Source organism: Trichosurus vulpecula, chromosome 4, assembly GCF_011100635.1.
Source record: "Trichosurus vulpecula isolate mTriVul1 chromosome 4, mTriVul1.pri, whole genome shotgun sequence".
NCBI classification, from domain to species: Eukaryota; Metazoa; Chordata; class Mammalia; order Diprotodontia; family Phalangeridae; genus Trichosurus; species Trichosurus vulpecula.
The window spans coordinates 244,202,554-244,324,449 of record NC_050576.1 but is presented as its reverse complement, the minus strand read 5'-3'; the positions used below and the strand labels follow the sequence as shown (position 1 = coordinate 244,324,449).

Genomic DNA, 121,896 nt, shown 5'->3' with positions numbered 1-121,896 from the left:
CATCTGTAAAACGAGCTGGAGAAGGAAATGGCACAATTATAGTTCGGTGTCCGACCCTCTGTGACGCTGTTTGGGGTTTTCCTGGCAGACGCTGGACTGATTTGCTATTTCCTTCTCCCGCTCATTTTACAGGTGAGGAAACTGAGGCAAGCAGGGTTAAGTGACTTGCCTAGGGTCACACTGCTAGTGTCTGAGGTCAGATTTGAAGCCAGGAACATGAGTCTCCTGACTCCAGGCTTGGTCCTCTACCCACTGTGCCATCTAGCTACTCAATTGTCGGGGGGAAAAAACCCAAAACATTTTTTGGGGGGGATATTCTCTGAGGCAGATGGTCGGACAGACCTCAGCGCAGCATTCGAACCCAGGTCCTCTGGGCTCCTAGGCCCACTGCGCCCCATCCCCTTCCCTTTTAGACGCCTGCGCTCTTAGAGCTGGAGGGGACGGGCCGGGGCGGGGGCGGCGGGGAGAGGGGAGCAGGCTGGGGACCTCAGGGCACTCGCAGCTGGGCCCGGGACGAGGGGGATGGGGGAACCTGGGCGCTGCGGCGGAGGGCGGGGCAGGGGAGCGCGAGCCGCGCCGCCCCACGTGAGCCCGCCGGCACCGCCCCCGCGCCCTCTGCGCGCATGTGCAGGGCGGGTCAGTGATGGAGGAGAGAAGATGGCGGAAGCGGAGTGAGTGACTGGCTGGGAACGGCGGCCGCGGCCCGCTGGGCTAGGACGGCCGTGGGGCCGGACCGAGGGCGCGCGCGGGGCGGCCGGCTGGCGGGGGCGCGCTCCGCGGGGAACCCTGGCCCGGGCGGTCCTCGCGCGGCCTGGCGGGCGGGCTGCGGGCCGGGCCTCCTCGGGAGGCGCTTGGGCCGGGCCGGGCGGGCCGGGAAGGGGCGGGGCGGCGCGAGGGAGGGGAGGGGGAGAACCCGCCCTGCCCACGGCAGGCCGCGATCACGCGTGGCCCGGGCCCCCTCTAGGCCGCTGCACGCGCCCCGCCCTGCCTCAATTTCCCCATCAGCAAAGGCGGCATGCTAATGCTTCCCCTCTTCCCGGGCCCCTTAGAGGGGCCGGGAGAAGGCCGCCCACGTCGGTCCGGGGCCTGGGCCTGTGACTTCCTTGGGGACGTGCCGGGGGGTGGGGGCACTAACTGGCCGCACTCCCCCGGCCGGGACATCCCCGGGAAGCCCGTGGCACCCTTTGGGCATCCTGTTTGCACGGGTTACCAAGGAAACCGGCGATGACGGAAATCAATAACAGCCAAGTTACAGATTTTTAAACCAAGTTCACTGCCCCCCGCCCACGTGAGACGCTCACACGCAGGCCGGCTTCCTTGCAGTCAGCCGTTAACCTGAACTGATGCGGCGCCTACTGAATTCCCAGCATCGCGGGGCCTGCGCTCGAGCAGGTCACACTCCATTCCAGGAGAGACGTGCAAAAAAATGAAACCGTTGTTGGTTCTGTTGGGCAGGGACAGCCCGCCAAAGGGCGCAGTGGGTCAGCTTTTATTAGGCGCCTACGGTGGCCGGGCATTGCCTGGAGCTTGGAGAGGGCACAAAGTTAGCGTTGGGAGGCAGCTTGGCTGCCTTCTGGCCAAATCCCCTCCTTTGACAGGGAGAAACTGAGGCAGGGAAAGTGGACCGAATTGCAGGATGGAAATCCAGGTCTCCAAACTCACTGCACTTGTAATGCTGGGAAAGGCTTTGCAAACGTTAAAGAAGGACCTTTCCTAAAATGCTTGATCGTGCTCAGCACTCAACGCCCCCTAAAATGCCTCATTTCCTTAAAGTTTCGGCTAAATTGTCACACTTGTTTAGTGCTCACTGTGTGCTGGGAACCCTGGTTTCAAAGACTCTGGGAGCTTGGTGAGGAGGGGGCGGGGCCTGGAGCGGAGCAGAAACTGGGAGGAAATGGGTGAGCACAAAGATAGGGAGCAGGAGGTGATGGGGCTGAGGCCACCCACCGGTCCTGATTCTCTCCCCTGCAGGCCTCTTATGGGCAGAGGGGCCTGGACCACAGTGGGAGCTAAATAAATGCTTTTTGGAGGATTATGAAACTGGAATGAACCCTGCCTGACCCATTTGTGCTGATGAAGAAACGGATCCAGGGACCTTAGGTGATTGACAGGTGCTGTTAGAGGCACTGTTGGAAGCCAGGGGCTTTGACTCCGTTGGCTGCCCCTTCCACCGCACCAGGCTGGTGTGATGGATGAATTCAGAGCTCCCTGGTCAGCGTAGTCACATTTCGGCAAAGGTGGAGGTCTTTGGTGCTAGGTGAAGCAAATTTATGCCTGATATGGCAATGCTTAGTAAATGAATTCATCAGCTGTGGTGGGTAGTTAGAGTGAGACCCCATGGTTGATGGTACCAGCGTAGACACTGTGGTTTAGAGATTCAGGGGAGTTCGACAATTTACAGGAATGTTAGAAATAATTTGGAGTATATGTAGTATGTATTATTGTTGTCTAGTTCAAGGGCATTCAGCGTGAGGCATTTCACCGTTGTGTTTTACTTCTAATAAAGTGCAAAAAAATAATTTTTATCAGGGAGAATGATGCACATTTCTTGTCGGAGGACTTTGAAATACTTTTATCTTTAATCAAAGGTGCAAGAAGAATATAAAATGCATTTTATAAAATCATGTTTTAAGATTAGTAAAAAAAACTTAATCAGCATACATGGAATATTTTTGTTATCAAACCAAACTTTTTTTGCGTTTAATGCTTTTAGATTCGAACATGGTTAATGTATAAACTTTTGTATGTAATTATTTTATGGAAATCTCATTTTTACCATTGATAACATCTAGATTTGTACATAAAAGGAAGCAAATATGAGTAGTTTACAAAGGGTGTTCAAATCGTAATGCCACATTCTTTTCTATGAAATAGTAGAAAGAGCTCTTTTTGTCTTCTTACCATGCTGTTGATGTGTCGTAATTCAGATTTTGTTTATCTCTGAATCACAAAGAAGAGACCTACCGGTGGAGAAAGAATCTTACGTGGGTGATTGATTTCAGGTTTGCCTTCTGAAGTGGTGATTCTCTAGAAATCTGCAGGGTGTTCCTAAAGTCTGGACACATAGGCAAAAATGCATATTTTCAAGAAATGAAATGAATGGCATTTTCAACAACATTTTATTTAATTGGAATATTAACAGATAACATCTTCAAAATGATTTCCATCATTTGTGTGCAAAGGTTGATGTGCTTTGCAAAATTCACATGAATTCCATGTAGTAACTAACTCCTCATTGCTGTCAATTTTAACACATTCACTCTTTATGCGCTCAATCAAGGGTGTTGCATCTGTGATTTTCATTGAGTGCACCTTCTCCTTTAGCATACCCCAGAAAAAGAAGTCAAGGGGGCTAAGGTCTGTTAATATCCCAAATATTTCAAAATATGCATTCTTGCCTATTTGTCCGGACTTCAGGGACACCCTGTATAGCATACGGAAGCTCTGAAAGTTGGCTAGAAATAACATGTTTAGAGTTGTTTTTATTGTTGAAACCAGATTCTGTCAGTTATGAAGATCTTGACTTCAAAACAAATGAAGGGACTTTGCCACTTTGGGAAAAATTCAAAACTCTTGGTCCACAAATAAGGAAGATTCAATAAATGATACTATTTATAAAATTAGCTTGTGTTGATTCCGCAAGCAGTGCCTTGTAAAGATCATTTTTTAAAGGGATTTGGGGATATTGCCGACAGTAGTTTCTGTATTTTACAATTTCCCCCCAAAATTTGCTATATGTCATTATTGTTAATTACGATACAGTTAAATTTCATTATATACAATAAAGCCAATCTGAAATAGTGGAGAAGTAGGCAAATGTGAATTAACTCAAGGTGGGAATGCTTTGTCACTTAGGAACGCTGTTTTATCTTAATCCTCTCCTGGCTGCACTCCAGACTGTTGCAGCTATGTCTGACACCTCCGGATAAGATCATCTCTGAGTCCTTTTGATGTCCAAAATTCTGTGATTTTTATGAGGATTCTTAGAGATACCACTTTGCTTTAAAAAAAAAAACTTCATTGATAATGCAAAAATGAATGTGACAGTCTTTGAGTTACTGCAAATTCTGAATTATGGGAGTGTGACTTGAAGTAGAATTTTGTGTGCAGAGTCATCTTGGTGGATGTCTCTGTTCTCTTTGCGCCTTGCTACATTCGTAACAGCACACGTCATTTTTTTGGAGTAATTAGATTGTATTTAAAGAACATGGATGGCATCAGGCATTGGCCTAACATCTATTCTTTGTGTTCTTCGCTAGTTTTAAGGAGCATCATACAAGTATGGATAATGATGCAAACCCAGGAACGTCATCGGTGTCTACAGCGCCTAGCAGTACAGCCACCACCACTATTAGCACTTCCTCCTCAAGAACACCACAACCACAGATCTCTGTTTATAGCGGCTCTGACCGACATGCTGTACAGGTATGCCGGAAATGGGGAGGAGGAGGAGGAGACTGGGGTCTCTTGTTTTACTGTGAAGAGGGTTGGGGGGCAGGGAAGGCAAGGTATACTTTCCTTCTTCCCAAAGTTCTTCACTAGTCCCAATAGGTCTAAGTAGGACTAGGTTATCTTGCAGCAGTCAAGTGTAGATGATGCTTTCATATGTCCTGAGACTAGGAATACTTATAAATATGTAGTTTGTAGTGTCTGGGAAAGCTAGAAAAGTTAGGGCTTAAGAAGACCAACTGAGCTGTCAGATCATGGGGCATGCTCAGTCATTGCTGGGTGGTCTTAGGGGTGTAAGTTTAGTCCTAGAGAGTGAGAAATTCACACACCTTCATAGCTGCTTTGGGGTATTCTCTTTGTACCTAATCCTCTTTCTAAGTTCATGCTCTGAAAAAAGCCCTTGCTTTCAGGAATGATCTTTTCAGTCCCTAATAAGATATTCCAGGATTTTTTAGTGAGATTTCATAATCTCTAGGGAAATTCCTAGAGTTTTGACTGAATTAAGATTCTTTCTTCCCCATCTCAACACTAGCCTGTCCTTCATGGAATCTCCTTAATTCCATTGCAGTATGGAACCAAGTCATTTCTCCGGAAGAAGAGTGCTTAAGAGAGGCTGTCTGGGGTGGAGGTTTGAGGCTGCTTGTCCCTGCTCTGATTAACCACCAGAGATGCAGAAGCCTTGTTAGGGCACCTCGAAAGGCCAGTGGCTTTGGTGAATAAGTACTTAAAGCCTTGATTCTTCACCAAGGCACGTTTCTTCAGGGGAAAAAAATACTCCTATGTTGGAGCTGACTCTGGCCTGTGACATTTTGATTTGCTAGTTCTAGTTTTCATTTGACCCTAGGAGAGGACCCTGTTAGATGAGCTGCTGTCAGAGGGCCTATGAGTGTGGTAGGAACCCCATGATGTAAAGTGCATTTTCTTGACTGGCTGCTTCAGCCACCCTAATTGAATAAAGACGTTTTTAGGCTTTATGTGGAGGGAATGGGAGTAGGCATCCATCTCTTCCGTAAGAATTTGAGAATAAGGCTCCTCAGTTAAGGAAATTCTGTGTGGGCCTTGACTTTCTTAGTTCAGTTTCTTTTGCCACTGCAGGTTTTTGTTCGTTTGTCTGTTTTGTTTCTTTTCTGAGTCTGCCAGCATTCTGTGCTGCGACCTTGGCCGTCGCCTGCTTTGAGCAGAAAAGTGGGATTTTCTTTATTATTCTTTTCACGTGTGGCCTGTGTGATTGATCCACTCGTTATATAAGGTTCTTAGATTTTTTTTTTCTTTAGCAATGGACAGATATCGAAGGAATGAATTAAATGTGCATAGTCACAAATAAAGTAATTTCTAAAAGTTTCCTTTTAGTATGCCATATTGGTATGAGTCTTGGTGAAGATTTTTTTTAAAATAGTATTTTATTTTTTTCCAATTACATATAAAGATAATTCTTGGCATTCATTTTTTATAAGATTTTGAGTTCCAAATTTTTTCTCTCCCATTCCCCCCTCCCTAAGATGACAAGCAATCTGACATAGGCTATACATTGCAGTCATGTAAACATATTTCCACATTATTCATGTTGTGAAAAAAGAATCAGAACAAAAGGGAAGAACCACTTATAAGCAGAAAAAAATGAAAATAGTATGCTTTGATCTGCATTCAGACTCCATAGTTCTTTCTCTGAATGTGAATTTTCCATCATGAGTCATTATATTACGTTATAATACATCATGGATCATCATATTGCTGAGAAGAGCTAAGTCTATCAAAGTTAGTCATCTCACAATGTTGCTGTTACTGTGTGCGATATTCTGGTTCAGCTCCCTTCACTCCACAGCAGTTCATGGAAGTCTTTCCAGGTTTTTCTGACGTCTGCCTGCTCATCATTTCTTACAGCACAATAGTATTCGATTACATTCACATACCGCAATTTGTTCAGGCGTTCCCCAGTTGATGGACATCCCCTGCCACAAAAAGAGCTGCTATAAATATTTTTGTACATATGGGTCCTTTTCCCTTTTTTAATGATCTCTTTGGGATACAGACCTAGGAGTGGTATTGCTGGGTCAAAGGGTATGCACGGTTTGGTTGCCCTTTGGGTATAGTTCCAAATGGCTCTCCAGTATGATTGGATCTGTTCACAGCTCAACCAGCAATGCATTAGTGTCCCAATTTTCCCACATCTCCAGCATTATCATTTTCCTTTTCTGTCATATTAGCCAATCTGATAGGTGTGAGGTGGTACCTCAGAGTTGTTTTAATTTGCATTTCTCTAATCAATAATAATTTAGAGAATTTTTTATATGATTATAGATAGCTTTAATATCTTCATCTGAAAACTGCCTGTTCATATCTTTTAACCATATATCAATTAGGGGATGACTTGTATTCTTATAAATTTGAGAAACTATATTTGAGAAATGAGGCCTTTATCAGAAACACTTGCTGTAAAAATTGTTTCCTATCTTTCTCCGTTCCTTCTGATCTTGGTTGTGTTGGTTTTGTTTGTGCAAAAACTTTTTAATTTAACGTAATCAAAATTATCCATTTTGCATTTTATAATGTTCTCTATGTTGTTTGGTCATAAATTCTTCCCTTCTCCGTAGATCTGACAGGCAAACCATTCCTTGCTCTCCTAATTTGCTTACCTTGGTATCTTCGTGAAATATTTTGCTCTAAATTGGAGTAGCTGCAACAGAGTGAATGTTCAAGAACATGTTTTTAACAATAATAAATGCATATGCTGAGTAACTTTAAATTGTAGAAATTAGGGAGCCCTGTCACTGTGTAAGCACAGAGGAGGCTTTCTGAAGAAATCCATTGCAGTGAGCATTATCTGAGTACTGGGAAATTATTGGAAGTCTGCCCATCTAAACAGCCAAAATGAATTTCTTGACATATTACATCCTAGTTTAAGACCTCTCTTCTTTAGTTTGACATCTGTCCATTCCTTCCCAATTCCCAGGTCATTCAGCAGGCCTTGCACCGCCCCCCGAGCTCTGCAGCTCAGTACCTCCAGCAGATGTATGCAGCCCAGCAGCAGCACCTCATGCTGCACACGGCAGCTTTGCAGCAGCAGCACCTGAGCAGCTCCCAGCTTCAGAGCCTGGCGGCCGTGCAGGTGAGGCAGGTGCTAACTGAGAACACGCAGGGTTCTACAGGAATACTTAGTAGGATTTCGGAGTTTTCAAGTATCATGGGACTCTTTCTCCTAACAAAATTGATAGGTAGCAAATTGTGTGAAATTTTACAAATAGGATGGATACGTGTGTCATCTGTATATGTGAATTTTGCCTTGCTTTATATTTCTGTTTGAATGGCATGACTATATCAGTGCCACAGGGTCATGTAGCAGAGCTTGAGCTTCAGCAGGGTTGAGGTTAAGGGTTATCTAAGCTGTGTTTGCAGTCACAAGAACATAATTTCTCAGTTACACATTTTTGATAAGTGTGTTATTATTTTAGCCTAATGATCTGTTTTAACAAAAATAATTGTGCATAGAATCCTAAACCATCTCACTAGGTGCATGTGAAAGATCTCAGTTGCTAAAACATCTGTAAATGTATATACTTCACATATCCATAGATCCCCAGTTGCTATTGTTTCTTGGTAGGTTTTTTTAGATCACAAAGGTCCCGGGTATAAGTGAGGGAACTGAAACCTGCGATTGCTCCCACAGCTCTTGTTTCTGTGTCAAGTCAGTGGTGGATCTATAGAGTCAGCCTATCTAAGAGTGGAGCTGGCAGCCCAGATTGACAGTGTTGTGGCCAGCCCAGTGTAGATGAGAAAGACAGACCGTTCCTTCCGTCTTTTTGTTCTGTTAGTCAGAAGCTTGAACCATGCTAGCTTTAAAGGAAATTCATGTAGCTTAGATTATCATACTTTTTTTTTGCTTTGCAACATAAACTCAGTGCCAATAAGGGTTTAACTTCAGTTTATAAGAAACATTTTACTTGCTCTTTTAGGCAAGTCTGTCCAGTGGGAGACCATCTACATCCCCTACAGGGAGTGTCACACAACAGTCAAGCATGTCCCAGACATCTGTAAGTGTCCTTAATTATTTCCTGGCATTAAATATTTTAATTATTAAATTTTCCAAAAATAAAATTGTTTAACCCTTAAAGAACTTAGTGAAAGCTCTTTGAAGAATAGATACATAATAACAAATTTTTGAAGGAATAACTCCTTCCAGAAGTTGATAACTAATATTTTCAAAGACCTCAGTCTCAAAACTGCTTTGTTTTGGGGTTTTGTTTTGTTTTGTTTTGTTTTTTTTTGATTTTTCTGTAGGTGATTATTTCTCACATGACACAAAAATCTGCATTTTTGAACTGTTGTCCTTTTTTGCTTATTACTTCTCGATTCCATGTGTTAGTACTAATTAGACAGCATTTATGGAGAGCCCATTGTATACAGAGTGCTTTCTTAGGCAATAACATCCTTCTCTTGTTTATTAACTGTCATTATGTTCCGTGTAAGTAAGTACATATATCTAACTTTGTGTAATTGATATTTTTAAGGTGTACTTTTCATTTTTTAACCTAGTTAACTCATTTGACCCAGACTTGCAAATATCCTCCTATATAATGTGCCTGAGAAAGCTACAATTCATTCTTTAAATGAATTATAATTATGTAATTACAAGTGAATTAATGAAATGACAATAAACAAAAGAATTGATAGTAAAGAAAGCTGTTTTACTTTATTATTTAGATATGTAGCTTTGGGAGATGGAGCACAAAATTGTTTAGATAAAAAATTGTGGAGCTAGTAGCAGGTTTGTTTTTTTTTTGAGATTGACTTAAATAAGTTATAATAATAAGCTATAAGAGAATTCAGGATGTATTAGAGCTATAGTTGTGTAAGGATATGCCTTATGCTGACTAAACATTCTGCATTCACCAAGTGCTAAACTGGTACTGGCCATTAGTCTGACATTTTCTAGCTGAAAATTCCATGTAGTAAATGCTACTTTATGGTTTCTTTAGGGTAGCAGGAGATTTGCAATTACCATGCAATTATTACCTTATAGTATGAAAAAATTAGTTATGAATTAAAGATATATAGTCTTTCTAAGAAAATAAGAACTTTGAATAAAATGGAAAATTCAGCCCTGAGCACTACTGCAGTTTTGGTTATTGATTTATCTATAATGTGTCATTGGGAACTATACAAAGGGCTGGTCAACATTTCTTTGAACTAGTAAAAGGAAATTACTAGTTGATTGTCCTGTGAAACTGTATAATAGGATGCATTTGTAGGTATATGTGGAGGGATTTCTTCTTTGAGAGCTCAATCACTGTTTATATCCTTTGACCATTTTTATCTATTGGGGGTAACTCTTCCAGATCTGAATCTGTTCCTTATATATCTTGAAAATGAGGCATTTGTTAGTGAAACTTGCTTCAAAGGTTTTTTCCCAGGTACCTGTTTCATGTCTAATTTTAACTGCGTTAGATTTCTTTGTGCAAAACCTTTTAAATTTTATAATAATCAAAATTGTCCCTTTTGTCTTGTGTGATCCTCTCTTTCACTTATGTAGCCATGAACTCTTCCCCATCCAAAGCTCCAAAAGGTAATTTCTTCCTTGCTTCTGTGGTTTGTTTATGATGTGACCTTTTATATCCAGGTCACATATCCATTTGGAGCTTCTCTTGATATAAAGTGTGATGTATGTAGTATGAGAGTGTAGGCATTATTTTTGCCATACTACTGTCCAGTTTCTCAGCAATTTTTGTCATATAACCCTTTCCCAAGTAACTTTGGTCTTTAGGTTTATTTACTACCGTGCTGCTTAGTTATTTTTGTTTGCTTCTGTATGTTGTATACTAAATCTCCTCCACTGATTGACCTCTTGTTTTTAGCCAGCACCAAATCATCTTAGTGGTCACTGCTTTGTAGTACGGTTTGAGATCTGGTCCTGGTAGACTCCCCACTCCTCCACTTTTTTTATGGTTACCCTTGAGATCATTGACCTTTTCTTCCTCTGTATGAATTTTGTTATTGTTTTTCCTTTTCTATTTTTTCTTTATCATTTTTCTATAAAATACTCCTTTTGATTTGTTTGATTGTTATGGCACTGAACAAGTAAATTAATTTAGGTGAGGTTGTAATTTTTGTTCTGTTGGTTTGACCTATGTATGTATGTCTCCATTTATTTAGATCTGTCTTTATTTCTGTGAAGAGCATTTTACGGTTGCAATCACCTAGTTCTAAATTCCTCTTGGTAGATATACTCCCAAATATTTTGTATCTTACATAGTTATTTCAAATGGCATTTCTCTTTTTAGCTCTTATTGCTGGGTTTTGTTGGCACTTTACAGGAATGCTGATGATTTATAAGAATTTATTTTCTATCCTGCACCTTTGCTGAAGTTATCATCTCACTTTTTAGTTGGCTCTTAAGTTTCTCTAAATAAATCATATCATTTGCAAAAAGTGATAATTTTGTTTCCTCTTTCCCTATGTGTGTGTATTCCCTCAATTTCTTTTTCTTATCTTATTGTTGTAGTTACCATTTTTGGCAGTTTACTAAGCAGTGTTGATAATGGACATCCTCAGTCTTCTTAGAAAGGCCTCTGACTTTCTCCATTACTTATGTTGTTTGCTCTTACAATAGGTATTATTTACTATATAAAGAAAAATCTGTTTATTCTTATGCTTTCTAGGGTTTTGAATAGAAATGGCTCCAGTATTTTGGCAGAAGCTTTCCCAGCACCTTTTGATATAATCATTTACTTGTTATTGTTTATGTTATTAACGTGATTTGTTATATATATAATCTTCCTTAAGTTAAACCAGTCCTGCCATGCTTGATATAAACTCATTCTGGTCATAGTGTACAATCTTTCTAATAGTTGTTGTAGGTGCTTGCTGATATTTTGTTTACAGTGTTTGTGTCAGTATTCCTTAGGAATGTGGTTTATAGTTCTTTTTCTGTCTGTCTCTGGTTTAGGTGTCAAGACCGCACTTGTGTCGCAGGATGAAATTGAGAGGATGCCTTGTGTTCTTGTTTTTTGTGCAGTGGTTTTGAGCATCATCTTGGTTCTCCTGAAATGAAAGTGCATATTTTTGCTGTAAGGCTTTCAGTCATAGAGAACCACCCTCTTAGAAGAATTATAGTTGAAGGTTACCCAGAAGGCAATAAATAGTCACGTACTGGGCTTGATTAATTTTGAATAAACATTTCTGACCAAGAATTGCCCGATAAAACTGATGTAACGGTTGTCATCACAGAGAGATGACCAGGAAGAAAGGTAGGCTAGTCATGTGGCAAGAGCAGATGGCATATAAGCGTGACTCTTATCCATCTGATGTCAAGAGAATTAGAGAAGGCCCCTAGCCTGTAGGTGCTTTATGGGAACACATTGGATGAGAGTTTTACAGAATGCAAGGTGCTTGTGATCTGCATCCTGGAAGAGAATATCCACCTGGCTGAGAATATGGCTCCATTAAAGCCTGCCATCTAAGTGCTGCCCTGATGCCTTATCTTGGTATGGAGATAGAATCCTGGCTTCATGAGGGCTAAGTCGGTGGAGTTGAATCGCTAGCTGCTCCCAAGATAGAAAGACTGAGTTTGGGCCTGAAAACAGTTCCCATCATAAATTAATCAGACTTAGTTAGCATATAAAGCAAAGATCACTAGAAAAGCATAGCGTGCTTTTATTATTTCAAAAGACCTATGGTTTCATCAACTTTCTCTACCAATACATCTTGTAAGTCTTTCATAAATTAATGAGGCCCTCCAAAACTCATTGCTTAGCAGCCATTCTTCTTGTGGATAAGCTTCTCTGAGTTTAACTGGGAGGAGGGATCTAGCTGGTTTGATGCTGTTAGAAATGGTTGAAGGCCTTTCTTCACGATTCACGAAGGAAAACAGGATTCCTTCAGCTCATTATATGATTTGTGAGACCTGGTACACTTAATTTCATGATACTTATTTTTTGAGACCACATAGTTACTTAATTAGAAGCTAGTTAATAGCTGGATGTCTGACCTTGGGCAACTCATTGAGTATTTTTGGCTTTTGATGACCTCATTTGTAAAATGAGAAGGTTGAACTAAATTACCTCTAACATCCATTCCAGCTAAAAAAATTTGTGATTATTTGAGTGTTCATTGAACAGTACATGTGGAACAAACCGTATAATGATGAGTTATAGAGCCCATCAACTAGAAAATTCACTTACATAATTTCTTTTTCATCCTTTGTCCATAATCTTTGATTCGTAAGATCAGAGAATCATAGATTTAGAGCTTCTTATCTATGCATAATTTGAAAGGTGTTTTCTTATTGCCCAGAATGGAGTCATAGGGACTGCTTCTAGTAATGGTCTTTCTGGGATGCCTGGTGACCTTGCTGCCCCTAGAAATCATGCAGCATGTTTTGTCAGCTGTCTGTTATTGCCCAGCACTCTGTGAAAAGCTTTGAGGGACGTAAATATGGTAAGTACAGAGTCCCTGCCCTCCAGAAGCTGATGATCCATTTGAGGAGCCAATTAGAAGATAGTATCAGAAATGGCAGCAGCTTGCACAGCGCTGGTCACCTTGTAGGCCCTCCAAGGGTTACCCTATCCCCCTCATCATTTATGTTGTTGTGTATGTATTTTGTATTAGCTTATATGTCAAGTCAATAAGCATGAAGTACTTACTGTGGGCCAGGCACAAAGAAAGGTAAGAGACAGTCCGTGCTTTCAAGGAACTTGCAGCAGAACAGGGAGAGACAGCATGTAACCAGCTAGGTTCAAATGAGATCCTTACAAGATAGATTGGAAACAAGCAATAGAGGGAAGGCACTAAAATTCAGGGGGTGGGGAAGGCTTCCTATAGAAGGTAGGATTTTAGCTGAGACTTTGAGGAAGCCAGGAAAGCCAGAAGTTGAAGATGAGGAGGGGGAGTATTCCAGGCAAGAGAGACAGCTAGTTAAAAATAGCAACAGGCAGGAGGTGGAGTGTCTTATTCAGGTAACAGCCAGCAGTATCACAGAGTATGTGGGGTGATGGAAAGGATAGGAAGACTGGAAAAAGGGGGGCAGCACCAAGTTTTGAAGGGCTTTGAACATCAGACAGAATTTTCTACTTGACTCTGGTGGCAAAAGGGAGCCACTGATCTTGATGGAGTAGGGGTTAACATGATGCGTTAAGGAAATTACTGACAGCTGAGTGGAGAATGGAATGGTGTGGGGAGAGATTTGGGGCAGGCAGACCCACCAGCAGCTCTTTGGATAGTCCAGGCATGGTGGGGATGAGAGCCTGCTGCGCCAGTCTGGTGACAGTGTCAGGAGAAGAGGAGGTGTGTGCAAGAACTCTTAGAAAAGTAAAATCTTCAGACTTTAGCAACAGATTGACTGTTGGGGGCAGGGTGGGGCGGGACCAAGAGAGTGAAGATTCAAGGGTGACCAGGAGGATGGTGGTACCCTCCGTCAGGAAGAGGGGAGAGTTTTGGGGAAAAGATAATGAGTTTTGGATATGGTGAGTTTAAGGTGTTTACAGGATGTCTAATTCAAGATGTCCAGTAGGCAGTTGGAGATGAGACTAAAGGTCAGCGGTGAGGTTAGGGCTGGATCTATAGATTTCAGAGTCAGCTGCATAGAGAGGATTATTCCTTGGAGAGGGAGAAGAGAAAAGGGTCTGTGACAGAGCCCTGAGGGACACCAAGAGTCAGGTTGTGATCTGGAGGAGGATCCAGCAAAGGAGACAGAGAAGGAACAGGCAGATAAAAAGAGGGGGACCCCGGAGAGAGGTGTCCCAAAACCTAGAGAGAAGAGAAGATGGACAGGGAGGTCAGGGAGAATGAGGACTGAGAAAAGGCCCCAGGATTTGGCCACTTTGGAGAGAGCAGTTCGAGCTGAAAGAAGGCGGAGGCCAGACAGAGTTAAGCACAGAGAGGAATGGCTAGGATTTGAATAGGGGCATTCTGCCATGGGAATCGAGGCTGTCATCCTGATAGGCCCAGATGAAGAGACAGCATTAGGTGGGGTTTTCTCAAAAATCGATGCTGTCCTCACAGTCAGATAGGAAGAAGGACCTCATCAGTATGGCTCAGCTCATTTTAATGATTTAGATCTCTACATCTCATACCACCTAATTCTTTCTTCTAGCTCACAGGTCTGAGATGTCATTCAACCCCTCCCCTCCCTTTTTTAAATTTAACTGAAGAACATGTTTTTAAAATCATCATTATGCTCAGTGGTAGAATTCCTTACAATGCCCAGTGATGCTTCTTTTTACTGAAGCAGTTGACTTGATAACAAGCAGACTAACCTTTCTTTACTACATATTCTTAAATGGAGTGTCCTTTTAAAAAATTGCTCGGTGGAAGACATTAAAGACAGGGAAGATCTGTTAATACTCCATAGTAAATAGAGTTGCTGGGTCTGGGGTCATATCTAGCCTCAGTACCTGTGTGACCCTGGGCACGTCTCTTAACTTCTCTGTCTCAGTTTCCTTTTGTAAAATGAGGGTAATGATAGCACCTTCGAGGCAGGATTGTTGGGATAATGTTGAAAGCTCTGTACAAACCTGAAAGTGCCATACAGCTGTCATTATTCTTATTATTTGGCACAGTAGTTAGGTTATTTTTGATTTCTCTGTTTAACCTCATACGTTCCTTAACTTACGACATTTCAGATGTGTTCCAGTCATTTTCTTTCCCTAGCACATCATGCTATTTTTTTCCTAAACTTTCTCTTGCAGTATTTTTTCTAAAATAATTCTATTTAAGAGTATTTATCTAGAAAGAGGGCCACTATGTGGTACAGTGGATAAAGTACTGGGTTTGGAGTCAGGCAGACACATCTTCCTGAGCTCAAATCTGGCCTCAGACATTTAGTAGCTATGTGACCCTGGGCAAGTCACTTAACCCTGTTTGCCTCAGTTTCCTCATCTGTAAAATGAGCTGGAGAAGGAAATGGCAAACGTCTCTGTTATCTTTGCCAAGAAAGCCCCTAAATGAGGTCATGAAGAGTTGGACACAACTGTAATAGTCTTATTTACTCAGATCCTTAAAATGCCGTAACATTGATGAAGGTATCCCAGAAATCAGTTGCTTATTGAGGGGATCCCCCTTAGAAAATGAGTTTAGGAAACTAAAGCATCTTTTTCCAAATTTTACTAATACTTGATATTCGGAAGTTTCATTTCTCCTGTCTATGTCAACATCTTGATACCTGGATAATGTTTTATTTTTTTGCCAATACACAGACTTCTGTATGGAGTATAATATGTAGTGAAAAACTTATTTTTTCTTTTGCCATTGTTTTCGATATGACAAAGAAGTCATTTAGTACCTAGTTGATAAGCCACAGCATCAGTTTTTTTACTCTTTACCCTCTGTAGAGGATCACACATTTATAGTATACTTGAAATTTTCAGTTCCTAATTCTTTTCTTGCATCTGTGTTACTGTATTGTGAACTATTCATCAAATTTATTTAATCGACAACATAAAGTACTTGGAACTATTTTTCTTAAATGGCACTAGGCTGTTTTTTTTAAATCATAGTTAAAAACTGCCTTTGGACAGTAATCTGTTGGGGAATAATTAAATTTCTTGATGGTATTCAGTTTTATTTTTTCTCTCTGAAAAGTAGCAATTTTGTTTTCTGGTTTTTTTACTGATCACATGCATGTGTATATCTTTGTACATGAGTGGCTTTGAAAGTCATAGACTCTTAGTGTTGGAAAGGACCTTAGAAATCATAGAATTAAATTTTGAGCTAGGTGGGATCTTGGAGATGTTGAGTTCAGCCTCTTAATTTTATAGATAAGGAAATTGAGGCCAGAGAGATGAAGGGATTTGTGGCCAAATAGGGAGTGAGCTGCAGAGCCAGGATTTGAACTCAGTTCCTCTCACTCCAAATCCAGTGTTCTTTCTCCTATTTTGTGCTGATTCACCAGTCCTCCTTTCTCTAAGGCCCTAATGAGTGGTCACTAGCCTTTGCTTGATAACTTTGTGATGCCGACATTTATCTCAAGGTGATGCAGGCTATTTTGCCTAGATGAGGGTCTTTATCACCTTCCTAGCAAGGGGATGTGCTCTTGATTTTGGAGGCCCACAGAGTGAGTTTTATCCTCATTATCCCCAATCCTCTTTGCCACAGTCAGATATCTCTAGCCTCTTTCGTTTGGGCCTGTGTGACACACTTTTGAGTCTTGCCACCCTCCTGCTGACTTTGTGCATCCAGTTGAGTTTGTCTTTTGTAATCTAGAAGAAGGTTCAAGGTCTAGAAAGACAAGGTCCTCTCTCCTGAAAAGTGACCTGCCTCCAGGTCAAGGGTGGTCAGATACTGTGCTCTCAGTGAGTGGACTCTGAGTGCATGGCCAGACAGTTGATTCCATTCAATACTGCTCTGTTTGCCTTTGTCTACATTTTATCTTCTTTATTTCCTTGATCTGGCCAGTCTGGGATTCTCCCACAGCCACAGCCCGCTGGGGTTTTTGTGTGAATCTCTGCCCAGATGTTCTTTACTCTGCTTCCAGCTTCAGATTTGTATAATTTCATTCAGGTATACGTCCTTTTAAAAATAGATTCTTTTTGTTTCTGCATCACATTTATTTTTGGATGTCTCTCCTTCCCACTGCCCCTTCATAATTAGATTGACAAGCCTCTCTCCAGCTCTTGTGAGATGTGCTGCTTTTCTGGCCAAGATAACAACATTCTGGTCTCTTAAGCTGTCAGCCAAAACCAGAAACTTCATCTAGACCAGAAGGCCTTTCTCTGTGCCCTTCCCTTTTGGGTGCTGCTCCTCCCTGCCTCCCCCAGGCTTTCACTTTCTTACCCAGGGCTGCATTTTCTGTGGAGGTGCTTTGCAGATTTACCTTACTTTCCCACTCAGCCAGAATTGGTTGGTGGCTAGCAGGCTGGATGGGTTTTGACAGGCTCTCCATCATCCTGGACCAATATGCTTTCTGGTTTCTTGTGTCTCCTACAGTATGTAACTGCCTGGGTGCCTTCCTGAGGAAGGTGTCAGTGAGAGTTGACTCCTCCCTGTCAGTAGCTGTTTCCTCCTCTTCATAGTCTTCCTCCTCCTCCTCTTTCTTCTCCTCCTTCTTGTGCACATGTGCCAACAGGCACTTCAGGGATTCCTGTTTTTTTTCCTGTGGTAGTTGCCTCTTAACCATATCTTTAATCACTAATCACTTGATTATTTTTTGTTCTGAAATGGATTTCATTTTTTGTGGGGATTCCCTAATGCGGAGAGGGCGGCTAGGTGGTGCAGTGGATAGAGTGCTGGGCCGGTAATCAGGAAGACCTGAGTTAAAATCCAGCCTCAGACATTTATTAGCCGTGTGACCCCAGGTAAGTCACTTTGCCCTGTTTGCCTCAGTTTCCTTGTCTGTAAAATGAGCTGAAGAAGGAAACAGCAAACCACTCCAGTATCTTTGCCAAGAAAATCCCAAATGGGGTCACGAAAAGTCAGACATGACTGAACAGGCTAATGAGGATGCTCTTTCTCTCAGTGCAGGCTTTCAGTCATTTTACACCTTTGATTCTTCAGCATGTGCTGGGGATATTGGAGAGGTGAAGTGTGTTTAGACGTGGAACTTGAACCCCCGTCTTTCTCTGTACTGGTTTCAACTCAGTTCTCTCCCCTCAGGGTTTCTTATTCCCCAGTTCTGCTGTGAATCAGTTCTCTGACCCTGCAGAGATTTCCGCTTCCTCTAGAATGAGCTAGACCAGGGCTGTCCAAAATGGATTTATGCAGCTTGCCTACAAGCATAGAAATTTACATTAAAGTTTTAGTAAACGAAGCTGAGGTACCACAGAACTCTCACTAAAATGGCAAATCAAAGTATATTGTCTGTTGTTTCAATAAAAACCTAAGGTTGGACAGCCCTGAGCTAGACCGTCCAGAAGCTTTCTTTAGGATTTCGAAAGATCACTTAGACACCACGCGTAGTTGGCAGCTGCTTTGCAGAGACGTGTCCGAAGGCTTTTCCTCTCTCTGTGGGGTGAAAAGGCTGGGATTCTCAAGTGGTTCTAGAGCAGAATCCCCTCAATTGGATAGAATATGCAAAAGCAATATTAACTAAATTAGTAGGATGTCCTACTTACTAACTGGAATATTGAAATATTGATGTATCATCGTTTATAAAAGCAGGAGAAATGATATCTTAATGTTGAAGAGTAGACATTTTATTTAAACATGCTATTTTTTTCCTTAAAATCTGGCCTCGTTACTACCCAGTACAAGCTATTACTTGCTTTGGTGCAAGTATTACCTAATCTGGGGGCTACAGAAAGGATGGCACCCCCTTGCACTGCAAGTATTTTTATTTTGTATTTAGCAAGGGGTTAAGGGGGACCCTTTCTGAAATTTTGTTTTGGGGGCCCACAATTTAAACTTAATTCGTTGATTGCCTGGCTGTAGCTTGGTCTAGTTTTATCACTTTAAAGCAAAAGATTTGGCCTGTGACCAAATATTTTTTCTTCCTTAGATCAACCTCTCTACTTCTCCTACACCTGCACAGTTAATAAGCCGTTCCCAGGCTTCCAGTACTACCAGCAGCAGTATTACCCAACAGACTATGTTACTAGGGAGCACATCCCCTACCTTAACGGCAAGCCAAGCTCAAATGTACCTACGAGCTCAGATGGTAAGATATGAGCTGCCAGAATCTTCAGTATCCATTTTCTTAGATTAAAGACATTTCTGAAATGATCGGTGGGGGCAGTCGTCCTCTTCTGTTCTTGGTGATGACACGTTGTAATCAATAAAACACTGTGTGGACTTTTCAGATCTATTTTTTGTTTGTTAAGTATTAAGCTTGTAAAGTTATTGAAGGTAGAAAAGTTCCCCTTCAGGTAGAAATATGAATCTTTTTCAGGAAATAGAATTGCCACAAATTTGGTTGGAAGTTTGGTGCTGAAAACAAGGAGTCCAGTTTGGGGTTTGTCCCTTACTGTAAATCTCCGATCCAGGATGGGGTTTCCCTTGATAATTCTTGTAGTTGATGATTCCCCATTTTATATTCTGCCAGTTTGTTTGGGGACCTAAAGATTTTATTCAATAAACGTTTATTTAGCGGCTGTTGTTGCTTAAAGCATATGCAAGATACTGAGAGCGTGTTGACCCTTCTCAGTAAAGAGAGATTACTCGTGAAATACTGTCTTCCTTCCTTTGCCAAATTTTATAGTTTGATTGAGAAATTGACCTGGTGGGAAACTGCCTGAGGCTTCGTGGTATTTATGTTGTAGAAAGTGGGGCAAAAGACACGTAGGCTGAAAACCCCACTTGACCCTCATGCCTCAGCTCCAGAGGCCACAAGAAACTTCCAGTCAAATTTCTAACGGGAAGCAGTGTTATCTGTCTTTATTATTCATAGATTATCACCATGGATTTGTCAGATGTCTAGTTTTAGGGTTTTGACTACATTTTGTATATACATAATATTCTTTCTAGAAACATTAAGTTTATAGCCTTTATGCCGTTCATAGTCAGATTTGGTTTTCCTATGTGTCAAAGAATTTTAGTTTTACTTGTGAGGGTTATACTTTAATGTTAAAATTTCATTTAATTCAACATACTAAAGACATATTTTATTGACAATTTAACATAAACAATGTTTTTGAGGTATTATATGTTTATCTAAATATAAATTCCAAAGATATTGACATAAACCTTGAAATAACCTGTTATTTCAATGCATTGTATCTAATAATTATAAATAGGTTATAGTATGTTGTGAATATTAATGGGGACTAATGTAACATTGAATAAAGTTCCCTAGTAAAGAGGAATGGTGATGAGAAATTTACATTTGTCATTATCTTGTTACTTTTTTTTTTAAAGAAGCCTTCTCAGGCTGTGCTGTTGTATCATTTTAATGTTTCATTGTGGTACATAGTTCAGTAGTGACTTTTTCTGCATGTCTAGTCTTTAAAGTTAATTCATCCTAGATTGGTTCCGTCGTTCAAATCCTGGCCTAGCCTGGCCACTTTATAAGTTATGTGGCCTTGGGCCTATTACTTTTCCTCTCTGGCCCTCAGTTTCTCTTCTGCAAAATGGAAGGTTTGGACGATAAGAGTTCTAAATCTATGATCATAGGGAGAGCACTGCCTGTCTGCACCCCCAGAGACTTAGGCTAGGGTAGTGAGCAGTTGTCCTTTTTAGGAAAGCTGACTGCCAAAGGGATTTTTTTCTGGATTTCTTGCTCAGATTTACTTTGTACTCAGGATCAGTACATTGGCTCCTAGACATTTATTTTTAAGTATATAATAGGTAGTTTTTGGGAGCACTTGTTCTGAGGAATTCCTATCAACAAAGAACTTTTTTGAACTAGTCTGTTTTATATGAAATATATTTCTTATATAATGAAGATGTTAAGATTCTCCTTATTTATGATTATCAGAATCTTTTTGCACTTAAAAACCATTTAAAAGTTAGATTCAAATGTAAATTTTTTGATTAGGGAATGCTTCTAAACTATATTAATCTTTCTATCACAAACTTGAGTCTCTCTTACTTGCTTTACATGTGTGTGGGGCATGTTCTTTTGTCTTCAGGGTTGTTTTTTTGTTTTTTGTTTTTACTTTCTGTCTGTACAGCTGATTTTCACACCTGCTACTACTGTGGCTGCTGTACAGTCTGAAATTCCTGTTGTCTCGTCATCATCGTCATCTTCCTGTCAGTCGGCAGCTACTCAGGTGAGCTTGGTGAGATTCATTGGCGCTCTAGTCAGAGTAAATATGCATAGGAAGTTAAAATAGTGATGCTTTTGTTGCTAGTCATTTGGGATACATTTGGGGTCATTGATATTCATAAAATTAGTGAATACTTCAAGGAAGAGGCATAATACAGAGTTGCATGTTCTGCAGTGATAATTAAATAATTTATATCTATGAGGTCATTGAACACAGATCACATAAGCTTCTGTCTTCTGTGACCTAGGATATATATCTTTAGTAAATGTTCATAACAGTAGTTTAGTTTATTTAAGAGATTGAATACAAAAGCAAGTGTCTTTAGTGATGATTTTCCAGGCTTACATCTCATTTTCATTTTTTGTGCAGTAGACTCATTATTTGATTAGTGTGACATTTGTTCTTTTGGATAGATTCCTTTACACATGGTCTGTAATTCTAAGTAAAGGATGTAAAAAAAAAAGACGTGCATGAGTGAAAGATTCTATTTTAAGATACTAGCTATGTATTCTGCCTCAGCTAGTTATTTGAAAATAACTATGGTACAAACAGATATTTGGGTCAGTATTACTGCTGCATATGTGGACTGGATGGTCAGCGAGGACTCCTTAGGGCTGATTCCATAGTCTCCTATTGTGCTAAGAAAGAGAGGCCTCAGGAAACATAGCTGGCAAAAAAACATTATTCCATGATTGTATTTATTAGTCATTAAAGGTATTGACAATGTGGATACCACCCACTTTACATAAAATAACTGCTTTACAGAAAAGTTGGCCATAAAATGGGTCCTATTTTTCCAACAGCTTTTCTTATACATCTGAGCTGTTTTCTCAGGGAAAAACATCTGCCAGTAGACATAATTGGAAACTTTTGGCAAAAAGGGAATTTTAAGGATGGTGGTCAGATTAAACTTAAGCTAGCCCCAGCTCGCTGTGTGACCTTGTGCAATTTACTTGTCCTCTCTGGTTCTCATTTTCCTTTTGTATAAAACCAGATCACTCAATGAGATGATCTCTAGGTACACTTCTAGGAAAGCTGGGTGGTGCAGTGGATAGAGCATGGAGTCAGGAAGACCTGTGTCCAAATTTGACCAGACACTTACTAGCTGTGGGACGTTGAGAAAGTGACTTAAGCTCTGTTTGCCTCCATCTCCTCATCTGTAAAATGGGGATAATTAATAGCGCCTACCATCCAGCATGGTTGTGAGAATCAAATGAGAGAATCTGCAAAGCGCTTGCCCGGTGCCTGGCGTGTAGTAGACACTATGTCAATGCCTTCTATTAATATTACTACGACTACTACAAATTCTGTTACATCCATGTATTTTGTTTGGATTCCTCCTAGTCTGTGTATTTATGACACGTCGTAGTACTTGACAGCCATAGAGTGACTACATCCGTAGATGTTCCTGTCTGATACCTGATGGACTCTTAACTCAGACAGTCTTCAAGTTCTTTAACATGATTTAAAGCCTCACTTTATCAACACCTACCCAGATTTGATGAAGAATAACTTTATAATTTATATAATAGAATATAATACGTAATATATGTAATACATATATATAAAATACAATATAATTTATAATCCTAATTTATAGAAGTCATCACAGTAGCAAGAATAAACTTTCTGTACTTAAGAAATTATAGCATAATAATTCCATATATAGATTGTGTAACTACTTCAAGATATTGTGCTTAGCCAAAAGTTATGGAGCATTTGTAATAATTCAAGGAACATTCAGTGCTAAGTTGCTTAAATGAAGATTGTGTAGTATAAGATTTCATTAATAAAGTTTTTTTCCTTGTGATTCTCATTTTAAAACTAGCACACTGGTGTAAAATGATGAGAAATTTGGATTTGCCTAGCCTTGGTTGCTATTTTGGCAAAAAAAAAAATATAAGATAACTTTATTAAGAAGGAATGTTTGTAGGAGACAGGGGCCTAGGTGTTGAGGTGATGGTTTAGGGGTGAGCCAGTGTAATTAAAATTAGAGGTATTTCATTAGAAATGCAGAGACTTACAATCTAGTCCTGGCTACCTTTGCATGATTTTTGAGACCTTGGCAAGACAATACTATTTCATTAGGAGGAAAGAGTATTTCATTAAGAATCAGGAGACCTGAGATCTAGTCTAGGCTACCACTAATTATGTCAAGACAGCCACTCTCACAGTATATTTTTTTCTTCTCTTCTTTTTTTTAAAGGGGAAAGGATGCCATTACCTGTATCCTGTCTACTTTCAATAGTTTGTTAGAATCAAGCAAAGTAACAGATGTACAAGTGATTTTAAAAGTATTAAGTTAAAAAAAAAGTGTTATCATATAAGGAGGTATTATTAACTAATACAACTCCCTCCCCCCAAAAAATTTTTTTTGCAGAAATAAAGAGAATCTTACAATAATGTCGATTTGTGGAGGGAAAGAAGGGAAGATTTCTTCTTTATCTTAGAAATGCAGAATTTTTTCTCTAGAAATAAAGTTACGTGACTTTGATTGTCATAGTAGCATGATGAAATCTGTTTGTCACATAGTTTAGAAGCCATGCTTAAAATACATTTTATTTTTATATGCCTATTTTCCAAGCCAGAAGTAACACAGATGTTATATAAGCACATATGAATATAAATTCTGAAGACATTTAAAAATTAAAAATATAAATAAAATTAGAAAGCTAAATAGGGAAAAAAAGAAAATGTCTTACTGTCCTGTGGAAGGGGGCATGTGCAAATTATCCACAATTAGCATAATGTTATTTAGCATTCTAATTTAGTGATCTAGTTTGCCTGGAGTTTGGTGGGAATCATTTTCTTTCATTAATTTTTTTTCAGATACAGTCGTCTTTTGATTATCTGTTAATATCGTATCTAGTTTATAGAAAACTGAATTTCAGATTTTTTTCTCTTCCTTAGCTATTCCTCCCAAGTATATTTATGAGTGCTTCACCATATATTTATGTATACACACATACACATTTTTTGAAAAGGGGAAATATGAACTAATTTTGATGTTAAATTGAAGATACTATAATTAGACATGTAAGTCTGCTAGGGGAAATTAAAAGACAACTAAGCACATTCAATAGTCAAGACTGTTGATGCAGTTAACTATAGGTTTTTTCTTCTCTTCTTTTTTTAAAGGGGAAAGGATGCCATTACCTGTATCCTGTCTACTTTCACTAGTTTGTTAGGCATATAGAAAATAGGCATATAGAAAATATAGAAAATAGGCATATAAAAATAAAATGTATTTTAAGCATGGCTTCTAAACTATGTGACAAACAGATTTCATCATGCTACTATGACAATCAAAGTCACGTAACTTTATTGTCGAATCCTAAGATAAATTTTGAAAAATTTGTGAATTAGAAAAGAACGTTTGTAAGGGCTGACTTAAAGAGAAAAGCTTTGAAAACACCATGGTGTTGATTAGCTATGAAATTAGTCTTGTCAGTCAGCAGGTACTCCATGCCTTTTGTGTTGTGGGCGCCATGTAACACTTACACAGAATAGATGCTTTGGATTGATGCAAGGAATTAAAAGGTGAATTCCTTCCCCTTGAGCGTATGATCTCATTAAGAAGAAAGATCATACATAAGAAAAAAGAAGAGAACGTATCTGTAAAGCAGCTCGGTATCATTCACTGCCTTACTTTCCCTGAGGGCCAGTGCTACCAAAAATGCCATGGGGGACAGTTGTACCGAGGGGCAGCTTGGAGCAGTGCACAGAGTGCTGACCCAGAAGTAAAAATGACCTGGGTTCATATCTGACCTCAGACACTTCCTATCTGGGTGACTCTGGGTAAGACACTTAACCCTGTTTGCCTCGGTTCCTCATCTATAAAGTGAGCTGCAAAGGGAAACCATTCCAGTATCTTTGCCAAGAAAACCCCCATAGGGATCATGAACAACGACAACGAACAGCTGTATGAGGCAGGCCTGCCCAGGGAGGGTAGGGGGTCCTGGCGGGGAGGGGGTAGTGTTTGTGAGTGTGCATCTTTGTTTTTGCTGCTAGCAATCTCAGAGGCCTCAAGACTTGTCATCCAGCCTTTTGAAGGGTTGTTCAGCCTGCCCTGTCTTAGTGAGTTAAGGATGAGTGTAAGAACTGAGTTTCCCTACCATGGGAATGTCATCTGATCAGCTTATGAAAGTTACTTCCCAAAATCAAAGCATACCTCCAGGAGTTAAATTAATTCCTTCATTTAAAAAACATCTTAAAAGGGAGTTAGTTGAAAGTTCTTTTGATAAATTTAATTATATCTTTAACTTATTAAGGCATTCATTAGAAGAGGTAGGTAAGTGGTGCAGTAGGTAGAGCTCTGGACCTGGGGTCAGGAAGGTCTAAGTTCAAATCTGGCCTCAGATACTTAGTAGCTGTGTGACACTGGGCAAGTCACTTCTGTTTATCTCAGTTTCCTCATCTGTAAAATGGGGATACTAAATACATACATATACATATATATATACACACACACACACACACACACACATACACATACACACGCATACATACACACACACACATATATATATATATTATATAAATATAATATAATAGCCCTATTTCCCAGGGTTGTTGTGAGACTCAAATGAGATAATTATTATAAAGTGCTTAGCACAATGCCTGGCACGGAGTATTTAAACATTAGCTATCATTATTGTTATTGTTAGAAAATATAGAATGAAAGGCAGCTTTATCCTATAAACATTACAGGTGTTTGTGCTTGGTTATATTAAAGTACAACATATTGAGTTGTTAAACTCATTCGTTGCTAATTTAGAAATTATGCTATTTTCACCAAATTCATCTTGATAAGTTTTTTTTCTTTCACCTGTTTCCTAAAAACCATCCTTTTTATTTAAGACATAGCTGTTTTGTTATACTTCTTCCTTCATGGCTTTTCTAGTTTTTTAAACAAAACTATCTGGATGAAAAGCAGAGTTTTAATATTTAGTCGTTAACTGTTTTACTAGTAATTATTACTGTATGTCTGTTGGTATTCTTTTATCTGAACTTGCTGTTATGTGACTCTTAGGTTCAGAATTTAACGTTATGCAGCCAGAAGTTGGGTGTATTATCTAGTTCGCAGAATGGCCCACCAAAAAGCAGTAGTCAAGCTCAGTCATTGACCATTTGTCATAATAAAACGACAGTAACCAGTTCCAAAACCAGTCAACGAGATGCTTCTCCAGAAAGCAATAAGAAAGGAGAGAGCCCCAGTTTGGAATCTCGAAGTACAGCTGTTACACGGACATCGAGTATCCATCAGTTAATAGCTCCAGGTAGGATGAGACTTTTGGCTAAAGTAGATATTAATGTAAAATGAAGATGTTAATGGACTGTCAGAAACGATTTGAATGTTTTAAGTTTGATAAGGAATTGTTCCATTTAGCCTTTTCATTTGTAATTGGAACAAACACTCATGTTTTGCACAGAATTTCGCTGAATGCCAGTAAAGATAGAGTTTCTAAATCACTCCTTTTTTTTAATGGACATTGATCATAACTGAAACTTATATTCTGCAAATTCTATTTGTTAGTATTAAAGAAAAATCCCTCCATTTCCTGGCTTTAGCTTAAGTGTTTTCAGTTGTTGATGTACTTTTTGGTAGTTAGCAAAACAGTACATTCATTCTTTGAATAATAATGGTACTCTAAATCATCATCTCCTTTTAATATCAGTTTCGTAAACTGAAAACATCTTAATACTGCATTTTGAAAAAAGGGAATTTAGAAGTCCAACAATTAAAATCACAATACTGGCACAGTAAAGTTGATATTTTGAATCAATATTTTTCTAATAAATGTAATATTTGGTTGCCCCGTATTAGTAGGGCATCACTTCTCTAATATTCCTAACTTGTGGGAGGACATGGACAGGAGTTGCCAAGGGGTTGAGGAATGCCCCCATTGATGAGATCACAGGTGCGTCTAAGTAAGCTGACTTGTAGTGTAACTGGACCTGACTTCTGTTCAGAAATAGGTTTCAGTCTCTCCTCCTTATATAGACTGTTGTTCCTGCCTTCCTGCCCCCTCCTTTCTTGCTTCCCCCCAAAAAACAGTCTCAAGGACAGAAGAGTTTCCCCTGGTGAAGGCGGTCAAAAAACTGATGGGGAAAATGGCTTTGACCCAGACAAATGTTAAATACCAGCAGCCGGGAGACAGTGTGCTCTCAATGACTGCTTTGTAAACATTTCAAATAGGATCTTGGGGAGGGGGAATAGAATTCAGATTAATTGTATGTCACTCCCCTCCCCTATGTCATCATCAGTGAAAGCAGCAAAGATGGGGAGGGGGACATGGAGAAGTTATTTTCAAGAAAAGAAACCCATCTGATTTAGAATGTGAAAGAAGCAGTATCCCTTTGTCTCCCCTTCTCCTTTCATAAATGGATAATGCTGTCAGTTATAGGCCAATATCCCATTCGGGTGATAATATGGACTTGGAGGGAGAGGTAAGAACATCAGACAGGAGAATAAGGTAATAACTTGAAGGCATGCTCATTGGCAGCTGACGTTCAGATGTTCTTTATAGGAACCTCTCATTTCCTACCACAGTACATTGATAAATAAAAGAGCCAAAGCTACAACCATATATTCATTCAGAATGATAAAATTCTCTTTGAAGGGTTTACACCACTGTCATTCACAGCAAACTGAGTCACTGATGGGAGTTTCACTTCTACTTGGGCAGCATCTGTGTCCTTTTTATTTGGCTACTACCCATTACTGGTGGGAAACTGATTTGAGAGTGAGAATTTCTTTAGGAGCCCAAAATAAATGTTCCTCCTTTTACCCTGCATATGGCTTATTCTTAGAGACTATTTTTACATTAAAAGTTTAAGATATACTCCAGTATGGGATAGTCTTAACTAATGGTCCCATGGGAAAAGCTTTGATGAAGAGAAAAAATTTTTATTGATCTAGAAATAGTTTCTGTGTAAATATTTGCTTGAAACGATTTGTTTTCCTAAGTACTTCCATTCTTGTTTATATTAACTTTAAAAAGTAAGTTATAATGCCTGTTGGTATTCTTAAGTAGTGGAAATTTGGATTTTCGTAATGGATCTTTTGTGTGTATTTATGATAGTGGTCACGTTGAATTGGTTGTTCTCAAAGAAATTCTTCAAGGTGTAAATCCAGAACCATTGATAATGATGGTTTCTGAGATCTATTCCAACTCTGACCTACTGTGATTTTCTATGTAAAAAAAAAAAATACACTTTTTAAAAGCTTAGTTTAAATCGAGACATTGTAGCCTCGTGAGCAGAGAGTAGGCCTGAGTCAGGAAAAGCTGCAGTCCAAGTCCTGATCTTTGACATAGATGAGCTGTGACCCCAGGCAGCTTTCTGGGACAAGATCTTAAGAGGTAGACAAGATACTGACCTGCGTTGGTAGAGGGAGTTTTCTCATTTGGGGCTTCCTCTTATTAATGAAATCACAGGTCTAGACCCTGTCTCTCATTTAGCTTTAAATCCTGGTTTGGTAGCTGTATGGAAGTTTTTATTCAGTGGTAGGTGTCAGATTTTTTTTTAATATAATTAGATTTTTGTTGGACCTTCTAAATGCCTCTTTTTCAAGATGTTAATTTCTTCAGAAACTATCAAAAGATTTAAATTATACCAAATACAAAATGAAATAAATTATACATATGAAAATGTTTGGAACTTTCATTCATCTATTATCATCAATGTAATTGAATATGAAAATAATATTCATAGAGTTGTATCAATTATATATTAAAATTTTAGATAAGTTTGGAATATCTATAGTCTGTATAATCTATAGTTAAGATAGCATTTAAATTTCTTTTCCATTGAGAGCTACATATCACTTCTTCAGTGTTTAGATGGGGGAGAATTGCACTTAAAATCCATTTTGTGTGACAGGTACTTTGTCTGCCAAAGAGTCAGAATGGGAGGTCAGTCCTCAGTCATCAGTTAGATTGTGGGTGGTTTGTTTTTTGGGAAAAAGCCACATAAAAACAGATTCTAATTTTTCCCAGTGGCAGGAATCTGTGCTAAAATTCACATCGAGCCAGCAAATATTTATTAAATGCCTACTATATGCCAGGCCCTGTGCTGTGTTGGGTTAAAAAAAACAAACCATGGGGTTCTACTTCATTATCTCTCCTGGTGCCTTCCTGGACCTGAAATAAGAGATCATGAAGCTCTTTAAAAGCTTACATTTATTTCAGTTGTATTGCTGATCTTTCCCCTAGTATTCATACTAGGTTCATAATTGTTTTTGAAAGATTTTTTTTTTCTTTAATTGGATTCCCTTTCATGGCCTAGAGAATAGGGACGTTGGTCCCAAACTGAAAAATTTGCAAATTGGAAAGTCACGTATTAGGTACTTACTTACTTTGAATAATAGATATCTATTCAGACACGAATTAGGAAATATCATGATGATTTCTTAAGATGTATATGGAAGGACAGTATCTTGGCTGACTTTGAAACTTTTATGTATCTTGCATTGGTTCAATGGTAGCAAGAAATAGTATTCTAAAACTTGCCCAAATTTAGTGTAACAATTCCAGAGACCTTGTGTAAGATTTGACAAGTGTAAGCCCAGTCTTTCTGTTGGTTTGCATTTTGAAGCGTTTGTTTTTTTAAATTTTACTTTGAAATTTACTGAAATGGAGCTCTCTGCATTGGAGTCTTCATTGTTATTAGTGTTTTTAAATGATATTTCCATGTCACTCTTATCTGGGAGTCTGACTTGGTCGTGTGAAAACTAGGAGGATTTCTTTAGACTTTTTGTAGCATTCTGAGATAGTTTGGAGAGCAGTACTAATTGTCATTTCTTTTTCTCACAGCTTCATATTCTCCAATTCAGCCTCATTCTCTAATAAAACATCAGCAGATTCCTCTTCATTCACCACCTTCCAAGGTGTCCCATCACCAGCTGATTTTGCAACAGCAGCAGCAGCAGCAGCAGCAAGTTCAGCCACTTCCCCTTCAGAGTCCGAGTCAGGACCCCCCTGCCTCCCAGCACTGTGTCCCCATGCCGAGCCATGGCCTCCCTGCTGCACCAAGCGGTGCCCAGGCCCAGCACTGTTCACCACTTCAGAGCCACCCACCTCCTCTCCCAGTGTCCCCCCCCCAGCCACAGGCAGCGCAGCAGTCGGTCGTGGTGTCCCCCCCACCGCCCCATTCTCCCAGCCCGTCTCCAGCGATCATTATTCATCCACAAACACTTATTCAGTCCCATCCTCTTGTGTCCTCAGCTCTCCAGCCAGGGCCAAGCTTGCAGCAGCCCCCCACTAATCAGGTGCAGCCAACCGCCCAGCCGCTGAATCTTCCATCTCATCTCCCACTTCCAGCTTCCCCTGTGGTGCACTTGGGGGCCGTCCAGCAGTCCTCTTTGGTGTCCCCAGGGCCGCAGATTGTCTCTCCCACAGCACATCAGCCATACTCTGCACTGCAGTCTCCTCCGATCCCACTCGCGACACCCCCCCAGCTGTCGACATCTCCTACAGCCCAGGTCCCAGCACTACCCTTGCAGTCTGTGCAGCCTGAAATTCTATCCCAGGGCCAGGTCTTGGTGCAGAACGCTTTGGTGTCAGAAGAGGAGCTTCCCGCAGCAGAAGCTTTGGTCCAGCTGCCCTTTCAGACTCTTCCACCACCACAGACTGTCGCAGTCAACCTGCAAGTGCAGCCACCTGCCTCTGTTGAGCCGCCAGTGGTAAGCCCTCGGGAGTGCTTTCACTTTCTCACAGAACTTAAAAGTAGAAATGACTTCTTCTGCCTCCTCTTGTGTCCAAAGAGCTAAAACGCCCAAGTTCAAAACCAAACCAAAACAGCTTGCAATCTCTAGATGTCACTGACTGTCCACAAACATACTGTAAGGACACAATGTTTTGTTTGTTGTAGAACAGTTGCATGCTTAATAATTTGTGGTGGTTATTAAAGTCCATCATTCATTTTATTACTATTTAAACAAATCCATCTGCTATCTTTACAGAATTGATTTTTTTTCCCCAAGGGAATGCATTTGAACCAGTGTCATCTGCACAAAGTTTTTTCTCTTAAGGTGATTATCCTTCATAGATCCCTTCTGTTGGCTTGTGTGTTCTTAAACGTCTGATTCATAGAGCTAACTCTTAGTTATACAAGTTCTATAGTCTCACATTTTAGGAGCACCTGTTTTGGGAGTAGAGTCAGTACATTTGTGTCTGTGGCATAATTTTGTAAAGTAGATATTGTAAGGCAGGGTTTGTGAAGGTCTGGAAACTATCCCAACTTTGTCATGACCCATGTAACTTTTTTTTTCTACTCGTTAAAAGTAAACACAGTATTAAAAATCTCGTAAATTTTGTAAAACAGTAAAGATTGGGGAGACCGCCCCTCACTGTGATGCACGAACTTTTAATTCAAACAAAACTTTAAAATTTCAAAATTTTTTGAAATTTGTGTTTAACAAGAAGGAAGTTGACTTTAGACATTGATTTCTTTAGATAATTTTCTGTAAGAGGTTTTTTTTCATTTCATAACAATTTGCACGTTACAAGGCCTCTGGATTCATATACAAAGTCATTAAAAAAATTACATTCCAACACTAGAAAAAAACAAGCTTCTTAGATTAAACTGAATTTTAAAAATAGATCTTTTTTTTCTGGAAACGTAAAAACATTCATCAGAAAACAAAGGAGTTACAGACTCAAAGTCTTTTAGAGGAAAACATCCTGCTTCTGGTTTCTGGGAATAAAAGTGAGAGACACTAGGGTCACTTGCACTGATCTTAGTTGGCTTGAGCAGATAACTGGCAATTTTCTCCCCTTCCTTTACACACAGCTCTTCACTTTAAAAAAATTTAAGTTGAAGTACAATTTAATATGAGAAAAATCTAGAAATAAACCAAAAGATATATGTTATCACAAAAATGTGAATAAATTTTAATTTAACCGTATTTTCCCTTGTCATATCTAATTAGTTTTTTCAATTTAAAAATAAAATTTCCTTGTATTTTCTATCATCATTTGTTTTTGTCATGGTAAATCCCAAGGGAGTAAATTTAGGGTAGAAATATCAAGTCTTAGTAGTTCAAGAGTAATGATGAGGCAAAGAATTTGTCCTTATTGGTTCTAAAAAATGGACCTCCAGCAAAAAAAAAAAAATTCAGGTCCGTCTCAAAAAACAAACAAACCTTCCTTCTGGCATTATTATTCCTAATAGTTTTTTACTTTAAAAAAAATTCCTCACCCAACCATTGTTTTGCCTATTTTTCATCACCTCATTTTCTGGTGGGATCTAGTTATTTTTTTCCATGAAAATAATAGATAGGCCTTTCTATTATCTTTGTTCTACTCATCATGTTGTTCATGGAGTATCTTTTTAATTGTCCATTTCTCTCGAGTCCCATAATTTGTTTTTTTTTATTCCTTTACTTATTTCTCTCTTATCTTCTACCACCTCTACTCCCTTCTCACCCTAAAATGCACTTATCTGCCTGGAGTACGTTTTTCTGATTGTTTCAAAATATTTAACCGGAGAGGTACATTTACATCATACAGGGTATGAAAAATTTAAAAGGTAAGAAGTATTTAATAAAAATAAACGCAGTATGCTTGTTGAAAGGGTTTATCTAGAAAATAAGTAAAGGTTTTCTTTTTCTTTGGGTAGAATGAGATGTGGGAAGGTACACAATTTAGATTTAATAAACAAATATTTCTAGTTCATCTAGAAGGACAGATGGGGAGAGTCCATTAAAATATTGGAGAATGTTAGTAGTCCTCAATGTCTTCATAAGAGAAACATTTAAATTGCTGGCCTACCAGAAATCTAGCTTTTCCTTCATTAATTTAGGAGGAAAACCACCATTTATTTTCTTTTGGATAGCTCTGTAAGCTTTCCACAGATAGTGTACCTCACAGTTCTCTTTGCTTTGGTTTTTGAAATTGTGCCCAGCGTTTGTGCCATTCCCGGCACTCCTTCGTTCTGATCGGCCAGTAACTTACCTTACCTTTGTATAGAGGTTCAGAAGAAAGTGCAGGTAGCTCAGTTGTCATGAATGCAAAGGCAGTGTAAGTGCTCATTTTGTGGGGTTCGTTCACAATGTGGTATTGGGGATTTCCTCAGTTTGGCTCCTTCCCTTTCAACGTGTTAAAGTGAGACGTGCATGACTCGACTTCTACATTTCTAACTCTTGAATAAAAAGCCCACCCAGCAGCCGCTCTGAATAGCACGCCAAGGAATCGAAGAAGTGGCTTCACAGTTTAGAAAAGATGGCGGTCATGGGAGAGACAACTAAATCAATACCAAAGTGTGAGATTAGCGAGTTGAAATAGATTAAATTCAGTAAATGCTTTACTACCAATGCTAATCTAATTACTATTAACTCAGCAAATTTTTCAGATTTTTTTTTTGGTAGTGGGTGCGGATTGAGCTTGTGGCTCACGGTGGATTAACTGCCATCCATTGGCGTGTGTTGCCTTACTCCCTTTTGTGGAGGATGTTCTTTTTTTACATTAAATTGTTAGGTTAATTCTAAGCTCCCTGTCCCTCCTCACTTGGCCACCTCGTGACCATCCCCTCCAGGGCATAGTTTGGAATCTGAAATTGGAGGTCTGTGCAGTCGTAGATTCAGTTCACAAAATAGGGCCCTAATTACAGGCTTGTATATAACCAGATACATGAAAGTTTTTCACATAGAAAGACATTTACATTTATGGACCCAATGTCTAATTTGGAGACAGTGTATTAGATGATGTTTGGTTCTACTTTGATTTCAGAAGTATTTGAAAGTAACTGAGTTTTCATCTTAATTCTGGATTATTGTATACAAATTGATCTTATCAATTGATTATTTTAATTTGTCTAGAAAAAAGCTAAACATGAGATCTTGAATCTTAGGTCAGCTTGACTATTTGAAGATTTTTTTAATCCATCAAAGTTACAGTTAACTCTGTCATTATAAATTAAATTTAATAACCTCTATCACACTAAGTACATCTAAGTTATACTTAAGCTTTGGAATATCACGGGGCATTTTTACACTTAATTTGATGTTTTACTTGACAGAACATTTTAGCAAGATGATTTGAAGGTGTCCGTAAGTTGCTTATCTTTTGTGATTTTCACAAAACTTTATGTGTGGTTTAATTAAAAAAAAATTGGGAGAAAGTTTTGAAAGTTTTAAGGGACTGAGTGCTATTCAGAAAACCTCGCTATATACGCTTGTAAGCCAAATTAAGAAAAGTTCTCTGGACAAAAGAAGGGAGAGAATTGCTTTAGGATCGGAGGCCATATAGTTCAGCTGCCGGCAATTTTATAGATAAGGAAACTGAGACCCAAAGGAGAAAGTGACTTGTCCAAGGTCACCTGTGTCACAAGCAGCAGGGCTGGAATCTGAACCCGTGCTCTTGATTCCACATTCATTGCTCTTTTTGTTTCATTGATACAATCAGGCAGTGTCTTATAACTTAAAAAAAAATTTCAATACTTCAGTGTTAAACAGGTAAAATAAAATTTTATTTCAAATGAAGGAACTAAAGCCTATGGAAGTTCTCTCTGAAAATAAAGATTATCAAAAATTTCACTTTTCTTCATTCTCAGTGATTCTGATTCATTCCCATCCCTTATCAGTAAGCTTTTTATAATATGATAACATAATAGTTTAATTCTTTAAAGCTTTTTTCTGTGTCTGTAATAAAGTATTTAAAAATGTAAATGTGATAAACTATATAGATTAGATATTTCCCTATGACTTCAAGAACAGCTGTTTTCTTCTTGACAGATGCAATAAGTTTTGTTAATTGGACCCTTGAGGACATGAAAGAATAAAAGGGAATGGAAGCATCTTTTCAGATATGAATGACTTTCTAGCAACACTGACATGTTTTTAGAATTTGTGAGATGTCTTACATTGGTTTATGCTTTAGCTCACATAATCATTAGGAAGAGGAGATGCTGGAATGGTTCTTAGCTTAAGCCCTATCCTCCTGGTTGTCCCCTACTTGGGAGTACAGGTGTTCTTTGTTTTCCCACACAATCTGTATCATGTGGGCCAGCTTATGTTGACATTTAAAAAAAAATCTGGAAACTATTTTGAGACATAATAACTGTCCATTAGTCCACAATATTTATTAAGCACTTTATATATGCCAAGCACAAACTTAAATTCTCAGTTAAACAAGTTAAAAGTAGAAAAATTGCTGAAAATAGTCTAGATTTCAAATGTGGATTCCAGAGGCAGTGTATCTTTAGCAGGTAACCATCTATAGATGTCTTGAGTGTTGGGTTTGGGAATGGGAGGGTGTTTTTTCCCCTTTTTTTCCCAAGGATTCCAAAATATTTCACTTCTTATTAGGAAAAAAATGATTTTCAAAATAAAAAAATTATCTGCTGCCTTGACCATCGTCTTTTCTGAAACCACAATGCCTTTTAGCATGGCTATCAGTCCAACCACCTGCTTTTAGTGAATTATGCAGTATTTCAAGTAATTCCATTCAATTATTTTCACAATTTTTTGGTCAACCTTTGAAAATAGCAAATCAGATTTTATATTTATGTAGCTTTGTTTTAATAAAGTTAATCTATCAGATTATATGATAGAAATATAAGCTAGAAGTCAGGCTAAAACAGTGTTCTGCCTTCCATAGGTTTACCAAGTAGAGGATGTGTGTGAGGAGGAAATGGCTGAAGAACCAGATGAATGTGTCCGCATGGACAGAACTCCACCACCACCTACTCTGTCTCCAGCAGCCATAACTGTGGGCAGAGGAGAGGATTTGTCTTCTGAGCATCCTTTGCTAGGTAAGAAGACAAACAAAGTTTCCTGAAGTTGTCAGCTTGATATCTATGTGCATTGGTTCTGATGGGAAAAACAATTTTATTTTTCCCCTCAAGCAAGTCTTAACTGATTATTATTAAATTATTAAAAATTATTAGTTTGCAAATTGTAGCAAAAACAAAAACTCACAGGATTAGAAGCACAAATCATAACCTCTTTGGAGAACACGTTCAATAATTTTTACCCAAAAAATGCTTTCTTGCAACATAACGTTCTTCAGTAAGGTGTAAACCAATCTCATCATAATTATTAAAAGCAATTTTAAGTTGGCCATGATAAAATTTTCTTGGTTTTGAGAGAGTTCATTTATGTAGACTTGTAGGTTATTAGAGTTAAAAGAGATTGTAGAAATCTAGTCCAACATTCACTCATTTTATAGATGAAGACCCTGAACCTCAGACAAGTGAAGTCAGACAGCCAGAGGGTGACCTGGGACACATATCCAAGTCTTCTGGCACACAAGCCAGTGTATTTTCTACTCTACCATGCTCTTTGAAATCACTACAGTGATAGAATGTACAATCAGATTCTTTGTAGAAATGTCATGTGTTCATTACTGTGAGATTAATCTCAGCTTTTTGTGTTTTCCTTCATCTCATGGGCCCCACAACACTTCCAGGTGGGGCCTGAACCAGATTAAAATATAATTGGGAATATTTAACAAAGTAAATAAAAATACAGTAAAACATAGATAACATGACATTTTAAAACTAAGTATGCAGCCCATAGAGAGCCTTTTTACAAATTAGTGGCCCTCATTTCTGTTTGAGTTTGATATGACTGTTCTCCATGACTCTTTTTCGACGGGTCATAGCAATCATAGCACTCTTGGAAATAAATCATAAAGATATATTGACATAATTTCCTACCAAAAAAGTTGCTCTTTATCAGAGCTGTAACCAGCAGTTTAAGTGCCTGGGACAAGTAAGATGAGAGGGGGAAGGACTCTTGAGGAAAAAGACCTTGGAATACTGACCCATGGGATGAAGGGGAGACAGTGCTCAGAACACTGAGCATAGTGGGGGAGGTGAGGAGGGGGAGCTTTTACTATTGTGGAAGAAAACAAGGCTGGGCTTGGCCAAGTTGGAACTCATCTGTGATGTGTGGGAAGGCCTTAGGATGCCAGCTTGGTTGGCACATACCTGTATTACCCCATGGATAATTTTGTGAGTTCCTCTGGTTTTGGTACCATTCTCCTAGGGAAGGAGACTATCCCATAGGGAGTCTGGGCCTGTACCTCAGGACAATTGCTGACCCTCAGACCTCCCAGCCTCCCCGAGGGAGTGGTGATGGGGTGCTTCAGTGGGGAAGGCTCTGTGTTTGAGTCTGGCATTAACATTCCTGTGTGGAGGGGTGCAGTGGTAACAGGACCATTGAGGGTTGGAGAATGTTAGTCTGTAGCCACCTTAGCAAATGGAGGCGGCGTAAGGCAAGAACTTTGGCCGAGGGGCTCCCTTGTGAGGCCCTTGACTCAGATTGTACAAGGGGGCATTCACCAGGAGCTCTGTTTTCTCCCCGCTTCCATGTCTCACATCACTCAGACATATTCACCTGCTGTCTTTTCACTCCTGATAGAAGAGCCTCTTCTTGCCAAGGCTGACCCCTTTCTATGTGCCTTTAATCATTTCCTCCCTCCCTCCTTCTCTTCCCTCCCTTTCCCACTCAATATTCCTTGGTAGGCTTCCCTCACTATAACCCCTACTCCCTAATTTTCAGTTTCTCCCTATTGGCTCCTTCCCTGCTGCTTACAGACAGGACCATGTCTCCTTACTTGGTCCACCTCACCCCACTAGCCATCACCTCTGCCGCTCCTTCCCTTCTGAGCCAAACTCCCCCAAAAGCTCTCTGCACTAGAAAGGCACACCTACAGTCCCTCTTCTCTCCCTGTCTTCTAAAACTTTGGACTGCCTGCATGTTGGCCTCAGCTTCTCCTACCAAACCCTGGCCTGTGCACCTCTTCAGCCTCTCAGATGCCCATTCTCTTTCTCCATTCCCACAGCCACCAGTGCAGTTCAGACCCGTGTTTCCTCTCACCTAGAACATTGCAGTAGCTGCCTAATTGTTCTTGCCTCACGTCTCTCCCAGCTCCAAGCCCTCCTCCACTCACCTGCCAAGGGATCTTCCTGCAGTGTGGGTCTGTTCCCTTTTACCTGCAGGTAAACTCCACATTCTTTGGAATTTAAAGCTTTGGTCTCTTCCTGCATTTTCAGTCTTGTAACATCTTACTCCCTTCTCCATACTCTGTGGTCAGACTAGCTACACTGGCCTGCTTGTTACTGCTTGAAGGATGTTTTATGTTGTGATTCATGTATTTCTGGTTTTTACTCTGCTTGCCTGGCCCTCCATGATAAAGTGTTTTTTAAAACCATTGAGTCAGGAGATTTTTATGTAAAGCTATGTACAGGGTCAAATTTAATACTGAAGAATAGATACTTCAGCAAATCTCTTGGCTCCAAACTTCACAAATAAGAATTTAATTTGGTTGTTTAGCTGATTAGTAGCTTGGTGGTTCAGTGGATGGAGTGCCAGGGCTGGAGTCAGAAAGACCTGAGTTCAAGTCCAGCTTCAGACACTTTATTAGCTGTGTGACCCTGGCCAAGTGACTTCACCCTGTTTGCCTCTGTTTCCTCATCTGCAAAATAAGCTAGGGAAGGGAGTGGCAAACTACTCTACTATCTCTGCCAAAAAAACCCCAAATGGGATCACAGAGAGTGAGACATGGTTGAAAAAGACCAAACAGTAACACCAAAGCACTGCTATGTGGGACTGAACCAGGAGCAGGCGGGGCTTTAACATGAGAAGGCTCAGAGAGTTAGAATCAGCAGAGACCTTGGAGACGCCGGTTCTGGCCTTTTCATTTGATAGCTAAGGAAGGCAGTTGTCCAGTTGGGGCTTGGGAGGCTGAACCCCCTAAAATGTGGTGGAAGAAGAAGAGCGGACGAATTGGAACCATTTCAGAAGTTGCTCAACGTCTGCCAAGGAGAGATTGGGCTTATTCCATGGCCCTGAAAGCAGAAGTAGAACTGGGAGTGGAAGTTTCAGGAAAATTTCTGAGATCACAGCTGTCTCTCAAGTAGTGAGTTCAGTGATTCCCCAATAGTAGAAAGGAAAATTACTTTGAATGACGTCAGAAATGGATTCAGTGCTGTGGGGCTAGTCACACCATCAAAGGATGGAGAGTTACATTTACTTTCCTTTCTTGGCAGAGGTGGTGGATTTTAGGTGAGGAGGGAGGCAAATGTCAGATGCTGGTAATGTGGAGATTGATTTTGCTTGTCTGGATGTCATTATCATCTGTCGGTGAACCAATGTTTATTAATCACCTTCCATGTGCCAGGCCCTGTACTGGGTACAAAGATCCCCCACAAGGAAACAATCCCAGCTCTCAAATGCTTACATTGCAGGGAGTGGGGTCAGGAGCCAAAGAATGTACCTGTGTAGGTAAATACAGACTGAGTGTTTACAGAATAAATGTAAACAAATAGAGGAGTTCTAGTTAGGAAAGGCATCGTGGAGAAGTTGGTGTCCAGTTGTGTCTTGAAAGGGGTGGATTCTGTGAGGCAGAGGTGAGGGGGGCGTGCAGCCAGTCCAAATGCCCCGAGGTAAGGATACAGGATTTGTAGGGGGCAAACTATTTTGCCAGCCACGCCAGTTGTAAGGGGGATGATCTGTTCTGCCCTGATGTGCCAATTGTAGAGACACAGACCCTCAGATAATACCAAGATGCCAAAGAGGGGCCCGAGGCACCTTGGTAGGATAATGGGTTAATTAGAATTTACTAGGTTTTTAAGGAGTTTACTCACAAGACCCAGTCCTTGGTGGCAGGAGGACACAATGGCATAATGGATTTCCACACCAGCCTCAGTCCAGGTTAAGTATTACATAGGAAAAGAATAAGGCTGAGGGCCACGAGATCTCGTGCAAGTGTTTCCAAGGGATCATGGGAATCTCTTTTGCTGTTTACATTGTCTCAGGCAGTCTGTGTCACATTCTGACTCTGGCCTACCCTGTACCCCAGGGATGGGAGATGCAAGGCCATCTGAGGAACAGAGAGTTGGGGAAAGGGGCTGAAAGATAGGTTGGGACCATGTTCTGTTGGAGGGCATCTGCCCTTTGTAGGCACCTCCACTGTCTCTGCTCTCACCTTCTTAGCCCTTACGGCCATTCTGTCAAAAGTTAACCAGCGATCTTTGAGCTGCCAGATCTAGTAGCCTTTTCTCAGTCCTCCTCCTCTCTGCAGTTTCTGACACTGTTGAGCACTCTCTCCTCTTCTGAGTTTCAGGATATCACTTTTTCCTAATTTTCCTCCTACCTAGATGACTATTCCTTCTTTGTCTCCTTTGCTGGAGCCTCTTCCAGGTCTTGCCCTCCAAACTTAGTGTCCCCCAGGACTCTGTCCTGAGCCCTCTCTTCCTCTAATACTACTTCATTGGTGATCTCATCAGCTCCCATGGATTTAATTACCATCTCTATGCTCAGATTTACCTTTCCTGTGCCAAACTCTGCCAAACTCCTATTTACATCTCTCACTGCCTTTCAGACATCTCACTTGGATGTCCAGTGGACACTTTAACCTCGATGTGTCCAGGACGTGATCTTCCAGTCCCTTAGGCTCTCAAACTAGGAGCCATCCTGGATCCCTCACTGTCTTCCATCCTCCATATCCAAGCTGTGGTAAACACCTGTTGATTTCACCTCTGCACCCTCTCTCTCCTATGACACTGCCCCCACTCTGATGCCTTCATCACCCCTCACCTGGGCTATTGCAATAGCTGCTAGTGAGTCTGCTTTCCTCAAGTCTCTCCCCGCTTCAGTCCATCCTCTGTTCATGTCCCCTGCTCCCCCATTAGTAAACTCCAGTGGCTCCCTATCACTTCTAGGAACAAATACAAAATGCTCTCCTTGGCATTCAAAGCCCTGTGTAATCTAGCCCTCTCCTACCTTTCCAGTCTTCTCACACCTGACTTCCCAACATGTACTCTTTGACGCATTGACACTGTTCCATGAACTCCTCACTGTTCCGTGAACAAGATACTCCATTTCTTTTTTTTTTCTGGTCTTTTAAAAAATTAATTAATTTATTTTTAGTTTTAGTTTACAATATTCATTTCCTTGAGGTTTTGAGTTTCAGATTTTCTCCCCTTCCCCACCCAAGATGGCATGCAGTCCAATTTAGGTTCTGTATACCTTCACACTAAACATATTTTCACAATAGTCAGGTTGTAAAGAACCATGACTGATGGAATGAACCACGATAAAGAAGAAACAAAACAGAAACAAAAACTACAAAAAAAAAAAAAAGAGAGCAAACAGATTGCTTCAGTCTGCATCCAGACTCCATTGTTCTTTCTCTGGATGTGAATCGCTTTTTCCATCATGAGTCCTTTGGAGCTGTCTTTGAGTCTTGCATTGCTGAGAAGAGCCAAGTCTATCAAAGTTAGTCATCACAGATTTCATGTGTCTGTAACCGTGTATAATGTTCTCCTGGTTCTGCTCCCCTCACTCAGCATCAGATCATATAAGTCTTTCCAGGTTATTATGAAGTGTATCTGATCCTCATTTCTTATAGCACAATAGTATTCCATCATATTCATATACCACAACTTGTTTAGCCATTCCCCAATTGATGGGCATCTCCTTGATTTCCAATTCTTTGCTACCACAAAAAGAGCTGCTATAAATATTTTTGAACATATGGGTCCTTTTCCCCGTTGTATGGTCTCTTTGGGATACAGCCCTAGAAGTGGTATTGCTGGGTCAAAGGGTATGCACATTTTTATAGCCCTTTGGGCAAAGTTCCAAATTGCTCTCCAGAAAGGTTGGATCAGTTCACAACTCCACCAGCAGTGTATTAGTGTTCCAATTTTCCCACATCCTTTCCAGCATTTATCATTTTCCTGTTTTGTTATGTTAACCAATCTGACAGGAGAGATGTGGTACCTAAGAGTTGTTTTGATTTGCATTTCTTTAATCAATAGTGATTTAGAGCATTTTTTCATATGACCATAAATATCTTTAATTTCTTCCTCTGAAAACTGCCTGTTCATATCCTTTGACCATTTCTTAATTGGGGAATGACTTCTGTTCTTATAATTTGACTCAGTTCTTTGTATATTTTAGAAATGAGGCCTTTCTCAGAGACACTGGTTGTAAAAATTCTTTCACAATTTTCTGTTTCCCTCCTAATCTTGGTTGCATTGGCTTTGTTTGTACAAACACTTTGCAATTTAATATAATTAAAATTATCCATTTTGCATTTCATAACGCTCTCTATCTCTTATTTGGTCATAAATTCTTCCCTTCTCCATAAATCTGACAGGTAAACTATTCCTTGCTCTCCCAGATTGCTTATAGTATCAGCCTTTATATCTACATCGTGAACCATTTTGACTTTATTTTGGTATATGGTGTGAGATATTGGTCTATGTCCAGTTTCTGCCATACTATTTTCCAGTTTTCCCAGCAGTTTTTGTCAAATTAGCGAGTTTTTATCCCAGGAGATGGACTCTTTGGGTTTATCAAACTGTAGATTAGTGTAGTCATTGACTACTGTGCCTTGTGTACCTAACCCATTCCACTGATCCACCGCTCTGTTTCTTAGCCAGTACCAAGTAGTTTTAATGACTGTTGCTTTTATAATACCTGGTATGGCTAGGCCACCTTCCCTAGCATTTCTGTTCATTAATTCCCTTGATATTCTGGACCTTTTGTTCTTCCAGATGAATTTGGTTATTATTTTTTCTAGCTTTATAATTTTTGGTTTAGTTTAATTGGTATGGCACTAAACAAATAAATTAATTTAGGTAACACTGTCATTTTTATTATATTAGCTCAGCCCAGTCATGAGCAACTGATGTTTTTCCAGTTATTTAGATCTGACTTTATTTGTGTGGAACGTGTTTTGTAATTGTGTTCATAGAGTTCCTGGGTTTGTTTTGGCGGATAGACTCCCAAGTATTTTATAAGGTCTACAGTAACTTTAAATGGAATTTCTCTATCTCTTGCTGTTGGGCTAAGGCACTCCATTTTTGACCGGGCATTTTTCCTGGTTGTGTTCCATGCCTGGACCACTCTCCCTCCCCTGCTCTGACTCCTGACCTCCCTGGCTTCCTTCAAGTTGCAACTAAAATCCCACCTTCTACAGGAAGCCTTCCCTAACCCCCTCTTAATTCCAATGCTTCCCCTCTTTTAATTATTTCCTATCTGTCATGTGTGTGCGTGTGTGTGCGCGCACGCGCGTGCGCTCACCAAGGGCAGGAACTACTACTACTTTTTGTATCTCCCAGTGCTTAAAATAGTGCGTGGCACATAGTAGGTACTTAAATGTTTATTGAATTGAATTGAATTTAAAAGTAGGGTGAGTCATCAAGATTGAAAACTCCTTGATTAATGCCTTAGTCTTTGAATCCCCAGCTTCTGGCACATAATAGGTGCTTAATAAATACTTATTAATTCATAAACCCAGCTAGTTCATCACATACCAGACAAAGAATTCCCTCTATGACAAGACCCCCATCAAATGTTCACTTAAACTGTGCTTGGAGACCTTGAGTAAGGGAGAACCTACTGCATTTGAAGCATTCTGTTCTACTTTGTAATAGCTTTTATTGTCAAAAAATTTTTCCATACGTGGAATTAAAATCATGCCTGATTCCCCAGGAGGCATTTAATAAATGTTCTTGTTGACTTACTGACTAGAATACTAGAACTAGAAGTAACCTTACGAATTATCTAATCCAACTCACCCATTTAATACATGAAGAAACAGGCCTAAAGAAGGTGTGAGTTTTGTGAGTTCACTCAACACAAAGCATAAGTTTTTGTTTCTGTTTTCGAAGTACCCTACTGCCTACTCAGTGACAAAAAGTGTTAGTGATTTGGGGGGGACTCTTTGCTCTCCTTTATTTCTTCTTTGGTTCCTTTTCTTGAATGTTCTTTATGTACTTAATACTGGGAAGGACAGCACGAGAGAATAGATAACTGAACTTAACTATAGTTGTTGGTTTCTTCTATTCTTAAAATTTGCCTGCTAGGTCCCTGAAAGGTCAATAGCCAAGGTATACATAATACAAAATTATTTGAGGTCTTTTTAAGGCTTTTTTTTTAAATCTATTCATTTTCTAATCTATATCTATATCTATCTATCTATATTTTTTTTTCTACCTTAGGAGAAAAAGGAGAAAACTTCTGTTTTCCTTCACAGCTTTAATAGTTAGAGACATTTTACATCTGTCTCTCCTTAAAGAAAAAATTGGGATGGGAAAGAATACATTTATAATTCCCCCCTTACTATGTTGTATGAATGGGTAAGTAGAAGAAGATTTTATGGCGTGCCAGGACTCATAATTTTCAGGAAATACTAGAATGAATCAATGCTCTTGGAAATGGAGGAATCGAGCACGTTCTTTCTGTTGGTGTTTTCCAGCGTATTTTCCTTACTCTTTAGCTAGTTGGTTTGGGAGTCTGCAGAGATAATTTCTGGACTTTTTCAGTTCAGCAAACAGTCACTGATCACCCAACATGTACTTGTCATTTTGCCAGGAAGAGATCCAAAGAGCAAATAGGAAAATGCCGTTCCCTTCCTGACCTGCTGGGTGCGGATCCCCATTCTCACTTGGTACCCTCTGATGGGCTCCTTCCCCTTTCAGTTTCCCTTTGAATACCATCTTCCCCGATTTCAACTTCAAGCTCCTGGAGGGCAGGGACTGGCTTTAGTTCTTCTTACTTGTATCCCTAGCTCTTAGTACAGCCCCTAGCACATAATGGTGTAGCACAGTTCTTGGCACATAGTTGGTGTTTATATAACTGTTTATAGTATTGTATCATTTAAAGCTTGCATTATGGAAGGATGATGTAACACATACATAGATAATTATAATGTAAAATCATATAGAATCATGAGATCATAGGCAAGGTACCTTAAAGGCCAACTAGTCCAGCCCTCTCCTTTCATAGCTGAAAAAACAAACATAGCTGGTCAGTCTCTGAGGCAGGATTTGGCCATGTTTTAAAATAACATATGATAAGTGCACCCAACAATGGATAAACATCAGGCAGAAGGGCTGGGAGGAAGGGCCCAGAGCAGCAGAGCATAGGGTACATTGGAAGGACAGGACTGGAGGAATGGGACAAGATGAAGCTGGAAGGTGTCACCGCTGCCGCATTGTACATGGCTTTGAATGTCAGGAAAGGGGAGTTTGCAGTTTAATTGATAGGTATAGTGGGCTAGTGGAGATCTTTAAAAAGGTGGATGATATGACCGGATCTAGGGATGAGGAAATTTATTTTAGCAACAAGGTAAAGGATAAATTGGGGAGTGGGAAGTTGAGACCTGGAAAGAAGACCTGTTAGATTATTGTTGTAGTCTGAGCTCTTGGTGGTGAAGGCCTGCATGAGGGTGGGGTAGATATCAGAGATAGTGGAGAGGTGGGATCTCTAGGACTTGGTAATCAGTTGAATTTGAGTGTTGAAGGAGATGATAGAAGCAACTATGATGCCAGGGTTTTGATCTTGCGAGACCGGGTGAATAAGAGGGACAGTCTTGTTGAAACACAGTCAGAAGGAGGAACCAGGTTTAGGGAAAATGAGGGGTTTTTGAGCATGTTTAGTTGGAGGTGCCAGTATCATCTGGGTAGAGATGGTCTTTAAGGCAGCTGGATACTTACATTTGGGTTATGGATTTTGTAGTCATCTGCGTGGAGATTAATTGTGGAAGCTGTGGGAATGAAGGTGGCCTCAGACAGAATCTTGATGAACAGTGACAGTATAGGGCTAGGAAGAAGAGAAGAAAAGGGAGTTGGTAAAGGAGTAAGAGAAAGAACTATTATCAGAATAAAGGAAGAAGCCAAAGAGTGGGATTTCTCTGAGCCTGCAGGAGGAGAGAGACTATGAGAGGCGGTCAGGATTACTTCATATTGCAGCAAGGGAAAGGCTGCGTGAGGCCTGCAGCCTAGACGTTGGAGTGGTTCTCGTTGGGAGGACACTGCACAGCCCATTGCTCTTTGGAGGTGCCTCTTTGCTGTATCCCTGTGTTGCATGATCGCTTGCCTTCTGCCCAGATTCTCCACACCGCATCCGTGCAGACCTCATCTTGCTCCTTTCTTTTTCGTTGTCTAATGCCCCAGCTTGTGTACAGCCATGAGACAAGAATGAAAGACTGGCATTCCTGGGGAGGAGGAGATGGGTGCTCCTGGGTCTAAGAGGGTCTGCACTTAGATCAGTAGCACCAAACTCAAACAGAAACAGATGTGGCTTCTCCCTCCCCGTGCTTTACACCATGGGGAACTATGGAATGTTTCCCAAGTGCCTTCACCTGCTGGTGGCTCCTTGTAAGTGTGCAGCATAGGCAGGCTTCACATCTCCTGCAGCTTGGCAGAGCAGGCACTTTAGGAAGACCCTCTGGACTTGTGGTAGAGCCATGGGGCTGAATGTTGTAACTGATGCTTGGTTCCTTCTGTTGTCTTTCAAAATGGTCTGACCATAAAACACAGAAACAACTGACCTCTCTTTTTTCAGACCAAGTGGATCTCCCTGCAGTGGCATCAGTCAGTGCATCAGTGATTAAGTCTCCGACAGACCCTCCCCATGCCTCAGTGCCCCCGCCTCCACTTCTGCTTCCAGCAGCTGCCACTCGGAGCCACAGCACATCTCTGCCCAGCAGCGTTCCTAATGTTGAAAACAAACCTCCACAGGCTATTGTGAAACCACAGATCTTGACCCACGTTATTGAGGGCTTTGTGATTCAAGAGGGCTTGGAGCCATTCCCTGTAAGTGCCGGAGAAGTTTATATTTTTGGTCATGTGTATTTGAAAAGGTCAAATCTAATGATAATTTCATAGATTTAAGCAAACCTGTTTATTACCGCTCTTTAAGAAGAATTCTGAAATTAACTTTTTTTCAAGCATTTATGTAGGATTATTTTTTATGCCAATAAAAGTATGTTCATTAAGTTGTTTTGTTGAACTGAACCAATACAGAAACAAATTCAGAAAATTTCTGTTTTAATGAAACTTCCTTTACTTTTCCTAATTTTTAGGGAGAAATAACCAGAAATTTACCCAAACTAACTGGACTTTTTTTTTCTTGATATACCTTAAGGTACCTGAAATGATGGTTAAAGAGTGTTCACATTATGAACAATCCAGTTTCCTAAACACTCTGCATTCATTTTTGTAAAATTTTGAGATCCAAATTTTTCTCCCGCCTTCCCTTTCTCTCCTCCCCCTTCCCAGGGGGAGCAGGCAGTCTGATATAAGTTATACATGTACAGTCATGGTAAACACATTTCCACACCTAAATACTCTGGAACTTTGAGAAAGGCCTTTGTGTGAATTATTCCTGCCCTGTGCTAACCCACTAGTGACTCTGAAAAGGTGAATGCTTTTGATTTCTGGTTCCTATCTAACAAGTCATTTTCTCAGGATTCCTGTCCTTTTAAAATCTCAACTTCAGGTGAAGAGAAGCTCTTAAAGAAAACTAGTTTAAAAGGATTGTCCCATATGCTTGTCATGTGGTTTCTGAAGCTGCCTTGGCCTTAAGCCTGGCTGAAGTCTGACTGTGTTTTCTTGCTTAGAATCTGGGGAAGGCAGGGCTAGAGCCCTTTCTGGAATCACAACTGAAGGAAATGCTCACTGTTAATTAGAGGTTAGTGAAAGTAAAGGTCTAATTTTTTTCCCATCCAAGTTCACAGACCACTTCCTCCCTTCCTAGATCTATCCAAGACCCCCTTGGTAGTTCACAGCCCTAGACTTAGAGGGTAAAATACAAACTTGCATAGAAGCAGAGTCAGGAGGGACTTAACAGACTGTCTAGTCCAAACCTCATTTTGCAAATGAGGAAACAGACCCAGAGAAAGGAAGAGACAGAGGCGAGATTTGAACCTGTGTTCAATCCCTGGCTCCCAGGATTCTCACTAGTGAACATCTTCAGCCATGATAGTTGTCTCTTTAACTGTTTTCTAAAAAGAAATTTTCTTACTCTTGGTTCTATCTGTCAGAATTCTTGAAGAACAGAATAGATCCATCTGTTTTTTTGGTTTGCATCTATCTACATTGACAGAAATGAAAGTCAGGGCTCTCTGCACCACCTCTGTTGGGGACCCTGCTTCTTTGTATTGACTCGCCTTTGTTTTGGTCTCAGCTACATTAGAGTATTCAACTTAGGGTATTCCATTCATCGTGGAGCATTTGGATTATGCTGGGTTTTAGCCAGATCACTCGTGCCCCCAGTACTGAGAGTGGCCTTCCACTTGTGACCTTCGTTTCACGCTGCCAGCCTGCTTTCCAAACAGTCACACTTGCTTACAGTACATGGCCTACGTTACTAGACTTGTTTTTCCACAGCACGGTTTTGGGCTCTATTTGCCAATTTGATTGGCGTGAGATAAAAGGGGTCATAGATAAATTCTAGTCCTGCCTCAGACACTTAGTGCTAGCTTTGTGAGCCTGGGCAGGTCATTAACTGTTTCCTGCCTCAGTTTCCTCATCTGCAAAATGGGGATAACAATAGCACCTCCGTCTGGAGGTGGTTATGAGGATAAAATGATGATACTTGTGAAGTGCTTTGGAAACATTACAGCCATGTGTAAATGCTAGCGATTACTGTTGTAATTATAGTGTCTGATCATTTGTGATGTTGAGCACTTTTTCAAGTGATTATAGACAATTGACAGTTCTTTTGAAAATTATCTATTTTATGTCTTTTGACATTTCCTCTTTGTGGACTGGTATTTACTTTTGTAAATTTTGAGTAGTTTCCTTTCGTATCTTAAATGTCATATTTTATTTTTCCTCTTAGTACTTTCAGAAGTCACTTCTTTTTTTTTTTTTTCCTTTATTTATTTTTAGTTTACCACACACGGTTCTACATAGTTTTGAGTTCCAGTTTTTCTCCCCTCCCTCCCCCCTCCCTCCCCAAGACGGCATGAAGTCTCATATAACTGTCATGTATAACTTCGCATTGAATTAGAAGTCACTTCTAATTTGACTTTTTAAGAAACATTATGTATTTGAGTAGACTGCCAAACATATCACAGCTATAAGGCTGTTGGGTTTTCTTTAAATCCTTTCTAGGATTAAACGTGCAAATTTCATATCCTTCGAGTGGATGTTATCTGTAGACCTGTCACATTTTCGTGTTTGTTCTCTGTGTTGGATTTTTCAGAAATTTAAAACAAACAACTAATTGACTTATTTGAAAATGAAATGTTTTAATTAACTTCATTTTCTAAGCAAGTGATGATTAGGTGGAAAATCCTTTTTATCTGAACTTTTGTTGAAAATCGACAAGATGTTAATTCAGTTTTCTGACTTTTTTAATGTGTGGTAGACACATTAGAAACTTTTGGCGATTGAAGATTTTGTAGTGTGTCATCATTCTATACTTCATTATTTTTCTTTTCCTTCTTTTTCTTTCCTTCCTCCAAAACCAAATTTATTTTTCTTTTTTATGTTTTCTTCATTTTGAAATGTTGGCAGTTTGATAGTTTAATAGTCAGTTACTAATTACAGTCTTGTTACTTTTAAAGTTAATGCACAATTCTTTCAAGAATTTTTTATGTATTTCTCTTAGCTAGTTTAATGATCTGTAAGTAAATTTAACACTAGAGTAGTACAATTTTCCTCTGAATTGAAAGTAGAAATTAATTTTTTAAAAATTAGAATTTTTTCATAAGTTTAATTAGAAGAGATTAAGAGTATATTACATCATTAAGTGGAAAAGTTGCAGTGAGACATTTATATGAATGAATGAAATCTTTAATGTAGATTGGATAAAGGATCCTCTCTTAAATATCCAGTGTATTGAGGTATTGGACTTATTCTTCCAACCTACATGAGCACAAACAAGTTGAGTTCCTAGAGCAAGGCTACACACTCTCTCTTAAGGTTCTAGGGGTACTCCTAAAGAATGCTGGGGGATGTCTTTCTCCCCAGTCTTCAGCTTGAACTCCCGTTCTGGACTGTTTTCCCCAGTATCAGCCACTAGTTATGGTGCCCTATTTTGATTTAACCAGCCCAAATCAATTACTTTTTCAGAGAAATCTTTACTGTGAAGATGTAACGGGGACAGTAGTAGAAACATTCCCAAACCTTGAGAGCAGACGGCCCCCATGTCTCTTCAGTCCTTGGAGAGAGTGGGCTCCAGCATATAGTAGTTTGTACTCCTTTTCTAAGTTCACTTCCAAATACAGTGTAGTCAGTGGGTGCATGGGGCCTCATCTGTGCTAGTGCTGGTGTGTCTCAAGCAGATTGTTCTTCAGGGACTCATCTGCTGCCTTCCCTGGGCTGGATCTCCCGCAAAGCTTGGACTTAGAGTGATCGCTCTTCTGACCTTTCAAAGGTCAAAGGTCCCTAGCCATCTTGAACACTCACAACGGAGACCAAAATGTGAGCAGGGCTGTATACTCTCGGCTTCAGGTCAGCCCCGGGTGGGGTGAGTGGGGCCTACGGCTTCTTCACACCGAAAGCCCTCAGCACTTCGCCGTCCTTCTTGAATACTCGCCAGGCAAGACAGAGGCATTCCCTGCTTCATTATACCGTAGAATAGATGGTGAAACTGCAGGATACGGTGATGATTGTTGCTTAATAAACCTCACTAAAGTGCTCTATAAATGTCGGGTGAGATTAAAAAATAGATGCTGACCCCAGGATAGTTTCTGGAAATTTTGGTGGGCTTTCCACTTTACCTTGTTTTCTAGTCATTTCTCTCTTCTGAAAGATTATGATAGAAAAAAGAATTAATTGAAGGCACTGGTTAATCAGTTTTGTTGTAAATAGTTTTATGTCTATTATGTTCATAAAGTAGTAAATTGTTAAGTTTTAGAAGAATTATTTTATTAAAGGATAAGGTAAAATCATTAAAATACCGAATCATTTTAAAGTTCTGAAATAAATACTAAGCATTAAAATAATTGCTATCCTTTTATTCCCAAGTTGCGCTTCAAGATTAGAAGCTTTCTTTGCATGTACTGCTTGGTGAAGAGTGCTAAATTGGAATATTAGGAAGTGCAGAATTGTATAGTCTTGATATTTTGACAGGATTACCCAAGAAAATTCTCAAATTCTCTTCAGAGCAAATCAAGCAAGAGAGGTGATAATTTATCTTGATACATTGCAGCAATCATTTAATATTGCTAGTGACCCTGACAGAGTTTCCAAATGACCCATCTTCCCAAGAAATAAATTATTTAATGACTACTTCTGGCCAGTTATAACAAATTATAAGACTACAAATCAGTTTCTAAACGTGAAAAGAGTAAATTGATGCATTTTTGTTTTGCTAGAGTGTTTGTTCGCCAGTACACAGCCCCACCCTCTCCTTTCCTCCTTGAACAGGGCACGAAGTCTGAGCTCTTACAGTTTTCTCCCCATAAAGGAAGGTGTGTGGCTCACAGGTGTCATGTAGAGCCCACACTCACCTGACCACACAATTTGATCTGACTTCCATTGTCCTAGTGCTTTCATCCTTGTTAATAATATTGTGGTAGTATGCTGTATACTATCCTTTTAGTTCTGTTTTCTTTACTATTTATCAGTTCATACAAATCTTCTCATGTTTCTCTTAATTCATGTTTGTCCTTCCTTGGGACCATAATTTTCCAGTCTGTCCATATACCACCATTTGTTCTGCCATTATCCACTTTGTGAGCATGTACTACTGTTTCTATCTTTTTGCTATTACAGATAATTGTGCTATAAATATTTTCATACCTATTGGACCTTTTTGTTCTGTCCTTAACCTTCTCAGGGTGTAAAGGTAGTTGTGGGATCTCTGGATCGAAGGGTAGGAACAGTTAAATAACTTTTCTTACATAATTCAAAATTTGGGGAAATTATTTATTTGACCAAAAGATATTTTTTTTCTTCCCTTATGTTAGGTAAGTCGTTCATCTTTGCTAGTAGAACAGCCTGTGAAAAAAAGGCCCCTTTTGGACAGCCCAGTCATGAGTGGCATGTGTGTCCAGGCAGAGCTCCAGAATAATACAAAGCATGCTGATAATTCATCGGACACCGAGATGGAAGACATGGCTGCTGAAGGTTTGTAGCTTGAATTTCGAATAAGTTTTTTGTGGGTTTTTTTTTTCCTTTTGACCTTTTATGTTTGGGATTTGACACTTGTCCATTCCACCTCAGATTTTTACTTTGCCCTCTGTGTTGTTGCTTTGAAGAATCTGTGCTTTCTTTGGTGGGGGCACTTCATCCATCATTGTACATGAACATGTTCCTTCCTTCTTCATTCTGCCCATGTGCTCCCATAGATCCTCAATGGAGGGCTTTCCTTTGGTTATTTTAGAAACTCTGGGCTATTTGTGTCTCTTTCTTTTTTTCTTTTTTCCTTTTTAAATTTATTTTTAATTTTCAGCATTCACTTCCATAAGATGAGTTTTAAATTTTCTCTCCCTCCCTCTCCTCAATACATCATGCAATCTGATATACATTCCACTTATACAATTCATATGAAACATACTTTCACATTAGTCATGATGTAAAGAAGAATTAGAACTAATGGGAAGAACCACAAAGAAACAAAACAAAATGAGAACCAATAGTCTGCTTCCATCTGCAGTCAGACTCCAAAGTTTTTTCTCTGGATATGGATGGCATTTTCCATCCTGAGTCTTTTGGAGCTGTCTTAGGTCCTTGCATTGCTGAGAAGAGCTAAGTCTATCAAAGTCAGTCATCTCACACTGTGGCAGTTACTGTGTACGATGTTCTTCTGGTTCTGCTCTCTTCACTCAGCATAAGTTCATATAAGTCTTTCCATGCTTTTCTCAAACTTGTGTCTCTCTCTAAATAAATGCTGCACGCCTGGGGAGCACAAATAGATCACAGCATGTGACTAAGGTGGCGCAAGGGATCAACGGCATTTTACCTTAATGGTTGAAATTGCTCACTCTTTTCAGTTTCACCCCTACCATTATCAGTTTGTTGTTATGCATCTGTATGTGAATGGCTAGCTTCTAAAAATGTTCATTTTATTCAAATCTTAGAAAAATGAAATTGCCCCTCCAAAAAAAATGTGTTCCTTTGTTTCTTACTAATACTGTGCTAGTTTGGTTTCCTACATGAGCATTAGAAACCTTGATTTATAAATTTTTCTTATGGGCATAGTTTAAATATTTTTATTTCAATCACTAGAATGCCCTTTTTGGGTCAAGCACAATACTTTAGCTAAGGAAGTTTTTATTTTGAATTAAAAATAGGAAAAATAAATGTGCTGAAACAGTTTAAAATCCCACATACTTTATGTGTCCTTAATATGCCTGCAGTAACTACTGTATGTACACAAACATTTTCCTGCTACATTGTGTTTCTGATGTGCTCTCTTGTGTACACAAGAAGGAAAAACATGGAAATTGTTCGTTTTTTATTATTATTATTTTTGCTCAACATATTTGTGAAATAATTCATGGCAGATATAGGATTATGGCAGGTGTGCAGGAGTGTCCCTGAGAAAGAAGAGCCTCTTAGTCAGGAAGCATGAAGTATGGGTAGAAATGTTCAAACACGAACAAGCTGATAATGGAGAAATGTTGACTTAGAAACATACATAACATGTAAGTCAATTCCAAGTCAGTTTTATAAACAGTGATCAATTCCATATTTCTGTGACCCTACTCCTTGTGTATCACGCACCTTTATCACTTGAGAGAAATGAGAAATAGGTACTTACCACAAAATGATTGGGAACCCCTTATCTACAGTGGGGCAGATCTTAGGCCTGTAAGGTCATTTGGTTTTTCTTAGCAAGTAGCACATCAGATTGGTCAGTGCCATTCAGGTGCTAGAAAAGGGATTTTAGAACTCGTCTCTTCTCATTACTTTTAGAAGAGACATTAAACCATGGGTCCTTTTTTGTGTTTGGGCGCTCCACTCATGGACCTTCCTTGCCCCACCCGTGTGTCTCTAAGGCCTTTCCCAGCTTTAGAGCCGTGATGCCCTGATCGTGACCTCACACCTCCGCTCCCACTACCAAAGAAACAACAGTATTATCTCTGTAGTTTAGTTGGGGAGGTTTTCTTCTAGATTAGTGCAATGCTTTCTTCAGCCAGAGGCTTGTGTTCTCTGTGAGACATTTTCCTTCGCATGGGTGAACTATCTAGCGCACTTGGCTCGATGCCGGTGCTCAGACTGTTGAACAGATTTGTCTCTGAAGCTGCATCTTGCTGTGATCTCGACCATTTTGATGTACGGTATGTACATGTGACAACTTGTCTGAGCAAGTCTAAAGATCTTCATTTTGCTTTTCTTTCTCAGAAAGAAAAAAATATCACGTAAACACTGATATGTTGGCTAGTATGATGGGAGATGTGCTGCCTAATATCCAAATAGGAGAAACATCCACTGTGTTATCAGTAAGGTTCCCCCAATTCCATGTTAATTTGTGGCTTTGAGGCTCACAGCATGCTTTCAACACAACATCTTGAGAGAGAGGCAGGATGAGTGGTCCGTAGTTACAAGGCATGGACCTGAAGTTCCACTACTCAGCTACACCCTGTTGACTTACTGTATTAATTACATTCAGCCTCTGTTACAGGGACAAAGCCTTGGTGAAATCCACTATAATGCCAATGAATCTGGTTTAACTCTCCATTGTGGATCAGAGCAGATAAAAACATGCATGGCCTGGAGTCTGTGCACCTGAGAAGGGGCAGCCTGTTGAGTTCACCTTCATAAGTATATTTTGGAGAGGCCCTGCCAGTGGGCCATGAACTATGTTTGTAGGGAAGTTGGGGGAGGAGCAAAAGGAGATTGGAATGGAAAACTGTGGGACAGGGCACACTGTTGTCAAACCACTCATTCCTTCAGAAGCTTGTCTCTTGGGGATGCTGTAGTGAAGGCCATGACCTCCAAAGAGCTAAAATACACAGTATCTATAGCGTGTCACGAGTATGGCCTGAAGTATAGAAGGTAGAATAGAGCTCCTCAGCCTTAAATCTGAAAGGGGCCTTAGAGGCCTTTTAGTCCAAATATCTCACTCTACAGGAGAGCCAATGGAGGCCCCAGCAGGTTAAGTGACTTGCCCAGGCTCACACAAGTGGAAAGTGGCAGAGCCGGGACTCACCTAGAACACACAGTCTCCAATTTCAAACCCAGTTTTCTTTCTATTTTGCCACGTAGGACAATACCACAGTGGAAAAGGAGATGGACAGTCTGAGAGGTTGCTGTACCCCATGATATGAAGGAGCAAGGAAGGGCTTTAGCATGTCAAGTAGAACATTTATGGAGGATTTATTAGGAAACATGGACAAAAATAATATTGGATCAGGTAAAGAAGACTTATGATCCATAAGCAAGGGAGTACCCTCACTAATGAGATCTCTGGTTCACTCAGCTGTCCAAACAGTTCTTGTCAAAATCTAGAGATCTGCTGGTCTTGTCTTAGGTTTCAGCCATGGTTGTAACTAGGCATGAGGGGTGGAGGGGGGAGATGTATGTCTCAAGTTCAGACTCTCATCCTTCTTCCCTTGACTTGATTGCGAAATGCCTCTTACATCTTCTCTCTCAACACCTTTTTTCTGTGGTCAGCAGGCTCCTTCAGTGGTCAGGCTTGTTGTTGATGTGATGTGTTGTGTCTTGTATTTTTCAAGTTTAACTTCTTTTGTTTATTTTACCCAGTATTCCTAGTTAACCATTATGAGCTGTAAAATGACATTATCTTTACCTGTTTTCTTTGACTCTTAAGGTAATTTGAAGTATGTTATTTTTAAAATGCCAAAACTATCAGCTGGGGGCAGCTAGGTGGCACAGTGAATAGAGCACTGGCCCAGGAGTCAGGAGGACCGAGTTCAAATCCGGCCTCAGACACTTGACACTTACTAGCTGTGTGACCTTGGGTAAGTCATGTAACCCCAATTGCCCTGCCTTCCCCTCAAAAAAATAAAAGGAAAAAACGATCAGCTGATTTTCCTCTCCTCATCCCCCATTATTTTTTTTTTTATTAGAGTTTGGCAGTCATGAATTCTATTCTAAATTGTTGTCTGGGTAGTGATGCTGTGGTGAACCAATATTCTGGGAACAAAGGGCCTTTGATAGCAGCCACTTGGTCACAGGGAAGGTTAGAGAAAGTTCATTTGCCCTTGACATTACCCTAGGTCAATGGTAGTTGTTGCTGAGAGGTATACAGTGGGGGTTGACTTTCAGGTACAAGTCTCAGGGCTACCTCTCATCACCCCAGCTGAGGGGGGAGCCCTGAGGCCTACCCAGCCTGGTCACCTGGGAGCAGGACCAAGGACAAAGACCTGCTCTGGACTGCTGGCCCTCTGTAGGTAGCCCTGGCCAAAGCTTTCTCAGATTTACTAATTAAAGAAAGATCGTTTTCTCATTACTGTTAGAGCAGTAAGTTTTGCAGATATCTTAAAATACTTTTTAGTCTAATTTAATTTTGGTTTGTTCATAATAAAGTGTTTCTTGGAACTGCATGTTGTTGCACAATAATCTTTTAGCCATTCTTGCTATCTTTCACTTGCATTAATATTTTGCCATCTGTCTCACCAGTGACACCATGATGTAAGTGCCTGGCAAGCTTCTTAATGAGTACATATCATCCCTAGCTCTACATTTCAGGCTCCTTAATATCATCTTAAAATAGCTGAATGAGACTCTGTCTTTATATAAAGCTTTGTTAAAATGGACAATACAGAAAGAGCCCATTGGGCATTCACAACAAAAAACCTGTTAGCCATCTTACTGCAGATTTGTGTGGTTTATGAATATGAACATGCGAGAAAAGAGGAAAACACTTTTTTGAATTCTATACTTTATTATTTAATATTTTTTAGTTTTCGGCGTTGATTTCCACAAGATTTTGAGTTACAAATTTTCTCTCCATTTCTATCCTACCCCCCTCTCCAACATGGCATATATTCTGATTGCCCTGTTCCCCAAGGAAAACATTTTTTAAACTGGACTATTTGTGATTGACCAGTTTACTAAACAATGCCCATTGAATGCCTAAGTGTGTTCCTGCCGTAGTGTTAAATATATTGTAGAACACACAAAAAAAGTCTCATTCATTGGATTAAGGCAAATAGGACATAAGGAACTATGGATTTCAGTTCAATTCATCAAACATTTATTAAGTACCTACTGTATGTGTAGTACAGCATGGTATTAACTGCTCATACAAAGACAAAAATGGAAGATAGTTTCTTTCCTCAAGAGGCAGTGAACACATTGCAGGACCTGGAGGCAGGAAGCCCTGAGTTCAGATACTGCCTTTAGTACTTAATAGGGCTCTTTTGAAGCTCAAATGAGATGATGCATGTAAAACACTTTATAAACCTTCAAATGCCATATAAAGGAGAGCTAATGTTACTCTTGCTGGAAGAGTTGTTTGAATGAATATCAGCAGAGTGAATAACCCAGCTGGAACAAAATGGTCTTGACTGGGTTGGGCTTCGTGGAGACAGTGAGTCTGGGGTGAGGTCTTCAAGGAGGAGATCATTGGATTGGTTTGGGGAGAGTGGGTTAAAGGAAAGTCACAGTTATTTTATGATCTTTGTTAATATCTTTCATTTTTTAAACTTAAGATATCTAAGTAAAGAAAGCTGTGTACTCTTGAGTGCTTCTCTAAGAGTGGTCCATGGTGCTTATCCTTGAGGGATGGTCTATGGGCTAAGTCTAAAATCCAAGTTATACAAAAATGTGTGTAAAAAGAAATCTTACGTTGTCATGTAAATGAACATTACATTGCAAATGTAATGGTTACTTATCTAGACAGACTCCTGTGCATTGGCAAGAGGGATAGAATGGTGTGGTTGGTTTATGAAGCCATTTGTCCTTCCAAGGGGGCTGTTGACTGAAAAGTTCAGGGGCCACTAAGCTACAGTCAAGGCAGCCTACCCTTGAAGTCTCATAAAACACAGTTACGTATTTGGAATTTTTCTTTTTTTTTTTTTTTAGAGGGATTAGAGGAAATGGACAGTGAGTTGCTCAAGTGTGAATTTTGTGGGAAGATGGGATATGCTAATGAGTTCCTACGTTCAAAACGATTCTGCACTATGTCATGTGCCAAAAGGTATATTTTTTTGGTCTTAATATTTACCGAAATATAAAATAAAAATCTACAAAAATATTGGTTTCATAACTAAACTTATGTATAATGATGCACGTGTAGAGTAGGAGAGTATAGAGGGACAATCATAATTTAGACATTTTCTAGAGCTCCTTTAAACATTCAAACATCAGATTTGCTCCTTAAAAATGCCATATTCATAGTAGGAGTATTTATTGTAACTTCTTTTGGAGTAGCAGCAGATGAAATGCCCTATTGTCATAGCTTGGCAGTAAGGTTAGTGCCTTAAAGGGCCATCTTCTGTCATGATGCTGAAGGGTGATCTCTCTCCTTCCCCAGCCCCACCCCCCCCCCAATTCCTGTAATCCAGACAGTGTCTATGAAGTCCACTGAGACGCTGAAATGAAACCTGGCTTAACTTTATTTTTCCAATATTTGCTGGAAGCCTGCTTTATTCCCCCATTTTGACATTCTGAAATTAATCTTACTAAGATCAAAATATCCTTCTTATTTTTGTGGTATCTTCAAATTAAGAACATTGTAACTTAAAACATCTAACAACCAGAAATATGAAAAAAATAGATTTAGATTATTTGAGAACTGATCATATTCACTGAACATTTTAAAATTTAAATCCTCTTATCACTTTTTTTTGAAGATGGAACACAATCCATATTAACTTGCTTTTATCATTTCAGATTTAAATTTGGTCAAACACACTTCAGTGGTCTAATACAGAGTAAAATACTCAAACAGGAAATACCCTAGATAAATTATATAGTAAATGCCTTACATTTGTTGGCATTTAGAAAAATTGGCATTGCAGAAAAATTATTTTGGAGCCACCTTGCCCCCCCCATAATGAAATATACATCTGTTTATATTTTCATTATTAAATGCTAATGCCATTCACATTTATACATAGGTGAAACCAAAGTTTTTCAATAAGGACTACCTAAAATTACCTTTATCTTAGTCATGCTGGAGGGATTGAAAATTGCTGTGTTTATTATTAAGAATAACGGTATGCGAAACAAATCCTCTGGCTCCTTCATGATACAATGAAGTATGATGAACTGCCATAGCAGCCTCACCTAATGTACTTATCATTTACCAAAAACTATTGAAAACAAACATTAAATGGCACAGAGGCTAAAACAAATACTAGAAAAATAAGGCTAAGCTACAACCATATAATGTCTTTTTATTTTTTTATAAATGATATTTGAGGTATAAGATATTCACCCTTCCCATTCTTTCTCTACCTTCCTCCCCAAAACTGCTGAGCTATCGGGGTTATCCAGAACATAATTTCATCCCTCTTATTCCTTAGCCCTCTAGTGGGGCGAGACATCGGGGGGAAATGTTGCCAAGTAGGAATTAAAGGTGAGGGAAGTTTGTTTAGGTCTCTGTGTTTATTCTAGTGACTTCAGAGGCTAATGGGCTAACATCAAAGGTAGCTAATACAGCCAGGAGGTTGGATATTTTCCCCTTTTTTCTCTGTGTCCCTCATGGGAAAGGTAAGCATCTTTGGATACATATGATAGAAATTAGAACATTTTATAGTGGTCTCTTCAGAGATGAGTAGAATTAGCAACAAGTGATCTATAAATATTTGAGGATGGACAGATTTACAATCAAAGTGCCAGGCCTAGGGCATATTTTTCTTTTGGGGAAAAATGCGTGTTCTGCTTATTTCCATAATTTAGTATATTTTATTTCTCACTCAAAAACATCGGTGAGGAAAATTATTTTTGTCTACTTACATACTAATCTGGTGAAATCTTTAGTGACTTCTAATGATTATGAGCTTTTTGCTTCTGTATATTAAAGGACATCATAAGGAATGCAATTTTAATTGGAATTGAGATCTAACGGTTCTCTCTTCCTTTCTTCACATCACATTCCTTCTTTAAGCTCCTTCCCCCTTTAAAAAAAAAAGGAGATTGTTAATATGTTCATACACTTGGAAGAATCTGATGGATTTGGCAGGCAGGGCACTTGAGTAGCTCTACCCAGGCTGATCCTGCTACCACTGGTCCCTGCTAGAGATGCTGCTTTTGTCTCCTTGTACTGGAAAACAAACAAACCAAAAATATCTAGGGACCTTTTAAATTTTCATGATTCTGATATCCTCTATATGTTTATATATCTTTTGGTAAAATGCAATTGAAACTTTTAATTCTGTCAATGGCTGAAAAATACACTTTGTCATAAAAAATGATTTCTCTTTGCTTTTTTCAGAAGCTCATCACACCAGCCCTGGAGTAGGGAGTGATGAAACACACTTTTGAGGGCTTTAGTTTATATTTTCACTTCCTAATTTGAGTCATATTTTGAAAAGTGTAAGATTTATTTTGTATGTTTCTGCCCCAGTTATTTAACATTTTAAAGGAAATTATCTCTCCTAATAATTATCTTGATATCCTCCCTAAAACTTTTTTGCAATTTCCGGCTGAGGAAAACAAGATTTAATATCAGTTAAACCATTACATACACAGTAGGAGTTTTGTTTTAATGGTGTTAGGGAAAACAAGAATTACCCTATTGTTAAAAGCTTTATCTATTAGAGTGAGAGGTATCATGATTTTACCAAGACCACACGCAAGTTTGTTTAATGGAGAGGTCATTTATAGTGAGGTCTCAGTATTTATTGAAAGTATATTTAGTAATAACATTTATTTAATTTCCAAACAGTGTTTGGCAACAAAAATCTGCTCTTATTTTGAATTGCTGAATGTACCTTGCTTGCTTGGGTTTCTTAGGTACAATGTTAGCTGTTCCAAGAAGTTTGCACTTAGTCGTTGGAATCGTAAGCCTGATAATCAAAGCCTTGTGCATAGTGGCCGTCGTCCAAGTGGCCCTGACGGGGCAGTGCGAGAACATTTTCCTAGGCAGGTCTGTAGAAAATTTGCTTCCCTCTACAATACCCTTTTCAGACATGCAAGGAAAGCACAATGCTGTATTTTACTTGTACTGCATTTTCCAGCTTCCAATTACTTATCCATCTGCAGAAGAAGGCTTGGCTCCTCATGAAGAGCCTGTGCCAACCGCTATGATCACTCGTCTGCGAAGGCAGAGCGAGAGGGAGCGAGAGCGCGAGCTCCGGGAGGGCCGACTGCGGAAGATGCCCGACAACAGTGACTTGCTCCCGGTGGCGCAAACAGAACCATCGATATGGACGGTCGATGAGGTGTGGGCCTTCATTCATTCTCTGCCGGGTATGTGGTTCAGTCTTTTGTTGGGCATTTATATTTTTTTCTTATGCAGATCACCCAGGACTGACATTAGATTTCCACACTGGTTGCACAAGACATCTGTTGAAGTGCTTTGTGTTTGTGTTAATTGGCAGTTGCTATTTAAATGTGATTTGTTTCCTCCTGCTTATTCCCTCAGCACAACTGGGTATTTTCTCATACCCTCCCAAGCTGATAGAAACTGACTAGTCCTGCTCCTGCTGTGACACCCCTACCCCCACCCCACCCCAGCTGATGAAGACAGGAAAGGGGCTCTCCTCTCTTCAGTCTGATTTCTCTCGAGAGGTCAGTAGAGAGATTGAATCAGACACTCCTTTCCTTCTACTCTTCTTTTTTTCTATTTCACCTCTTCTTATTTTCTTCCCTTCTCTCCATCCTTTTTTGGGGGAAAATCATTAAAAAAACAGGTTCCTTTCTTTTATATTTTTGAAGCTTAATCAAGATCTTTAGACTATAAGATGATTTTTCTTTCTTTGAAAGAAAAACCAAATGTGTTTTTTTTTCAAAGAAGCTAACTTCTTCCAATTTTTTTCAAATAAAATATGCTTCTGAAATTTTAAAACAGAAGATACAAAGGTGAAATTCCATTTCACTTGTTAGAGTGAGTATGTGCTGTTCTTTCTTGTTTACATTTTTTGTACTTACTGTCATCTGGGGTAGTACTCTTTTCATCAACTTGTTTATTTTGCTCTTTCTCGTTTTCATTGCAACAATAATCTTCCCATATCTGCTTTTTCCAGGGGGGGCTGGCTAGCTTATGTCACTGCAGAAGCCTGTGCCTTTGCTGATGATAAGACCAAGAGTTTTTCATCTATTCCTGTCATTTATCCTGGCCCAGGGCATATTGCTCACAAAAATAGCTCATTTCTTCCTGATGTATATTCTCTCTTGGGATTTATAATAACATCATGTAAGTTTCTCTTGACACAATCATTTTAGAAGACAAGGCCTCTTTGGCAAATGTGTTTGCCAGAACCATTGAAACACGTCCAACAGTTAATTATTCTTTATGAAAGGCAACCAAGGTATCTTGGTATCTTGAAGATCACATTTAAAATATATAGAAAGTGGTAAGAAAAAAAGCAGTGGATACTTTTTGAAAAATACTTATTGTTTCATATCTACCAGCTTGATAACATTTTCCTAGAAAGAACACTTTTCTTGTCAAATTGAACTGACCAGCTTGTTCTAGAAATTCTTTTTTTTTTCATATTCTACCACTCTCAAGTAGGCCACTCTACAAGGAGAATGATTTAAAAAATAAATCCTTTACAAGGAAGTTGACATGTTTTTGAACACAATCCCAAAAGAATCTCAGTGCCAATATGTGATGCCGAGCACGCAGCTTGTAGATACTTAGACCAAGATTTATAGAGGAGTATTGTCTCTTCGTTGGCTGATATTTTTGTATTCATTGGAATGTATTTCCAATTTTAGATGAGAGTAGATGTTTTGTTGTTGCTCTTGGTGCCAGTAATGGAATCTGCTCCCCGTGAATACATTTGAAATCATCCAGGATTGGGGTTTGGCTTTTGTTCTCCTCAGGTGTGACCTCACCCTGCTGAATTAGGTCTAGGAACTGCTCGTTTGAGGGACAGCTTGAAGTTTTTCCTTCCAAATACTAAGGGAGTTGGTGTTTTTTAATGTCCAAAATGGTAGTTGCTCCAACACCACCTAAGACACACCTCGTGAATTCTTCTCTCTGTCTTTCATGGTTGTGCTCAGAAACTGGTGTTTGGAAGGCTTCAGTTTGAGCTGTGTGTTCTAGAGTGGGAGGCTCGTTGCCCTGATTTCCTGGGGGCCTGTCTAGGAGCCCCGTGACTGAGGACTGGCAGGTGACACCTTGAGGTGGAAATTGTCCAGCTGGCTTCACAATGGAGGGAAATAAAATTTCTTTTTGCTAATAATCCTCAGTAGTAGTTTAATTATTTTGTTGTCAGGCACTGGGAATTAATATTAGACCTTTGATAACTCAGAATTATTTCTCACATTGATCAGATAGCCCACTTTGGCTCTTTACTGCCTTCTCTGAGGGGGTTGCTTATAAGGGACTCTGACTTGTTCAGGTAAATAACTCTCCACTTACGCTGTGTCTTAGGGGATTAGTTAGAGCCTCTTTCTCCAAATTTTGCCCTCAAAGAGCAGCTTACAAAGTAAGGGGTCTTGTCAGAACAATACATTTTCTTCATGTGCTTTGTGACTCCACCAGAGCTCGCTTTAGGACTTCTTTCTGAACAGCGTAGCTTTCTTTCTAAGGAAAGGATATTCCCCTATGAGTTTGTCTTGAAGGAAGAATTTTTTGTGACCAGTAGTAATTTATTCTCAGAATTGAGAATATTATGCCTTCTTTCTCCAGGCCCCCTTATTCTTCATATAAATGAGAGTGTATTACAGCTTATGTGAGCCTGACCTCTTTACTCAGAGGAAAAGCCAGAGGTCTTAAGTGACACATTCTATAGAGCTGATTTAGGATATCTCCTCAAAGCCTCCATGTAATGAACTTCTTGGGATTTGCCAAATGGTCTTAAGTTTGTCCTCACTGAGCCAGCAGGTGAAAAACACACCGCTCCTTTTGTAGCTGTGACTGACTAGATTGGTGACCATGGTTATACTCAAGAAGTTCCTATTAGAATAGTACAGATGGGCAAGGAATCTCTTTTTTTCTTCCTCCCTAATTGATGATGGGATTTTGGAGAGGTGAGGAATGGGATTTTATTGTTGTTCTCCACCCCCACCCCCCCCAATTCCCCCAAAGTGGCAAAATAGCTTCCAGCACATAGAAAAGTTCAGTTTCACTAGTAGGAATCCACGTCAAGAAACATCATTGTTTTATTACTAACTTGAAGGTTCTTTTACCAGCTTCTAGGGAGACAGAAGGCTGTGTATATACTGATGTGGTCTGTATTGTGTATACACCACAGAAATCACGTAGGCATCAGCAGTGTTTATTTTAACAGTGAACATAGTGGATGTCGTGTCCAAGTTGTACTAAATACCATTTGTCTGGAGAAAAACTTGTGAAATCCATTTTTTCTCTAATTAGTTTCTAGATGCAAATTATCATAATTCTAAGAAAAATAACCGTCTATTCTCTCTGGCTTGTCCCACATTAATATATAGCTACAATCGTATTAATCTTATTCTGTGGTTAGTATAAGAAAGTTGTAGCCTAGATATTGAAGATTACACGGCCCTTTGAGATCGCACTGCTTCCCAGAAATTTGCTTTCCTTGACTTTCACCCTTTTATTATTTGGGGAATATATTTACCATCCACTTGGAAAAACATGTTTTTTATTAGGTTCCTGTTTTACACTAAGCAGTAAGAACCCATAATGAGGCATTTCTCATCATGGAGAATTCCTTGCTTCTCTTCCCAAACATGGCTCCTAGGATCTGGGTTCCCTTGTCTTCTTTTGTTTCCTGTGCCCTTGTAAATAAGACTTTAGAGAGAAGAATCTTACATTTCCCCCCATAAAAAGAAGGCCGAGTTACAAAAAGATGCAAGATTAGTCACTTTTCTCTCTGCCCAGTTTTGTTGAGAGCTCTGTCTGGGAACGGAAGAGGGACTTCTCCAGGGTGAGTAATCCCATTTTAACTCCATAATTTCTCTATGTGAGAAGTTGAGGAAATCAATAAAACGTTTGCGAAGGGGACTAATGAGTCAATTGAGAAAAGACCAAGAAGTTATTGAAACAAAGATTTATAAGGGAAGGAAAAAAATCCAATTAGAAAATGAAATTAAAAACCAGAAACAGAAAGGAATGGTAACTTGGTGAATGCAAGGGAAACGTTCTAATAACTGGCCAGGATTGATGGTCTTAGTGGGAGTTAAAGCATTGATCTAGTAAGGCTGTTTTGTGGGAAGAAGCTTATGTTAGGAAAAAAATGACTCTTTTGACTGTATGGGGTGCAAAGATTCAGTTTAACAGCTTCACTTAACCTTTTTTCTCTATGTAGTTTCCCTTGTAAAGGTGGCTGGAATTTAAAAGTGGTTAAGTACCCTATTACTTTGTATCTTTAATCATAATAGCACAATTAATGATGGTGTTAGAATCTCATAATTGCCTTGCCATGCAGAGAATTCTTCTCTTGCCCCGCTCTTCTGGCTTCTCAGTTTATCACTCTTGGATTCTCCCTTTGTGGAGAATGAAAGGCATTTGTCAGAATTGCTACTGCCTCTGACTGTGATCATACTTAGATTTGATCATTAAGTCTAGTAATTAAGCTGTGGGACAATTGATCCAGACTGACTTAAAAGTGCTGAATATGTTTCAAATGATACCATCAGCTAGGATGGGTTCTTATTGGTCTAGAGCAGGGCTGTCCAACCTTAGGTTTTTATTGAAACAACAGACCATATACTTTGATTTGCCATTTTAGTGAGAGCTCTGCGGTAGCTCGGCTTCGTTTAATAAAGCATTTATGTAAGTTTCTATACTTGTAGGCGGGCCGCATAAATCGCACTGTGTGCCGCATTTTGGACGACCCTGGTCTAGGGGAAAGATGAAATCTGATACTGAGAGATGTTTTAATATTTTAGTCCTCTTTTAAATAAAATGGTTATTATCAAAAAATAAGCTCATTCATTATTGCTAACATCTTGTGGCATGCTGCATTAGGGAGATGTATAGTCCTAAAAACAATGTTACGTTCCACTCAGCTTTCTGCCTTGTGTCTGAACTCCACTAATGGAGTTGTTAAACCAACAGAATTATGCTGTATTATAGCAAGGTTGCTGTGCACAATGTTTAAAAGTAATTTTAAGCCTAGCCACTTAGGGAAAAAAAAATTAAAAGTTGCCTCGTTTTATAAGTACCTGGAATTAATTATTCTCTTTACAATGACATCATCACATGATCCCTTTTTTCCTTCCGGAGCCCAAGAGTGTTGTACATGCATTTCATTAGTTTTCCAGCAGATACCTATTGAAGGGTGCCTGGCAATATCTTAGTCCCTGTTAAGAGTGAAATGTTGACTCTGATCTACATGTTATTTCTAACGTGCTGCTTCTGCTCTTAATTACAGGTTGTCAAGATATTGCAGATGAATTTAGAGCACAGGAGATTGACGGACAAGCTCTTCTTTTATTAAAAGAGGACCACCTTATGAGTGCAATGAATATCAAGCTAGGCCCTGCCTTGAAAATCTGTGCACGGATCAATTCATTGAAAGAATCCTAACAAGAATGCGAGGTTTTTGAGACGACATTTTTGCTTTTATCAGATTTGTAGTTGTAAGCTAATGTCTTCTCTCACAGCATTCACACCCTCTCCTCCAGATCCAGGAACCTACCAAGGCTTCCAAGAAGCCAGCATTCCTGAAAGAAATCTTATAGGTTGATAAAGTGCAGATACCCCTGAAGGCACGGTAAGCTAGAGGGTGGCCCCAGGAAGAGTATACACAGACACTCTCTGCGTAGTATAGAATGTGTGGGGAAGATGCTTGTTACATGATGATGTAAATAGATCCTCCTTAAATTCCCCTTCGGCCTGATTTAGGGTTACCTCAAAGGCAGGTTTCAGGTTCTAGAAGAACATGCCAGGAGAGGTGATAGAAGTATCAAAAGTTATGTCATAGACATTCGTGGTGAGTTTTCCAGACTTGGTGAACATATCCTTGAGAAGGTTGTTGTCTTCACGGGGACTAGAAGTCAGGAGACCTGATTTCTTTTCTTGACTTCACCATTGATATATTGTTTGACTGAGGAAAAAAAATCACCTTTCCCTGCCGTTTCTCTAAGCAAAATGGGGTTATAATACTTGCCCCCAACAATGAGATGTTTTAAAAAACATAGGAAAGGTAAGATGTAGAATGTGTTTTCAATTGTTCAGGAAAAAAAAAGCTGCCAACTAAATTCAAGACGGTAATATTAGTTGTGTAATATAAAAGCTCTGTATAGTATTTTTGCAAATTTCATGCATAGCAGAAAATGGAAATTTCTCATTCTGTTCTTCAAAATGTAGCAGTACTGACACAACAGTGTTAACAACAGCCAGACTGCACTGGACCCCATGCATCTCTTTGATATTCATGGGCTTCTGTGCCCCAATGAAGGCTGAAGCACGATGTCCTTGAGCCTTAATGGACTGGTGCCCAAGCACTGCCAGGCAGGCAGGGAGGAGGAGCAGGGGAGGCTTCTCTTACTGCTTTTGGGGTGGTTTAGTGGACCAACATGTTGGTACTAGGAAGAATGGAACTTCTCCTTTTCCTTTAGTAGTTGACATAGCATTTGCCAGGTGATAGCTCCTGGATGTTCCTGCCTTTTCAGAGCTATGAACTGCTCTTGTGTGCCACAAGGAGAAAATGTATTTTAAAAATTCAAATGTCCCAATTCAGAAAGTTAGGGTTCTGCAGTGTTACAGAAAGCAGTGCAAATTCTGTTGAATAATAATGATAAATTGCTAGCATTTATATAGGTCAGTAAGGGATGGACACACACACACACAGGCGGAGGGAGGGGGAAGTACCATTTATTGATTTTCTTATTCTCTCTCATTGTGAGTAAATAGCCCAATCCTCATCGCTTGTGACTAATTTATATGGCTCTTTTGAGGGAGCACATGCAGGTATCTGGCATATGTTCAGCTGAGTAGAGAAAATGAATCCAAGGGTTTCAGTTGGTTCCATTGCTCTTTTCAGAAAGATTACTTTAAGCTAGTATAAGACTAAAGATATCACAGATATTTATCTTTTGGCTTTGTGTACCTTAGAGGTTATTTTTATACAAAAATACAGAGGGTAATTTTTTTAATCTTTTAGATGTTCTTGTTCAAATGAATGATTTGTTGGGATTCTTTTGTGTTGTAATGTTTCAAAAAATGCATATTGATAGTTATCTTTGTCTAGGAATAGCAAGCCTCATCTTTCAGGCCTATAGTAGTTTATGGAGACTTTTGTGTCTTATCAAACGTAGGGGAAAGTTTGAAGGAAAACACTTATGTAATCTCATTATGCTTAGTGGTAAGGAACCAGCAGCCCAGAAGAAAACTTAAGAAAAAATTATAGAAAAGTTGTATATTTGGCTTTGAAATGCCTCCTCCCCCCATTCCTTTCTTCTCATCCCCCTAGATTTACTTTTTAATCATTCCCTGAGTGCACAGAAGAGGAGATGCGTGGGTAGCGTGTCCTGGGTGTCACAAATTTACCTCTGGTAACCCAGATACCAATAGGAGAAGACCAACTACTTCCTCCCATAGTCGTCCTCTGTTCCTGCTTGAGATAATTGAGGCATCAGCTGGTTGGTCACTCAGTATTAGTTACCTAAGATTTAGTCTTGTAACAATGGAAAATGCCTCTTGGGACATATTGCTAATCAATGTTGAAATTACAAGGTGGTTAAGCTGTATAGTGCGTTGATCATTCTGTAGTCAGGTGTTTTTCTTCAGTAACCATCAACAAGTATTACCCACTGGCCATGTTTAGCACTTTGCTACGAGAGCACCTGAGCTACTTATTAACTCCTCTTACAAATCTTCCTTTTTCTCACGAAACAAAACAAATAACTTCAACATAAACCACACATTTGCTTCTTTAAACAAACTTTAACGAGAATTGGCTCATTTGCTTTCAACAAATACTGTTTCTTCCTGAATGATTTAGCTGTTTTAACTTCCACAGTTTTGGACCTACATAATATATAGAAAACATAAAACAAAAGATATTTTATCTTCTTCCACGTCCTAAAGTGAGTATAGCATTTAATTCTAAAGTGGCTTTGTAGGTAAATTATTTTAATATCATCTTAGAGTTCTATTGTCTCTGGGTTTTTAATGATACAGATGAGCACCATCAAAGGACATTTTTTTCAATTCGCACCCACCTCTCCCCTAAAAAGTAATGTGAGCTCTTGCCTGATTTAAGCTGTGAATTGTTCTAGAGGAAGAAATGATAAAGTGGGAGAGAAAATTCGTTTAAACATCTATTTCCTCTATGAAATGAATTAAATTTACATTGAAGATGTGTATATGCAGATCTCATGGTGTGGTGCAGCCTGAGGGAGAGCACCATCTTGAAACGTTCTTACGGCTGCCAGTCTGGCGTCATCAGATGGTGCTTTTAAATTGATCCAGCCCCAGCGGGCCTGCCTCAGAGTGGTGGGTGATGCCGGGGTCAGGGGAGTTAGAGCAAGAGGAGGGCAGAGAAGGGAAAGTGGGAATGCCACATGGAACACAGGGACCCAGAACAGACTCCTCCCTGTCAAATGGAGTGGCTGGGTAGCACCTGTTTCTTAAATGCAAAGGGTGTTTTTCATGTATCTCAGTGTTTATTTTCAGCTTCTCATGTAGATTGAAACAGAAAAACAGATTGAAATGTGTTGTTGCAAGCACACGCTTGAACAGCTTCTGATACATCAATTCCCTGAAATTGTTGTAGCCTCCTATTCCAAAACATGTCTTAGGAAGAAATCTGACACTATGCACTCTCTCTCATTTAATGAAGTATAGTAAAGTCTTTAAGCAACATAGGGATAATTGTGGTGGAGGATAGCGATGCTTACACAGCTACAAACCAGTTCTGGACTAAACCAGGGTAGATAGATGGCAGCATCTTCCTAGAATCCTATCTAGCTCACGAAATGACAAGATGAATGAACTTGCTGTTTTTTGCTGCTTGAAAGGGAGATGGGGGCCAGAAGCAGCATGTTAGTGGGCTTTCCTCATACAGGCTTTAGTGACTGACTTAGGATCGGTAATTGTGAGAACAAATCCTATCTACTGGCCACTGTCATTGAGCTCATAGAACGGACTGAGAAGTTCTTACTCCCCTATCACATTCTGGAAACTCACCTCCTAGTGTCCTTGGCGTAAGAAACTTCAGACTTTAGCAATGAGTAATCTCCAGTAAAATATTTGGGCAAATGTAGGCAAGCCCACTTATGCAAACTGTTTGCTAACTGTATTTCTAGAGTACAATGCACAGGATTATAGATTGGCAAGGGCCTCGGGTCACCTAGACACACCCACATCTACTCTTCAGGAACCAGCAGTAATCAGCAAGGACACTTTCAAGTCCTTCAGGGATCTCTTTTCCTCAAGGTGGATGTTGCCTCCATTGGCACCATATATACTGCCCTTCAAGCTTTTGGACTTGGTAGGAACTGCCAAATGTGGGTCCCAGTCACCCCCATGCCTCAATGAGGCTTCATAGTAGTAGGAATTGAATGACAGCAAAGCAACCATTCCTAACGTAATTTGCCAGGAGTTATTGACTTGAACATCAATTGGAAAAAGATGACAGCCACTACAGCAGAAAAATTCTGACACTCAAAGATTAATTTTCTCTGTCATACTTTCAAAAAGTAGTTTAAGTCAACTTACACAAAGAGAAAGGCATCATTTCAAGTTCTAGAATGGCATTTTTGATGCCAAGTTGTGGCTGTATCCTCTGAAGTGATGGGCTGAAAACCTCAGTTCTCTCTGTATTTTGCTAAACAACTTGATTTTTCAGAGTAAAACCTATTAAATTCAAGAAATGTATAGTCAGACTTATAGCATTCAATGATAAAAGTATTTGGCAAGTATTTGCCTTTGAGGTCCTCTGAATAAATACGATTTTTAAAAATCAGTAAACATACAGTATTTTAGGCCTTTTAGGATTGCTCAGAGATGCCCAATTTATAAAAAATGTGAGTTCGATGTGATCCTCCCCTTTCCCTGAATGAGTATGTGGATAAAATTAGCTCCCCAGTTTCTTCTTACTGCTTCAAGGCACTTAGCAGTAAAATTGTCATAGTTGCACTATCCTGTGTTATGGTTTTTCATTGTAGTTTCTGTGTGACTTATTAAAAATGTCATCCCACCCTAGAAAATAGGTTTGTAAATTCTCATGTGGTCCTTCCTAGGCTTTGAGAGCTACAAATCTCCCCTCCCTCCTCCTCCTTAACGCACAACGTCCCTTTTTTAGCACTGAAAGTCCCGTTTCCTTCCTGAAAATGCCCTTGTGTTTGGATACTGTGCAAAATCTACTTTCACATGAAGGTAGAGATTTGTCTTTAACTGTCTCCTCTTATTATCTCCTAAAATTTTTCTATAAGATAATGATGACATGGCGGTGGCTGGCCACAGGGTGGGGAAGTAGGGTGCAGAGGGTAGTGTATGATAAAGAAGGCGAAAATGGAGATTCTGCCTAGGGGCTTTTACTTTTCCCTCACTATCATCCTATTCTTTTGGAATACCTTTCAAAGGTATAGTTATTACTTTTCCAGGCAATGGTACACCATTTTTGTAAACAGAGCCATAAGTGTTTGTGCAGGGGAATTTAAAATGTTAAAAAGTAGCAGGCTAGAAACATTAAATTTTTAAAAATAGGTTAAAGGAAAATGGGTTTAAATGTATAGCATTATATGGGTACCATATAGTTTTAAACTATGATGTTTCTAAATATATATCTATATATATGTGTGTATGTATGTATACACACACAGTGTATTAAGGTTCATAACGGCCTCGTGTTAAAGATGGTTTGAGTAATCATCTTAGAGGTTAATGCGTATGATGTATAGTTAAAATAGTTTATTGGCTTAAAAACTACTTTACAATCATTGAATCCATAGGTTTTTATCATAGATTTTTAAATTAAATTAACTGAAAACATCAAGGCTTTTACTAAAGATGTGTGGAATTAATTAACTCCCAGTTTTCATGTTTACATCAGGAGGAAGAATGTTTCAGCTTAAGTCTTGTAGTTAAGGGAACTAGTGTCCACTTTTCAAACTTTTAAAAAAATTAACTTTTCCTTTTTTCTTGTTAATATTTTTAGCTGTTCTAAATTGTAGCCAAGTAATTTCTTTAAATCTGTTCATGCTGATAACAGTGATGAACAGAAATAGTCTTAGACTGGTTATGGGTCATAAAATGGCATATTTTGTAAATTGATCAATTTCCTTTTTTTAAATGGTTCTTTTTGTGAGTAGGAGGGTTTTTTTTTTCCAAACACCATTGCTATTTTGAGCTGAATACACTTTGCCGTGAATACATTGTTTATCATGGCAGATGATAATTTATGGGCATTTGCTCTACAGGGAGAGAAGATGGTTCAAGAAGTACAAGAAATCTGGTCTCCAGGTAGCCTCAAGATGAGATAGGTTTGAGAGCTGTGGGAGATAAATGGCAGGACATTGCCATGTTCTCAGTTGGGCAGCCACTTATAGGTCATTGGCCCATAACCTGCCAGATGAACTTTGAGTCAAGAAGAAAAAGTCAGAATTTAGGCTTTTTTGGACTGATTTTGTTCTTGTGAGAGTTTTTCTTTTTGTTTTGTTTTCTGAGCTTGTTTTTTCCTGCTTCCACTCCATTTTTGTTCCATCAGTTGGTATTTTCAGGCTTTAATTAGTCTTGCTTTTGGTGGATCTCTCTGCCTGAGGTATTTTCTTTGGAGCATCATGCAGTTCAGTTCTCCTACAGGGTATTGGGTCCCTCTTTTTAGCATAGTAATTTTCTAATTTTAATTCTCTTGCTAATTTTAACTCCTCTATTAATTATTTGAATGAATGTGGAATGATTCATTTGAACAAATACGAGTATTTTTTAGGTTGTTGCTACTATATGCATTTATCCTTTTATTTCATCATCTTTTTGGTAAGCTTTAATTTTATTTTGAGATTTTTCTAAAGGTTTTATTCTTTTTTCAATTTATGTTAATTTTGAGGGGTGTTGTGAGAAGCCAGACTCCCTGAAACATTTTGCTCTGCCATCTTCTAATAATCTGTCTTAAAAAATATTAGGCAGCAATGCAGACGAGTCCTTTGGTTGGCACTTCTCATGTACCATCTTGGTATGGTCTTGTGGGGGAAAGCTACGTAAAGCTACTCTACTGAGTGTGCCATGGTGTAGGTGAAGATCTTTGCCAAGTATCCAGCAGGGTGACGGGGTCTGCTACTGGACACTGAGATGGTTACAAGAGATGGTGCCAGGAGTGAAACACGGGGCATGGCTGGGCTGGGGCTGGCAGACACCACTGAGCTTTTCCTAGGTCACCATTCAAGTCCGGACATTCTCGTGGTAAAGGCTTATGTGAAATGACAAAATCAGGGGGCTTGAATTTGAGAAACAAAATTGAATTAAAAGTATTCATTACTCAGGCAGAATTATTTTTAGCACTTAACCCTGGGCTACAAGTCCCACTATGTACACACTGCCATTTGGGCATAAGAGCTTCATGCTGGCCAACTGTACACAGAACTTGTATTAGACTAGAATTTAAGCTAAATTTATTTAAGGTATAAAATACAAACCCAAGTTTTATGGTATAACCTTTTCCTTTTCGCCCTTACTTGGTGTGATATATGACATTATCTTCAAAAGCTTCAATTTATTTATGAATCTTCATTGTAATCTAATTTTTTAGACTACCTAGTGCGTCAGAATATACTGGGCAAGATCATTTTGAGCTTTTTAGAAGTCTGCTAAATTATATAGATCCAACATAGTATTTAAAATATCTAATTTTCAGCATAGATGAATTAGGGTTAGAATAGATTTTCAAACTCCTTGTACAAATATTTGATCCACTTTCTCACAAGCAAGGAAAAAAAATCTGTAAAGTGAGGTTCATCATTATGGCAATCACTGTAAAGGGATGGACACAGATGGTTGGTGCCAAACATTTCAAGCTTCAGTGTATCGCCTCATTCTGTTGAATCAGCACATTTTACAACTCCACTTAAAACTATTTTTAAGGAAGCTTCAAGCACATTCTGAGCTCGTTCCTCCCCTGGTTCTAAAATAGGATCCTTATATTGTAAAAGCCTCCGTAGTGGGATGTGTGATCACCAAGGATGAGCAAAGCATCACGAGATGTAAAATTATCTATAAAAACGTCATTTTAATATATTTGCAAAAAGCAAATGTTATAATTATATATGTGTATTCTTTACCATGTATTGTATTGGAATATTCTTTACCAGGAAACGAAACAATAGTTTTAGCTTTCAATAGGATAATTAGATTAGTGTCTATAGCTCAACTTTTAAAATGTATAGCCTGAAAATGAAGTTAAAATAATTTTACAGTATAAGAGCACACCATGATCTATGTAAAACAGATTATGTTCATTTGATGTATTTTTTTAAAGAAAAGGAAAAAAAGCACTTTCATATTAACAAGTAGCATGTGAATGAACTTTAGGATTTCATATTTGTTGTGGGTTGTAGCGAAAGTGAAGTAAAAATTTAGCCTCATTCATGTGTCTGTTGGTGGCAACACAACTATTGAACTGAAGCACCTTATACTCTGCTGCTTAAACTTGCTTGTAATTGCACCTTTGGCACCTGCACATTTTCACATAGAACATTATTGTAACATTTCCTCACATGGGTTTGGGTAGAGATTTAGTAGGCCTACAAAATCACTTATTTATATTGTTTATATTGCAATAATATATTGTAGACCAGTTGTAAGTTCATTGCTTCAGAAATAAATGCTTCTTTCCCTTTGGCTGGTGTGTTGAATTTCATCCTTGTATTGTGTCTGTGCATTATGTTCAGTTGTTTTTCAGTCATATCCGACTCTTCATGATCCTATTGGGGTTTTCTTGGCAAGGATACTGGACTGGTTTGCCATTTCCTTCTCCAGCATATTTTACAGATGAGCAAACAGAGGCAAGCACGGTTAAGTGACTTGGCCAGGGTCACACGGCTTACAAGTATCTGAGGCCAGATTTGAACCTCAGGAAGATGAGTCTTCCCTGACTCCAAGCCCGGCACCCAGCCTGCCACCCAGCTGTCCGTCTTGGCGGTATCCTTTTCTATCTAAAGGGCCATACAGAAGTAAAAAGCAGCTTTTTTAAGAGACAGGTATAAGATAACCTCATCTGTTTTAAACGGAGAGGGGGGAAGAGGCACCTCCTTAAAGCTTCATTACAGATGGCAGAATCTCCCTCTGTTCCCAACTGTGACTGGTCAGGGCCCCACAGAGGAGTTGAGGGCAGGGAGGAAGGTTGGTGGTGTCCCTCTGTCACTGGGTCTGGGACTTCATTACTTACTGTTGCTCATCGTTGGCAGTCCTTTCAGGGGTTGTCTGTCAGACACCTTTTGTCAATGGATCCACGCTGCTGCCCACAACAGGAAAATCACTGTTTCACACGTCCAAAGCATTGGTAGCAGGGCTAGCTTCCTCTCGCTTGGGCCTATACTCCCTCCCATCATTGGACCGTATAGCACAGAGTCTGTGCTCCTCTTCAGACACTACTTTTAAATGCATAAAATTCATGGGGTTACAAAGGAAACCGATTACGTTGAAATAGGCAGCAGGATTGAAGAACCTCTGGTCCAGAGCTGCTCTGTTTAAAGGGAGTCAGGGGAGGGCCTTTGATGTAGAGATAAGAGTCGGGAAGATCTGGGTTCAACTCCTTCTCAAACACTAAGCAGTTGTGTGACCATGAACCAGTATTGTAACCTCTCTGGGCTTCAGTTTCCTTCTGGAGTTCCTTCTGACTTGACATGGATGATGCTAATGTGGTTCTCTTTGTAGAGTTTGGGTGATGCTTTCTCTAGGTAATACTCCTAATGTGCACTCAGCCTTCAGTTGAACAATGTCCAGTGTGATACACAAACAGTGGTTAATAAGTTCTTGATCATTTTAGGTGCCTGTTACCAGATTAAAGGATCACTGCAAATTGAGTTCTTGGGTAGATTACAGGTGCTCTGTGGACTTGGGGTTGCTCTCCAGTATGGATCCAATCTGCTTGTCTAGTCTTTCATCCTGTCCCTCTCACAGATTTCAGCCGTTTTGGACTGCTGGTCACTCTGTCCAGTCTAAAGCCTTTGCTCTCCCACCACTCCCTCTGATCCCTCCAAGGCTGCCTCCTGACAGCCCCATCTCAGGTGGGCATGCTCACACTCTCCCTCCTTTCCTCCCAGCGCTTGGCCCAGATCTTTTCCTGGACACTGTGAACTTCTCCTTGTATCAGGGTTGACTGTCTTCCACCTTAGATTAGGTCATATACTCTCTGAGAGTAGGGACTGTGTCCCGCCTTTTTGTACTCCTGGAACTTGGCCCCAGGACCTCTGATGAATGGAAATGAATATCACATCGTTTATTCAGCAGGATTATGACATGCCATGCTTCTCTCATCACAAGGACTGGTGTGCCACAAGGGATGTCCTGGCTTTCATTACCAAGGAGAGAGGAGACCTCAGCTTTTTCTCTAACTGCTCCAGTTCGTTTCAAGACGAGTCGATGGGAGCAGCTGCTATGGAAAGCTAGACCACAAGAATGACTACGTCTTGTTCCTCCCTGCTCCCCGCCCCCACCTTGGGTGGCTGTGGAGCCGAGTCACAGGGTGTAGCACAGAACAGTCCCCAGCTCAGGGAGTTCAATATTTTTATCTGAAACATCACCACTTCATTTTCAGTTTTTTCAAAGGGTCTTTATTATTTTGTCACAATTTAAAAATTTTCATATGGAGATATATCTATGTAAAATGTAAGGAAATGAGAAAATAAATTAGCCAGGATAAAATTCACTCTGAATACATTTCCTATCTCAAGGAATTCCTCTATAATCTAGAAAGAGAAACCCTTTTAAAAAATCACTGCATGAATAACTTGGAGACATTTTTTAAGTTACGATTATTAAATCAATTCAAATATATTTTAAAAAATATAAAACATAGCTGTGTGCCTTCAGATCTGTAATTGGCATTAAAAAATCCAAGAAATAGGGCAGCTAGGTGGCGCAGTGAGTAGAGCACCAGCCCTGGAGTCAGGGGGACCTGAGTTCAAATGCGGCCTCAGACACTTGACACATGTACTAGCTGTGTGACCTTGGGCAAGTCACTCAACCCCAACTGCCCTACCAAAAACCAAGAAAAACAAAAAAAACAAGAAATCCAAGAAAGGAAACCTCTACCACTACGGGTGAACACCTATCCTATAATTTATAGTCTTAGTTTCCTGGGAGCACAGACGGTAAAGTGAGCTAGACAGTCACACAGCCAGTGTGTGTCAGAGGAAGCACTTGAATCCTGGTCGTTCTGACTGTGGTTGGCCATGCTATTGCTCAAAATAAAGCTTGTGTGTTTTTATTATAATACTGAAACTAACCCTTTCCATCTCCCCACAAACACAAGCAAATAAGAGAACATGATTTTTAAAAATCCTTTTAAAAATGTTTAATAAAGACCATATACCTGCAGAGTTGTCAGTAATTCTCTGATTTACATAAGGATTTGGTACCTGGGTAATACAAACATTAATACACTCAATCTCTCCAAAATTACCTCCACTTTGGAGCTCTGAAACAAATTTCCATCTGAAGTACAAAACTTCCTAGAATGAAATGAAGGTAGTTGTCCCAAATTCTAAAAAGGTTACTGACTTATTGGAATATTGGGGGCAAATCTCTTTACATTTTCAAGATCCAAATTCTAGCCATGCATCTCAGCTTGTGGCCCCAAACATCAATGTGACCAGTAACCCTGAGTGGTTTCTATAACATCCTTGGATGGCCACCCTCATCTTTCCTCGTCTGAGCCATTTACAAAGATGATCACACAATGAAATGAGCTCTGGGCTCTAATTACCCAACACAGCAACAAATTAACAGACCATCACTGCTGCAGTTTTTTCTGTTTGCTCCATATGATGAATTGTGAAAGGAATAAAGCAGAATTTCCAGCTGACAAATGGGTCCATGCATAAAATTGTTTCTGTTACCTTAAGCTCATGACTCCTAAACCAGTAAACAGCAGCAATGAGAAAACTGTTAACAAAATACAACCAGGGGACATTCATCTCCACATAGGCTGGAATCCGCATGTCCAGAAACAGAATGATTATCTGAAGGCAAACAAATGGGAGCCAAGTTCCAAGGAAACAGATGAAAAGTTTGGTCAAAAGCTGCTTTTTACAGACGACTGTGTGATCCCACTCTGGTGCAAGAGGAAAGTACAGGGCGGTCTCCTTCATATAGGAAGTGATGTGAAGAGACTGAATCAGTGTCAGGACTTCAGACCAACAAGTTGCGAAAACCACCAGGAGGACCCCCACCATGAAAACTGATAGCCAGTAGCTCTGAATGCTGATGTAGAAAGGGCACTGGTAGGAAGAAAGACCGTGTTTACTCAGGCTTACATAGATGACGGGGTCTCCCAAAACATACGCAAGGGCTGCGATCCAAATAAAAATGACTGAAAAGAAATAAAGGATGTTTTGACAGAAGTGTGAGACCTTTGACGTCTGAGAGATGTTCAGGTAGTGATCCAGACCGGCTAGAAGAAAAACTGGGCCATGCAGGAAGCCGTAGGCAAAGGACAGAATTTGAGGTAATAGACAGATGTGGTATTTTGTAAACCTAATGCCCCAAAGGGCAAAGTCTTGGAAATAGGCTATAAAAGAGAGGGCCACCAAAAGGAAGAAGTCGATGAGCACTACAGACATGCAAAAACATTCCAGAAAACTTTGGTGGGTGTCTTTTCTTCCAATGGCTATCATCAGGATATTGAGGAATGTTTTCACAAGAATAACTAAGAGTACCATGCAGCTGGGATCTAGAGATGGGTGCCCAGGATATGACTGGAACTGAAACGTGTGATTATCCAGAGAAATGAACATTTTTTTTCTTCAGTCAAGTTTCAGAAGGCCTGGTAGAACATGTAACATATGACAAAAAGGATGTGTGTTTCTTATACCTAGAGAGAAAATTATTTTAGGCTTTAATATTCTATGTATATAAAAAATTTAAGTTTCCTAGATTATATTTTACAAAGAATCTCACTATTAGTATGCCCCAATTTAATCACTTCATTAACATAACCAAACCCGGTTTTGGAAATAAGAGTCTAAAGTACTCTTTCAATTCGTTAAGCACCTACTATGTGCCAGGCACAATACTAGGTGCTGGGATACAAAGACAAAAAAACATAACTTCCTATCCATTAGGAACTTATATTTTCATAGGGGAAAGCAAAACATACACACAGACTGGTCTCTATAAACTAAATACAATGTAATTTCAGTGTGAGAGCAGTAACAGCTGAAAGAATGAAGAAGAAAAGCCAGTTGAAGGAGGTATGACAGTTGAGCCTTTGAGGGAGTTAAACACTCATAATACTTGTATGGTGACCTCAGGAGATGACAAAAGCCAAAGGACAAGTTTTTGTTTTAAGGCAGCAAAGTATGGTGGGAAGCACTGAACAGACACTATGTTGGACAGAGTGTGCTTGGGATCTTCTGATGGTGACTTTGGATGAGGCACGTACCCTCTGTTGGCCTCAATTTCTTCAGTATAAAATGAGGGTCTGAATCCAGCTGATCTAAAATTTAAAGTCTTTTCCAGCTCTAAAAATCCCATGGCACAAGTGGAAATGAATTGGGGGGGTGGGGTGGTGGTGCAGTTACCCATATCTGAAGAACACGGTTAGATTTGACCTCACTTTCTCTCTAAAATAGATTTGTCACTTAATCTTTCTTGTTACCCTCACTCTCTGGACAACCCTGTATTTGTTCTGAAACTATTTACATTCAATAGAATGAAAGCTCCCTAAGGGCAGCAACAACTTCATTTTTGAATTCGTACACAGTAGGCACTTAATACTTGTTCACTGGATGGATTGACATTTTTACAACACTTGAAAATTTGCAACATCCTTTACAAACATCTCATTTCAGCTTCATGACAACCCTGTGAGATAGGGTGCCTAGGAAACAGAGATTAAGTGACTTTGGCCATGATCCCAAAGTTAGTTGACAGGTGGAGTCTGAACCCACAACTTCTTTAACTCCAATTCTCAACCTACTGTGCCATGACATTTTCCCAAAAGGTCAAGCCAGCACATATAACTTAGGAAAATCACAAGATTATGACTATAGAAATCTGAGCACACGTCTGAAAAAGCCCTTTCGGGGGACTTGTGGCCAAAATAAAGCAGCTACCTGAATGGACACAGGCAGATCAGCTCCCCACATCTAATAGAGCAAAAACCTAGAAATTACAGCAGGCCAAATAGTGATCAAAACATACAACGAGAAACCACTAAATGACTTCTTCCATCCCAGAACCACACGAAAAAAACACTCAAGCCAGCAAGCAAGATGATGTGAAGCCACTGGAGCTGGCTGATTGAAGGAGTTACATGTTTAGATCTGTGATAAAGGAAATTTCAGCATTGTTGGACTTGAGTAGTGAGAAGCTTGGGGCAGGGAAGCTTCCATTGTGATAATCTAGGCGACAGGTGAACCAGGCTAGCAGCTGTTTGAGCGGAGAGAAGAGGAGAGGTCAGATCCAAGGGATGTTGTAAAAGCAGAAATCACATGACTGGACAACTGGTTGCACCTATGAGGTGAGGGAGAGAGTGGGAGATGATACCAAGACTATGAACTGGAAGGATGGTAATGACTTTGATAGGACAAGAGAAGTTTAGAAGATGAAGTTTGGGGGAAAGATGGGTTCAATATGACAACAATTTTATTAAAGAGAATAACAACAATGAGACAAGCTGTGGGATGCAGCAAAAGCAGTAATCAGAGGAAAACTGATGATAAAATAGAGAAAGAATAGACCAACAAATTGGGTATAAAACTAAGAAAAACAGAACAAGAACTAATTGGAAGTCCCCAGTTAAACACCAAATTGGAAATCCTAAAAATTAAAAGATAAAGTTGAATGTAAGAAAACCACTGAATCAATAAAACTAGGAGTTGGTTTTATGGGGGGGAAAAAAGACCAGTAAAATAAACCACTGGTTAATGTGATTTTAAAAAGAAGAAAACCAAATAGTATCAAAAATTAAAAGGGTGAATATATCACCAATGAAGGTGAAATCAAAGCAACTGTTAGGAGTTATTTTGCCCAATTATAAGCCAACTTAACAATTTAAGTGAAATGGAAGAATACTTACAAAAAAATATAAACTGTCTAGATTAAAGAAGAGGAAATAGAATATCTAAATAAACCCATTTCAGAAAAAGAAATTGAACAGGTCTTAAATGAGCTTCCTAAGAAAAAAGCATTAGGACCAAATGGATTTACAAGTGAATTCTACCAAACATTTAAAGATCAACTAACTGCAATATTAAATAAGTTATTTGGAATAACAGGCAAAGGACTCCTGCCAAGCTCCTTTATAAATATGGTTCTGATACCTAAACCAGAAAGAGCAAAAACAAAAAGAATTCTAGAACAATTTCATTAATGAATATGGATGCAAAAATCCTAAGTAAAACAGTAGCTAAGAGACTCCAGTATATCAAGAAGATTATGCATGGTGATCAAATGAGATTTATACCAGGAATGCAGGATGGTTTAACATAATTATGTCAATAACAAAAAAAAAATAAAATCATATGATTATATCAGAAGATGCAGAAAAACTTTTAACAAAATACAACACTTATTCCTAATTTAAAAAAAAAACCACTTGACAGCATAGGTAGAAATGGATTTTTCCTTAAAATGACAAGTATCTACCTAAAACCATCAGCAAGTATTATTTGTAATAGGGATAAGCTAAATGCCTTTTCAATAAGATCAAGAGTGAAACAAGGATTCCCATTATCACTGATATTATTCAATATTTTATTAGAAATGTTAGCAATAGCAATAAAAGAGAAAGAAATTGAAGGAATCAGAATGGGCAGTGAGGTAACAAAACTATCTCTCTTTGCAGTTGAAATGAAATGATATAGTTGGAAAATTCTAGAGATTCAACTAAAAAGTTAGTTGAAACAATGAACAATTTTAGCAAGTAGCAGAATATAAAATTAACCCACATAAATCATCGGCATTTCTATGTCTTATCACCAATAAAACCCTGAGAAGAGATAATAAGATCCCATTTAAAATGACTACAGACAATATAAAATACCTGAGAGTATACTTGCCAAGACAAACTTAGGAACTACATGAAGATAATTATAAAAACCCTTTTTATACAAAAAATCATTTGAATAATTGAAGAAATATTAATTCTTCATGGGTAGGCAGAGCCAATATAAAGAAAATTACAATTCTACCTAAACTAGTCTTATTCAATGCCATGCCATCCAAATTAAATTACCAAAAATTTATTTTATTGAGCTTGAAAAAATAATTCATTTCAAAGAACAAAAAGGTCAAGAATATCAAAGAAATTAATAAAAAAATGTAAATGAAGGAGGTTTAGCAGTACCAATAATTATAGTAAGCTTGTGGTTAACAAATGTAAAGATTTAAGCTTTTGGGATAAGAATTCACTAGTTAAAAAAAAGTTGGGAAAAACTGGAAAGCAGTCTGGCAGAAATTGGGTATAGCCCCAGTATCTTACACCATTTACCAAAATAAGGTCAAAATGGATACATGACCTAGATATAGAGGGAGATAAAAGAAAATTAGAAGAATGTAGAACATGTTACTTATTAACTATGGATAGGAGAAGAATTTATGAATAAACAAGAGATAGAAAGCATTGTCAGATGTAAAATAAATAAATTTAATTACATTAAATTAAAAAAGGTTTTGTACAAATAAAACCAATGTAGCCAAGATTAGAAGGAAAGCAGAAAAGGGGAAAATCTTTATAGACAGATAAAGGTCTCCTATCTCAAATATTTAGAGAACTTCATTATTGATTAGAGAAATGCAAATTAAAAGAGCTTTGCAATATCTCACATCTATGAGACTGGCTAAAACGATAGAAGAGGAAAACCACACATGTTGGAGGGTACGTAGAAAAACCGGGACACGAATACCCTGTTGGTGAAATTGTGAACTGATCCAGTTGTTCTGGAGAGCAATCTGAAATTATGCTCAAAGAGTTACAAAACTGTGTGTAACCTTCTGACCCAGGAAAAGCATTAGTAGGTCTTTTGTAAAATATTTATAACAGCTCTCTTTGTGTTGGCAAAGAACTGGAAATTGAGGGGACGCCCATCAATTGTGGACTGGATGAACAAGTTGTGGTATGTGATTGTGCTGTAAGAAATGATGAGCTGGTTGATTTTAGAAAAACATGGCAAGACTTGTATGAAATAAGGAAAAGTGGAGCGACCAGAACCAAGAGAGTATCATATACAGTAACAGCAACGCTGTTCAAAGAACAATGGTGAATGACTAACCTATTCTGAGTATTATAAATACTCAAATCAACTACAAAGGACTTATGAAGGAAGATACGCTTCACATCCAGAGAAAGAACTGCCAAATAGGAGTATGGGGGTATGCGTGTGTGTGTGTGTGTGTGTGTGAGTGTGAAATGGTGGCCTTCTCTAGTGTGGGGTGGGAAGGCAGTGAAGGAAACAATTTGAAACTTAATGTAACAAAATTAAATTTTAAAAAACGAAAAAACAGCGGAACTTTAAAAGCTCTCTTGCTGAGAGATGGAATTTTTTCTTTAGCCACTTAAACAATCAATGAAAATGAATAGCTAGTTACAATTTAAAAATTTACTTTTCTTCTGGCTAATGAAAGGCAATGACTATTAAATAATAAATGTGCTTTAAAAAAAGACATGAGGAAACTGAGGCCCAGAGAGGGAAGCGGTCATCCCAAGGTTACAGAGTTAGTGTGTGTTACAGCTGGGATCTAAACTAAACTCCATAGGCCGCCATTTTAACTCTGCATATGGCTCTGGTCTGGCTTCCTTTTTAGGAACTTTTATGTTACAGCTAAAGCAACCAGTGTTCTGGTCCCTAAATTTAGTACATCAGTACACCATCACCCTGCCTGGTTGTGCACAGACCAGGAATGCCTTCTCTTTGCCATGAGTGGGGGGTGGGGAGGAGAGAGGGAGAGGGAGAGAAAGAGGAGGAGAGGAGAGAAGGAGAAAAAGGAAGGAGGGAGAAAGGAGAGAAGGGGGAGACCAATCAGCTACAACCAGCTATAATCTAGGAGGAAAACCAGGAGTACCCAGTACAGGGCAAGTAGAAGGAAGAGAGAATTTATCAAGGGAAGTGTGACTCATAGGAAAGAGATTTAGAAAGAGAAGGGAGAGAAGACAAAGGGGCCTGGGGTCCCTTGTACTCCGTTTCCCAGGCAATGGGAGTGGGCCGGCTTGCAGGGAGCTGCTAATAGGCCTGAAGGACCCTGGGCTGGCTCTGAGCTCACTCCCCAGGCCACCTAAACTCAGACGTGCCCACAAAGCAGCAGCATCCTCCCCTGTAGGCAAGAGTAAAGAAGTGATTCTTGAGGTGCACTTTTCCATGACCAAGGGGAAGAAAGAACTGGTTCAACAACTTTAGAGGGTGATTTGTTCCACCCACCCAGGGTGATGCTACCAGGAAGGGGGGCCCCACAAATGCCCATGGGACAAATGTCAAGGCTCAAACCACACAGAAAATACACAGTGAATACCCCCCCCCCACACACACACCTCATTCACTCATATACCCACACACTCACACACATCCTGACTGACCCCTAAAGTTGTATGAAAAATTGATGGCCCCTTTGGCATAGGGACCTGCAATCCTGGATGTCCAGTCTGCTACAAACCTTCCTAGAGGGCATGGTACCAGCACCATCACTGAAGTGGCTGCCATCCTGACCCACGCCCTGGTCTCATAGAGTCATGTTCCATTAGTCTCCTGGGGGTATCAATAAATACAAAGTGTTGATAGAAAAGACAAGCTGCCCCTAAGTTTCATGGGCCAGAATTTTTGGTTGGAACTAGGGATGTCTCTCTGGGAAAAAATGCTGATAAAAATCCATTGTTCTTACTACTTTCCCCCACCCTCCCACGCTTGAAATTACTATTCATTTAATTGTATTTACACGTATAGTATGGTGGAATGGAGGCTCCTTGAGAACAAGGCTTGTTTCATTTTTGTCTTTGTATCCCCAACACAACGGCTGGCACACAGTAGGTGCTTAATAAATGTTTATCCCTCTTCCTCCAGCTTTATCACACACCTGCTAGGGACAGACCGCTGGGCTAGGCAGGTGGGCAACAGGGAAATGTGTTGGACTCCAACCTGTGCAGCTTTCAGAGAATCTCGGATCAAGCTATCTTTAGAGTCAATCAATCCACAAGGATTTTTTACTGTTAATTTAATAAATTCTTAGACTGAGAGAAAGAGGAGCAGGAAGTGGAGGTCAGGATTCCAATGGCCTGACGATGATACCACCAAAGCTCTTGGGAGTTTTTTGGAAACCCAGAGGTCAGCAGGGTGGGGGAAGGAGATGATGGTTTCTTTCCACTGGCTGGGCCAAAGTGTTCTATTTATAAACCTGATTACTCTTCATAACCTAATACCTTTCCCCCCTCCAAACATTCATCCAAATGCTGGCCCCACAGGGTTATAGAGGATCGGGATCAGTAATGTGCTTACCCTGCCTCCTCCAGGGGATACTTCTCAGTCCAGATGGTCTTTCTAAGTGGATTAGATCCGTCCCTGGTTCCTCTCCATCCTGAGCCCGCCACAGCCTCCAGCTCTACCTCTCACTGCTCCGGGATGCCGTGAGGCCGATAAGATCTGAAGGGTCAGAAAAGAGTGTCCTGAGCGGCGAGTTCTCTCTTTAAACTGGGGGTCATGGGCTCCAGTTCCCTGCTTAGTTAGGATCCAGTGTCTCTTTTCGGTCAAAGAGAATAATGGTAGCTGGCCCTTCAGGAGGTCTACTCCCATCAGAGGGGTCTGGAAGCATGAGCCCCTGGTTTGTGTGGGTGTGGAGGGAGAAGGAGTTTGGGTGGGATGGCTAGATGACCCCTGAGAGTCTAGGCAGTTAGGTATCCTCATTCATTTACATTTCAGATTCTCACACACTCCCCCTCCCCCACAAAGTTCAATTCTTCATTTATGAAGCACCTCCTATGTGCTTGTGAGAGACAGCAAGGTGTGGGGATAGAGGGACAGCTGATCAGAAAGATCTGGGTTCAAGTGCTGTTTCTGACATGTGATGGCTCAAGTGAACCTGCAGGAAAGGCTTAATCTCTCAGTTCTCCCACAGGGGTGGAAGTTTCCACCAGAGTCCAAAATCAGGATTAAAACAAACAGTCCCTGCCCTGGAGAATTCATTTTCATTCTTCTTAAAGTTGGTCCCCAAATACACAGAGACCCCAACCACACAAACAACCAGGAGCAGATTCAGACCAGTGCACAGTGGCTGGAAGCAAGGAAGAAAGACCCCAGGGCCTTTTCTCTCTGAACTTAATTCCTGGGCCTTCTGGGGCTAGCCAGCCAGTCTTGGCACTTATGCAGAGCCCCACCCGCTTCTGCCCCATAACACCATTGCCCCGCTATGGCTTCTGTATCACACAGGATCACAGATTGACTGCTGGAAGCTGCCTGGGGGGGCCATCCCTCAGGGTTTACAGATGAAGAAGGATAAGAAATCTATCCAAGGTCATAGAAGCAGTAAAATCTCTGAGGCAGCATGTGAAGCCAGCTCCTTTGGCTCCAGAGCCAGGGCTCTTTCCATCAGATCACACAGATGTTTTCCTTTCATTCTATACTTAAGTCAACAAGCCTTTGTTAAGCTCCAGGCACTTGGGAGAAGGGCTGGGTCTACACAGAAAAAGGTAAAAGCCAGTTCTGCTTTAGAGGGGCTTTGCAGTGTAATGGAGAAGAGAACATGCAAACAGCTATGTACAATGAGGATACGGGAAGGATAAAAGGGAAATGATCGACCAAGAGAGGAAAGCAGCTCAGGGGGATCGGGAAAGGCTTCCTGCAGAAGGCAGGGTTTTAGCTGAGATTTGAAGGAAGCCAGGAAGGCCAGGAAGAGGAGAGATGATGGGAGAAGGTTCCCAGCCTGGGGGACATCCAGAGACAATGCAGGGAGGCTGGAGATGGAGTGCCTTGTTGCGCTAATGGGCAGGAGGCCAGTGCCTCTGGACTGAAGAGTATGGGGGGGGGAAGGGAAGGAGAGGCTAAAATGGTGGGGGCAAGGGGGGCAGGTTATGAAGGACTTTAACAAGGAAGTTAGGAAGAGGGGAAAGGTCATCTTGGACATAGTCTTCAGGACGTCTAGTTCAAGCTGTCCAATAGGCAGCTGGAGACAAGAGATTCTGGGTCAGTAGGGAGGTAGATGTGAGGATCATCGATCATCGAATCCATAGGGGCTGATGAGGTCAACAAATGAATAGTATGGAGGGAGGACAGACGGGGGCCCAGGACAGAATGAGGACCGAGAAAAGGCCATTGGATCTGGCAATTGGATCACTGGAACTTTGGTCAAGGGAGTTTTGGCTGAATGAGCTCAGCACACATCTTATGATTTATAAATAACTTCTGTCATGATAATGCTCTGAGGTAGGCAGTACAGGTGGCCCCCCCTTTACAGAGGAGGAAGGCACAGGGGAGTTAAATGACCACAACAGCTTCCAATCACACAGCCAGTAAGTAAGCCTTGATTGGTCTCCTGATTCAAAGGTCTAGGGGATTCTTTTCACAAATATAACACCCCAATAGATCTGGGACCTTAGACTAGGATGAGTCTCTTGTTCCTAGCTTATAAGATTCCCTGTCATGTCTTTTATCTAGATCCAACACAAAGGATTTACCCAACATATTAGAGGACCTATCGCTGGTTCTCTCAATGTTTCACGGATACCAATGGCTCTCCCAGGGGGTACAGCTGGTTGCTATCCTTTTCTCTTTGATTAAGAACCCATTCCCATCTTTGCCAGCGATGGATGTCAAGGTTAACTCCCTGTCATGTAGGTTAACTTTAATGAGGCCTGTACCAATGTTTTCTCTCTGACACTCAGCCGGGGTCTTTAGCCCACTGAATCATATTAACGATGAATGGTAGTTTCCAAGCCCAGAGAAAGGGAAAAGGAGGCAGAATTCTTGCAGTTACCTTAGACATCAGACTTTGATCAGCAATGTCTGAGGCAAAGATTCTTTTTTCCAATCAGCAGCTTTCTTTTTTTATCTTAGTTGCATTGATTTTGTTAGAAAATAAAAAGGCTTTCCAATTTTATATACTCAGGTATATAGGAGGAAGCTGAGACCCAGAGAAATAATGTGAGTTGCTCCGAGTCTCACAGGTGATGTGGGTCAGAGGCAGGTTTTAAACCAAGGTCCTCTGACTCCAAGCCTGGGAACCAAAGCCACCTCACCACAGGTGAAGGGAGGTCCAAGAAAGAAATCAACGGTATCTTCACCTGTGGTTTGGACATCAGTGGTATAGGGAGCATAGATTCATCCCAAAGAACAAAAAAGCAAGCAGGCTTCTTCAGTGCTTGGGGCCCTCTCTAAGATCCCTCCCAGCCCTAGACCAAGGACTCTGTGATCCTTTGGGGACCCTTTCCAGGGACCTCCCAGATCTCTTCAGTAGATTCTCTGTCACTGGATTTCCATAGAGGCCATTCTAGAGACACCTTGTGTTTCCTCCCTGGTTACTGTTTCCCTTAAAACATCCATTATTTTGTCTAGCTTCCCTCAAAAGCTCAGAACCAACCTGAAGTCTCTGTGGTCTACGTTACTCAAATAACATGTGACTTCTTTGGGAGGATAAACTTTGTTTTGCCTTCTAAAGACATATGTGTGTGTGTGTGTGTGTGTGTGTGTGTGTGTGTGTGTGTGTGTGTGTGTTGGATGTGTGTATGCTTTCAAACACAAAAGATAATAAACTCAGAGCTGGGAAAGGCTTACAGATAGTCTAATCTAACCTGATCCTTTTATGGGTGAGGAAACAGACCTAGACAGTGGAGTTACTCGTACAAAATCACACAGGTAAGAAGCAGGACGGCCAGAGACCCAGGACTTGAACCTGGATCCTCTGACTTTAAATCCAAAGTGATTTTCACTGCAACATATTACCACCCTGAACTTTTCTTTTAGAAAGATTTTCCTTTTGAATGAAGACAAGGCAAAACCAAAACCAAAAGACTAAGTAAAACTTTAACTAAATAAAATACAAAAAATCCAGAACAACAAAACCTAGGCTGTAGATGCCACCTGTTACTTACCAGCTTTTAAAAGAAACTCTGGCAGTGTGCGCTCACTTTAACAAGGGAATGCCAAGGTGGTAAGTCTGGCGGCTGTTAAAGGGAGTCTGAAGAAGGCTTGGGCAGGGAGCACAGTCATCCCAAGGGTGATGATGGATAAAACTGGAAGAAGGAAAACAAGAGATCTGATGACCAATTGTTTTGACCATCCTCACTGCTGCCGATGACAAAGATGAAAAAGGAAAACAGGGCCCTGGGCTCCCCCATTCTGCACCCTTGCCATGCAGGGCCAGCCACTTTCTGCCCCCAGTCTCCGTCTCCCCACTCTGTAGAATGAGGGCGTTGGGCCAGGTGGCCTTCTAGGTCCACTCCAGGTCCAGCGCTAAGAACCTCAGCTCCTATGACCCACAGAGGGCAGCTAGGAGCCCCCGGTAACTCCTACGATGGAATATAAGCAGGATGGATCATGAGAAGGGCCTTCTTTCCTCTGGGGTCTTGTCAAGGGACTCACTGAAAGATGGGTGAATCTGAATCCTCACCGTCCTTACTGACTACCCAAAAAAGGCAAGTTTTTGTGGGAAGCAACGCCCCCTTGAGGGTCATTTCTGACAAGATGTCTTCCATACGCCTCAACTAGATGGTGTATCACAGTCCAAAGACCCCAGTTCAAATCTCTCACCATCAAAATGATGCAGACTTCTACTCCAGAGGCTGGCAGCTGCCCTGCCTGGAACACACCCCCACCAATGTTCACTCCTGTCTTCAGGAGTCAGATAAGCCCAGGGAACTCTCACCACTTTAAAGCCATACCATGTAGAGAAGAGATCTCCCCACATGTTCACTCATATATACCCGGCATTTAATAAAACCTGGACTCAGGAAATTTATTCATTCCTCACTCATCTATTCATTCAGTATTTAAGTGCCTACTACAAGGGTGACGCAGCGGATAGAGCACCAGGCCTGGATTCAGGAAGACCTGAATTCAAATCTGACCTCAGACACCTCCTAGGCGTGCGACCTTAGGGAAGCATTTTACCCTGTTTGCCTCAGTTTCCTCATCTGTAAAATGAGTTGGAGAAGGAAGCGGCAAACTGCTCCAGTATCTCTGCCAAGAAAACCCCAGATGGGGTCTTGAAGAGTCGGACATGACTAAAATAACTGAACGATTTTGTGTGCGGTCTTGTACTTACTGACTGATACAAATAAAACAATGAAAATTGGTCAGGGCCCTCAAAGACTTTGCTTTCTGCTGGGGGAGAGTTAGTTAGAGGTAAGTAGTTAGAGGTAAATTATGACAAGATAACTGCAGGAAGAAGGGAGGATTTCGGCTCTCCATTCAGTTGTGGGACCAAAAACAAAGCACATTTCTGCTCAATAGAATGGCTTCCTCCCCCTGCACCTCACACTCCAGAGATCAGAGCTTTCCCTACCTGCTGGGTGCCTCTTCCATCAGGACTGGGATTGCTGAATGCCTTAGCCCACCTAAACAGCACATCTCTTCAAGGAGATCTTTAAGGTGTGATGTGAGTGCTGAGTGCAAGTTCCAGGGACTGAGGAGCTATCCGAGGGTGAGGAGGAACCTCAAGCACCTCCACACAGGGAGACCAGTACTGTGGCCTCATCCACTCACTAGCTCTGCCAAATAGTTAAGAGAACTGGCTGGCCAGGAGTTTAATCCTGAAGGATTTCCTCTTTAAGAACATAAGTACAAATCCTGACTGTCTCAGCTGTGATAGTGTCTTTTTTTTTTTAATTTGAAAACCCGAAAGTACTTTGAAAATGTAAAGATAAACCCCACAAGTTTTTGGATGTGAAAATAAGGTTTGTAGTTTCCACTTGGGGAAGAGGATGCCTGAGTGGTCTCAGTCACAATAAGGAAAAAGTCCCTCTACAAAGTCTACAGGAATTAGCGGCAACCTCAGTTAGACATCCCAGGTCCCACCATGCCAGGCCCATCCTCCCTCCTGATCTCCATCCCTTAGAATCCCCCTTCACTTTCAAGGCTTAGCTGCCTCCTCCAGGAAGCTGCCTCTGATCACCCCCCAAAGTTAGTGCTGCCTTCCTCTTCCGGCAGAGGCCTGAAAAGTTACACAACTTAGGATGGGCAGGAAAGCAGCCCCAAGACACAGCCAAGCACAAACCCCCCTCCATCTTCTTTCCTGGCCTCTCCTCTTGCTAACTGCAGTCCATTTGATCAGTGGCTCCAAAATGGGGGTGCTGAGCCCCCACAGGTCTGTTCATTCAGCATTTACTAACAGCCTGCTATGCACCAAGTACTATGGAACCCAGAGAGGAAGAAAGGAAAGCCCCTGAACTCAAGGTTTTACTACCTAGAAGAGAGATTATAAAAAGTGGAGTGAGATAAATCTATGATGGGTCCAACCGTGGAGCGAATCACTTCGAGAGCTGATGGGGGGGGGAGGGAAGAAACCAAGGCAGACTTCCCGAAGGAGGTGGCGTTTGATCTGGGCCTGAAGGACTGTATAAGATCACAGAGATGAATTTCAAAGTCCCGAAGATCAGCTCTCAAAGATGGGAAAGACCTAAATGGCCTCGGCTGGGAATACCTGTTCCCATCCCAGCTAACACCCACCTGTTCAGATGAAACGGAAGATGAAAACAGATCTTTCCCTTCTTTGACAAAAGGAAACACGCCGTATTTCCCCATGTTCTAATTCCTGTCTTCTCTGGCCCAAGGATGGGGCAGTCTGCTTTCACCTCTGACCCTGAATCCAGAACTTACTGGGGAAAGTAGGGAAACGAGATGTTTCAAGTCTTGTTGAAAATGCACAGCTGGGAAAAGCAGAAGAGAAGAGGGTGCAGGGAAAGACGCAACTAACGAGGTGAATTCACCTACAGAAAGCCTAAACTATACATAACACCCTTATCAGTCACTCATTTTTCAGTCGTGTCTGACTCTTTGTGACCCTATTTGGGTCTTCTTGGCAGAGACACCGGAGTGGTTTGCCATTTCCCTCTCCAGCTCATTTTACAGATGGGGAAACTGAGACAAACAAGGTTAAGTGACTTGTCCAGGGTCACACGGCTAGTAAGTGTCTGGAGCCAGGTTTGAACTCAGGAAGATGAATCTTCTGGACTCCAGGCTGGGAGCTGTGTGCACTATGACGCCACCTAGCTGCCTTTATGGTATAATAATGTTTCCTTACATTCGGGATCTGTTCAGCCAGTCTTTAACAGATGGGCCTCCAGTTTTTTTGCTATCACTTTTAAAGTTCCAAAGTGTTTTTACATCTATTATCTCATTAGTCTTTTCTTTAACTTGGCTTACCAATACTAAAGCCTTTAATATATGCTTGTAGACTGATTAACCTAACCCAATGCTTCTACATACAGTAGGTACCTAATAATAAATGGTGTTTGAATAAAATTTAACATAGCCTGATGACATGACTCTGTCTCCCTCCTTTATTAGTACCACAGAGCAGGGGTTCTCAAAGTGTGGTCTGGGGCCCCCAGAGAGGGGGCATTTGTGGCCCCAATGCTTCTACATGCAGTAGGTGCCTAATAATAAATGGTAATTGAATTTATCTATTTATGTATTACATATTTTATTTATTGTTTGATTACATGACTGTCTCCCTTCTTTATTAATGCCACAGAGCAGAGGTTCTCAAAGTGTGGTGTGGGGCCTGCCAGAGGTCCTCAAAACCCCTTCAGGACATTTCTGAAGTCAAAACTATTTTAATAATAATAATACAAAGATGTTACTTGCCCTTTTTACTTGTGTTCTCTGCCAACGTGAAAGACCGAATTAACATCTTATCCACAGAATTGCAATTTTGCTTTACAAATGAATGAATCTACAGACATAGCTGGACTTGTTACTTTGCTTTTATTTTTCCATATCGGCATCAAAAGGAGACCTTTTATGTGCATGCTTGGCAACGGAAACAAGAAGTGATGAAATATTCAGTGCTGAATGACTTTTTGAATCTTGTGGTTTATCCCGGAACAAGTGTGCTGACACTTGCACCGATAGCGCAAAAACAATTTGCAATTTACATGTGCAAAAATGAAAACCAAATGCCACTCTTCTCACTACATTTTGTTTTTCATAAAAATATGTTAGTTATGTTTTTGATGGCTTTTATTACTATTATTTTTAGAAGAGTAAAATATTTTTTTAAAAAATGATTAGTCGGCCTCAATAGATAAGTGGCCAAAGGACATGAACAAACAATTCTCAAAAGCAGAATTGTAAAGTATTTGCAGCCATATGAAAGAACACTCCAAATCATTAATAATAAGAGAAATACAAATCAAAACAACCCCAAAGTGAGGTTTCACCTCACACCCAACAGATTGGCAAAGATGACAAAAAATGACAGTCAACAGTCATTTTTTCATAGTCAATATGTCAACATGGAGAGTTGGAGGATGATAGGCGCACTGATACATTGTTAGTGGATCTGTGAAATGGTATAACCATTTGGGAAAGTGATTTAAAATTATGTGAAGTGACTAAAATGTGCATGCCCTTTGATCCAAAAACTCCTGTTACTGGGTTCCTAGGAAACCAATGATAAAAAGAATGTCCTCATAAACTCCAAAATATTTAGAGCAACACTTTTTGTGATAGCCAAGAACTGGAAACAGTCAATGCCCATTGATTAGAGAATGGATAAAAAACTGTGATAGGTGGACATCATGGAATATTACTGTGCTCTAAGTGATGTGTGTGATGGACACAGAGAAGCATGGAAAGATCTCTATGGATTGATGCAGAGTGAAGTCGGCAGAACCAAGAAAACAAGTTACAAAGTAATTACCACAATGTGAATGGAAAGCATAACTATAAACCAAAATACTGAAAGTAAATGTAACGGGATAATAAGGATCAAACAGGACTTGAATGGAGAAATATGAGAAGACACTCCCAACCCACCCCTGCGTGAAGGCGAGAGGTCCACAGGGGTTACAGATTGCACCTTTCAATGTACTGATTGGTTTGTGCTGATACTTCCCCCCTTATCTTTAAAAACTACTAATTTTTAACGGAATGGCTCTGTGAGAGGGGGAAAACTATGATGACATCAAAAAAAAAACCCTCAAAAGATAGCAATAAAAACTTATTTTAAAAAATGATCACTTTTAATTTCTAATACAGTATAACCCACCTAAACAAAAGCTCTTTGGGTTCCTTAATAATGCTGAAGAATGTCAAGGGGTCCTGAAGACTAAAAAGGTTGAGGACAGAACAAGGAGAAATGGATAGAACTAAACTCAATGTTAGAAAAAGAATCCCAGCTCTCCAAAAGTGGAATGAGTGGCCTCAGTGGGGAGGGAGGAGGGATGGAGGAAGGGAAGCTCTCCTTCCCTGGGAACCTTAAAGCAAAGGCTGCGTGACAGACCACTTGTAGGGCAGGCTGAAGAGATGTTTATTCCTGGTTTCTCTTGTAACAGATGGTCACGGAGGTCACTTCCAACTCAAACCATGACTACTCTCATCCACCCAGCCCTGGGTCAATCTCCCAACTTCCTCAGTCATTTTGGTTCCTTATTCCCAAGCTGGATCCATCCTAGTAAATGCAGCTGTAGTGCTGGTGGGAGGGGGTGAGGGGGGAATGTACAAACTCAGGACATACTTTGACATTATGAACATTTTTCTCCATCACTTTGTTTACTCAGTTTCCTCATCTGTAAATTGGGGATAATAATAAGCCCTACTTCCCAGAGTCATTGTGAGGATAAAATGAAATAATATTTGTAAAGCTCTTTGCAAACCATAAAGATGCCAACTATTATTATTATTAATTAATTAATAATTCTGAGACCTGACTGCGCAGTTCTTCAGTATCATCAGCTCCAGTCATCTCGATCTCCACCCTGACTGGAGCCACACACTGGTCCACTTCAGACTAAGCCCTAATTCTGTACTAGACTGTTCCAAAGAGGTTCCACTCTGAAATACCCCCTCCCTTGGACTGCCCACACTTCCTTGATCCCTCCCAACTCCCACCACTTGGGCTTCGTTGAAATCCTAAGTCAATCATTACGGCAGCAGACAACAGGGAGGGCTTGACCCCACTGTCCGCCATTGGCCGGAATCCCTCGTCCCCCATCTGTTGCTGGTCCTAGGTGGCCCCAGGGATTTCTCCAGCTCCTCCCAAGCTGATGAGCAAAACTGAAAGGTCATGAAGCCATGACCCACCCACTACAAATAGCGGTGGCCTGCCTGGCCCCTCTCTGAAACCTTTCTGTCCATTGCTTCTCTTCCAGCCATGATGGCCTCTTCCAAAGCTTTTCTTCTCTCGAGCCCCACGTTTTGCAGCCTCTTCCTTCACTCATTTCAAGCCTCCATTTTCTCTACACCATTTCTTAAACGTTTTCCGGTTTTCACCCCCTCCTTCCTCTCCTCCTGTGTAGGGATGAAGCATCCTCAGGTCCTGGCAAGGATAATGCCTCTATTTTTGTTTGCCCTTGTTCCCTTCCCCTCCTGCCTCCTTCCTGGTTAAGTCTGGCTTTTCCCTAAGGTCAGCTCTCGAGGACAGGGCCTTTTTTATTCTTGCCTTAACAAGCTGCTTGGCACATAGTAGGCATTTTATGGATGTCTGTCGATGAAGAGATCATTAAGTCACTCCAAATCAAAAGGACTTTTTTCTGCTTAAATCTTCCTTGACTTCTCAGAAACTTTCCATACTGCTTGGCCCACTCCACTCACTCCACCCTCCAGTTTTTGAGGCACTAGAATTGAGGGTGCGAGTTCCCCCCAGGCTCTGCTCCTGCCGCTCTAATTCTGCCTCCCCCCCCCTTCTTTATCTTCGTTTTCCGAGGCCCTGCCCTCCTCTTTGTTAATACCCTCTCTCTCTGGTTCAGTTCCACAGCTTCACCAAACAGTTTATCTCTAGCTCTTACCTTTGGCCCCAAGCCCCAAAATGCCTACTTCTGAGCCTATTCCTCTAACTTCCCGGACCCAAAGCCAAACTCAACCATCCCTCTATTAAACCATGATCTTCCTTAACGGGGTCATTCACCTCACTGGCACCACCCTGAGCCCAGGCCTGTCTTCAAAACCAAGGAACTCTGATTTTCCTTTTTCCTTCTTCCTCATAACACGAACATACAGATACTTATAATTAGTATGTGCATATATCACTTATGTAAATATATTTTATGTTATATAGATGAACCAAATATACCGTATACATTGTATAACTGTACATAATACATAACATATGTAACACATATTCTATTATACACATAACATATATTGTGTAATATATACATTATTCAATATACAGTATACATCACAAATAGAATATATACATTCTATATATTACACACATACATTGCATAATATATTCAACATGTGATATATGTGTATCATATAATGTATAATAGATTATATTTAGTATATGTGTACATAGAAGTATATACACACACACACATAAATAGATATATATTCATTCATTCTAGTCCAGGCCCTGGGGCTGTCATTGAGGGAAGAAATCATCGTGCTGAAGAGGCCCCCCTTCCTCAGCACCAAGTACCACCAACTGCTGACCAACTGCCACAAACAGAGTCCTGGGCCCAGCAGCCCCCTCCAGGCTAAGCAATTCCTATGGAGAAGGGGCTGGCCATCCCCACCAAATGTCAACCAACCGTCGTCCACCTGGGCAGCCTTGATGTTGCATTAAGGGCCCCTGAGGAGAGACAGGAAGCAGCGTGCACCACAACCCCCTCCCCCCCATCACGTTAACCATTATCTCCCTTCAGACCCTGACAGAGACGGCCCAGGACCCTGAGCCCAAGCTCTGGGGATGCAAGCCTTCCAGCCCAGTGCCCTCTGCCACCCTCCTGGGGAGCAGCCCCTGGGGACAACTCCTTCCTACAAGGGCTTACAGACCCAGCGACTGCATGAAGACCCAAAAAAGAAAGCTCTTGTCCTCAGTCCTTAGCCCAATCAAATGGTCCAACATCACAAGCGGACAGGATTTTATCATTGTGAATGACATCACAGCAGAGGGGTGACCCTGTGCTCTGCTGCTGCCCCCAAGGACCACAGGACCCTGCCGGTGGACTTCCAGCAGAGGCTTTCCATGTCATCTCTCCCATCAGATCTGGGAGAGCAGGAGTGGTCTGACTTTTCTGTCTGTACCCCCACACTGTACATGCTTAAAACTCTTTACATGTAACACTACAACCCTGGGAGGCAGGTGCTATTATGTTCCCTGCTTTACAGATGAAGAAACTGAGGCAACCTTGACCAGGATCATACTGTAAGTGTCTGAGGTATGGGCTGAACTTGGGCATTGACACCAAGTTCAAAGATCTATAGAAAGGCAGCTAGGCGGCACCAGAGTGTGCAGACCACTGGGCCTGGAGTCAGGGAGACCCCGAGTTCAAATCTAGCCTGAGGACCCTGGGCAAGTCACAAGCTCTGTGTTCCTTCGTTTCCTCAACTGCAAAATGGATATGATAATGATAGCACCCACCTGGCAAAGCTTTTGTGAGGATCAAATGAGACGACATCTGTAGAGTTTATCAGAGTCCCTGGCACGCAGGAAATGCTATGCAAATGGTTATTACCATTATTCTGTCTCATAGAATAAGTTATATTATAAATATGTAAGATATATTCATTCCTCTCCTCTGATTAGTTACCAAACTCTGTCGATGCTCCCTCTGCAACAGCCTCCCTCCTCTGGTCTGTGTTACAACCTGACGGCCTAGCTCGAGAGCTTCCTGACTGGGCCCCCTGCTTCCCAGTGGAGCCGGCTTTCAAACTGAGGCCGTTTGGCTGGATCGTGGAGCGCCAGAAGTGGTGCTCTCTACGATGGGAGCTGGAAAGCTAAGTCGGGCCAAGTTACAAAGGGTTTTAAAAGTCAGAATTGATATTTTATCCAAGAGGTCATAGACTGCCAGTCTCTGACTTTACATTGAGAAGGGGAGACCTGAAATGGTGACCGCTGCCACTAATGAGAAAGCATTCAAGACCTTCTTCTCTCCATGTTTTAAAGCTTAGCTCAAATATCATCAATGCGCATCGATTCAGTGCTTTCTATGTGCCAGGCACCAAGTTGGATGCTAGGGACCCAAAGATAAAAGGGAAGCGCTCCTGCCCTCAAAGACCTTACATTCTGGCGGAGGAAACACGTGTACAAGCATATAGGTGACATGTACAAAGTGAATACAAGGTCGTTTGGGGAGGGGTTGCGCCAGCAACTGGGGAGTCCAGAAAAGGCTTAATGAAAAAGGTGGGACTTGAGCAGAGCCTGGAAGGAAACCAGAGTTTCCAAGAAGCAAAGGGGAGGAGAGAGGGCATTCCAGGCATTGCACTCTGCCATTGCAAAGCCTGGGAACTGGAGTGTTACGTAAGTGGAACGATGATGGCAGCCAAGTATGAAAAAAATTTAAAAGTCAAACAAAGGAGGTCATGTTTTATTAGCATTAATAAAGAAAGTCAGATTTTATTGAGAGGGAATTTGACGTGATCAGACCTGTGCTTCAGAAAAAGCAGGGGTTGAAAGAGTTAGGTAAGTGGTGACTAAGGCTTGAACTAATTAATGGTGGGTACGTGAGGGGAGAAGAGGACAGATGCAAGAAACAGAGATAGAAAAGGCAAGATCTGGCAACTGGAAACACAAGGGGAGACGGAGCGTGGCGTCACGGATGACAGCAAAGCCTCCAGCCTGCACGACTATAATGGTACATTCAAAGGTAATTGGAAGAGGACTGGGTTTGAGGGCTGGGGAGGGGAAGGATGGCGAGTTCTGCTGTGGACATGCTGAATTTGAGATGTCTATGGAACATCCGGTTGGAAATGTTGGGAGAGGAACAAAGACTGGAAAGCCAGCTCTGGGAACCATGTCTAGAGAAGGTCACTGAACCTATGGGAGTAGAGAGGGTGATGAGGTCACTGACGGAGAGGACGTAGGAGTGTGTTGGAAGCAGCTCAAGTGTGAGCGCTTACACCTCGAATATCTGCAAACACCCCAAGTCAGGACCCGACTTATTGTTTTGTTGACTATCTAACCTTGAAAGCGATAGAGAAAATGTTAATAATGCCATTTAAACTGGAAAGTATGCACACAACCCCTCCCCCCTCAGCCAGTTGTTAAACAATTCCCAGCATACCCCTAGAGAAAGAAAGGGGGCCCAAAGGAGAGCTTTGGGGGACGGCCACACTTGGTGAGCACGATGAAAATGGAGCATCAGCAGGAAACAGGATCAGGAAAACCCAGGGAAGAGAGAGTCCCCAGGAGGGAGGAGTGAAGGCAGCAGAGGATGATGATTATCACTGCTAAATTACCCATGCGCCAGACACTGTGCTAATCACTTTATAATTATCCCACTTGACCCTCACCGAGACAGCAGCTAAGGGACTTGCCCAGGGTCACTCAGTGTTCAGACAGGCTGTGCTTAGCCTGTCCCTGTGGGCTCTCAAGTAATCAGAATTAAGGAGAGGCTGCGTAGGATCTGAGGAAGAGGAGGAGGAGGAGGTGAAGGCAGCTGATAAATGTTCCCAGGTCAGACTTCCTGTCCCGCTAGGTTTGCATTCCTCCACCTACAACAGTCACACATTATTCTGTATTTGTCCCTTGTGTTTCAGCCTTATTAATACCTAGCATTGCCCTCTGATCCAGCCAAATGAGCCTTCTGTTCCTCAGGTACAAGGAACGGTCGATTCATTTCCCACCTCTGGGCATTTGCACAGAATGTCCCCAGGCCTGAAATGTTCTCTTTTTCATTTCCCAACTCTTACAACCCCCGACCAAGGCTCCTATCAAATCTACCTCCCGCCTGGAGCCTATTCTGACCCCCACCCCAGCCCCAAATTACTATGTATTTATTTAGTCTATATATGTGCATGTTGTCTCTACCATAGAACACAGGTTCCGTGAGGGCAGGCCTTGCTTGCTTAGAGACAGCAGAGAGTGCTGGGCCTAGAGTCGGGAAGACCTGACTCCAAATCTAGCCTCAGACACTTACTGGCTGTTTGCTTCTTGACAAGTCACTAACCTGTTTGCCTCAATTTCCTTTACGATAAAATGAGGGGTCCAGGGAAGAGAAGGAAATAAACACTTATTAAGCACCTACTATGTGCCAGTCACTGTGCTAAACGCTTTTTTTTTTTACAATTATTATTTCATTTGGTCCTCGAAACAACCCGGGGAGCTCAGGCAAACAGAGAAAGCCAATAATACCTTGCTTTTTTCATCCAGCTGACCGTTCTGACTGGCCAATTAACAAGCCAACCTGGTTATCTTCTTTAACCGTTTTTAAACAGCCTTCAACGGACCATTCACTGGACTTACCTCAATGGCCGGCTGTATTTTGCACAGTGCGGCCTACAGATGCTGGCTCAATCTAGTCTATGGGGGAGCTCCATACTCTCAGTAGGTTCAGAATTTCTGGGCCAAAGGAAGGCAACCAATGGTTGCGTTTCGTCCACCCTCGTTGGCCCAGGCAAAATGACGTTACAGAGGTAGATTGACGTGAAAGGGTAAAAATGGAAAAAGCCACATCTGGCTTGCTGAGGCTGACCAGCTGTGTGAGACATTTAAGCTGCTTGGCCTCAATTTCCAGCCCTGTGAGATGGGAATACTAGCGATGATGATCATGACGCCTACAATTCTCATCAGGGAGAAAGGGATGATAACTTCGACTTGGTTCAATGAAGACTTCTTAAGGGCCACAGTACGCAGGCTCTGGGAACGGAAACAGGAATTGGACATACTATCCGGATTATAAGGAACCCTCCCTCTACCGACTCAGGTCAGCACCTTCTCTAATACGGTTAACAATTAAAGTCTCGGTAATGAGAACAGGAGAAAACGTAACATCCCTAGTCTCTAGGTGGAGGCACGTTTATTTTAATTGTGTAAAAACAGCTATTAGCCACCAAAGCCCCAGAGAGCCTAATTCTACCATCCCCAGGCTGATGATGGTAAACATCAATGCATCTCCTCTTGAAATAACACCTTAGGATATAAATGAGAAAAAAGGTAGGGCAGGAAACAAAGACAACTCCATCCTGACCTATTCAAATGTCCTATTCTGGATGAAAAATGGAATATGGACTAACAGATATGGCCACCGACCATTGTGATTCTGATTGGAATCAATCCTCATAACAAGGAAACCAAGAGAAACCAAGCAGTGCTACCTCATAGAACAGAGAAGCCGAGGAAGGTGGAACACAGTTTAAAGAAAGCTCGGCAGTGTCACACTTTTTCAATTCATTAATGAGTTCTGCTGAACTGCTTCTCCTCTCCCCATTCAAAAGGGTGAGTCTCCAGGAGAGGGAGGAAGATTGGTAAATACAGCGCATGTAAGAAATAAGTTATTAATAAACTTTTTTTTAAAGTTCGATGAGAGACTCAAGAGCCATCTTAACATTAAAAAAGTAAAAATGGAAGGATTACTGTCTTATGAGAATAATCTATACATGCACTGAGGAGCCTTCGGCAGGACTGTTAAAACAGAATGAAGCGTTCCCACAGAAAGGGCAGAAAAACAAAAATGAATGAAAAAGTGGGAGAGCTTTTTTGATGAGGGACTACCAAGTAAAACTAAAATCGAGGCCACCGCACAGCTGCATACTTTTCTTAATATAAAGAAAACTTAATCTGCTTCTTTCCACTAAGGCTATGACTTGAACACAGAGGCAGAGAGTCTGAGAAACCCGAGCTCTGGGTTCAAATTCTACCTCTGAGGTCACTCCATCGGTCAGGGCTTCTCAATGGACTCACTATGATTAATCTGCTAGGTGACAGACAGATACCCCCTCTGCGGTGCTGAAGGGGGAGTCTCCACACTGAGACATCTTCAGAGCTGAACAATGAACGTGTGAATGGTCACACACCATCCTCTAGCTTCTCCTCAGACTGACCATCGCGGTTTCCTCCCCATTCTTGTACAAGCAAAGCACCATTTAAGGACGTGATTGCAGTCAAGCGGGACCGTGTTTTGGAGTTTATCAGTCAAATCTCTCCTTCCTGCGTCCGTACTTGTGAACATACACCCTGCCCCCGTGACAGAAGGTCAGCTCCCGGGGCGCCCCAGCCTCGTTTTGTCTGCATTCCCAGCAAGCACTTACATAGTAGGCACATAATACTTGGTGCCCGCCCGATTATAAAAAGAGTAACACGACCTGGCCACCATTACCCGTCCAAACCAATCAGCCCAGGGCAGGCGCTCACAGCGGCCGGTAGCATTACAAGGCGTGGTTCTCTCTTTATTTCGAGGAGACAATCGATTCGTAAACATTTGCTAAGCCATACTGCAAGGGGCAAACGACGGTTCCAGCCCCTCAAGGAGCTTACAGGCTAAGGGGGCAGGGGAAGAACATGCAAACAGACATACACAAAGCAAGCTACGCACAAAATAGGAAATAATTAACGGCTGGAGGCCCAGCTCCCGGCGCCCGGGTCCCCTCTGGGGGTCGGCCACACCGGAGGCGCCTCTCCTGCACGCATCCCTGATAAACCTTTCCTGCCCGGCTGGTCTTCCCAAGCTCTTCAGCCGGGACAGTGGAACAAGCAGGAAGCTAGACTTGCAAAACGTGCTCCAAAGGAAAAAAAAAAAGAAAGGAAAGGAAAGGGGGAACCTTTAGCAGAAAAACTGCGCTGGGAGCCCCCAGCTGCGCCGTTAAAACCTAGAACAACGGCTGGGTTAACCAGAAAGTGCAGATAACGAAAAGAATGAAGGGGGCGGGGTTTTCAAATTCTGCTTCCTGGCCCCTCCGTATGTACCTACGCCCCGACCCGAGAAGCGCCGGGAGCTGACCCAAGGAGAACAGATTAGATCCTTCTGCCCGGGGGCACAGGGCTGCGCTTCTCTCCACCGTTAAAATGTAGAACTAAAGAACTTGGACGCCTCCAAGGGAAAGGAGTTTTTGGTTCAGTGACCCAGGTGAACTCAGTGGGTGAGCGCGGAGTGAGCGGCGAACCCCCCCGGCGGTGGAGAAGCGCATCCAGGAGCGCGGTGGCAGGAGTCTCACAGCCGTGCATGGGGGAGGGGGGGGGGGAATCTTTCACGACCACAATTCCAGGAGCTCCGAGCTGGAAGGGGCCCCAAGGGCTAGACTCCCGGCCCCTGGACGATGCCCTCCCTCCACGCCCCGAAAGTCAGAGCTGGGAGGGACCTCGAGGCAGGGGCGACCTCTAGTCTCCCCGGAGAGTCTACGACACCCCGAGGACCGTCCGGATTCGGAGCTCTGTCTAAGCACCAATAAAGCCATCTAACCCGCACGGGCTCTCAGGGTGACCCTACCCTTGAGAGCCAGGAGGAAGGGAAAGCGGGGGAAGGGTGACGGCTCGGGGCTCCCCTCCCCCACAGCCCGCGGCTCCCCCACCTCATTTGCAAAACCCTGAAACGCGAAGCCCCGGCCGGATAGCCTCCACCCTCGCCGGCAGACAGCGGAGTCAGGGCAGGCTCCCGGGAAAAGGTGCGGCCAGCCCCCCGACCTGCCCCGAGAGAACCGAAAGGGGCGGCGGTTCCCCTCTTTGGGCCGGCCGGACCGCTCCCCTCCGGGGAAGGGGCTTCCGGGAGGGAGCTGCCCGGTCTGCCGGGGAAGGGGATGGGAGCCGGGGGACTGCCCAGACCGCCGGGGATGGGAGCCGGGCGGACGCGGAGTTCTCAGAGGGGCCTCTAAAACAAAGCAGCAGCCGAGATCCCCCGGCCACAGGGGTGGACGCCACAGGTGTGGACGCCCCGGGCGCACGCGTGGAGTCTCTCGAGCCCGCAGGAACCTCGGAGAGCGCGCAGACGAGCCTGGTGCGGCTCAGGGGCGCCTCCCACCCCACCCAGGGCCCCTCGCCGCTGCCCCCCAACCCCTGCACCCCCGGGGCAGGAAGATGTGGGGGGCGCCCGCAGCCCCTCCCCCGGCGGACTGGACTCACCTAGGCAGGGTGCGTGGGAGCGCGCGTGGGAAAGTGGGGACGTCTGGCCGAGACTCGAGGGGGAGGAGGGCAGTGGCGGGGTCGGCACCTGGCGGCTCCAGGTGACCCCAGGGAGCCACGCCCGTCCAACCGCAGGGCTCGCCGCCCGCCGCTCCCCACCTTCGCTCCGCCCCGCGCCGCGCCCGACGAGGAAGTGAGCCCGGGAGCTGCTGGGGCTGGGGGCGCCTCCGGACCGGGCAGGTCGAGCTGGGGCGACCCTCCCTCCGCCCACCCCGAGGCCGAGGGTCGCCAGGTGCGCCCCAGGTGGACTGGCCAGCTCTGCCCGGGGATGAGGAAGCCTCACGTTCCTAGGGACGGGGAGCGCGGTAAAAGAGGCGGGGGTCCAGCTTTACGTACGTTATCCCAGCGGGGCTCGGAGACTTCTCTCCCCATTTTGCATTTGAGGAAACGAGCCTCCCGGCAGTACCCCAGCTAGTCTGCAGACCCCGGGGCCTGAGGGTTAGTCTGTAAATGTCTGCACGGTGCGTGACCCCTCCTCCTCCCCAGGACTGGGAGGAGCGAGGTCCCCTTGGCAGCCTCCTCGGGCTCTGGAAGCAGCCTCGCTAATACGACTAAGCCCGCCCAGCCGCCCCTGGGGAGCGGGGCAGGGCAGAGGAAGTAGAGGGCCTCCTAGAACCCAGAGACTTAGGTGCTGGAGCCAGCCCTTACTGCCCTGGCATTTTGGGGGCCAGCTTAACACCTCCAATCAGCAAGCTGCCAATCGGAGCTCCATGTTTTTTGTTTTGTGGACTGTTTACTCTAGACTTAAGAGAGTGATGGAGAAAATGTTAATAACGCAGACTAAATTTAAAAATGTGTTTTGCAGCCTTTGGGGGGGTGGGGGGCTGATTGTTAAACATTTGCAAGCACACTGAGACTAACTCCCTCCTCCCTTCAAGAAACATACTGTATGGCATTTAGGGCTGTGAAGACCCTGTACAAAAAAAAGCAATAATAAGGTGTGTGGAGTGTGAGAGTGGGGTTTTTTGAGTTATAAAAAAAAAATAACACAAAAAACCCAACCTCACTGAGACCCGTTCCATAGCAGGCTGGTCCCCTAGGAGAGGGGATGAGCGCCATCTGTTAGGGTCAGAGCCAGAGCCGAGAGCTAGAAAGAAGAGGGTGACGGCGTGTTAGAATGGGAGAGAATGCTGAGGTTTGGAAACGGGACCTAATTTCAGATCCTGACTCTGCCACTTCCTAGGCTTTGGGGGAGTCCTTTCCCTCTCTGTGGACCTGTTTCCTCACCTGTGGGAGGGCAGGGCTAGATGACCCCCAGTGGGATGGTCTGACCAGGCCAGCAAAATGACCATGGGTCAGGCTGGTGGCCAAGGAAGGAGGCCAGACTCACCATTCCGTGGATTAGGGTTGTTTGGCAGGCACAGGGGTACCTTTCACATGCCGGTCCCCATCCTGGCTGGGCTTCTGACTGCAGCTAGGAGGCCTTCCCCACAGTGTCCATGCATCCATGGGGTGGCTGGCCGACTCTGTCAATAGCTCAGTGGAGTACCGTACTCTGGGGGGCTTCTATCCTCAGACAAGATCACAGCCCTCCCGCTTGGGCTCCATCTAGAATCCACTGCCTGCGATGATTCATTCTTGGTACTGATCCAACTCGGGAACCCTCTCTCCAAGGGGAGGTGACAATAGGGTTGCTGAATGTGCAGGTTTTTATTCCTTTTAGTGGCATGAATAAGCAAAGTAGTTCTGAACCAGTCAGCTTTTAGCAAAATTGTAAAGAATGACAGGGTGTTGGAATCCCAGGAAAGCCCTGAAAACACTCCAGCTCCACTGAAGCCCGTGCAAACGAGGGAAGGTGTTCTGCTTTGGTGAAGGGGTCTCGGATGACCCGGCTGGGTGATTCAAGCACAGCAAAAGGAGGAAGTCCAGACCATGTCAGGTGGGTGCTCAAGCGGGGGGGAGGGGACAGGCTATTAAAAATGTGTTCTACCACACCCTGGATTGCTGCACCAGGAACAGGCTTAGAAGTGCATTGTTAAAGCCCCGGGCTAGTCAGTTAGTGAAAGTGGCACAGCCAGTCAATGTCCCAGGCCAGGTGTGAACTCGGGGCCTCTGCTCTGTCTACTGTGCCACCCAGCTGTCCCTACCATTTTTAATACCAGAAAATCCAACCCCTTGGCATGCTGAACTTTGTTTTATGATGATGACGATGATGATGACAGCTAACACATAGCACCTACTATGGGCCAGGCACTGTGCTAAGCAGGTGCTTTACAGCTATTACCTCATCTGATCCTCAGAACAACCCTGGGAAGTAGATGCTGTTACCCCCATTTTAGAGATGGGGGAACTGAGGCAAACAGAAGTTAAGTGACTAGCCTGGAGCTGTGAAGCTAGTAAGTATCCAAGGCCAGATTTGCAGTTAGGTCTCAGGTCTCACAACTAACTCCAAGTTCGACGGTGTATCCACTGCTCCCTGCTTCCTTTCCTATCAGTGTAGTGGGCAGCCTGGCAGCCAGGTCTAAGGGTGGTAGGCTGTGTGACCCTGGGCAGAACCCTGAGACTCTTCATCGCTGTCATTTAGCTGTGGCTTTGAAAGGAGTTTCTTCTTCAAGGCGCTTCCTAGGTCAATGTAATCTCAGGTCCTGGTTTGTTTGTTTGTTTTAATAACGATCCTGCCAGTATCAGCTCACATTTACATAGGCTCTAAAGTTTGCAAAGGATACAGCTGCGGTTGCCTGTGTCGCAAGAGAGACATAGAGCTGGGGCTGGACAGTTATACACACGCACATGTACAAACACACGGCCTTCGCCATTTTCAGACCCAGCTTGGACACATAAAGCTCTTGTCCAGTCCATCCTCGGGCCTTCCTGACACCTGCCCCTGCCCTAAATTTAGGGCTGGAGTTTGAAGTGGAGTGTGCCTTCACCCCAGTCAAATTGCTGGGTTTACTTTCTGTACTTTGTTTTTCCAGATTGTTCCCATTTGTCTGGTGAGGTTGGGCAGAGGGGAGACTGATTTGTGTCTGGGTCTGCAGTGGTTCCTGTACCTTCCGTGTCAGGGGCTTAGTCTTAGTTCTGTGTCTCACCAGCGGCATTACCTCAGTTCCCACATTGGGGTCATATTTTCTGTGGTGTCTTGGAGAACTAGGGGCCACAAGGGGTTCTCCTTTTTTTCTTCATCCTCCATACCCCAGGCCGCCTTTCAACACAAGAACACACTCAACCACATTTCAGTTAGTAATGCCTAGCCTTGGCTGAGGAGCTCAGCTCCTAGCAGTGGGGAAGAGTCAACTGAACAGAGAAGGGAAATGTGCACATCACAACACATTGCTGAATAGGACAAAGATGAGACAAAGGGAAAATGGCCCATGAGAATTTCATCCGAGATGAGCAGTGGTCCATAGAGCCTAGCACAGAGACGGATTGTATAAAAGAAAGAGCATTGGTGGGACTTGGGAGTCAAGAGTTCAAATCTCCACCTTTAACGCTACCTATGTGACCATGGGCATACAGAGACTGAAGTCTTTCACTGGCCAAAATATGGCCCCAAGGCCATCAGGCTTTACCACTCACAGACAGGCTTACTAAGGACAGCAATGTGGGCTAGGTAGGGGGATAGCAATGACTTAGTTTGTCAATTATCCATTGTTATCAATAAGCTCCTTCACCTTTTATTCTGGCTCAAATACATTTATATGATAAGCAGAAAGATGTGGAAATACTAGGGTCAGAAGAAAACTAATCTTAATGAGGGTGGGGGCTTAGCTATGACAGAATAGCTGTGAGCCTTCCCTTTTAAGTATCTGGTACCAGCCAACTGAAGGTGAGATGACTTAAAGTGGCCATGAAGAGAAGTGTTTATACCAGTGGTGCCAAACTCAAATAGAAATGGGGGTCACTGATCCATACATGAGAATCTCAGGGTAGAGGGACACATACTGACTTAATTTTTAATGTAGTGTTATGTTTTATTGTATTTTTTATTTATTTTCCTAAATATTTCCCAATTACATTTTAATTTGGTCTGCATAGATGATGGGAAGGTAGCTGGCCAGTGGGCACCATGTTTGACATCTCTTTAGAAGGGAGCTGGAGGCGGGAGTGGCCTTTTGTTCTCCTTACTAGTGAGCTCTTCTGTGTCATAGCTACTCGTCCTCACTGTCCCCAGTGACAGTGTGTTTTGTTTGTCCCCACAACATCCTCGTTTATGGAGAAATCACACCATCGCAAATCTCCCCGTGCTATTTAGCACCTTGGCGTTGGACTAATTTTGTCCTCTGGCTCACAGGAGCCCCACAAGCAGCCAACAAGCTCCAGAGCACAGCTGGGAGCTAGACTAAAAGGTGATTGGGAGATGCTTGATAAAACAAATAAAAATACACTAGAATATAGAAAATGTTAGTTTGTGGTTTTCCAAGCCAGTGAGCAGCCAGCAGAGCTATGTTTCTGTTTGAGTATGAGACCACAGCTCTGCCTGACTAGAAAAAAAGTGAACACATCAGTGTGGGACTGGTGGGACCCATCGAAGCTGGGGCAGCTCCTCCGGGGCCCTAGGTTTGTGACCCAGGGACTACACAGGCATGCCCCTTAACTTCTGAGCCTGGTCCCTCATCCTTAAGAGAAGACGACACCTCTCAGGGATGAATACAGTGAGGCTGCGCTGCTGGATGTCCAGAATTTTGCTAACCTCAAAGTGACAGCATTTTTCTGTTAGTAACTGTGGCTTTTGGACCATGACTCCTGGAAGGGCCCTGAAGAGGAAGTTCTTTGTAGATTGCATAGAGAATTTATCACTCTTGCATAATCCAACCCCCTCATCTCTTCTCACCCACCACAGAGTAACCACTGCCCAGAGAGGTTGACTTCCTTAGGGCCACAAAGCTAGGGCCAGGACTAGCACCCTGACTTCCAGACTTATAGTCCAGGTGCTTTCTACCATGCCATGGTAGCCAGAGCTTGGCACCCTAGAGATCCTTCAACAAGAGCATTCAAATTCCTAACTGGGCATCTGCTAGTTCATTAGGGGAAACCCAGTTCATACTTCCAGAGTGAATCATGTCAGGCTCCAGGATGGAACGAACAGATGCTTTTCTATTAAGTCCTCCTGGGATGCCTCACCATGACAGGAAAATCCTCAAAGTGCATGCCTGGAGGTGGGGGGCTCGAATTCTAGAACATTCACCTGAGCAGGAAAGATATGGTGTAAGGGCTTGGGGAGTGAGTGTGTCTGTCCTCACCAAGTCCAGCCCGGGGGATGAATTTTTCAATTACAGCAACTGTCAAAAACCATTTAGTAGGGTCATATAGTCCTAGATTAAGGGGGGTGGGGAAGGAGAGACAGGACTTTAGGGATCATCTAATCCAACTGCCCCATTTTACAGATAAGTCCAAAGAGAAGAAACTTGCCCAAGGTCACAGAGGAGTTAAGAGCTAACATGAACCCAGTCCTCTGATTCCCAACTGGATGCACTTTCTTGCCCCAGAAGATGGGGTGTGATCTACACCCTAGGAAAGAAAACCCCCATGGACAAACTCATAGATGCCTGAAGTATTATGGCAGGTGGGTTTTTCTGGACCTGGGATTTAATCAGGGTAGGGATTCTTCTTGAGGGACTTTCTTCACACCCCTGTGTTCTCTTCATGCTCTACACCTATGGTTTTGATGGGCAACAAAAGGCAGGCTTAGTCTGTACCTTCTTGGTTGTGTGCAGTATGGTGTCAGTTTGAAACATAGAGAATTGTTTTTTTAAATCCTTTGGCCAATGAAACTAAGCCTCATCTGAACTCACTGTTAACTGTCTCTGCTATTTAAACACGGTCCAAGAAAGGTCCAAATATACTTCTAAGCAGGAAACAGCAAAGCCTATGGCTAAGCTGTGAGGGGCTCTCTTCCTAAAGTTCTTTATGCTTCTAAGAATGGAGAAGAAAAGAAAAAAGAAAACCAAACATCCACTCCTCAACTGTGCTGACACGGAAGCCCAGAGTCAAGTTTGGAGCGTGAGAAGCCTGCGTGCAGGGTCCTTGCTGAAACAGAGTGTCCAGATCCCCACGGTGCTACCCAGGCAAAATGCTGCATAAGGTCATCAGAAGAGCGTTGGAGGGGAAAGAGGAGAGCCAGAGGCTACACCTGCTGGGCTCAACCAATGGATTAACACAAGACGCTGCTCTTCTCTGGTCCTAAGGTATTAAGGTCTGTAACATAAAGGTCCAACTTCTAAGGTCCTTTCCGGTTCTAACATTCTCTGAGTACTCTTCTGCCTTTCCCTGATACCCCTCTTTGAAGGACACCCTAGACAGCAGCCAACACTTAAGCTATAAGAAACTATTTCCCTCCAAAAGGATGCTGAGGGTGGGAGTCGGGGCATAAGGAGTCAAAGAGGATGGGGAAAGGAAGCCCAGACCTCCTCGTTGGAGTCCAGACTCCTCCAGGACTGAGCCATAGTTGGGTCCAAAGCAGAGGGATGAAGCCTTGACAGTAAAAGAAGTGGCTCCAATGCCCCAGCCTCAGGCCCCACGGTTTTTCTTGCTTTTGGACGACACTTGGATATTGATGCAGAAGGCAGAAATGACCAGTAGATGGAGCCCCACCTAGTGTTTAGATCAAGCACCCCGGAGTCATTTCCTTATTTCTTTGCTCCAAGAAATTGTGTCCCCTTCTTCTGTGATTTGTCACGCAGGGACTGCAAGCTGGCCATTTTGATACCAAGCACCGACCCATCTGCTGGCATCTCAGCAATAATAACTGATATCATGCTTTAAAGTTTTTACACTTTACGTGCCTCTTAACCTCCCAGCATGTCTTGTCCAGGGTCACCCAGCCAGTAAAAGACAGAGGCTGGATTTGAACCCAAGTATTCCTGAATCTGAGTTGAACATTCTCTCCATTACAGCATCCTGCCTCTCTATAGCTTTGTTACTGACTCCACAAAGTTCCAAGACTTCTGGGCAGAGGGAGACCCTCTCTGCCTTTCCTTATCCATGGCAACTTCAAGCCAGTTCAGTCCAAGGCACTATGCTGGGAGTACAAAGGCAAATATGAAACAGCCCCGCCTTCTGGGAGCTGTCTACGCAGATAGATAAATACAGCATATTTATAAAGTCAAAGTGCTTTGGGCAGTAAGAAAGACTTGTGTAGGAAGAAGGCAGGCAAGTTTTTCCTGATGGGAGAATGCAGTGAACATGCCTCCAAGGTGAGCATATAGGCTTGAGGAGGTCAGCTTACATATTGGCTGGGAGAGGGGAGGGGGGTCTTTTCTATGAGGAATAGCAAGCCGGACAGTTTGACTAGAACCCAGCAGCTTCCCCACTCCTGTGACCCTCAGTGTGGAAGGAGAGGCTGGGTCCAGAGTGTGAATGCCTTTAACTGCTAAGCATTGGAGGCTGCTTTTTATCCTGGAGGGAGAAGAGAGCCACTGGATCTTTTTGAGCAGGGAAGGGGCTCCGGCAGACCTGTGTTTAGGAAGATCCCTCTGGCAGCTCTGGAGGATGGATTGGAAGGAGAAGCGTCTGAAGGCAGGGAGCCCAGCTAGGTGGTGGGGTGGAAGTCTCAGGATCATGGGCTTGGGGCTAGAAGGGCCTCAGAGACTACTGAGTCCAAACTTTCATTTGATGAATGAGGAAACCGTGGCCAGTTAGCAGCAGAACCGGGGGCTCTTTCCACTGTAGGGCCCGGTCTGTTGAGCTGGTTGTACAAGTATAGAAAAGGGAACCAGTGTGGAAGGAGAATCAGAGGAGAATCTGATTCTTCTTCTTAGTACTGTCCTCTGGGGCCAGCAGAACAAAGCCAATCCCTCCCTTCCCCCTTCTTCATCCTGATTGATGGGCAGAGAACTCAGATTCAAACCCCAGCTCGCCCACTTAGCACCTTTGTGATCTGGGGCAGCTAATCTGTCTGGGACTCAGTTTCCTCAGCTGTAAAATGAGGGGGATGGACGAGATGACTTCTAATGTCCTTTCCAGTTCTACATCTATGATTCTACGATTGAAAACTCCATAAGGTCAGGGACCCTGTCTCCCCTCATTCTCAGGACAGTGCTCTGGCCCTAGGAGGAGTTTCACTGCTGTCGGTGTCTTCTTATCCGACTCTGAACTACCCAGAATAAAACTGAAATTCAAAGGACCAGTTATCCATTGTGCCTGGAACCAGTGGAGTGGGTTCTTTTTTCCTTTAGACAGGTGTGCAGTTGTAGGCGTAGATAACATTAAATAAACCTCATTCATTCCGTTATCTTAGGTACAAAATAAATGCTGTGCATCAATACGAACTCTCCTATGATTAATACTACGGTGAAATTGCTTCTTTTCTTAACTAATCTTCAAAGCACTTAAAACCTGGGAGACAGGGAAGCAGACATGACAACATGCAAATTCGAAAAGTGGTGCCCAATTCTTCAATTAGAATGAAATCCATTGTGAGCAGCAAAGGAAAGAGAAGACCAGGTGCAAGTGATGGGCTGGGGTCTCAGGGCATGGGACTCCTCCCTGCCATCTGCTACTTTCATCTGAAATATGAACCCAACTGTTTCCCTTCTCCTTCCTCCTCCCCATGCATAAGAAAAGATAAGGTGCAGTGAATAGAGAGGGCTGACTTTGCAGTCAGAAAGATCTGGGTTCAAATTCTGCCTCTGAGAGGCCCCTCCTTAGTCTATACCCCAAAGGGATCAAAGAAAGAGGAAAAAGACCCATACATATGAAAATACTTAGAGTAGCTCATTTCACAGTGGCAAAGAATTGGAAACGGAGGGAGTGCCCTTTACCTGGGGAATGGCTGAACAAGTTATGGTATATGAATGTGATGGAACACTGTTGTGCTATGAGAAATGGTGAAGGGGATGGTGTCAGAGAAACCTGGGAAGGCTCGCATGAACTGATGAGTGAGGGGAGAAGAACCAGAACAATTTACACAACGATAATAATATTAAAAGACAGTCAACTCTAGAAGGCCTAGCAATTTTGTCAAAGCAGTGACCAACCACAATAGAATTTACAATGATGAGCCATGTTACCCCCTGCTAACAGAGAGATGCAAATTTGGGTATTTTTTTTTTGGACACGGCCAATGCAGAAATTTGTTTTGCTGGTAACATGTATGCTACCGGCATGTTTGTAACAGGGGTTTTGTTTGTCTTTCTCGTTCTGGTAATAGGGTGGGAGGGAGACAAGGCATAATTTTGTTGATTTTTTTTAAAAGCTTATTTTTAAAAAATCTGCCTTTGACACTCGCTGTCTGTGTCACCCTGGGTAAGTCACTCTAACCAATCCTTGACCTAGGCAGCTTTGAGTTGCTGATCAGCACTTGTGGTGGGAGATTCACCAGCAAATCCTCGACAACAATGAAATCATAGATCTGGAACAACAGCAAAAAAAAACCCTCTCGAGACTAGCTTTTCAGGCATAGTATGTGCTGAAGCTTCCAGACTCTTCCTTTCCCATCAGTGGCTGTTTGGTTTTGACTCCTCCTGCCTCCCCCAGGAGAAGCTCATCACCTGAAACCTCATCATCATGGAAATTCACCCGGCTTTGAACCTCCAGACCTTCTCTGGGTCCGGAGCTGCCTCTGTCCTCTGACTGGAGGGCTGGAGGGTGGGGCAGTAGATTCCTCCCAAAGCCTTCTTTGGAGGGGGCTCAGAACTTTCCACTAACTCTATGTCATGGAAATGCTTGTTTTATTTCTTAAGTTCAGAATAAAAGAAATAAAAATTGAAAAAAAAACTTTCCACTAACTCCTCATTTTCCATTGGCAGCTCTGACACCATGAACATCATACCTGCCCTCCCCCCACCTTGTACCCACTACCCTGCTTTTCAGTTTACTTTTGTGTTCTGTCCTTCATTAAATTTTTTGTAGGCTCCTTGACAGCAGACTGTCTTTTATTATTATTATCTGTATCTCTAATATTATTCATATACTTAGTACAGTTCCTGATTTGATTTATCTTTCTAAATTGATTTCACATTCCTACATACTCTCTCTCTCTCTCTGCCTTCTAACCATCCTTTTTAAGGATCTCACTTTGAGCAAGTATGAAGAGAATGAAGATGGCTGTGACCTGAACCGAGTGTGTGATATTTGTCTACATACCGTGGCCAACTGACTGCTATGTAGGCTTAAAGGATGGGCTGGTCTCCCTCCCCGAGGAGAAGGCTAGAAGACTCTGTGTTTCTGGTAATTAGGGAAACAGTCTACATTTATAAATCTGCGTGGTGGGAGAATGGAAGGATTTAAGAGAGGAGAAAGGGAAGAAGGTCCACTGACCACACTTGGAACGAAGAGACAAATCTGAGAAGCTTTCTTTAGAGAAGGGAGTTGGAACATGTGAAGAAAAAGTCGATGTTTGTCTGCTGAGGAATGATGGTGGCCTTCATAGCATCATCACTTGGTAGGGTCCCCAGAGGTACATGGCCTACATATCTTTATGTAAATTTTATTCAAGTTATTCAATTCAAAAGAAAATAAACCCTGCTTCTCCAGGATTATATTTCCACAATATAATCACAGATTTGGAGGTAGAAAGGACCTCTGAGGCCATCTTGTCCAAACCTCCCATTTCACAGATGAAGAAATCAAGGCCCATGGATGTTGTGACTTGTAATTCTTCAATGAACTTACATATGTTTTGCTTCTATTAGCTCTTAAGCTCTGTGAGAGTAGGGACATCCTACCCAAACTTTGTAGCTCCTCCAGCACGTAGCAAAGTGCTCTGCAGGCGGCTGAAAGGGACTCCTGCCCTCTAGCCCAGCCTGTATTTCAACAAAGATTCCTTGTCAGATCCAAATGGTCACCCAATCTTTGTTTGAAGCACTCCAGCAAGGGGGAGCCTACTGCCTCCTGACGCAGCTGTTTTTCTCTCGGATGGGTCTGTATGTTGGAACTTAACGTCAAGTTCCCCTACTGATGAATGGTAAAAAGACACACATGGGCAGTTTTCAGGGGAGAAAACCCAAACTACCAATCATCACATATAAAAAAATGTTCTAAATCACCAATAATTAGAGAAATTCAAATTAAAACAACTTTGAGGTATGCCTTGACCTTACCAGATGGGCAAAATTGATAAAAAAAAAAAAGGAGAATGGCGACTGCTAGAGGGGCTGTGAGTAAACAGGTACATGAACGCCCTGGAGTTGTGTTGGTGTAGTTGTGAACTAGGCCAACCATTCTGGAAAGCTGCTGGGGCTATGTCCCAAAAGCTCTGAGACTATACATACCCTTGTTGTTCAGTTGTTTCATTCTTGAGGAACGGAGGCCAACAGGGTTAGGTGACTTGCCCAGGATCACACAGCTACTGGGTGTCTGTGGCAAGATTTGGGTGAGTGTTCCTGACTGCTGGCCCAGCGCTCTGTGAACTGTGGCACCCCCTAGCGGCCCCATACATATCCTATGACCCAGCAATACCGTCACTGGGCCTTGCACCGAAAGAAGGAGAAGGGAAAGGGGACAGACATTTATTAAGGCCTACTATGCGCCAGCCACTGTGCAAAACACCTTACAAATGTTTTCTCATTTGATCCTCCCAACTTGGATGTGGGTACTGTCACTATCCCAATTTCACAGTTGAAGAAACTGATACAAACAGGTTAAGTGACTTGCCCAGGTTCACAACCCTAGGATGCATCTGAGGCTGGATTTGAACGCAGGTCTTCCTTACTCCAGGGCTGCGGGGTAGCACAGTGGATAGAACGCTGCTCTGGGAGTCAGGAAGATCGTCTTCCTGAGTTTAATCTCTCCACAGACACTTACTAGCTGGGTGAACCTGGGCAAGTCATTTAACCCTGTTTGTCCCAGTTTTCTCACTCATAAAATGAGCTGGGGAAGGAAATGGCAAACCACTCCAGTATCTTTCCCAAGAAGACTCCAAACGGGATCACAAAGAGTCAGACGTGACTGAAAAGTGACTGTACTTCCTTACTGTAGTGAGGAGCTCTACCCACTGTGCCACCTGGCTGCCAAAGAAATCAAAGAGGAAAAGAACCCGCGTGTACAAAAATATTTACAGCAGCTCTTTGTTTTTATGGTATCAAAGAATTGGAAGCCGATGGAGTGCCCATCCATTGAGGAATGGCTAAACAAGACACAGTATATGAATGCGATGGAAGACTACTTATCGTGTTGTGGAAATGACGGATGGGACGGTGTCAGAGAAATTCAGGAACTTCTTTGAGTTTACACAAAGTGAAGCGAGCAGAACCTGGAGGACACATGCATGCACACAAACAACTGTGAAAGACTTAGGAACTCTGATCAACACAGTGACCAACCAGAATTCCAGAGGACTCATGATGGAACATACTGCCTAGACAGAGACAGGGAGCTGACAGATTCAGAGTGTAGACTAAGACTTTTTTTTGGACATGGTTAGTGACAGAATTTTGTTTCGTTGGACTAGACATGTTTGTAATGGGGTTACCCCCCGTGCTTTATCAGTGGGAGGTGGAAGGGGAAGAAAGTGGACCTGAAAATAAAATTAAATAAAAACAAAACATTTTACAAAAAAACTAAACTTGGGTCTTTACAATTCCTAACTGCAGTCAAGTAGAACAAGTCTAAACTCTTTTCTAGGTAACAGCTCTTGTGTTAGTTACCTGCTTCTTCAACCGCTCCTCATTTGGCATGAGTGTAAGGCCCTTCACATTCTGGTTGCCTTCCTCTGGGCTCTCTCTCTTTCTGAAATGTGGTGCCCTAAATGGATTACCAATACTCTACATATGGTCTGAACAAGACAAAGCACAGTAAGACTACCACCTCTTTCTAGTGGGATGGCATTTTTCTCTTAATGCAGCCAGAAATCACATTAGCTTCCTTGGTTATGTATCCCATTGTCAACTCATGTTCAGACTCCAATCTGCTCAGAGTACTAGGTCTTTTTCAGACTGTTGTTCAGACATGCCTTGCCTTGTGAAATCAACTCTTTGAATCTGAATACAGTATAAAATTTTACTTCATGTTTATTCAAATGGACCCATGATCTCCTTTACTTAGATGGTCCTGCTAATGATGCAAATTACAAGCTGGTCATCCCTTTAATTGTGTATGACTCTTATCTTCCCATAAGTTCACCCCAGGGGCAATCTCTTGTGCTAGAGGCCTTCCTTGCTTTCTTCTGACATAATGAGAATGCCAGTGGCACTCTGACTGTCCATCTGTCATTCTTTGCCTATACCACGTGACCAACCCATCCTTTCCTCTCATACATTTCCTTAGTGATATCTTCTGTACCTGTTCTCCTTCACAGTTCACTACTATGTTGCAGCCATCTTATATCTATCATGCACTTCTCAATAACCCTAAGCTAGATATTTATTTTCAATTCTTGATGGAGTATTGGGTTTCATGTATCACAGTCATAAGATGACACTGATAGAATGTTAATATGAAAAATATGAGCCTTCATTGCCAGGAGAAGCTTGGGGTCATTAAAAACATTTCTTGAAGGTTATCCAAACTATTCTGTATCCTGTTTAAGTCCGGATTAAATTTGTCCATTTATACTGTGTGTCCTAGATATATACTGCCCCAAATGTATACTGTCTGTCCCAGTACAAACTTTGTAGTTTGTACATCTATCTGCATGCCATTATATGGAAAATATGCATTCTTCATCCACTTGGCCTTTCCTTTGTGGATGGTTGGGCCAAACTCTTTGGAATGATTATTGCTTTCTTCCAAGAGGCCCTGTAATCTTCTAGGACTTGGTAAAACCCATCCAGTGCCATTTGCAAACAAGAACATTTTCAGGACCTCATCATTCCCAGGGAATCTCTGACCTGGACTTTGTGCTGGACCTCTTCCCTAAAATGGTGAACATCTTTGACAAGTACAAAGATTTATCTGATCTATGCCTTGCCTGACATTTATGACCAATGGATCACAGAACATGACTATATTGTTATATCTTTCAAGCAACCTTAAAGGATTTTGGTATATGGATATGGAGATGCCTTCTTGGAAAGGGAACCATTAAGGCATTTTTTTTCTCTATCTGATGAAATACTTTTTAAGTAATCAGTAAAACATATGCCCAGTGGAGCTTGCGTTCTCTTTTAGCCAACTGCATGATGGTAGAGATGTGGCTGGTTGTGGGGTATCATTTACAAAAGTCGGTCTCGTCCTTACAATGCCTTCACTGAGGATGATCTTGACAATGTGAATGTGAATCTTGTAAAGATTTTGTATACATGGGAACAGTAGGCATAGTGGGTAGGTGATGATGTTCTTGATTGCCTTTCTCAGTATTAAGTAGGTATAAGACATTCCCCCCCCTTGCCCCATACTTTTGGTATCTTCCCTTTCTTTGGAGAGTCTGTGAATTGATGCCTCAATGCCCCCACAACTGGGTTATCTGAAGCTTATATGCTTGGCCCAATCAGGCTGATTCTCCTCTCTTTGTTCTTTTTAGTACCATTTCTACCTCATCTATAAACACACATGAGACTGTGATGCTATGGTGAAAATATGATGGTTCTACTATCTTTGACTGTGAACAGTTTGCTACAAAAATCTTTGCAGATCTTTTCCATTTTTCTTCTGTTTTCCTCCTTCCATTTTCATACTTAAATGCCCTTGGGATGATTTTGCTTAATTGGGTCTCTTGCTGGGTAATCTTTAAACAAGTTTTTCCTTCTACTACTTTTCTACAATTTTTGGAGTGATCTTGCTCATAATCATCTATCATATAGACTTTATAAATTTATATTCCTTTGAAAATAAGTTTTATTGATATTTTTATTTTTACATCACCAAAATGTCATTCCTTCCCTTCTCTCCTCCCAGAAAACCATCCTATATAAAAAGAATTTTTAATAAGAAAAAGAGAAAAAAATCAGCAGGACCAATCAATACACCGAAGAAAAAAAGTCTGAAAATATATGCAATGTTCCATGCCTGTGGACCTCCCACCTCTGAAAAGGACTGGAGTAGAGATGGCTTCTCATATCTCATCCTCAGGCCAGGCTTGTTCTTTGTAATTTTGCAACGTTCATGTTTTAAAAGTCAGTTTTTATTGATGTCGGTTTTCTACATCATTATAATTTCCCCCAGTAGCCTTCCCCTTCCCCCTCTCAAAGAGCCATTCCATATAATAGTACATTTTTAAAGACAAAAAAGAAAAAATCACCATCTGCGGAAAAATTTTTAAAGTGTGCACAACATCTGTGGAGTGTCCACCTCCACAAAGGAGTAGTTTAGAAGCCTCCTCTTATCCCTCTTCTTTTGAGTCATATTTGATCTTTTTAAGTTTGCTGCATTCGGTTCCGATGTTTGTGTTTTCTCCATTGTAGTCACTGTGTATACTGTTTTCTTGGCTCTGCTTCCTTCACTCTTTATCAGTTCCCGTAAGTCTTTCTATGCTTCTCTGTGTTCATCACATTCATGATTTTTTATAGCAGATTAATATTCTATAACCTTCATGTGCTAGTTTGATTAACCATTTCCCACTAGATGAGCATCTACTTTGTTTCCAATTACTTGTTATCAGAAAAAAGTACATGTGTGTGTATTGGAGTATATAGTGGAATCCCTGGATCAAAGGGTATGGGCATTTTTAATTACTTTGCCTAATTCCAAAGTGCTTTCTCCAAAATTGTGGTTCTGATTCACAAATGCGTTTCTATTTTAAACCAGTGTTTCCTTGGGCCACCACATCTCTACACTTGTCAAATCAAATCAGCTGATGTTCCAGCTTGGTAACTGCTTTCTCATAAAAGGAACAAGAGTTGGTGTGGCACAGCCTGTTTTTGATAAAATCGTGCTTTCTGATCCATGTCTCCCAATGTTTACTAACCATCTCTGGAATCATGTATTCTAGAATTTTGCCAGGAATCAAAGGCAAGCTCACTATGCTACTGTTTACAGAATCCATCCTTTTTCTCTGACACAATGACCAATGCATATTATGAAAATAATTGGTAGAAACTGTGCTGCAGACTATAGAAATTCAGTACCTACCAAATAACTAGAAAGACACGACAACTTAGTTGCTTTCTGCATGAGAAGCTTTGCTGTTTGTCACAGACTCACTCCATGCTTGTTGACTGACTGGCTGATTTCCACATTGCTTACAGATTATACATATTTGGTACTGGCAACATCTAATTAAGAATGTAGTTCTTAAGTTTCAAGGGGTCAGGCATGTTGGGCTGATTGTGGGCAGCAGTTCAGTCTGTGGTAATGGTCCAACCAGATTGGTGTGGTTTATTGGTTGAGTTCTCAAGGGCATTTGGGGGTCTATATTTGTACTATGGGGATTTTCCACTCTATGGCTTCATACTTTTATGTCTTGATCAAACACGTACTTTTGTATTTTCAACTCGGTCAAACTCATAAGTGTCAGACTGAATGATATCCGAGGTCCCTTCCAAATCTGAGACTCTATGATTTTGTGCAGCCTAAGGGCAGAGACTTTGATTTTCATCACTGTATTACAACACCAGCACATACATGTTGTACAAGGTACAATAGTAAGGAACATAAGTAGTAAAGTTCAAAAGAGGGTCTGTACGGAAAGACTGGCAAACTAAACTAAAGGTACAGCATTGAGAATGAAATAATTCATTTCTAAGGTATGAATTCAGAATACATTGGATTGGTGAGGCATTGGTTCCCCCTCATTAATTTTATTTCATAAGAAATAAAGAATACGAATAGGTTTGGATGCTTTTTCTGTTTCTTCTGCCTGCCTATGTTTTCTTATCTGTAAAATGGGGATTTAGCATTGACCTTGTGAGTTTCACATGAGATAACATAGGTACCTTAAAGTGCTCTATAAAAGACAGCCACCTATTACTTCATTTCCCTCTTTTTGTCATTAAAAGTCTCTGTGGTGCATGATGGGGGTAACATACATATGTAGACATGACAAAAAAAAAAGCAAAGCATGGTTATTACAGCGGCTGTTTGGGAAGGAGTACGGGGATTTTGGTGAACTGCAAATTCAAACACAAGGGAGCAGCGTGATGCAACCTCCAAAACAGAAGAGTCTGGAGTGTCTAGAGGAGGCATGCATAGTTATGTTTAAGTATTTGAAAGACTATTATGTGGGAGAGGCATCAGACTTCTCTTTGGAAGAACCAGGAGCAATTTTCAAAAAGGCTTTGTTGTTGCTGTTGTATTCACTATTCACAAAAAGGAAAATTTAGGCTTGATGGCAGGAAAACTTCCTAAGACCTAGAGCTGTCCAAAGGTAGAAGGAAGGGGCTGTTTGCTGCCTGGAGACTCCAGTGTGTTTCCTCTCCTTGGAGGTCTTCAGGTCAGGGCTGGGTGGGCAATTGCTTGGAAAGTTATAGTGAGGGCTCCTTTCATTCATAGACTGTATTAGGCAACCACTAAGGTCCCTGGCAACTCTCAAAGTGTGATTTTGTTTTTGGGCAATGGAGGCTAGGAGGCAGCTAGGAGGTTCAGTAGATAGGCCATTCAGCCCGCAGCAGGAAGATGGGTTCAAATCCAGCCTCAGACACTTACTAGCTGTGTAATCCTGGGCAACTCAGTTAAAATCTGTTTGCCTTAATACACTGGAGAAGGAAATGGCAAACCACTCTAGTATCTTTGCCAAGAAAACCCCATGGACACTATGGTCCATGCAGTCATGAAGACTGGAACATAACTGTACAACAACAATGGAGGTAAGCCAAGGAGAGCTCAGTCCTAAGGGGTATGTTCAGCATGCTTTGCCTGATGCAATCCCACGTGGACTCCAGGGAATGCTTGGATATTCTATGAGGGTGTCCTGGTGCCTTGGTGTGTGGTGAAGAGGGGCCTTTTGCTTGGCTACTGGAAGTGGGCACCAAATCTATCTTTGTTCCTGGCTCCATTTGAGGGGAGTCCTCTCACCTGGAGCTACCATGAAGCTAGTGAGCCCATGGTCTCCTAGAAAACCCATGTCTGGGATAAGGACATCTCCTTCCCTTGGGTGCAGGACCTTGTGAGATTGTGTAAAGTCCAAAACTGCAATTCATACCAGATTTTGCCAGCATCCAAACCCACTATGCCAGCATAGCCCTGAAGACTGACCTGGTTAGCCCAGCAGGCCATCAACCCTACAGCCCAGACACTGGGCATAGTCACTCAGCCAGCCGCCATGTTACA

General features: G+C 41.6%; 2 protein-coding genes across 5 annotated transcripts; one reads left to right on the top strand and one right to left on the bottom strand.

Annotated features, from left to right (window-relative positions):
* The first annotated feature begins 644 nt into the window (after positions 1–644).
* Positions 645–67,581, top strand: PHC3 (polyhomeotic homolog 3). Of its 4 annotated transcripts, XM_036753809.1 has the most exons (16): positions 645–671; positions 4,260–4,425; positions 7,400–7,555; positions 8,400–8,477; positions 18,872–19,030; positions 20,982–21,080; positions 26,110–26,356; positions 29,894–30,762; positions 31,063–31,110; positions 35,678–35,831; positions 46,384–46,634; positions 51,743–51,902; positions 57,771–57,885; positions 60,648–60,780; positions 60,872–61,103; positions 66,167–66,386. In XM_036753809.1, the coding sequence occupies exons 1-16, from the start codon at positions 658–660 to the stop codon at positions 66,319–66,321; spliced, it is 3,036 nt and encodes a 1,011-aa protein (XP_036609704.1). In that variant the 5' UTR covers positions 645–657; the 3' UTR covers positions 66,322–66,386. The 4 variants fall into 4 exon arrangements, with proteins under 4 accessions (XP_036609704.1, XP_036609705.1, XP_036609706.1 ...); XM_036753810.1 differs by lacking the exon at positions 31,063–31,110 and having other exon boundaries at positions 66,167–67,581; XM_036753811.1 differs by lacking the exon at positions 20,982–21,080.
* A 9,927-nt stretch (positions 67,582–77,508) lies between these two features.
* Positions 77,509–78,692, bottom strand: GPR160 (G protein-coupled receptor 160). Its single transcript, XM_036753566.1, has one exon. It carries the CDS (start codon positions 78,690–78,692, stop codon positions 77,679–77,681), a length of 1,014 nt encoding a protein of 337 aa, XP_036609461.1. The 3' UTR covers positions 77,509–77,678.
* Between the last annotated feature and the right edge of the window lie 43,204 nt (positions 78,693–121,896).

What these genes read in the sequence shown, in the direction of transcription:
- PHC3 (XM_036753809.1), top strand. An exon ending in TTCTGAGCATCCTTTGCTAG is followed by an intron (nt 35,832 to 46,383) that starts GTAAGAAGACAA and finishes CTCTTTTTTCAG; the next exon opens with ACCAAGTGGATCTCCCTGCA. An exon ending in ACTATGTCATGTGCCAAAAG is followed by an intron (nt 57,886 to 60,647) that starts GTATATTTTTTT and finishes TGGGTTTCTTAG; the next exon opens with GTACAATGTTAGCTGTTCCA.
- GPR160 (XM_036753566.1), bottom strand. Translation starts at nt 78,692, where the DNA reads ATGTTCATTTCTCTGGATAATCACACGTTTCAGTTCCAGTCATATCCT.